Here is a 116,740-nt window from a genome sequence, read left to right as displayed (position 1 = left end):
CCACAGCTGACCTCTCTCCCAGCCCATGGCCTTCTCTGTCTTGTCTTATGCTCATTTCTCTCTAATGGCCAATCTTTGATGGGATCTTCTTGCTTGAATCATCTGTGTCTTCAAAGGAATACATGATATACATTTGTTAAATGAATATCTGAAGGAATAGTTGTAGAAAAAAACACTACAAATTTAGAAAGTATTTCTCGGAGAAGGAACAAGATGGCGGAGGAATAGGACGGCGAGACCACTCTCTCCCCCACAAATTCATCAAAAGAACATTTGAACGTGGAGTAAAGTCCACAAAACAACTTCTGAATGCTGGCAGAGGACGTCAGGCACCCAGAAAAGCAGCCCATTGTCTTCGAAAGGAGGTAGGAAAAAACATAAAAGATAAAAAGCGAGACAAAAGAAGTAAGGACGGAGCTCCGTCCCGGGAAGGGAGGCTTTAAAAAGAGAGAACTTTCCAAACACCAGGAAACACTCTCACTGGCGAATCTGTGGCGAGCCTTGGAAGCTCAGAGGGCCACATAACCCTCTTTTTTTTTAAGATTTTTAAAAAACCCACAGATTACCCGCCAAACGGTAACTTCCAGCGGAGAAGCAGCGCAGTCGCCTGCATACAACATTAGCAAGCGGGGGCTGGGCAGGGAGGAGCCGGCTGAACTGCTTAGAGAGAGGACTGGGCTTGAATGCCCCGAGAACAATTTGAGAGAACTGGGGAGAGCAAAGCAGACTGTGGGATAGCTTCCCCACAAAAAGGCGGAAAGCTCTAACCTACGACTCGGCCAGCCCCGCTCACAGAATAAAGGACTGAGCAGAGTGAGCTGGCTGCGGCTGGCCCATCCCCCATCCCCCGCCGAGACAGGCAGGGAGCGCAGCCAGAGCCGGAGCGGGCAACTGTGGCCCCAGAAAGACATCTGATACAAACTGCAGACAGGCTTGTTGCTATTCAGGACTTCTTAGGCTCGGGCCGGTCGATATCCCCCTGAGAAGGTGCGCCGGTTGTACACCCAGAAAACTGAGTGGCGGGGACTCGGGAGGCGATAAGTCGCAGAGACCGCGCTCGCCAAACACCTGGTCCCCTGAGCTGCTCGGACCGGGGAAGGCACAAAACGCAGGCCCAACCAAGTCTGCGCCTTTGTGGAGTACCTGTGAACCTGAACTTGAGCCGCTCAGACCTGGGAAGTGCATACAACCCAGCGCCGGCCTCAGACAGTTCCCGGCAGAGCAACCTAACGCCTGTGCAGTATGACTGGGACAGCATACGTGCTGTGAGCGGGGGCAAACCCAGTGTGGCCAAGACGCTGCGAGCACTCCCCACAGACGCCAGAGATATTTGACTGCAGCGTTCCTCCCTTCCCAGAACAGGACTGAACAACTGAGCCTTAAAAAGTGTCCACCCACCCCCTAGTATCAGGGCGGAAATTAGACACTGAAGAGACCAGCAAACAGAAGCTAAAACAGAGGGAACCACCTTGGAAATGACAGATAGAGACGTCTAGAGGCTACTCCAAGAATAAGACCAAAAACCAGAGGCAAGAGGCTTAAGGCCGAATCCTGAGAACACCAGAGAACTCCTGACTCCAGGGAACATTAATCAATAGGAGCTCATCAAACGTCTCCATACCTACACTAAAACCAAACACCACCCAAGGGTCAACAAGTTCCAGAGCAAGACATACCACGCAAATTCTCCAGGAACACAGGAAACTAGCCCTGAGCTTCAATATACAGGCTGCCCAAAGTCACTCCAAACCCACTGACATCTCATAACTCATTACTGGACACTTCATTGCACTCCAGAAAGAACAAATCCAGCTGCACCCACCAGAACACCGACACAAGCTTCCATAACCAGGGAACTTTGACAAGTCACCTGTCCAACCCCACACACAGAGAGGAAACTACATAATAAAGAGATCTCCACAAATGGCCAGAAGAGGGAAAGGCCACCCCAAGCAAAGCATTATAAGCAAGATGAAGAGGCAAAGAAATACCCAGCAAGTAAAGGAACAAGATAAATGCCCACCAACACAAACAAAAGAGGAAGATATAGGGAATCTACCTGATAAAGAATTTCGAATTTTGGTGGTGAAAATGATTCAAAATCTTGAAAGCAAAATGGAGTTACAGATAAATAACCTGGAGAAAAGGATTGAGAAGATGGAAGAAAGGTTTAATAAGGACTTAGAGGAAATAAAAAAGAGTCAATATACAATTAATAATGCAATTGATGAGATCAGAAACACTCTGGAGGGAACAAACAGTAGAATAACAGAGGCAGAAGACAGGATAAGCGAGCTAGAAGATAGAATTGTAGAAATAAATGAAACAGAGAGGAAAAAAGAAAAACAAATTAAAAGAAATGAGAACAATATTAGAGACCTCTGGGACAATGTTAAACGCTCCAACATTCGAATCATAGGAGTCCCAGAAGAAGAAGACAAAAAGAAAGACCATGAAAGAATACTTGAGGAGATAATAGTTGAAAACTTCCCTAAAATAGGGAAAGAAATAATCACCCAAGTCCAAGAAACCCAGAGAGTCCCCAACAGGATGAACCCAAGGCAAAATACTCCAAGACACATATTAATCAAATTAACAAAGATCAAACACAAAGAACAAATATTAAAAGCAGCAAGGGGAAAACAGCAAATAACACACAAGGGGATTCCCATAAGGATAACAGCTGATCTTTCAACAGAAACTCTTCAGGCTAGGAGGGAATGGCAAGACATACTTAAAGTGATGAAGAGAATAACCTACAGCCCAGACTACTGTACCCAGCAAGGATCTCATTCAAATATGAAGGAGAAATCAAAAGCTTTACAGACAAGCAAAAGCTGAGAGAATTCAGCATTACCAAACCAGCTCTCCAACAAATGCTAAAGGATCTTTTCTAGACAGGAAACACAGGAAGGGTGTATAAACTTGAACCCAAGGCAATAAAGAAAATGGCTACGGGATCGTACTTATCAATAATTACCTTAAACGTAAATGGGTTGAATGCCCCAACCAAAAGACAAAGGCTGGCTGAATGGATACAAAAACAAGACCCCCATATATGTTGTCGGCAAGAGACCCACCTCAAAACAAGGGACACATACAGACTGAAAGTAAAGGGCTGGAAAAAGATATTCCATGTAAATAGAGACCAAAAGAAAGCAGGAATAGCAATACTCATATCAGATAAAATAGACTTTAAAACAAAGGCTGCTGAAAAGAGACAAAGAAGGAAACTACATAATGATCAAAGGATCAATCCAAGATGAAGATATAACAATTATAAATATTTATGCACCCAACATAGGAGCACCGCAATATGTAAGACAATTACTAACAAGTATGAAAGGGGAAATTAACAATAATGCAATAATAGTGGGAGATTTTAATACCCCACTTACATCTATGGATAGATCAACTAAACAGAAAATTAACAAGGAAACACAAACTTTAAATGATGCAATAGACCAGTTAGATCTAATAGATCTCTATAGGACATTTCACACCAAAACAATGAATTTCACCTTTTTCTCAAGTGCACATGGAACCTTTTCCAGGATAGATCACATCCTGGGCCATAAATCTAGCCTTGGTAAATTCAAAAAAGTTGAAATCATTCCATGCATCTTTTCTGACCACAATGCAGTAAGATTAGATCTCAATTACGGGAGAAAAACTATTAAAAATGCCAACATATGGAGGCTGAACAACACGCTGCTGAACAACGAACAAATCATAGAAGAAATCAAAAGAGAAATCAAAATATGCATAGAAATGAATGAAAATGAAAACACAACAACCGAAAACCTCTGGAACACTGTAAAAGCAGTGCTAAGGGGGAAGTTCATAGCAATACAGGCACACATCAAGAAACAAGAAAAAAGTCAACTAAATAACCTAACTCTACATCTAAAGCAACTAGAAAAGGAAGAAATGAAGAACCCCAGGGTCAGTAGAAGGAAATAAATCGTAAAAATTAGGGCAGAGATAAATGCAAAAGAAACAAAAGAGACCATAGCAAAAATCAACAAAGCCAAAAGCTGGTTCTTTGAGAAGGTAAATAAAATTGACAAACCACTAGCCAGACTTATCAAGAAACAAAGGGAGAAGAACCAAATCAATAAAATTAGAAATGAAAATGGAGAGATCACAACTGACAACACAGAAATACAAAGGATTATTAGAGAATACTATCAGCAATTATATGGCAATAAAATGAATAACCTGGAAGAAATGGACAAATTCCTAGAAAAGTACAACTTTCCAAAACTGAACCAGGAAGAAATAGAAAATCTGAACAGACCCATCACAAGCATGGAACTAGAGGCTATAATCAAGAATCTTCCAGCAAACAAAAGCCCAGGTCCAGACGGCTTCACAGCCGAATTCTACCAAAAATTTAGAGAAGAGCTAACACCTATTCTACTCAAACTCTTCCAGAAAATTGTTGAGGAAGGGAAACTTCCAAACTCATTCTATGAGGCCACCATCACCCTAATCCCAAAACCTGGTAAAGACCCCACAAAAAAAGAAAACTACAGGCCAATATCACTGATGAACATAGATGCAAAAATCCTTAACAAAATTCTAGCAATCAGAATCCAACAACACATTAAGAAGATCATACATCATGACCAAGTGGGCTTTATCCCAGGAATGCAAGGATTCTTCAATATCTACAAATCAATCAACGTAATACACCACATTAACAAACTGAAAAACAAAAATCATATGATTATCTCAATAGATGCAGAGAAAGCCTTCGACAAAATTCAACATCCATTTATGATAAAAACCCTCCAGAAAGTGGGAATAGAAGGGACATACCTCAACATAATAAAAGCTATATATGACAAACCCACAGCAAACATTATCCTCAATGGTGAAAAACTGAAAGCATTTCCCCTAAAGTCAGGAACAAGACAAGGGTGCCCACTCTCACCACTACTATTCAGCATAGTTCTGGAAGTTTTGGCCACAGCAATCAGAGCAGAAAAAGACATAAAAGGAATCCAAATTGGAAAAGAAGAAGAAAAACTTTCACTGTTCGCTGATGACATGATCCTCTACACAGAAAACCCTAGAGACTCTACCAGAAAACTACTAGAGCTAATCAATGATTACAGTAACGTTGCAGGATATAAAATCAACACACAGAAATCCCTTGCATTCCTATACACTAATAATGAGAAAATAGAAAGAGAAATTAAGGAAACTATTCCATTCACTGTTGCAACGAAAAGAATTAAATACTTAGGAATATATCTACCTAAGGAAACAAAAGACTTGTACATAGAAAACTATAAAACACTACTGAAAGCAATCAAAGAGGACACTAATAGATGGAGAAATATACCATGTTCATGGATTGGAAGAATAAATATTGTAAAAATGAGTATACTACCCAAAGTAATTTATACATTCAATGCAATCCCTATCAAGCTACCAACGATATTTTTCACAGAACTAGAACAAATAATCTCACAATTTATATGGAAATACAAAAAACCTCGAATAGCCAAAGCAATCTTGAGGAAGAAAAATGGAACTGGGGGAATTAACCTGCCGGACTTCAGGCTCTACTACAAAGCCACAATCATCAAGACAGTATGGTACTGGCATAAAGACAGAAATATAGATCAGTGGAACAAAATAGAAAGCCCAGAGATAAATCCACGCACCTATGGACACCTCATCTTTGACAAAGGAGGCAAGAATATAAAATGGAGAAAAGACAGTCTCTTTAACAAGTGGTGCTGGGAAAACTGGTCAGCCACCTGTAAAAGAATAAAACTAGGACACTTCCTAACACCATACACAAAAATAAATTCAAAATGGATTAGAGAGCTAAATATAAGACCAGAAACTATAAAACTCCTAGAGGAGAACGTAGGCAAAACACTCTCCGACATAAATCACAGCAGGATCCTCCATGACCCACCTCCCAGAATATTGGAAATAAAAGCAAAAATAAACAAATGGGACCTAATTAATATCAAAAGCTTCTGCACAGCAAAGGAAACTATAAGTAAGGTGAAAAGACAGCCTTCAGAATGGGAGAAAATAATAGCAAATGAAGCAACGGATAAAGGATTAATCTCCAAAATATACAAGCAGCTCCTGCAGCTCAATTCCAGAAAAATAAATGACCCAGTCAAAAAATGGGCCAAAGAACTAAACAGACGTTTCTCCAAAGAAGACATACAGATGGCTAACAAACACATGAAAAAATGCTCAACATCCCTCATAATCAGAGAGATGCAAATCAAAACCACAATGAGATACCATTTCACACCAGTCAGAATGGCTGCTATCCAAAAGTCTACGTGCAATAAATGCTGGAGAGGATGTGGAGAGAAAGGAACCCTCTTACACTGTTGGTGGGAATGCAAACTAGTACAGCCACTATGGAGAACAGTGTGGAGATTCCTCAAAAAACTGGAAATAGAACTGCCATATGATCCAGCAATCGCACTCCTGGGCATACACACCGAGGAAACCAGAATTGAAAGAGACACATGTACTCCAATGTTCATTACAGCACTGTTTATAATAGCCAGGACATGGAAGCAACCTAGATGTCCATCTGCAGACGAATGGATAAGAAAGCTTTGGTACATATACACAATGGAGTATTATTCAGCTATTAAAAAGAATACATTTGAATCAGTTCTAATGAGGTGGATGAAACTGGAGCCTATTATACAGAGTGAAGTAAGCCAGAAAGAAAAACACCAATACAGTATACTAACGCATATAAATGGAATTTAGAAAGATGCAAATGATAACCCTGTATACGAGACAGCAGAAGAGACACAGATGTATAGAACAGTCTTTGGGACTCGGTGGGGGAGGGTGAGGGTGGGATGATCTGGGAGAATGGCATTGAAACACGTATGTTGTCATATGTGAAACGAATCACTAGTTCAGGGTCAATGCATGTTATAGGATGCTCGGGGCTGGCATGCGGGGATGACCCAGAGGGAGGATAAAGGGAGGAGGGAGGTGGGAGGGGGGTTCAAGAGGGGGAACTTATGTGGACCCGGGGCAAATTCATGTCAATGTATGGCAAAACCAACCAATATAATATTGTAAAATAATTTGCCTCCAATAAAAAATAAATTAATTACCAAAAAAAAAAATAAAGTAAAAAAAAAAATAGAAAGTATTTCTCAAGTTTCTACTATGTGTGAAAGCTTGCTTATAGAGACGTCTGCAGTTAAGTCAACATAAAATAGCTATTTATATTTGTTTATTTATTCATTAATTTTCCCCCTTTCATGTACACAAAACACCAAAGATCTGAGTGCCCATGAGGTCCCAGGTTTTATGCCGGGTACTGAAGCATTACGGAAAATCAGGAGTTCCCAATGTCAAGGGAGAAATAAAATATGTAGGTCTATAATAGGGCTATAACAGGAGATGGAAAGAGTGAACATCGACATTTTAGGAATCAGTGAACTAAAATGGCCTGGAACGGGTGAATTTAAATCACATGAATATTATATCTACTACAGTGGGCAAGAATCCCTTAGAAGAAATAGAGTAGCCATTATAGTCAACAGAAGAGTCCAAAATGCAGTACTTGGGTGCAATCTCAAAAACGACAGAATGATCTCTCTTCATTTCCAGGGCAAACCATTCAATAACCCAGTAATCCATGTCTATGCCCCAACCAGTAATGCTGAAGAAGCTGAAGTTGAACAGTTCTAAGAAGACCTACAAGACCTTCTAGAACTAACACCCAAAATAGATGTCCATTTCATAACAGGGGACTGGAATGCAAAAGTAGAAAGTCAAGAAATACCTGGAGTAACAGGCAAATTTGGCTTTGGAGTACAAAATGAAGCATAACAAAGGCTAACAGAGTTTTGCCAAGAGAACGCACTGGTCCTGGAAAACACCCTCTTCCAACAATACAAGAGAAGACTCTACACATGGATATCACCAGATGGTCAATACTGAAATCAGATTGATTATATTCTTTGCAGCCAAAGATGGAGAAGTTTTATACAGTCAGCAAAAACAAGACCAGGAGCTGACTGTGGCTCAGATCATAAACTCCTTATTGTCAAATTCAGACTTAAATTGAAGAAAGTAGGGAAAACTACTAGACCATTCAGGTATGACCTAAATCAAATCCCTTACAATTATACAGTGGAAGTGACAAATAGATTCTAGGGATGAGATCTGATAGTTTAGTTCAGTTCAATTCAGTCGCTCAGTCGTGTCTGACTCTTTGTGACCCCATGAACCACAGCACGCCAGGTCTCCCTGTCCATCACCAACTCCCAGAGTTTACCCAAATTCATATGCATCAAGTCGGTGATGCCATCCAGCCATCTCATCCTCTGTCGTCCCCTTCTCCTCCTGCCCCCAATCCTCCCCATCATCAGGGTCTTTTCAAATGAGTCAACTCTTCACATGAGGTGGCCAAAGTATTGGAGTTTCAGCTTCAACATCAGTCCTTCCAATGAACACCCAGGACTGATCTCCTTTAGGATGGACTGGTTGGAGCTCCTCGCAGTCCAAGGGACTTTCAAGAGTCTTCTCCAGCACCACAGTTCAAAAACATCAATTCTTTGGCACTCAGCTTTCTTCACAGTCCAACTCTCATATCCGTACATGACTACTGGAAAAACCATAGCCTTGACTAGACGGAACTTTGTTGGCAAAGTAATGTCTCTGCTTTTTAATATGCTGTCTAGGTTGGTCATAACTTTCCTTCCAAGGAGTAAGCGTCTTTTAATTTCATGGCTGCAATCAGCATCTGCAGTGATCTTGGAGCCCCATAAAATAAAGTCTGACACTGTTTCCACAGTTTCCCCATCAATTTGCCATGAAGTTATGGGATCAGATGCCATGATCTTAGTTTTCTGAATGTTGAGCTTTAAGCCAACTTTTTCACTCTCCTCTTTCACTTTCATCAAGAGGTTTTTTAGTGCCTCTTCACTTTCGGCCATAAGGGTGGTGTCATCTGCATATCTGAGGTTATTGATATTTCTCCCGGCAATCTTGATTCCAGCTTCCTCCAGCCCAGCATTTCTCATGATGTACTCTGCATAGAAGTTAAATAAGCAGGGTGACAATATACAGCCTTGACGTACTCCTTTTCCTATTTGGAACCAGTCTGTTGTTCCATGTCCAGCTCTAACTGTTGCTTCCTAACCTGATAGACAGAGTGCCTAAAGTACTATGGATGAGGGTTCATGACATTGTACAGGAGGCAGTGATCAAGACCATCCCCAAGAAAAAGAAATGCAAAAAGGCAAAATGGTTGTCTGAGGAGGCCTTACAAATAGCTGAGAAAAGAAGAGAAGCTAAAGGCAAAGGAGAAAAGGAAAGATATACCCATCTGAATGCAGAGTTCCAAAGAATAGCAAGGAGAGATAAGAAAACCTTCCTCAGTGATCAGTGCAAAGAAATAGAGGAAAACAACAGAATGGGAAAGACTAGGGATCTCTTCAGGAAAATTAGAGATACCAAGGGAACATTTCTTGCAAAGATGGACACAATAAAGTACAGAAATTATATGGACCTAACAGAAGCAGAAGACATTAAGAGGTGATGGCAAAAATACACAGAAGAACTATACAAAAAAGATCTTCATGACACAGATAACCACAATGATGTGATCACTCACCTAGAGCCAGATAACCTGGAATGCAAAGTCAAGTGGACCTTAGGAAGCATCACTATGAACAAAGCTAGTGAAGGTGATGGAATTCCAGTTGAGCTATTTCAAATCCTAAAAGATGATGGTGTTAAAGTGCTTCACTCAATATGCCAGCAAATTTGGAAAACTCAGCAGTGGCCACAGGACTGGAAAAGGTCAGTTTTCATCCCAATTCCAAAGAAAGGCAATGACAAAGAAAGTTCAGTTTACCACAGAATTGCACTCATCTCACAAGCTTGTAAAGTAATGCTCAAAATTCTCCAAGCCAGGCTTCAACAGTACGTGAACTGTGAACTTCCAGATGTTCAAGATGGATTTAGTAAAGGCAGAGGAACCAGAGATCAAATTGCCAACATCCATTCGATCATAGAAAAAGCAAGAGAGTTCCAAAAAAACATCTACTTCTACTTTATTGATTATGCCAACGCGTTTGACTGTGTGGATCACAACAAACTGAGGAAAATTCTGAAAGAGATGGGAATACCAGACCACCTGACTTGCTTCCTGAGAAATCTGTATGCAGTTCAAGAAGGAACAGTTAGAACCGGACATGGAACAACAGACTGCTTCCAAATTGGGAAAGGAGTATGTCAAGACAGTATATGGTAACCTTGCTTATTTAACTTATATGAAGAGTAAGTACATCATGTGAAATTCTGGTCTGGATGAAGCACAAACTGGAATCAAGATGGCCAGGAGAAATACCAGTAACCTCAGATATGCAGATGACACCACCCTTATGGCAGAAAGTGAAGAAGAGCTAAAGAACCTCTTGATGAAAGTGAAAGAGGAGAGTGAAAAAGCTGACTTACAACCCAACATTCAGAAAACTAAGATCATGGTATCCAGTCCCATCACTTCATGGCAAATAGATGGGGAAAAAATGAAAACAGTGACAAACTTTGTTTTTTGATCTGCAGATGGTGACTGCAGCCATGAAATTAAAAGATGCTTACCCCTTGGAAGAAAAGCTATGACCAACATAGACAGCCTATTAAAAAGCAGAGACATTACCTTGCCAACAAAGGTCCATCTAGTCAAGGCTATGGCTTTTCCAGTGGTCATGTATGGATGTGAGAGTCGGACTATAAAGAAAGCTGAGTACCAAAGAATTGATGCTTTTAAACTGTGGTGTTGGAGAAGACTCCTGAGAGTCCCTTGGACTGCAAGGAGCTCCAACCAGTCCATCCTAAAGGAAATCAGTCTTGAATATTCATTGGAAGGACTGATGCTGAAGCTGAATCTCCAATATTTTGACCACCTAATGAGAAGGACTGACTAATTTGAAGAGACCTGATGCTGGGAAAGATTGAAGGCAGTAGGAGAAAGGGATGACAGAGGATGAGATGGTTGGATGGCATCAATGACTCGATAGACATGAGTTTGAGCAAGCTCTGGGAGTTGGTGATGGACAGAGAAGCCTGGCGTGCTGCAGTCCAAGTGGATGCAAAGAATCGGACACAACTGAACTGAACTGATAATAGGCTAAATACATAGGAATGCAGACAGACGATTTCTCAGGGGAGATGAAGTTAGAGCTGACTCTTGAAGGAGAAATAGGGAATTTTCATGGCATTAAGTCGGGTGAAGGGTTTGGGGGAATGGTGTTTCTCAGGTGTAGGAAGAGCCGGTGCAAAGGCACAGGGGTATGAGGACCAAGAAGATCAGTATGGCTGGAACAGAGAGCTGGGGGAGTGAGGGTGTGGGGTAGGTTGGTGTCAGTTCATTAAAGAGCTTGCAGTTTTCTTACAAGCATGGGAATTGATTGATGTTGTTATCTAGTCATTAAGTTGTGTGTCCCTGTGGACTGTAGCCTGCCCAGGCTCCTCTGTCCATGGAATTTCCCAGGCAAGAATACTAGAGTGGTTTGCCATTTCCTTCTCCAGGGGATCTTCCTTACCCAGGGATCGAACCTGCATCTCCTGCATTGGCAGGTAGATTCTTTACCACTGAGTCACTAGGGGAGTCCTCCTGGGGATTGATACAAACTATAAAGCTCACTCCAGCAGTTGTGAAGAATGGATTACTGGTGAAACTAGAAATAAGAATTTATTTCAATGACTCAGGTCCAGATGGTAGGATTGATCATGATTCAGCCACAAGGAAAATTTAATGAATTTCAAAAGTAGCAGAAATATTACAGAACTAGAGAAATGACACGTTATCTGGCCCACAATGCAATAAAACTAGAAATAATCAATGAAAAGATTTTTTTTTAAGTTGTCATTGTGAAACCTTTGTCATGTTTTAACCTTTTTCTAAATGTCATGAGGTCAATTTAGAAATCAAAGTTGAAATTAAGCACTATCTAGGGGCTAAAAAGATGGAAAAAAAATGACTAAATATCAATACTATAAGTACCTAAGCTGGAAAACCAGAATAGTAATAGAATTGGGGAGTGGGGGGAAACAGAAACTGGCTTTTTGATAAGAAAAGTAAATTAAGCAAATAGTTGACAACAATAGAGAAGGAAAAAATATAAAACATTAGAAATGAGAAAATCTTTATATTTACAGTTACAGAGCATATTTTAAAATGGAAAATGCTCTGTATAATTTTATACCAACAAATTTGAAAACATATATGTAATAGAAAAAGGACATCATCAAAATATACTAAAAATAGTTGAAAGATTAGTTACTACAGAAGATTTTTAACAAGGAGAAACAGTCTTCAAAAATAAACAACCATAAGAGAGAGATGGTTTTGCAGGCAAATTCCTTTAAACTTTCAAGGGTTAGGGGAATTACTTTTAATCAACTCTTCTAAAAACTGGAAATACTCAGAAAACTCCCCAGTTTATTTTAGGACACTGGCATAACTGTAATACTAATATCTGATAAAGATTTATTGAAAAAATTACACTGTTATAACTGAGAGAAAGTAGTTAAATTCTGAGTTGAAGCTTTGAAAGAAATTGGTATAACTGGCCAAGGAAAATTGTCTAATATGGAATTGTTCCAGTATCAACTCAAAAGTCTAATGTCTCATCTAAATATCCCCTAAATCAGATATATATAAAATAAACATATATAATATGAAAGCAAAGATAAAACATATTATCTAACATTTTTAAGAACATATTAAAAATTATGTTTCAGTATACAGAAAGATTTATTTTAGGAATTTAAAATTTGTTCAACAGTTGGTTTATATATTAGAAGAAGGAAAAAAACTATTGAATCAGTGAATTCTCAGAATATGTTGGTTAAATTCATCAGCCACTCTATTTTTAAAAACTGATCTTGGTACATGATACATGGTACATGATCTCGGAAGAGAAGGAAACATACTTAAAATGTCAGAAATAAAAGGCAAATTTTAATAAATGTGATAGACAAAAAATACCCCAGTTAAACTAGGAAAAAAAATCAGCCCTACTCCCCAAGTCACCACTATGATCCAGTACTAGTCTGAAGCAGAGAAACAAACTACAGGGCATCAGGGCCAACTCTGTCCCTTCCAAACTGTGCCAGACAGGGCAGAATCTCTTGGATAGATCTTGAAGGATAGCCCTCGAGAATGTCAGTATCAGTCCATTGGAGCTGGTACATAATAATATAATAGGAATTTATTTGCTGTCCTTGTTTCGGAATTTTATAGAAACATAAAAATAAGAGTTATAAATTTCAGGAAGGAAGAGATTTATGGATGATCTCTATTTAGATAATTCATGATGATCATGTGCAAGTTGGCTGGATTTAGGACAATTGCTTGAGAATCAATAACTTCCTTTTATATCAGTGGTTTTCAAATTTATCTTGCCTCAGATTGCTGGTCTTACCCCCAGAGTCTGGAGGGCATCTGGGAATTGCATTCTAATCTCAGGCGATGCTTGTGCTTTCAATCCTAGAGCTATACTTTGAGGACCATTGTTTTAAACTAACAATAATTAAAACAGGTAATTTTAACATCTGAAAAAAGTCTAAAGTGCATGAAACAATGTACAAGACCTTATAAAATTTTATTGAAAGACATTAAAGATAATATGAATACATGGAGACATCTATTTCCTCCATTCCTGGATATTCCTGGATAGGAAAGTTCAATATCATAAAAATGTGAATCCTACCCCAAATAAATCTATAAATTTAAACTAATGTAGTGGTTGGTGGTTTAGTCCCTGTGTTGTATTCAACTCTTATGACCTCAAGGGCTGTGGCCCCCCCAGGCTCCTCAGTCCATGGGATTTCCCAGACAAGAATACTGGAGTGGGTTGCTATATCCTTCTCCAGGGGATTCTCCCAACTCTGGGATGGAACCCGGATCTCCTGCATTGTGGGCGGTCTCTTACATTGCAGGTAGATTCTTTACTGACTGAGTCACCAGGGAAGCCCAAATTTAAGGCAATTCCAACCCCAGCTCCAACTATCATTTGGAACTTGACAAAACAATATAAAATTAATCTGCAAGAATAAATGCAGTGTGTATTTCAGGAAAAGATAGGGTAATGGAATAGGAAAGAATCAGAAGTTGACCTACGTATACAAAGGGTTTTAGATTATGATAAAGATGATATTTTAACTCAATGAGAATCAACAACTTCCCTTTATATTGGTGGTTTATATCAGTGGTTTATACTAATGAGGAAATGAGTTTATTTAATAAATAATGTTGGGACCATTGGATGTATAACCCTTTGGAAAAACAGGATATAGTTACCTTAGTTCAGATCATAAACAAAAATAACCAGAATGTACTACAGAGTTAAACATGAATTTTTAAAGCTCTAAGACTATTAAAGGAAGAAAGTTTTGGAGAGCTTGAGGTTGAAAGACTTTTTAAAGCATGATTATAAGCCTAAATCCATGGTAATATGTCTATAATTTAGTATGGTCCTATTTTGTAAATAATAAAAATTAGAAAAGAAGAACCCAATAAACACAGTAGGGAAGGCTATCTATCAAACTTTATTTATCTGGAGACAGGAGTACATTATGGGAAGGGTTTAGTTTTTTACTTTCTGTAACATGATAGGGATCTGAATGGAGCTAGGGAGAGAAAATTGCAGGGAAATATGAGGCATAATTTGCTAGTGAAATTGACAGGGATTGGTGGCTGATTGGTTGTGAAAGGGAGATCAAGTGTAGGAAATAATGGGGGAGGAAAAAGTTTGCACATAGAGTTGGATTGGGGATTTATTTTTAACCTCTGAGTTTGAGGTTTGTATAAGACATCTGAATGGAGATGTCCAGTAGGCAGTTGGAACCCTCTCTCAGACACCTGGAAATCCAGGAATGTGGAACCTGGACTTTGCCCTCGAGGCCTGGGCTTGGAATGCAGGGCATGGTCCTTGGAATGCAGAGACTAGAACTAACGTGATCTGAGAGATCAGGTATACATGTCGGTGGAAGTGTCTTTCTGAGAAGTCTTGGAGGTCAAGCAGAGGCCAGGTGAAAGGTAACAGGTCAGAAACTGAGAATGCTGGCCTAGAGCCAGAAGGTTCCACACAGTGGGGAAAATAAGCAGCTTAAAGAGACTTCCTAGCATCATGAATAGCCATGAGAACCTTTTAGAGTATTGCTGTCCAATAGGAGAAATACAGTATGTGTCAGATATGTCAGCTTAAATTTTTAGCAGCTACATTTTAAGATGAAACAGGTGAGATTAATTTTAATGTATTTCATTTAATCTAATATTTGCTCAGTGGGTAAAGAATCTGCCTGCAATGCAGGAGATGCAGTTTTGATCCCTGGGTCAGAAATATCCCCTGGAGAAGGGAATGGCAACTCCCTTCAGTATTCTTGCCTGGAAAACCCCATGAACAGAGGAGCCTGGTGGGCTAGTCAAAGGGTCGCGAAGAGTCAGACATGACTAAGCAAGCAGGCAGTCTATCAAGTGATTATTTAACATGTAACCAACATGCTGATGTTGAAGCTGAAACTCCAGTACTTGGGCCACCTGATGCGGAGAACTGACTCATTGGAAAAGACCCTGATGCTGGGAAAGGTTGAAGGCAGGAGGAGAAGGGGACAACAGAGGATGAGATGGTTGGATGGCATCACTCACTCGATGAACATGAGTTTGAGTGACCTTCGGAAGTTGGTGGTGGACAGGGAAGCCTGGCGTGCTGCAGTCCATGAGGTCACAAAGAGTCAGACATGGCTGAGTGACTGACTGAACTGAGGTAACCAACATAAAAATTATTAAGGTATCTTCTATTGTTACTGTCTTTCTTACACTTGTAGCACAGCTCATTTTGGACTAACCATATTTCAAGGGCTTGATAGCTACATGTGGCTAGTGGCTACCAGATTGACAGCTCAGTTTTAGAGAATACTGGCTGGGAAAGGAGAGCAATTCAGGGTGCTGAACAGGCGTTGATTTTTGATTCTGTGTCTGGAGGTCAGGGTTGCTATTTGGGATGGGATAGAATTTAGGAGTCAGCAGTGCTGGCTTTGGGCAAAAGCATGTTCAACTATTAGGCTATCTAAGAAGAATGCTTTAAGTGAAGGTAAAATTAGGCTAAGTAACAGTATGCCTGAGAAACATAATCACTTAAGTAACAGGAGGAAGAGAAACCTAAGAGGAAGGATGAGAAGGGAAAGCCAAAGAAACAAGCAGACAACGATGGTCAAAGGTCAAGGAAGGTGAGTTTCAGAAAGTAGAGACAAGTCAGTGTTTCAGTACCTGGAAGCCACAAGGAGATCAACTATGGGCTAAAAAGTAACCTCTGTGTATGACTAACCTGACTATTGAAGGCTCCCTAAGAACAGTTTTACTGGAATGTAGGGGCCAAAATCAAACTGCACAGGGCTGTAAAAAGACAACTCTTTCAAGAGCTTTACTCTGAAGAGAGCCCAAATCTTTTCAGAGGTAGGAGAGATTCCAGAATATGTGAATGGGTCAGAACAGGGAGGATGAGGTTGAGGGTCCAAAAAGCGGGGATCCAGGTGGTATTTCATACAGCAAAGTCTATATATAGACTAAACATATAAGGGCACATACCTTAGCCATTCAGCATCCATTCATCTTTCTTCTGGTGAACAATCTCCCCCTAATCTTAGTCCATGAAATTCTAGTTGTGTTTATTCCAAGGCTCCTATTTCCATGGGGAGCATGTGGCCTGGCCAACCTGATCAATGAGTGCATCACTGCCCTCTGCAGACATGGGCACATAACCAAAATCACGCAAGGAATACACCAATGAAACTTGGATCAAGGACTCTTTGTTTAAATTACTTTTTTCCTCTTGAACTTGGAATCAGAGATTGAAGTGGTAGTTCCTCTCTCATCTGGGTATATAGCTTGAGCATGCAATTGGCACACAAAGAAGAGTAGAGATGAACTTGGAGACAGAAAAGTCACACCCTAGTGACATTATCTAGGACCAGAGCAAGCTAGTCCTCCCTTGGGTCATTAATTATACAAGGTAATAAGGCCTCTTTGAGCTATTTTCTCCCATAAGCAATTGAAATATAGCTATCTGACACAATCCCTGAGGTAGAGGCAATGGCTGGGAGAAGATACATAGGTGAAGGAATTAGCTCTGGGGAGAAGTTCATTCTCTGAGAGGAAGAAAAATATGGAGATGTTGATGGCTAGGGAGAAGAGGGCATTCTAAGGGTTTCTGTTTTCTTTTTGAAGTGAGGAACAAATTCACTCAGAGTTAGGAGGAGATAGTGAGTAGAAAACTTGAGGAATGATGGAGATTTGAAATTGTTACAGCAGCCATTGAGAGGGGTGACCAGTCACACACTTTGGAAAGAACTGCCAAGCAACGTGGCATCTCTAATATTTCCCGTGATGACAAATTTCAATTAAATAGACTTTACACCCTAATGCTTACTTGGAGGCAAGATTTCACATGCAAACAAGCATTGAGTCCGGGGCTGACTTGTATTGATTATGCTGAAGGGAAGATGCCTTGAGGAAAATAAAGTTATTTTCAAATTTATCATCAGCTGATTACCATAAAACTCAGGCAATTGGGAGTAAATGGTGTGTGTACTAGAGAAGTGTTTGTGACCAGAAACACAGTAGGCCCTGAAAAAAACAAAACAAGGAATTATTGGGGGAAGGAGGGAGATTTCATTGATTCAAAAACAGGTAGCAGGATAAATTATGGTGATTTTAATTCCTTCCTTGTTCTCACAGCTGTGGGAGAATTAAAAGAATGAAAAGGCAATGTTTCCATGTCCATTTCTGTGTGTGTTCCAAGGCTTAAGTTCTCTTTACTCCTTACCACCTTTTAAGGGGCCAGTGCTTAGGGGGCCACCCCAAATTCAACCCACTCAGGCCTTAGTATGAAAGGCCCATCCAAGAATCAATGCCATCCATGCACAGGAGAGTTGGAATCAACACTACTACAATTACACGGACTAAAATCAGGGGGATGTTGTTCTTCCACAACAAAATAGCTGCACTGCTTCACCAGAAGAAACTTGACTAGATGTAGGATTTTCAGAAGAGTAGGTTGCCTCTGAGAGGGACTTTTCTGTGGTAAATATCACCTGATTGGATCCTCCACAGCCTGAATCTCAACCTCTTCCTTTGTCCTGGCCCCTCAGCCCTAACCCATATATATCCAGACATTCTAGAATCTCCCTTGCCTTTGAAAACCAATCTTGATGTTAGTGTTGTTCTAGCTATGACTCTCTTTTACCTGGGGTAGGAGAGATGCTAATACCTGGACAGGCAAGTGGGAGATGCCTGCTGCAGCTGCTGCTGCTAAGTCACTTCAGTCATGTCCGACTCTGTGCAACCCCATGGACGGCAGCCGACCAGGTTCCTCTGTCCATGCGATTTTCTAGGCAAGAGTACTGGAGTGGCTTGCCATTGCCTTCTCCGGGGAGATGCCTAACTGGGGTTAAAATTTGTGGGCTGATTCCAGGGCTGCCCTTACTATTACTAGCAGTTTCCTGGATGGAGGGAATGACTGTATGGTGTAACCAGGGAGACCAGCCACTAGGCTTGGCAAGGATTTCTGTGTCCAGTCTTGACATGGAGTCCTACGTCTTCAAGTGGACCCCAAAGCCAAAGGCAAAGAGCAGGGTGAGTGGCAATCATGATGCCACTTCAGACCAGATGTTTTGAACACTTGAGACCAGATTTTAAGGATTAAAATCTGAGTTATTTCTGTTGTGAGATGGCTGCTTCCCAAAAAACTCAGTCTAAATTTCAGACCAAGCAATAATGACTTGATTTTGGTTCAGAAAGTACTGTTTCAGGACTTCCCTGCTGGCCCAGTGGTTAAGACTTCATGATTCCAATGCAGGGGGCATGGGTTCAGTCCCTGATCAGGTAACTAAGATCCCACATGCTATGGGGCAAGGCCAAAAAGTAAAAAACAAACAAACAAGCAGCTGTTTCTTGTCCTTGAGTGTTGTGGCTTGAAATCCTAACTGTTCCACCTGTGGATACTGAATGCTGGGCACTATTATAAGCCACTCAAGGGTGTTATGGCACTGAACCAGGTCAGACCCACCCTTGAGGCCTTGGAGCACACCTCTGGCCTGTTTCTAAACATACACTGATTCAATGATCAATATATGATCACGAGTCCCAACCTAGGGAACGTAGTCAGTTCTCCTGTATTGCAAGCAAATTCTTTACTATCTAAGCCACCAGAGAAGCCCCAAAGACACCTACCTCTGGGGAAGGTGGGCTGTGCCTAAAACTGTCATTAAACAAGATAGCTTATTTTAAAACCCTCCATATTTTTAAAATTCTTTTTTGAACCGGTGTAACCATATCATGGGCTGGAAGAAGCACAAGCTGGAATCAAGATTGCTGGGAGAAATATCAGTAACCTCAGATATGCAGATGACACCACCCTTATGGCAGAAAGTGAAGAGGAACTCAAAAGCCTCTTGATGAAAGTGAAAGAGGAGAGTGAAAAAGTTGGCTTGAAGCTCAACATTCAGAAAACGAAGATCATGGCATCTGGTCCCATCACTTCATGGCAAATAGATGGGGAAACTGTGGAAACAGTGTCAGACTTTATTTTTTGGGGCTCCAAAATCACTGCGGATGCTGATTGCAGCCATGAAATTAAAAGATGCTTACTCCTTGGAAGGAAAGTTATGACCAAACTAGATAGCATATTAAAAAGCAGAGATTTTACTTTGCCAACCAAGGTCCACCTAGTCAAGGCTATGGTTTTTCCAGTGGTCATATATGGATGTGAGAGTTGGACTGTGAAGAAAGCTGATCACTGAAGAATTAATGCTTTTGAACTGTGGTGTTGGAGAAGACTCTTGAGAGTCCCTTGGACTGCAAGGAGATCCAAACATTCCATCCTAAAGGAGATCAGTCCTGGGTCTTCATTGGAAGGACTGATGCTAAAGCTGAAACTCTAATACTTTGGCCACCTCATGTGAAGAGTTGACTCACTGGAAAAGACTTTGATGTTGGGAGGGATTGTGGGCAGGAGAAGGGGACGACAGAGAATGAGATGGCTGGATGGCATCACCAACTCGATGGACATGAGTTTGAGTGAACTCTGGGATTTGTTGATGGACAGGGAGGCCTGGCGTGCTGTGATTCATGGGGTCGCAAAGAGTCGGACACGACTGAGCGACTGAACGGAACTGAACCATATCAGAGACCTACAGTTTAACTCTTTTGTTGTGTACTATTTCCTGATGTTTTAAAAAGGCTCAGCTTTCAGCTAAGAGTCCAGTGTTAGAGAAGGGAAGAAGTCACACCTCTCTGCTCCATGTCTGGAGAAGGAAAACACACGGAGAGTAGCCACCACAGTGTGGAAATGACTTATAAAAATTTAATGTACAACATTGGTTTTCCTTTTGGAAAGTGGCCAAGTTTTGTGCCCTGATTCCTTTCAGATGCACCAAATGAACACAGAGAATCAGCAAACTAGGGAGGCTGCAGGTTCCCAGATGCCGCTCGTGGTGGAAGAGTGATTCTATGGCTACTCTACCATCTGGCCCATCACACTCCTGTCAAATTATGTTTTGCAGTGTCATCTGATGAAGCTATGCAGCATAACATGGCAAGCTGTGATAGAGTACATGGGGAAAATGAATGAGCATCCCAGGTGAGTCACCAGCAGTCCTGCTTCCTCAAGGCTTTTTCTTCTTCTTTTTCTTTTTTTTCTCCTGCTGGTAGGAGAAAACTCAAGAAAAGAAGAGAAATTGCTGGATGTATCAGACCCAAAGCTATAAACAAAATAATGTGCAATGTTCAAAGAAATAATAACATAAGCTACATATGGTCTTGTTCATGGAAGCAATTTAACTGGGAAACAAGTTTTAAACGACTCATATTTTTACTTAGCTGAATAAATATGTGTCATTTTCTACAGATACTAAGAATGGAATAAAAATTTCTTTCTGTAGTCCCTCATATAGCTGGATGATCCAAAAAGAGATATTTTAGGCCAGTTGTCCTCCAAGTGTGGTCCTAAGTGGGCAACATCAGCATGGCCTGGGAACTAGTTAGGAATGCATGTTCTCAGTGCCCACTCTGGATCTACCGAGTCACAAACCCTGGAAGTGGAGCCCAGCATTTGAACAAACCCTCCAGTGATTCTCATGCAGACATACTACATGAAAGAAAACTCCTTTAGGGAGATAAAAGTGGGCTTTGAATACATTATCTACTGCTTTGTGTGAAGCTTAACTAGTATGAAGGCCCAATTTTAGAAATCCAAAGATAATTTGAAATATTCAGAATGCTGTTTTTGATAAATAACTTAGGAGAGTGCAGAATTTTATACAAAACAAGCCAAGTTAATCTAGATTTTAGCCAGAGGAATAAGGCTGCTACTAGATCCCTAAATAAAACTAACACATGCCGATTATGGATCTACCCTGGCATTCAGAGATGCTGGAAGAAGAGGGAATCAGCTTTTCCCTATCCATATATCAAATGTCAAATATTCATATAGTAACAGCTGTGAGCTTTTTTCTCCCAACTTTGTTTTGAGATTTATTTTGGATGTGGACCATTTTAAAAGTCTTTATTGAGTTTGTTAACAATATTGCTTCCGTTTTCTGTTTTGTTTCTTTGGCTGTGAGGCATATAGGATCTTAGCTCCCCAACCAGGGATCGAACAAACACCCCCTGCTTTGGAAGGTGAAGTGTTAACCACTGGACGACCAGGGAAGTCTCTTTTCCAATTTTGGCCTCACAGAGTACTGTAAACTTACCCTGAAACTAAAATACTTACAATGATGTCATTTTAATAATAAAAAATGAAGACATATATAAATGAGGTAAGCTATTTTGTATATTTGAATAGCAATTTAAAATGCAATTACATTGAGATCAAGTCTTTGTTAAATTATTTTTGGTGCTTTGGAGACCACAGACCAAATACTCAACATATTATGAATTTCTGTTTAGAAAAAGGAAAAAATCTTCTCTATCCCCAAAATTTATCAGCCAGGCATTTGCCAAATGTCACTCCTTGCAACTTGGAAGTCTGAAAATACATCTATGTTGTTTGCAAACTGTGCACAGAAACTTAAAAATAATACCTACCTTGTTTATCTGGGTCCATTTTAGGAATTTCCTGGAATGACAGTTGGGAAGAAGGTCCTGTAAGTGGAAACAAACCAATATTTTAAGCAGGAGGTTTTGAAGTGATCAAGTGGGATAGGAAGCAGAAAGATAACTAAGCAAAGTCCTTTCACCTGTGGAGCAAGGTGTTCAGTTCAGTTCAGTTCAGTTCAGTCGCTCAGTCGTGTCCGACTCTCCGTGACCCCATGAATCACAGCACGCCAGGCCTCCCTGTCCATCACCAACTCCTGGAGTTCACTCAAACCCATGTCCACAGAGTCGGTGATGCCATCCAGCCATCTCATTCTCGGTCATCCCCTTCTCCTCCCGCCCCCAACCTTTCCTAGCATCAGACTCTTTTCCAGTGAGTCAACTCGTCGCATGAGGTGGCCAAAGTACTGCAGCCTCAGCCTTAGCATCAGTCCTTCCAATGAACACCCAGGATCGATCTCCCTTAGAATGGACTGGTTGGATCTCCCTGCGGTACAAGGGACTCTCAAGAGTCTTCTCCAGCACCACAGTTCAAAAGCATCAACTCTTCAGCGATCAGCTTTCTTCACAGTCCAACTCTCACATCCATACATGACCACGGGAAAAACCATAGCCTTGACTAGACGGACCTTGTTGGCAAAGTAATGTCTCTACTTTTTAATATACTATCAAGGTTGGTCATAACTTTCTTTCCAAGGAGTAAGGGTCTTTTAATTTCCTGGCTGCAATCAGCATCTGCAGTGATTTTGGAGCCCCCCAAAATAAAGTCTGACACTGTTTCCACTGTTTTTCCATCTATTTCCCATGAAGTGATGGGACCAGATGCCATGATCTTCGTTTTCTGAATGTTGAGCTTTAAGCCAACCTTTTCACTCTCCTCTTTCACTTTCATCAAGAGGCTTTTGAGTTCCTCTTCACTTTCTGCCATAAGGGTGGTGTCATCTGCATATCTGAGATTATTGAAATTTCTCCCAGCAATCTTGATTCCAGCTTGTGCTTCTTCCAGCCCAGCGTTCCTCATGATGTACTCTGCATATAAGTTAAATAAGCAAGGTGACAATATACAGCCTTGACGCACTTCTTTTCCTATTTGGAACCAGTCGCTTGTTCCATGTACAGTTCTGACTGTTGCTTCCTGACCTGCATACAGGTTTCTCAAGAGGCAGGTCAGGTGGTCTGGGATTCCCATTTCTTTCAGAATGTTCCACAGTTTATTGTGATCCACACAGTCAAAGGCTTTGGAATAGTCAATGAATCAGAAATAGATGTTTTTCTGGAACTCTCTTGCTTTCTCCATGATCCAGCAGATGTTGGCAATTTGATCTCTGGTGCCTCTGCCTTTTCTAAAACCTGCTTGAACATCTGGGAGTTCACGGTTCACATATTGCTGAAGCCTGGCTTGGAGAATTTTGAGCATGACTTTACTAGCGTGTGAGATGAGTGCAATTGTGCGGTAGTTTGAGCATTCTTTGGCATTGCCTTTCTTTGGGATTGGAATGAAGACTGACCTTTTCCAGTCCTGTGGCCACTGCTGAGTTTTTCAAATTTGCTGGCATATTGAGTGCAGCACTTTCACAGCATCATCTTTCAAGACTTGAAATAGCTCAACTGGAATTCCATCACTTCCACTAGCTTTGTTCGTAGTGATGCTTTCTAAGGCCCACTTGACTTCACATTCCAAGATGTCTGGCTCTAGGTCAGTGATCACGTTATCGTGACTATCTTGGTCGTGAAGATCTTTTTTGTACAGTTCTTCTGTGTATTCTTGTCACCTCTTCTTAATATCGTCTGCTTCTGTTAGGTCCCTATCATTTCTGTCCTTTATCGATCCCATCTTTGCATGAAATGTTCCCTTGGAATCTCTAATTTTCTTGAAGAGATCTCTTGTTTTTCCTATTCTGTTGTTTTCCTCTATTTCTTTGCATTGATCACTGAGGAAGTCTTTCTTATCTCTCCTTGCTATTCTTTGGAACTCTGCATTCAGATGCTTATATCTTTCCTTTTCTCCTTTGCTTTTTGCTTCTCTTCTTTTCACAGCTATTTGTAAGGCCTCCTCAGACAGCCATTTTGCTTTTTTGCATTTCTTTTCCATGGGGATGGTCTTGGTCCCTGTCTCCTGTACAATGTCACGAACCTCTGTCCAGAGTTCATCAGGCACTCTATCAGATCTAGTCCCTTAAATCTATTTCTCACTTCCACTGTATAATCATAAGGGATTTGATTTAGGTCATACCTGAATGGTCTAGTGGTTTTCCCTACTTTCTTCAATTTAAGTCTGAATTTGGCAATAAGGAGTTCATGATCTGAGCCACAGTCAGCTCCTGGTCTTGTTTTTGCTAACTGTATAGAGCTTCTCCATCTTTGGCTGCAAAGAATAGAATCAATCTGATTTCGGTGTTGACCATCTGGTGATGTCCATGTGTAGAATCTTCTCTTGTGTTGTTGGAAGAGGGTGTTTGCTATGACCAGTGCGTTCTCTTGACAAAACTCTATTAGCCTTTGCCCTGCTTCATTCCGTGCTCCAAGGCCAAATTTGCCTGTTACTCCAGGTGTTTCTGGACTTCCTACTTTTGCATTCCAGTCCCCTATAATGAAAAGGACATCTTTTTTGGGTATTAGATCTAAAAGGTCTTGTAGGTCTTCATAGAACCGTTCAACTTCGGCTTCTTCAGCATTACTGGTTGGGGCATAGGCCTGGATTACTGTAATATTGAATGGTTTGCCTTGGAAACGAAAAGAAATCATTCTGTCATTTTTAAGATTGCATCCAAGTACTGCATTTCGGACTCTTTTGTTGACCATGATGGCTACTCCATTTCTTCTAAGGCTTCCTGCCCACAGTAGTAGATATAATGGTCATCTGATTTAAATTCACCCATTCCAGTCCATTTTAGTTCACTGATTCCTAGAATGTCTATGTTCACTCTTGCCATCTCCTGTTTGACCACTTCCAATTTGCCTTGATTCATGGACCTAACATTCCAGGTTCCTATGCAATATTGCTCTTTACAGCACCGGACCTTGCTTCTATCATCGGTCACATCCACAACTGGGTATTGGTTTTGCTTTTGCTCCATCCCTTCATTCCTTCTAGAGTTACTTCTCCACTGATCTCCAGTAGCATACTGGGCACCTACCGACCTGGGGAATTCCTCATTCAGTATCCTATCTTTTTGCCCTTTGATACTGTTCATGGGGTTCTCAAGGCAAGTATACTGGAGTGGTTTGCCATTCCCTTCTCCAGTGGACCACATTTGGCTGTGGTCCCCGGCAGCGCAGACGCGAGAGACGCCGGCCCCGGCGCAGCAGACCAGGCAAAGAGGCGTGGCCAAGAGGAGCTACCCCACGCCTGAGGCCAGGGCCCGTGGCCGAGAGGAGCTGCCCCACGTCCAACAGGTGGTGGCTGCGCGGGCGCAGGAGGGCCGAGAGGAGCTACTCCGCGTTCAAGGTCAGGAGGGGCGGCCTTGAGGAGATACCCCTCATCCAAGGTAAGGTACAGTGGCTGCACTTTGCTGGAGCGGCTGTGAAGAGATTTTCCACGACCAAGGTAAGAGAAACCCAAATAAGACAGTGGGTATTGCGAGGGGGCATCAGAGGGCAGACACACTGAAATCATAATCACAAGGTGTTCAGAGAGACCGAAATCTCCTGGAGGATAAAAAATAGGAAAGCAGTGAGAGGCTTTTTATATGGGTCCCATCTCTAGGGATTTAAAGCTGTATCTCAGAAACTGAAAACAGATCCTTAAACTAATATGGTGAATACTTAGAGCTGTTTTTTAAACTGGGATATAATTGACATACAACATTATATTAATCCAAGGAATATAATATAATCATTTCATATATGTATGTATTACGAAATGATCACCACAATAGGTTTAACATCATTATCATACTCAGTTATACATTTTATTTTTCTTGTGATGAGACCTTTTAAGATCTACTCTCTTAGCAACTTGCAAAACAATACAGTATTGCTAGCTAAAGTCATCATGCTGTAGGCAAATACTTAGAACTTTTGAGACATTATAATTTTAAGAGTGGACTAGATTCTCACTTTAAGAAAGTAGATATTTCCTCGAATTTTGAAGGACAAAATTTGAAGCTCTCAATGCTTGAAATTCTAATAGCACTATATTAAATAATGCTACACATTAAATACCTGAAAAACATTATCTACTTGAACATATTATTGCATATATGTGTGCATTTATGTGTGTGTGTATATATGGAGTATCAGTTTGCTTTCAACAAAAAGAATAAGTTATTTTAATAAAAAACCTTAAGCAGTTCTAAGAGTAAGGCATTTCTAAATATGAGCAGTTGAAAAATGTTTTGAAAAGTTATATGATAATTAGACTTAGAAAGAACTTCTCTTCTTCTAATGAGTGTATTAATTAAGGTACAAATTATTGGGCAGATAAGCAACACTTTACAAAGAGAGATACCAAAACAAAATTGATTTACATAATTTCTTTAAAAATATGATAGCAACAGTTACAATATCAGACTTGCCTCAAACCAGGAAAGTTCCAAATATAGTCAAGTAAGATTTGTTTTGAAAAGCTATAGCAAGGGCCATCAGGTTAGAACTCTTTTAGTGTTCTCCCGAGCCCACTCTGAAGTCCTCAAGTAGGTGCAGAAGGGTCCAGCCTGCCATCCTGTCAACAATGCTCCTGGAAATACAATGTATCTGCCTCCATGCCAGGTCCTTACCTTCCTTAGTTTCCTTGGGGAATCAGTTTAGTCAAACATTCAGCAGGTTTGGAAGAAGGACAAGTTGAGTACTAACAGATTGCCAGACGTGGCACTCCTATGGAGAGTCAATGTCCTGTTCTGACTGCCCAGTAATGACACAAGAAACTGACGTTGAGGCTGCCCTGTTTTTAAGGGCTCACAGAAGTGCATTCATTAGTAATAAAGATAATGAATAATTTAAGGCTGCTCCTACATCTCTGTTTCAAAGGGCTATTTCGTATTGATTTCGTGTGTGTGGGAGAGACAAGTAAAGCTTCTGTGTGCTGTCCAGAGCAGGGATTACCATAGAGATTAGGAGACAGTAAGAATGGCCCCACATCCTGGGTAACAGCCACCTTACTAACCATCCCAGGTAATAAGAGTGACCTAGGAATAGAATCCAATTCATTTAATTATTAGTTCTTTTAGGAATACAGAGATAGAGCTATAGATTTTTTAAGACACCAAATATGACTTTAAAAGGATAATAATAATTTATGAATGCACATTTCCTCTTCAGTTCAGTTCAGTCACTCGTCATGTCCGACTCTTTGCGACCTCATGAATCAGCACGCCAGGCCTCCCTGTCCATCACCAACTCCCGGAGTTCACTCAAACTCATGTCCATCGAGTCGGTGATGCCATCCAGCCATCTCATTCTCTGTCGTCCCCGTCTCCTTCCGCCCCAGTCCATTCTAAAGGAGATCAATCCTGGGTGTTCATTGGAAGGACTGATGCTAAAGCTGAAACATTTCCTCTTAAGTTTTAAGTATAGTCTGAAAACACGCTTTTTAAGTTCAAATTAAAAATATACCTGTTGTAATTCTAATAAGGTTTTGTGTTTAAAAATGATGTCATTTGAACCCAAATATATTAGAACTTTACCATGAATGTCACCAGGCGGCTGGAGACCTGTCTTTCAGAAGGGCTGGAATGCAAAGCATGGGTACATGACTCCAAGAGCAATGCCTAGAAAGCCAGAATATCAGGGAGTCCTCACTGCCAACTGTCACCAAGTCCAAGCTCGCTCTACTCTGAGAGATGAAGTGTTGAGGCAAGGAATATGACTTTATTCGTATTCTCAGCATGAATCTCCCAAAACAACATCTTATGGGGTCTGGATACCACTTATATAGAACGGAGATGGGGGAAAATGAGGAAACAAAGTAAAAAGGCTATTAATCTTGCAAATATCTCCTAGAATGACAAGCCTCCAGGAGGGGATGCGTTAATTTCTTCCTTCCTGTAGCCATCCATAGGTGAATGTGGTCCTGAACAAAAGCACTTTGAATTAATTTTCAGGCAAAGGGGTAGGGTTCCCTGGGGCAGGAGATTATGTATAAAGGGTACCCTTTTAGTGAACAAAAGCAACAGGAAGCAAAGGCTAAAGTAACAGATCCAAGATAGAGTCAGCATTGGCTCTTCCCTGTAACACAACTGATGCTCCTAAAACAATTATTATAATGAAGGAGGAAACAGAACAGGCTCTATCTTGAAACTAGGACTCCATCTTGGGCTGGACTGTGGACTTTGAGCTGTATCCCCATTATCTATGGAAACAACATACCAACTGGAAAACCAGGCCCCCAGAAGGAAGAGCCCCAGGGCTCTCCATCCCTAAAAGAATACCCTAATTATCTGTGTAACAGAATAGAATCATACATTCTACTATGCTTATTGGGGTAGGACCACAGGCCTATTGATAATTGTCCACTGTTAACTACCTAGGCTTAAGGCATATGAATCACGGGTTAACTTTGATTGAATCTTTCTTTTTCCTTTGTTCAGACTAGTTTCAGAGAATTTGGGGAGGTGGGTTTGGGCACGTATGCTTAGAGTATATAAGGTTTTCACAAAAAAATGGTCGGGGTCCTTGGCTAAGAGGAGACTCTGCCTTGGGCCCACCAGTGTGATTAAACTGCACTCCACGGAACGCGTGGCTACAACAATAAGTGGTCATCAATACACTTCAGAAAACACCATGAGAAAAATCAGTATCAACTCTAACAGCCAATTTATTCCTTCCTTCTCAAGAAGTATTAGTATGGCACTAAGAAGGCAATGGCAACCCACTCCAGTGTTCTTGCCTGGAGAATCCCAGGGATTGGGGAGCCTGGTGGGCTGTCGTCTCTGGGGTCGCACAGAGTTGGACATGACTGAAGCGACTTAGCAGCAGTAGCAGCAAAGTTGGCTTGAAGCTTAACATTCAGAAAACGAAGATCATGGCATCTGGTCCCATCACTTCATGGGAAATAGATGGGGAAACAGTGGAAACAGTGTCAGACTTTATTTTGGGGGCTCCAAAATCACTGCGGATATTGATTGCAGCCATGAAATTAAAAGACGCTTACTCCTTGGAAGGAAAGTTATGACCAACCTTGATAGTATATTAAAAAGCAGAGACATTACTTTGCCAACCAGGGTCTGTCTAGTCAAGGCTTTGGTTTTTCCCGTGGTCATGTATGGATGTGAGAGTTGGACTGTGAAGAAAGCTGATCACCGAAGAATTGATGCTTTTGAACTGTGGTGTTGGAGAAGACTCTTGAGAGTCCCTTGGACTGCAAGGAGGTCCAACCAGTCTATTCTAAAGGAGATCAGTCCTGAGTGTTCATTGGAAGGACTGATGCTAAAGCTGAAACTCCAATACTTTGGCCACCTCATGCGACGAGTTGACTGACTGGAAAGGGAGGGATTGGGGGCAGGAGGAGAAGGGGACGACAGATAATGAGATGGGTGGATGGCATCACCAACTCCGGGAGTTGGTGATGGACAGGGAGGCCTGGCCTCCCTGCCCACTGTCCTCACTGCCACCTGATGAGGACAGTTGCTGGGAGGGATTGGGGGCAGGAGGAGAAGGGGACGACAGATAATGAGATGGCTGGATGGCATCACCGACTCCGGGAGTTGGTGATGGACAGGGAGGCCTGGCATGCTGTGATTCATGGGGTCGCAAAGAGTCGGACACGACTGAGCGACTGACCGGAACTGAACTGGTTTTGTAAAACCAGAAACTTGGGACATTTAAAAAATGAAAATTGATTAGTAATGGGACAAGAATAGGATCAAGTGGAGGGAGGAAATTATATAATTTGTTTTTCTCTATATAAATTCTGTTGATTTTCTGGGAGCAGATAAGACAATTTAGGAACAGAGAAAATCTGTCTCACTGGAAATCTGTTTGAGTGATATAGACTTAAATTTGAGAATGGATTTTAAAGTTTTTTAATTTAATTATATGTGCATCAAGACAGCGTAATACTTGAGCCACTTGCAACAGAGGAAGGTTGAAATGTTTTCCTGAATGCTGCCATGTTGAGATTTGAGCCAATCTCCGGCACTGATTGATTATATGGATCAAAAATCTTGCCCCCCTGCAAAAGAAGGTTGTCTGATTGTCTGAAGTTCCAGGCAAATGATAAAATAAAATAGACAAATGTTTACATGAGAGTGAACTAGGGGATGTTGGAAAGTAATTTAAGCAAATAGGCAATTGATAGTCCTGAGCCTTGGAGAAGGCAATGGCAAGCCACTCCAGTACTCTTGCCTAGAAAATCCCATGGATGGAGGAGCCTGGTAGGCTGCAGTCCATGGGGTCGCTACAAGTCAGACATGACTGAGCGACTTCACTTTCCCTTTTCACTTTCACACATTGGAGAAGGAAATGGCAACCCACTCCAGTGTTCTTGCCTGGAGAATCCCAGGGACGGGAGAGCCTGGTGGGCTTCCGTCTATGGGGTCGCTCAGAGTCGGACACGACTGAAGTGACTTAGCAGCAGCAGCAGCAGCAGCAGTCCTGAGCCTGGCTGGTTTTGTATAGCTAAGATGAAAGATACAAGGACAGTTTTAGTTTCACTTACTTCTGTTAACTGGAAGTTTTTAATTACTGTTGCACCTCCTGGTTCAAGTTCAGATAGACTTAGTCACATTAAGACTTTTCTTTTTCATAGTTTGTTTTGGGTTATACATCAAAACAAGTTATTATATTTTTTCAACATTATAGATAACTGACAAGTTTTCATTTTTTTACTAGTATGGCAGTGTGTGTGTGTATGCTAAGTTGTTTCATGTCCGGCTCTTTGTGACCGCATGTGAAGGAGGAAACAGAACAGGCTTTATCTTGAAAGCAGGATTCCATCTTGGGCCAGACTGTGGACTTTGAGCTATATCCCCATTATCTATGGAAACAACATACCAAATGGAAAACCAGGCCCCCAGAAGGAAGAGCCCCAGGGCTTTCCGTCCCTAAAAGAATACCCTAATTATCTGTGTAAGTGAATAGAACCATACATTCTACTATGCTTATTGGGGTATGACCACAGGCCTATTGATAATTGTCCACTGTTAACTACCTAGGCTTAAGGCATATGAATCACGGGTTAACATTGATTGTCAGGGAATTTCGGGAGGTGGGTTTGGGCATGTATGCTTAGGGTATATAAGGTTTTCACAAAAACTGATCGGGGTCCTTGGCTAAGAGGAGACTCTGCCTTGGGCCTGCCAGTGTAATAAACTGCACTCCACTATCTGCATTGTCCTTTGGAGTGAGTTTGTTTCCCGGAACATGTGGCTACAACACATGGACTGTAGCCCATCAGGCTCCTCTGTCCATCGGATTCTCCAGGCAACATTACTCAAGTGGGTTGGCCTGCCCTCCTCCACGGAATCTTTTCAATCCAGGGATCGAACCTGCATCTCTAACACTCCTGCATTGGCAGGCAGGTTCTTTATTGCTATTGTCATCTGGGAAGCCCAGTATGGCAGTTCAGTTCAGTTCAGTTCAGTCGCTCAGTCGTGTCTGACTCTTTGCGACCCCATGAATCACAGCATGCCAGGCCTCCCTGTCCATCACCAACTCCCAGAGTTCACTCAAACTCATGTCCACAGAGTTGGTGATGCCATCCAGCCATCTCATTCTCTGTCGTCCCCTTCTCCTCCCGCCCCCAACCTTTCCCAGCATCAGAGTCTTTTCCAGTGAGTCAACTCGTCGCATGAGGTGGCCAAAGTATTGCAGTTTCAGCTTTAGCATCAATCCTTCCAGGGAACACCCAGGATTGATCTCCCTTAGAATGGACTGGTTGGATCTCCTTGCAGTCCAAGGGACTCTCAAGAGTCTTCTCCAACACCACAGTTCAAAAGCATCAATTCTTCAGTGATCAGCTTCCTTCACAGTCCAACTCTCACATCCATACATGACCACGGGAAAAACCATAGCCTTGACTAGACGGACCTTGTTGGCAAAGTAATGTCTCTGCTTTTTAATATACTATCAAGGTTGGTCATAACTTTCCTTCCAAGGAGCAAGCGTCTTTTAATTTCATGGCTGCAATCAGCATCTGCAGTGATTTTGGAGCCCAAAAATATAAAGTCTGACACTGTTTCCACTGTTTTTCCATCTATTTCCCATGAAGTGATGGGACCAGATGCCATGTTCTTTGTTTTCTGAATGTTGAGCTTCAAGCCAACCTTTTCACTGTCCTCTTTCACTTTCATCAAGAGGCTTTTGAGTTCCTCTTCACTTTCTGCCATAAGGGTAGTGTCATCTGCATATCTGAGGTTATTGATATTTCTCCCAGCAATCTTGATTCCAGCTTGTGCTTCTTCCAGCCCAGCGTTCCTCATGATGTACTCTGCATAGAAGTTAAATAAGCAGGGTGACAATATACAGCCTTGACGAACTCCTTTTCCTATTCAGTCGTGCCTGTAAATTACAGTTTTGTAATTCACATTGTCTTTACCTTCTGAAACAAAGTAGCTCCCCGCTGAGGAAGCAGGGGAGAAGAGGGTTCAATCTACTTGTACCATCACAGCTTGCCCTGATTTGGACAGACTGCATACCAATCAGAAACTGGTGACTGCTCCTTTTTGTGATGGAAACTATTTTTTGAAGCAGCCAGTATTCTGTTTGATATCTGATAGCTCTTTATACGTACATCTGAAGACTCTAACTCCCAAGAGACAAGGAAGATCCTTGAGACATCACACCCTAAAATGTGTAGGTAATCCCTTATGTAAATTAAAGGATAATTTTATATACACGATGAACTCTTTTAATAAACAAAGTTATCAAAGTTGACTCAAGAAAAAAATAGAGAAAAGAGAACCTTTGTGCATTGTTGGTGGAAATATAAATTTGTACTGCGATTATGGAAAACAATATGTTTAAAAATAGAACTACCTTGTTATCCAGCAATCCTACTTCTGGTATGTATCCAAAGGAAATAAAATCAATATCTCAGAGAGATATCTGAACTTCCATGTAAATTGTAGCATTATTCACAGTAGGCAAGATACAGAAACAACATAAATGTTCAACCATGGATAAATAGATAAAGAAGATGGGATGTGTATATATACAATGGAATAGTATTTAGCCTTATAAAAGAAGGAAATCCTGCTGTTTGCGAAAATATGAGTGAACCTGGAGGATATTATGTGAATTTGAAATGACACACACAGAAAGACAAATGCCACATGATCTCACCTGTGGAATTTAAAAAGAGAAGAAAAAAGTCAACCTCATTGTAATAGAAAGTAGAAAGGTGGTTACAGAGGCTGGGGGCTGATGGTGGGGTTGGGAGGGAAAGGGAGACATTGATCTAAGGGTACAAACTCATTCTTCACGCTTTCCTGAGGTCTTCCATGCTGTGCTTAGTCACTCAGTCGCGTCTGACTCTTTGTGACTCCATGAACTGCAGCCTGCTAGGCTCCTCTGTCCACGGGGACTCTCCAGGCAAGAATATTGGGGTGGGTTACCATGCCCTCCTCTAGGGGATCTTTCCAACCAAGGGATTGAACCCAAGTCTCCCACATTGCAGGCGGATTCTTTACCGACTGAGCCATGCTGGAGTGGGTAGCCTATCCCTTCTCCAGTGGAGATCTTCCCGAGCCAGGAATTGAACTGAGTCTCCTGCATTGCAGGTGGATTCCTTACCAGCGGAGCTACCAGGGAAGCCTTGAGGTCTTCCAGGAACACACAATTTGAAGTGGCTTCAACACATAACTCCATTTTATTCATAACTATTAGAACAACCTGTGGTCATCTTGGTTCTTTATTTGTTAACTTACTATTGGCTTCTACAAGAAAACAAACTCCTCAGAGGCAGGAATAAGAGATCTTTTGTTTATCTCTGTGTGATACTGTGATTCATAATAAGAAATATGTATATTTGGATTTTGTCCCTTTATTCCTTTTCTGGCATGCTCAGTGCTCAGTCACCTAGTTGTATCAGACTCTTTGTGATGCTATGGACTGCAGCCTGCCTTGACATTTTCTCCTCCAGATGATCTTCTGGCAGTGAGCTCCTTAAACTTTTGGAATTTCCTAAGGGATGAAAGTGTGGAATTGTCTTTGGTTATGTTAATGAGGTGACTTTCCAAAGCACTTAAGGATAGGGGACTGGTTGCCAGAGAAACTAACCACCCTTTCAGCAGGTTGGAACTTTGAGTCCTACTCCTTTGACCTCAAGGGAGAGGAAAAGGGCTGAAGGCCGAATCAATTACCAATAGCAATAAAGAGGAAAAACCACTAGGCCATTCAGGTATGACCTAAATCAAATCCCGTATGATTATACAGTGGAAGTGACAAATAGAGTCAAAGGATTAGATCTGATAGGCAGAGTGCCTGAAGGACTGTGGATGGAGATTCACAACATTGTATAAGAGGCAGTGATCAAAACCATTTCCCAGAAAAAGAAATGCAGAAAAGCAAAATGGTTGTCTGAAGAGGCTTCACAAATAGCTGAGAAAAGAAGAGAAGTTAAAGGCAAAGGAGAAAGGAAAGATATGCCCACCTGAATGCAGTTCCAAAGAATAACAAGGAGAAATAAGAAAGCCTTCCTTAGTGAACAAGGCAAAGAAATAGAGGAAAACAATAGAATGGGAAAGACGGTGGCTCATATGGTGAAGAATCCGCCTGCAATGAGGGAGACCTGGGTTGGGAAGATCCCCTGGAGGAGGACATGGCAACCCACTCCATTATTCTTGCCTGGAGAATCTCCATGGACAGAGGAGCTTGGTGGGCTAGGGTCCAAGGGGTAGCAAAGAGTCAGATACGCTGAGCAACTAAGCACAGCATGCAGCACAGAGAGTTCTTCAAGAAAACTGGACCTAACGGAAGCAGAAGATATTAAGAAGAGGTGGCAAAAATACACATAAGAACTATACAAAAAAGATCCTAATGACCTGGGTAACCACGATGGTTACCCTAGATCACTCACCTAGAGCCAGACATCTTGGAGTGCAAAGTCAAAGGGCCTTAGGAAGCATCACTACTAACAAAGCTAGTGGAGGTGATGGAATTCCAGCTGAGCTATTTCAAATCCTAAAAGATGATGCTGTGAAAGTGCTGCACTCAATATGCTAGCAAATTTGGAAAAGTCAGCAGTGGCTACCGGACTGGAAAAGTTCAGTTTTCCAAAGAAAAGCAATGTCAAAGAATGTTCAAACTACCTCACAATTGCATTCTTTTCACATGCTAGCAAGGTAATGCTCAAAACTGTCGAAGCCTGGCTTCAACAGTACTTGAACAGAAAACTTCCAGATATACAAGCTGGATTTAGAAATGGAAGAGGAACCAGAGATCAAATTACCAACATCTGTTGGATTATTGAAAAAACAAGAGAGTTCCAGAAAAAAATCTATTTCTGCTTTATTGACTATGCCAAAGCCTTTGACTGTGTAGATCACAATAAACTGTGGAAAATTCTGAAAGAGGTAGGAATACCAGACCACCTGACATGCCTCTTGAGAAATCTGTATGCAGGTCAGGAAGCAGAGTTAGAACTGGACATGGAACAACAGATTGGTTCCAAATTGAGAAAGTAGTACGTCAAGGTTGTATATTGTCACCCTGCTTATTTAACTTATATGCAGAGTTCAGTTCAGTTCATTCACTCAGTCGTGTCCTACTCTGCAACCCCATGAATCACAGCACGCCAGGCTTCCCTGTCTATCACCAGCTCCCGGAGTTCACTCAAACTCATGTCCATCGAGTCGGTGATGCCATCCAGTCATCTCATCCTCTGTCGTCCCCTTCTCCTCCTGCCCCCAATCCTTCCCAGCATCAGTCTTTTCCAGTGAGTCAACTCTTCACATGAGGTGGCCAAAGTATTGGAGTTTCAGCTTTAGCATCAGTCCTTCCAGTGAACACTCAGGACTGATCTCCTTTAGAATGGACTGGTTGGATCTCCTTGCAGTCCAAGGGACTCTCAAGAGTCTTCTCCAACACCACAGTTCAAAAGCATCAATTCTTCGGCGATCAGCTTCCTTCACAGTCCAACTCTCAAATCCATACATGACCACTGGAAAAACCATAGCCTTGACTAGACGGACCTTTGTTGGCAAAGTAATGTCTCTGTTTTTTAATACATCATGTGTAATGCTGAGCTGGATGAAGCATAAGCTGGAATCAAGATTGCCAGGAGAAATATAAATAACCTTAGATATGCAGATGACACCACTTTTATGACAGAAAGCAAAGAGGAACTCAAGAGCCTCTTGATGAAAGTGAAAGAGGAGAGTGTAAAGCTGGCTTAAAATTAAACATTAAAAAAATTAAGATCATGGCATCCGGTCCCATCACTTCATGACAAACAGATGAGGAAACAAAGGAAACAGCGACAGACTTTATTTTCTTAGGCTCCAAAATCACTGTGGATGGTGACTGCAGCCAGGAAATTAGAAGACACTTGTTTCTTGGAAGGATAGCTATGCCCAACCTAGACAGCATATTAAAAAACAGAGCCGTTACTTTGCTGATAAAGTTCTGTATAGTCAAAGCTATAGTTTTTCTAGTAGTCATGTACAGATGTGAAAATTGGACCATAAAGAAGGCTGAGCGTTGAGGAACTGAAGTTTACTAACTGTGGTGTTGGAGAAGACTCTTGAGAGTCCCTTGGACTACAAGGAGATCCAGCCAGTCAATCCTAAAGGAAATCAGCCCTGAGTGTTCATTGGGAGGACTGATGCTGAAGCTGAAGCTCCAATGCTTGGGCCACCTGATGCGAAGACCTGACTCATTGGAAAAGAGCCTGATGGTGGGAAAGATTGAAGGCAGGAGGAGAAGGGGATGACAGAGGATGAGATGGCTGGATGGCATCACTGACTCAATAGACATGAGTTTGAGCAAGCTCTGAGAGATGGTGCTACAGTCCATGGGGTCGCAAAGTCAGACACGACTGAGCAACTGAATAGCAACAATGATTTAATCAATCACTCCTACAATGAAGTTTTCATAAAACCCTCAAAGGAAGGGGTTCAGAGAGCTTCCCATGGAAGCTTCATAACTTTTCCCCATATGTTGCCTTCTGCATCTCTTCCATCTGGCTCCTGAGTTATATCTTTTTTTTTTTTAAACAAACTAGTAATCTATTAAGTGAACTCTTTCCCTGAGTTCTGTGAGATGCTCTAGGAGATTAATCTCACCCAAGGAGGGAGTCATTGGAACTGCCGTTGGTAGAATATAAAGCCGCTGGTCAGAAGCACTGGTGACAATCTGACCTTTTGATTGGGTCTGAAGTGGTGTGTGTGTATGTTGGGACTGAGCTCTCAGCCTGTGGGATCTGAGCCTATCTCCAGGTAGACAGCGTAAGAACTGAGCTGAATCATAGGATGTGCGGCTGATCTCAGAGAATACCTTAGTGGTGGGGAAGACCCTCACACATAAGAATTGGGAGCAGAATTATTCTCTGTATTCTGCGTACTTGTTTCCCATGTTGTATGAGCTGTTGTAAGCACCCAAGAAATGTGTTGGATAAGTCAGTCAGGAGAGACTAGTTAGCACTGTGTAGGAAGTGAGTACCCTGCCCGTGGTCTCAAACGTTCCATATGGCATATGGCTCTACTGTGGAGATAAAGTTAATTAGAGTCTGAAGTTTTCAGATTTCCAATTCATCTAAATACTTTTCCTTGTTCTGACTCCAAGTCTTCTGATTATATTCTGTATCCCCATGTAGCTTGCATAGGAAGTAAACTCACTCTCAGGACTGTAGACATCTGGTATCCTTGATGGTTCTATTTTAAATCTAAGACTTATAAATTGGCACTCTAGTTCTATCATTAGTCTTGATTGGTTTTTTGAGGATGATTAATTGTGCCTGAGAACTATACTTCTTATTGTGCAAGGATGAAGATAGACTTTGGTGCTGGATTCTACCTAGGTAATATCACCTTAGAAGAAAACAAGCTCACTTCCTTGGAGACTTACTGGTTTTCCTTTTGTATATATAATTTACTTCAAAAAATAGTAATGATTGCCATTAGAGTTTAGAAGAGAGGGACAGAAACGTATACTGATCACAATTATGTCTCAGGCATTATTCTAGGTGCTTAGAAAAAATCAGAGAACAGATGATGACCCTGCCATCCTAGTATGGGAGATGGACATTATAATTAGTAATAATACCTGAACAAATAATAATACTGATTATTATAAATGCCATAGAATAAAATAAAAAGTAGAGCAGAATAAAGAGATTTGAGACTGCTGAGTATGACAGTATTAAATAGTATGGCATGTGTTGGCTCTATTAACGTAAGCAAAGACTTGAAGGAATTGAAGGCATTGGCTAAGCACCATTTAGAGAAAAAGTGTGCCAGGTAGAGTCTCTGAGAAGGGATAGTACTTGGCAGATGTAAGTTGTACTTAAGAGGCCAGTGCGGCCAGAGTTGAGTGGGAAGAGCATGGAAGAGAGGAATAGGAAAGATGTTCGTCGTTCAGTCATGTCTGACTATTTTTTGTGACCCCCATGGACCGTCATCTGCCAGGCTCCTCTGTCCATGGAATTTTCCAGGCAAGAATATTGAGGTGGGTTGCCATTTCCTTCTCCAGGGAGAAATGAGAGCTGCAAAGGTAGGGGTGGGGGTGGGGAGAGGCCATTGTAAAGATTTGACCTTTTGTTTTTGTTCAGTCGCTCTGTTGTGTCCAACTCTTTGCAACCCCATGGACTGCAGCATGCCAGGCTTCCCTGTCCTTGACCATTTCCCAGACATGAACTCAGTGGTTCATGTTCATTGAGCCAGTGATGCCATCCAACCATCTCATCCTCTGACCTTTACCCTGAAGTAAATTGAGAGCCTCTACAGACTTTTAAACATAGATGAGATGCTATTACCAAAAGGAATTTCTGGGTCTGGCTGCTTGGTGCTCAAAAGCCAATAAACAGGACAGGTTGGTGGAAAGGGGAGGGTGGAGGGTGGCAGACATCTGTCCAAAGGCCAACCTCCCTCCCCCGCGACAAGCAGGGAGTGAGAGCTTTTATAGACAGGGGTGAGGGATTACGTGCAGAAACAGCACAGTCATCTCTAACAGTTATCTTCAAATTGATCATCAGTGGTCTGACTAGCATCATCTTGATTGTTTTAAGTACAGTTAATCCTTAGTTCCAGGGTCCATTTTTTCCCATTTCTTTGTGGTCAATTCTCAGAATTGTGGCACTCATGTCCTGGGTACAGTCTTGTCACCATGTAGTTAACTTCTCCACATGATGTTTTGGCATCTATAAGACAGCTCAAACGATATGGCCCAGAATATTATCTATAGCGCTTGAGAAAGAACTAAAGGTCCCTGATAGTGGTGGTGGTTTGGTCGCTATGTCTTGTCTAACTCTTGTGACCCCATGGACTGTAGCCTGCCAGGCTCCTCTGTCCATGGGATTCTCTAGGCAAGAATACTGGAGTGGGTTGCCATGGGATTCTCCGGGCAAGAATACTGGAGTGGGTTGCCATGTCCTTCTCCAGGGGATCTTTCCAACCCAGGAATTGAACCTGGGTCTCCTGCACTGCAGGCAGATTCTTTACCAGCTGAGCTACAGGGAAACCCCAAGTATGTTTGAATTGCACTTGGTATATGTATTTGTGTGTGTATTACTTGCTCAGTCATGTCTGACTCTTTGTAACCCCACGCATTATAGCCACCCCTGACTATGCTTAATGACTACATTATTATCGTTTAGTCTCCTTTGACTGTTTTCCTTTGTCTCAGCATTTCTCACTTCTCTGATTAAACTTATTCTTTCACAAAAGGCAGGCAGAAGACATGCTGGGGTGGCAAGGACTATCCAGTCCTACTCCATTTCAATACTATCTGATTTACAGGAGAATACTTTGGAGTTAGAGTCAATAGGATTTCCTAAGAGATTGGATGTAGAACGTAAGGGAACGAGAAGTAAAGGATGACTCCAGTGATTTTGGTTTGAGCAATTGGAAGGATAAGTCCCGCCTTCACTGAGATTCTGTGGGAGGAACAAGTCTGAGGTGTGAGATGTTGGAATAAAAGAGAAATTGGGGACTTGTCAATTTATTTGCCTATTTGCCATTTAACTGGGAATTTGAAGAAAAATAGCGAAGTGTAGACTTTGGAAGAGATGAAAGTCTGCAGATATTAGTTGGAGAGTTACCTATACACAGAATGTAAAGCCATAGAACTAAATGGAATTATTGACAGATGAGTGGAGATAGAGAAGATAACCAAGGATAGACTCTTGGGGCACTCCAACCTTACAAGAGAAGACGGGGAATTAGCAAAGGATACAGAGAAAAAGTGGGACACCTCATGGGATGAAGCAAGAAGAAAACCATGGGAGTGCCCTGCACTGGAAGGCAAGTGATACGAAGAGAGGGAAATGATCCACCACGTCAAACACTACTGATGGGTCAAATCTGTGTGAGGACTGAGGACGCATCACAAGATTCTTCAATCATTGCAGTGACTTCTGGGGGCTGTGGATGAAAACCTGACTTGGTGGCATTACTTGAGTGACTATTGCCTGCTGTTCTTGGGCAAGAGACACTCGGGCCTGGGGCCACTTTCCCTGAGACAGGTATTGTACCTAAAGGAAAGAAGGAAACCAAACATCTGCAAAACCCTGCAGCCCTTTGTATAGAAATCATGCTTCCTTGGACCAATGAAGTGGGAAGCTTGTGATCAGAGATCTCTGAGGGCTTATAATTTCTGCCCAGAAGAAATTAATCAAAGGCACAGAGCAGCTGCTCAGGCTTGGGAGGGTTATGGGCTTTGCTTCCAGCAGCTTAGCTGTCAGCGTGGGTAACGTTTCTGTGTCCTCTGCAGAATGAATAAGCATTCAGCTCTGGGCAAGGACCATTTTAGAGGTAAAGATGCTCATGTTAAGGCCAGCAAAGGAGCAAATGAGGGTTATATACAACATTATTTCCCACCTGGCGGGGAGTAGAGAGAGGAAAAGCCTCTTTAATCTATTTCTGTCTGTTGGAATTCCATAATTTCCTTCTTTCTGAGACAAAAAGAAGTGATTTGTCCAGGAGAAGGAATGTCACCCCACTGTGTCAGACACAAGGAGGCTTCAGTGAGATAAGATTCTAGACAGGGCCAGTGGTCTGTGAGAGCGTGGGGAGGCAGCAAAACTAAAGCTCAGAGGATTGTGGCAGACCAGTCTGGGTGGCATGAAGAAGTCCTAAAAGACTGGGCTGGTAAGTGTGGAGAGGAATCCTATGGCCAGAAAGTGAGTATCAGGACTATAGTTCAGTCACTCAGTCATATCTGACTCTTTGCAACCCCATGGACTTCAGCACACCAGGCTTCCCTGTCCATCACCAACTCCTGGAGCCTATTCAAACCCATGTCCATTGCAATGGTGATGCCATACAACCATGTCATCCTCTGTCATCCCCTTCTCCTCTTGCCTTCAATCTTTCCCAGCATCAGCATCTTTTCCAATGAGTCAGATCTTTGCATCAGGTGGCCAAAGTGTTGGGGTTTCAGCTTCAACATCAGTCCTTCCAATGAATATTCAGAACTGATTTCCTTTAGGATGGACTGGTTGGATCTCCTTGCCCGCCAAGGGACTCTCAAGAGTCTTCTCTATCACCACGGTTCAAAAGCATCAATTCTTGGGCACTCAGCTTTCTGTATAGTCCAACTCTCACATCTATACATAACTACTGGAAAAACCACAGCCTCAGGACTATAGGTGTGGATAAAGGGAATTGGGGAGGCAGTTGACTTAGGAGACGACTGCCCATTAGCTGGGGCAGTGGTTATCAAAGTGTGGTCCCCAGATCAGTAACATCAGCACCGCCTGGGAATTTGTGAAGAATGCAGCTTCTCAGGCCCCACATAAGACCTGCTGAATCAGAGACTCTGCAAATGGACCCAGCAATGTGTTTTTGACATATTATTCTGATTCATGCTAACACTGAAAACTATTGGTCTAGGACTGAACTAGGCTGGTAACATTTACTAACTGGAAACTGAGAACACTAAAAATATGAAAGTCAATACAGCTTTAGAACCTGAGTGGGAGAATTGTCTAAATTATCTAAATATATTTCCTATTCATTCCCAAGAACAATAACAAAATAAAAGTTTTTTCTCCATCAAGTTATATAGCTTTTGGCTGTTTAAGTGACAGAAACCACAACAGGGGCTTAAACTATATTTGTCATTTGACAGAAACTCTGAAGTTGATCCAAGGTTGGCTCTGAGTCATTGAGTCCTTGGGTTCAGGCATCAGGTTTTTTCTATTTCTATACTTCTACTCTCCTGGTGGTATCCTACTGGTGATGTCTGTCCTTATTGCCACAAAATGATTCTCCAAGCTGTAAGCATTAATTTCTGGTAGAAGAACATTTTAATCAGGAAGGAAGTAGGTGGAAGTCAGAGTGCTTTCTTCTTGCATATCACTCATTCTCTCTCTGCCCTCCCCATCTCCACACCCCACCCCACCTCACCCCTCTCTCTTTCACACACACAGCCCCTCTGGAAGACGACTTCTCCTCATGTATCACTGTACAGAACTGGGTCACATGCCTGCCCCTAGACCAATCTGGTAAATGAGACTAAATTAGGTCTGTCAAGATTCATGGCTTAAGGTTGGGCCCATTGACCATCCCAACAAAATCAGAGTTCAGTTAGGAGAAAGGCAGCAGGGCTGTAGAGAGGGCAACTAAGAGTGCCTGCCTCAGTTACAAGGATGTCCACTTAATCTGTATTTCAGCTACCAATAAAGTAACCACTTTATATATAAAATAACTTTATCTGAGTCATATTCTAAAATTCCGACTGAATATTCTTCCCTTATGCCTTTATCGGACAGTTTTAATAACACGGAGAAATTATCTTTTAATAATCTCATATTAAAGTTACTCCTAATGGGAAGACCAGACTTGAAAATTTTCCAAGATGGTTCATTACATGTAATAAGCTACTGTGAGAACCAGTGCAGCAGTTGAAAAACAAACACAACAAAATAGTAATTCTCTGAAAGATATTAAAAATGGCACAGTCATTACTTTTAAACAAGTAGCAAACACAAAGACTTTCCTCCTCCCATAATTCTGTATCTTATATTAATTTTCAACAGATGTGTGGTAGTAGGTATGGTGGTTAAAATCACTTTGTTTTCTTCTCCTATGGGAGTCTATCGTAGAGCATCCTGTCACCCCATAGTGGTTCAAACAAGTGATAGTTCTGATTCATACTGGGAGATACAGCCTGCTGGAGATGGGGCTGACTGTTTCCTACAGTGTCCCCAGAGAGGAGAAGCTCTGCCCATGGCTCTCTCTAACCCCTTCCTAGATGTCCACCTATTGGAGAAGCAGCTGATTATCTGATTGGTCAGCGCTTGACACCCACTGGGAAGAGTCTCACTAAAGGGCAGAGCCACTGACTTGAAAGGTGGTGTTGTGTCCATGGTTGTATTCGCTGACTTTCCCTCCTAGTTCTGGCTGATAACTGATGGGCAAAACTGACTCCAGAGGAATGGAACAGGACGCTTTGCTTCAGTATCTGAGTTATGCGTTCCAGTCTGTTCAGTTTTACCGTGAAGAAGCCCTGTGTGTTGAGGGGCAACTGTCACATGCCTCGCTGTGTGTTGAGGACAGGCAAGTTCTCCTCCAGCTACTGTCCTTGGTGGTCTCACCGCTTTGGTTGAGAACCCCACGAGACGAGGCAGGGGAAGTGGTAGGATTAGGGCACAAGACCTCACTTGAAGTCCTTAACATTAAGTTTTCTTCACTATAAATAAGGTGCTGACTTAAAAAAAAAAGCCAAAGTTAGCCACGGTTTTAAAATCATACATTTTATTATGACAGTACAGAAGCAACGTAGAAGCGTCTGAAATCTCCCTGAATTTTCAGAATGTAATTTGTACCTTAAGCACCATTTAAAACTACAGAGAAAGCACAAGTACCAGCAGTTTTTAACATGACTCTTGGTCTTTCAAAACTTAAAGAATCCTCCTGTCAATGCAGGGGACACAGGAGATGCAAGTTAAATCGATGGGTGGGGAAGATCCCCTGGAGAAGGAAATGGCAACCCACTCCAGCATTTCTGCCTGGGAAATCTCATGGACAGAGGAGCCTTGCAGGCCACACTCCATGAAATCACAAAAGAGTCAGACACTGAGCAACTAAACAACAACAACAAAAGCTTGAAATATATGGTATTTTTTCAAGACTGGTATGACTACTAGCACTTTAATAAAAGACTGTAACTTTTCTTAAACCATAGAATTATAAGGTATGCAAGCATACTAAATTGCTTCAGTCATGTCCAACTCTTTGCGACTCTATGGACTGTGGCCCACCGTGTTCCTCTGTCCATGGGATTCTCCAGGCAAGAATACTGGAGTGGGTTGCCATTTCCTCCTCCAGGGGATCTTCCTGACCCAGGGTTTGAACCCGTATCTCTTAGGTCTCCTGTGTTGACAGGCGGGTTCCTTACCACTAGTGTCACCTGGGAAGCCCAGGTGTAACATCGTGCTTTTCTTTCAAAATGTAGTTTCCCCAGGCTACATGTAGTGTCAAGAAACAGAATCTATTCAATTTAGACTAAAAGTGTGGTTTGTTATAATGACACTTATATCAAGGAAAAACAATGCACAGTTAAGTTTTATGAAGGTCGTGAACCAGGTCAGATCTAAAGACCTCACAGACAGAACCTTGTGGCCTCCTTTTGTTCACTACCATTGCTATCACTCAGATACCAACTTACTCATCCATTTTGCTGAGTTCAAATTTCTTGAGAGAGCAAGAGAAAGCTCTGATTGTTTCTTCTTGAGTCAGGTGTGTCCATTTGGGCCCAATCAGTCGAGGCTGATGTGGTAAGGACATTTTAGCAAACGTGGCTACCTAGGCCCATGTCTTGTAGGAGGAACAGGTTCTTTCAGAAGGATGTATAAGCAAGGATGCAATGACTGACAATTCTATTTTCAGTTCAGTTCAGTTCAGTCGCTCAGTCATGTCCGACTCTTTGCAACCCCGTGAATCACAGCACGCCAGGCCCCCCTGTCTATCACCACTCCCGGAGTTCACTCAAACTCATGTCCATCGAGTCAGTGATGCCATCCAGCCATCTCATCCTCTGTCGTCCCCTTCTCCTCCTGCCCCCAGTCCCTCCCAGCATCAAAGTCTTTTCCAGTGAGTCAACTCTTCCCGTGAGGCGGCCAAAGTATTGTAATTCTATTTTAGTATAGTTCAAAACCCAGCAGTTTGTATCAAATTATTTGGAGAAAGTACAGAAATGGCAACCCACTCCAGTATTCTTTCAGGAAAATCCCACAGACAGAGGAGCTTGGTGGGCTGTAGTCCATGGGGTCATAAAGAGTCAGACATAATTGAACTGACTGAGCAGAGCAGAGACAGCAATACACAAACATCAGTGAATCCAGGTAATACAAAATGATTGAACTGACTTTGTGTGTGTGCTATCACTGTTATTGAACTGTCTAGCATAATATTAGCTAAAGACTGAAGAAAATCTTTCAAATTATTCTTCCCTGAATATAGATATTCAGGCTTCCCTGGTGCTTCAGTGGTAAAGAACCTGCCTGCCAATGCAGGAGACATGGGTTTGATAACTGGGCCAGGAAGATTCCCTGGAGAAGAAAATGGCAACTCACTCCAGAATTCTTGCCTGGGAAGTGCCATGGACAGAGGAGCCTGGTGGGCTACAGTCCATGGGGTTGGAAAGAGTTGCACATAACTTGGCGACTACACAACAACAAAATATAGATATTGATGGTCTTTCCATATTTATTATACTACCAAATAATCTTATAATTGGCATGATTTGATCTGTTACTGTTCCATAGCCTTGCCTTCAGAATCTGTGAAAGGAAGGTAATGAAGGGATATGAAAGTCAAAGTGTTAGTCACTCAGTTGTGTCTGACTCTTTGTGATCCCATGTACTGTAGCCCACCCGGCTCCTCTGTCCATGGAAATCTTCATGCAAGAATACTGGAGTGGGTTGCCATGTTTTCCTCCAGGGGATCTTCCTGACCCAGGGATTGAACCCAGGTCTCCTGCATGGCAGGCAGACTCTTTACTGACTGACCAGGGGATCCCTGAAAGGATGTAACTGTTTTAAAAATACATTGGTCAACATGTTTTCATTGGCTTTTCTTTCCTTTCCCTCTTCCTTTCCCTAACTGGATTCCTATACTCAAGCTGATTCAATAGCTGAGGAACTGCATGTGTGAGAGGGACCCAATGAAGGAAATCAAACTACTGATCATCATTAGATATTTTTACGTGGCAAAACTAAATTCTGGCCACTTTTCATGACTTTGATCCATTTCTACATGCAGTTCCTCTGGGCTCCTTTGTTTCTCATTCTGAATTTTGCTTGTGGCTATATTGTCAGTTTCATTTCCTCTTTTGGCCCTGCTTTTCCTCTATGCACCAATTCTAATTCCCCATGGCTAGCCCCACTCCAACGCCTACACACTGCACGTTTTCAGAATGGAAGGCGCAATGGATCTGTTCATCTTATTGGATATAGGAATAAAAGTGCTAACGTTTCCCTGTTCTAACATTTTCAGCTAGAAAAGAACCTACCTGCCAATGCAGGAGGCACAAGAGATGTGGGTTCAATCCCTGGGTCAGGAAGATCCCCTGGAGAAGGAAATGGAAATCCACTCCAGTATTCTTGCCTGGAAAATTCCATGGACAGAGGACCCTGGCGGGGCCATGGGGTCACAAAGAGTCAGACATGACTGAGTACGCATGCATACATGTGAGGCCATAAGTGAGTATCCTGAGTTGGCTAACCACAAAGAAATCTATGTCTGCCTTGTTTGCATAAAATATTGTTAACAACTTAGTTACAAACTTTGAGACTCTGGATCTGCAGATGTATTTGTGTTTACTTCCTTACTTCTTCATTCTGAGGGAAGGGTTCCGTTGACACTGTCATAACCCTGGTTTTAAAGTAGGAAGCTAGACTCCAGAGAGTCAGCAAACAAGGCTGAGTTCCTAGGGATGTGGGATCATGTATCACAGGGACACTTGAGCTCTTCTACCCAGTTTATTATACAAGCAATGAATGCTGGAGAGGGTGTGGAGAAAAGGGAACCCTCTTCACTGTTGGTGGGAATGCAAACTAGTACAGCCACTATGGAGAACAGTGTGGAGATTCCTTAAAAAAACTGGAAATAGAACTGCCATACGACCCAGCAATCGCACTCCTGGGCATACACACCGAGGAAACCAGAATTGAAAGAGACACATGTACTCCAATGTTCATCGCAGCACTGTTTATAATAGCCAGGACATGGAAGCAACCTAGATGTCCATCTGCAGACGAATGGATAAGAAAGCTGTGGTACATTTACACAATGGAGTATTACTCAGCAATTAAAAAGAATACATTTGAATCAGTTCTAATGAGGTGGATGAAACTGGAGCCTATTATACAGAGTGAAGTAAGCCAGAAAGAAAAACACCAATACAGTATACTAACGCATATATATGGAATTTAGAAAGATGATAACAATAACCCTGTATACGAGACAGCAAAAGAGACACAGATGTATGGAATAGTCTTTTGGACTCTGTGGGAGAGGGTGAGGGTGGGATGATTTGGGAGAATGGCATTGAAACATGTATATTATCATATGTGAAACGAATCGCCAGTCTAAGTTTGATGCACGATACAGGATGCTTGGGGCTGGTGTACTGGGATGAACCAGAGGGATAGGATGGGGAGGGAGGTGGGAGGGGGGTTCTAGATGGGGAACATATATACACCCAGGGCAGATTCATGTCAATGTATGGCAAAACCAATACAATAATGTAAAGTAATTAGCCTCCAATTAAAATAAATGAATTTAAAGAAATAACAGAAAAGATCACTTTTTAATGTGAATGTCTGTCTACCACCTACTATTTGTGCATTCTTGACTTTGTGGCTTTTCAGAGCCAGTTGGAGGAATCAGATCTTAAAAATCCAATGCAGTAAATAGACAATTAGAAGAATGGCATTTTTAGTATTTAAAGTATATTGATTTTTGCTACTATTCCCATTTTTCCCTATCTTTTTCCTTCTACTCCAAGGTTCTCAGAAAGCCTTGCCCTCTTTGAAAGCTGCAAAACGTCAGGTCGCTTTATTGTTTATTGTTGGAATATAATTGCTTAGCAATATTGTGTTAGTTCCTGCTGTGTTAGATCAGCTATATACATACATATATCCCCTCCATCTCGAGCCAGCCTCCCCATCTCATCCCCCTAGGCCATCACATAACACTGAACTCACCTCCCTGTGCTATACAGCAGCTTCCCACTAGCTATCTGTTTTACACATGGGATTACAGATCACTTTTATATGGTGTCATGAATAAGCCACTGTCAGGGGCAAATGGATTTCTAGCCAAACATCTCAGTGAAGTGTCTACCAACCTCCCTGTGAAACTTTGGTCACTGGCAATGTTTCAGTATTTGCTGGCTCCCTCCTGTACTGACAGTTTTAAGTAAAGAAGTGGTCAAGATGGAAACAGAATAGGTTATTATTATCTTCTGGACATACAACTTCTTAGATTTTAAAAATATATAAGCCTCTAGAACTGTGGTGCTGGAGAAGACTCTTGAGAGTCCCTTGGACTGCAAGGAGATCCAACCAGTCCATTCTAAAGGAGATCAATCCTGGGTGTTCATTGGAAGGACTGATGCTAAAGCTGAAACTCCAATACTTTGGCCACCTCATGAGATGAGTTGACTCACTGGAAAAGACTCTGATGCTGGGAGGGATTGGGGGCAGGAGGAGAAGGGGACGACAGAGAATGAGATGGCTGGATGGCATCACCGACTCGATGGACATGGGTTTGAGTGAACTCCGGGAGTTGGTGATGGACAGGGAGGCCTGGCATGCTGTGATTCATGGGGTCGCAAAGAGTCGGACATGACTGAGCGACTGAACTGAACTGAACTGATACAAATATATACAAGATACATATATGTAAGTATGTATAAAAATTTCTAGATTTCCCCTGTTAAAGAGATTTCTAACTTGGGCTTGTCAGGGTCTTCCTTTGACCCACATTCTGAGAAGGATCCTGACTCGGCATGACAGCTATTTTGAGTTTTGTAATGAGGAATTGAGAAGAAAAGGTGAGAGAAATGAGACATGGGAGCTGGAGCTGAAATTTAGAGTATTTGAGGAGAGATGACGTGATTATGACACGGAAGCAATTTTGGTTTTAAAATAAAATTTCCTTCCATCTTTTTTACCTCTCCTTCAAAGCATCTATGAGTATGAGAAAGAGTTATTTCAAAATAACTTCAGTTGCTGGACTGTGTTTTCTGACCGCAAGGTCATTCTGTAAGACTGGATGATTTCTGTCATGATCATCAGCACTGCAGAGATTGTTTATCACTCGACAGACTCACCATCTGACAAAACTACATCTTTTTCTTCATCTGGCATTAGACCAGTAAACAAATCTTTATAGTCTGAAACAAAATTAGATAAAACATGGTGGGTTTAGAACATAACTAACAGCCCACGAGATATTCTATGTGAGTGCCTTGCAAACTTTGTTGACCATTACCCACTATAAATTTTTGTTATTTTACATTCCAGATCAATACCTGCACTTGTGTGCATGTAATGAAACAAAAAGCTACATGAGAAAATACCCTTTTCTAATTTATTCTTACCCTTCTCTTTTCTACATACCTTTTTCTATTAATATTCTATTTAGTTTACTGGAAAAATGAACTAAATATAATAATTTCTGCTCTTCTTACTTATCTTTTATTATCTATTTTATTCTAGCTCAAGAAAAATGCTAGTTATTACATCCACTTCATACCTACTAAATTTTTTTACAGTTCACCTTTCAATACAGAAAGCACCATACTGTTATAATTGATTCCAGTGCTCATTAAACAAATAGCCCCCACAACAACCCAAATTCAACCCCATTTTTCCCACTCAACATTACTAAATTTTTTTATGAATTAGTTAAGCCTAAGAGAAGGGGATGACAGAGAATGATGGCTGGATGGCATCACCGACTCTGTGGACATGAGTTTGAGTGAACTCCGGGAGTTGGTGATGGACAGGGAGGCCTGGCGTGCTGTGATTCATGGGGTCGTGGAGAGTCGGACACGACTGAGCGACTGAACTGAACTGAACTGAAGAGCATAAAATTTTAATGAACAACTTATACGGTTCTAGTGCAAAGACTCCACAATTTGGCTTTTCCTCCTCTGTTCTGGGAAGCTGCCAGTCATACCCTTCATGACAGACCTTATAGTGTTTTCTCAGTCCTCCCACAGGGGCCCCAGTGGGCTCCCACATTTCATGGGCATTGCTTATCACCAGCTGGGTTGACTAATACCCAGATACGTAGAGAAACTGTCCGACTGAGCCTCTTAAGATACGTATTCTGAGTGGAACTGAATTTGCCATGCTCCTCTGGACAGTGATTTGGTCAGCTTGACCAGCTTCTAGAGGAAGCTAGATTTATTCATCAAGTCTGCCCCCATCCATTTCATGCTTTGTCCAGCCACCCACCAGGCATGTTGCGGAGCCCTCCATCAACCATTCAGCCAAACAGCTGATGGCCTCTACCTATCTCTTTCAGCTCTCTCTATTCTTTCTGGATTCCCTGTTCTGTCCCAGCTACCCTGGTTATCATCTGAATACAATATGATGCTGCCAAAGCATCAATTTGATGCTTTGATAGTGAGGATCACAATAAACTGTGGAAAGTTCTTCAAGAGATGGGAATACCAGACCACCTGACCTGCCTCTTGAGAAATCTGTATGCAAGTCAGGAAGCAACAGTTAGAACTGGATTTGGAACAACAGACTGGTTCCAAATAGGAAAAGGAGTACGTCAAGGTTGTATATTGTCACTCTGCTTATTTAACTTATATGCAGAATACATCATGAGGAACGCTGGGCTGGAAGAAGCACAAGCTGGAATCAAGATTGCCGGGAGAAATATCAATAACGTCAGATATGCAGATGACACCACCCTTATGGCAGAAAGTGAAGAAAAACTAAAGAGCCTCTTGATGAACGTGAAAGAGGACAGTGAAAAAGTTAGCTTAAAACTCAACATTCAGAAAACTAAGATTATGGCATCTGGTCCCATCACTTCATGGCAAATAGATGGGGAAACAGTGCAAACACTGGCAAATTTTATTTTTTGGGTTCCAAAATCACTGCAGATGGTGATTGCAGCCATGAAATTAAAAGACGCTTACTCCTTGGAAGAAAAGTTATGACCAACCTAGACAGCATATTAAAAAGCAAAGACATTGCTTTGTCAACAAAGGTCCGTCTAGTCAAGGCTATGGTTTTTCTAGTAGTCATGTATGGATGTGAGAGTTGGACTATAAAGAAAGCTGAGTGATGAAGAATTGATGCTTTTGAACTGTGGTATTGGAGAAGACTCTTGAGAGTCCTTTGGATTGCAAGAAGATCCAACCAGTCCATTCTAAAGGAGATCAGTCCTGGGTGTTCATTGGAAGGACTGATGCTGAAGCTGAAACTCCAATACTTTGGCCATCTGATGGGAAGAGCTGACTCATTTGAAAAGACCCTGATGCTGGGAAAGATTGAAGACTAGAGGAGAAGGGCACGACAGAGGATGAGAGGATGAGATGGTTGGATGGCATCACCGACTCAATGGACATGAGTTTGAGTAAACTCCAGGAGTTGGTGATGGACGGGGAGGCCTGGTGGGCTGCAGTCCGTGAGATCGCAAAGAGTTGGACACAACTGAGCGACTGAACTGAACTGAACAGTTTCACACTTCTGGCCCTGCCTGGACTCCCTGACATGCCTGCTTTGCTCCTGTTTTACTTTCTGGTGGGACACGTTTCACAATCTCTTCCCTACCTGTCCCTCCAAAAGCACGCCTCCTTTTCACCAAATTACAGGAGTGATTCTTACTCCTCCTTTGAGGCTCATTCCCATTTGATCTCTTCTTGAAAGCCCCTTTCCTAACACTCTTTATGTGGTTCCCCTATACTCTGGGCCTCTATCATAACACTTATCTCTCAACAGGGTAGTTTTTGCTCTGCTTTGCTGTCTCCCATGCTAGATGGTGAGCACTTTGAGGGCAAGGAAGATGTCTGATCTATGTTGACATTCCTATCACCTCTCACAGTGTGTGTGTGCATGTGTGTGTGATAAAAATATATAACATCTACCCTTTTCACAAAATTTTAAGTCTGCAGTACAGAACTGTTAAACAGATGTACATCATGTTATGGCAGTTGGCTAGAAGTTTTTCATCCTGCGTGACTAAACCAGCACAGTTTCTGAATAAATAAATAAGTGCCAATTTGATTATTTTTACCATCTTAAGTCTCAGCTAGATTTCAAAATATTATTAAATTTCCTCCTTCATACATTACAAGGATCTTTTCTTTCCTTGTGAGTTTCTAGATTACTTACTTTGTTCCTTTGTGTCCTATCTTGCCCTGTTTCGTTGCATTTTTTAATTCACTGTGTATCTTGGTGTTACTTTTTCATATTCTCCAGGGCTCCTTTCCCTGTGTTTGTGTGGCCACAGCTGCCTTACTATGGGCCCCAGTGTCTTTCACAGTGACCAGCATCTAGAAGGTACTTAGTGAATATCCGGTACTTTCCTTCAAAGATTTCAATAGATTTTTAACAATGATATTTTTGAGTATAGGATGAGGGAGATGAAGATTTAATTTCCATTTTATAGCTAACAGATGATCCTTTCTCTGAAATTTCACGTTAAGCCTTGGATACAAGCGCACTTCTTTTTTCCAAATGACATACCTACCATCTGACACTTTTCGATGTCCCTGATGGTAATTTTTGGTGGGTAAGGTGGTCTTTACATCTTCTTGGTTTAAGTCAGTTTCTAAAAGTAGGGAAATTAAGTATTAAATTAATTGAAAAAATTAAACAAATCTCATACATGAATTATCTCATTGATATGATAATAAGCAGAAATTTCCACAATCTGCCAAGTTCTGATTATTTTCAATGCTCTAATCTTGGAATCTTTGGAACAGTTTTGGGCAAGGTACAAGGGTCCAATGGTGACAGAGTCATGATCAAATGAATGAACACACATACATATACATGTGTGTGTGTGTGTGTGTGTGTGTGTGAGGCTTCCCTGTTGGCTCAGATGGTAAAGAATCTGCCTACAATGCAGGAGACCCAGGTTAGAAGATCCCTTGGAGAAAGGGAATGGTTACGCACTCCAGGATTCTTGCCTGGAGAATTCCATTCCTGCCAGAGAAGTCTGGCAGGCTACAGTTCATGGGGTTGCAAAGAGTCAGACATGACTGAATGACTAACACATATATGTATATCACTTAAATTTTGTTAATAAAAACACAGCATAAAATCAGGTCATTTTCTTTCAGAAAACCTTCTACAATGCAAGGATTATGGGAAATTTAGGACTAACAACCAGTCAATGGAGTCAAGTTTAGAATGACTGCCTTATCAGTCAATATCATTAGAGGAGTTTGCAACTCTTGCCTGCCAGGCAGGAAAAGAGGGCCTTACATTCTGAGCATACAAGAGTTCGAGGTAAATGCAACTCCTTATTGGAATTCTGTACCCACTCCCACCTGCATGCTGTCTTGAGGCTTTGTTTAGTCTGGTCCACTCCTGGCGACTTGACCATCAGCCAGAACTGGGTCTCAATTCTCAAAAGCTACCCTCTGCGCATAATAACCTCTTTTCCTTGTGGTTTCTCTGCACTTCCTTGCACTGCTGGTACTTTGACCTCATTAAACCTTCTTGGGTATGACCAAGGGCACTCTTTGGTACCCTGCCAGCTTCTTTTTACTAGTTAATCCATTCTGAGGGGCAGCAACTTCTTAAATTGGTTGAAATCTGTATCACACTGATTGTTAAATGTTTTCAATATTATCCTACCCTTGCCCAGATTTTCTAATTTCTATTTATTACTTCCTCCTTTATCCAATAGAGACCCCCTGTAGTCCATTACCTCATCAGCTTTCTTTCAATTACCCTCATCTTGCCTCACTTGCTTCTAACCCAAACGCGAAGCAGAGTAACAAAAGTGCACTCATTTTCTGTTCCCATGTTCAATAGCAATGACCAAATCACCTGAGCACCCATTTAGGGTGCCAGTCAAACAAGACACACACATACAAAAAAAAAAAAATAGGAGAAACATAAAAACTTTGGGAAGATAATTTGATATTCCACATAAAGTCATCATGGAAATACTCAGAATTTTGTTGGAATACTGTATAGTGTCATCTTTATTCCAAATGTTATTTGTATTCTAAGTGCAGGGGTGGCAGCACTCTGATAATTCAGAAATCATACATCTGGAATTTCTTTCCTGCGTCCAGGCAGCTGAGTACCATTACAGGGAATCACATAAATGTACATTGGGGTTATTACAAATGTCACTGTCTCTAAATTCCATCGAGCCCTGAGCTCTGAAAGAAAATTATGACTTTTTCCATTGTCCTTCTTTCCTATCCTCTTAACAAATTATTTCAAATCTTCACCTCTTTCCTTACAACCCTAGCCCCCACTAGACTTTGATCACAGGCACCTGGCCTTGCTGCCATTTTTGTTCTGAATCCCCCCACCTCCTACAAAATTCCCTGCATCCTATCCATCACCTCTCCCCTTCTCAGAGGTCTTGACAGAAGAGATGCTTCCTGTTGATATCTGATCCCTGTGCTCTGAAGCTTGTTTTCTATTGCTGTCTTGAGGATCTTTCTCCCTACATTCTTCCTTCTCCAATGGTAGTTGAAGGTTAACAGCCATCCATCCAGATATTTCTCTGCTTATTTATATTTTTGAATGTGTCAAATATGCCCACGGAATGAAATTCAAAAGGCATGAGAGACCAAGCAGTGAAGAAGTCTCCCTTCCTCGAACAGTCAGATCCTTCCCCGCAGGGTCACCATGGCTATCAACTTCTAAAAGACTACCAGTCAGCTACTGATGACTCTGTAGTCTCATCTCCAGCCCAGATCTCTCTCCTGGCCTTCAGAGACCATGTCTCTGGACCATGTGTCCCTTACCCACTGGACACAGATGCCTCTGGAAAACCTGCTCCTTCTTCTATAGCCCTTACCTTGACCACAGCTTCACAATCATTTTCATTATTTAGCACACATAGAAAATGACCAGTACAATAGAGGCAACCAGCCTGGGGACTCCAGTTGCTCCAGATTCTGTCTCTGGAGCTAAGGAGATCACTAGCTCCATGTCCCAACCCATTTGTGGCTGATGGTTTGGGAAGTTCTGTCTTAGGGCATGACTCCACCATATGTCGAAACGCCAAACACAGTGCATTCTTCATCCCCATCCCAAGCTCTCTCTTAGCCTATATCTCAGATGATCAAGTTCTGTTAACTTTATATCTTCAAATCTAGCCCCTTCTCTACATTTCATGGCCACTTCTTAGTTCAGTTCAGTCGCTCAGTTGTGTCCGACTCTCCGCGACCCCATGAATCACAGCACACCAGGCCTCCCTGTCCATCACCAACTCCCGGAGTTCATTCATAGGGCCCTCATAATTACTCTACTTGCCAAAAAAATCCCCAAAACTGGTCTTACTACTACTTCTGCTCTCTCCCATCCAATACATTCTTCCTATCCAATTATGAACAGAATGATCATTTCAAAATTTAGATTCGCTCCTGTCCGTCCCCTACCTAAAGTCCTTCATTGGTTTTAACAAGATTAGGTAACCTTTCCACTTTCTGACACTTTCACCTCAAATTTTATTTTACAGATAAAATGAATTGGCAGTTCTCAGGAAGTTTTGCCTTATATTTCTGCCTTTGTATGCGCCTATTGCTCTCTCTGGATGGACCAACCCTCCCATTTACCCCAATCTTAGCTAACACTGTCTTTTTTCTCTTGACTTCATTTAGATGTCATCTTGTCCAGAAAGACCTTCCATCCTGTCCTCACGGGGGCCCTTTTCTGTTCTCAGCACACACAGAACAGCACTCAGTACCTGGCTCCACAGCAAGTCTGTGGTTTCTGGGGCTCGGTCCACCCCGCCCACACTGGTTTCACTTTTGCCTCCCCATTCCACAAAACTGTTGGGCTCTCATCAAACTCACGAATGTCTTCAGTGTCCTACATCCATTGGGGACTTTACAGGTCTCATTTTATTTCATCCCACAGTGCAGACCAGCCTTCATTCCCAAAACAATGCATTTTGGTCTTCCATGGCATCAGATTCCAGGGCCTGTCCTGACTCTCTGATCACTCCATTTATAGTCAGTCCTCTGTCAGCTGTTCTACTGAATCATTAAAGGCTAAGTTCCTCCAGGCTTTCTCTCTCTCTCCAATCTCACTCAGTTCTATTGAATTGGCCAAAAAGTTGGTTCGAGTTTAAAGTCTTATAGAAAAACTCGACTGAACTTTCTGGCCAACCCAATATATATAAAGTCAACAACTCCCAGTTTGATAAATGTAGTTCAGATCCTGATGAGCTCCAGAAAGTATGCGTTCTCTTATCTGTTGTATCTATTTGAGATACCCCCACAGGTATTTCAGAATCAAAATGTGAGCAACTAATACAAAAATTAAAGGAAAAAACAAAATGTAAGCAACTAAACTTATTCCTCCTGTACCCTGGCACTGCACACATACCTAACCTCTCCCACCACACACACCACACCTCTCCCACCTAACACATACACACACACACAAACACACACAGGCTCACAGGCACACACACACACACACACACACACACACACACTCTATCTTTCTCAAATAAAGTTCCTCTACCATTTCCCACCCCCCCATATTGATAAACCCACCCAGTTACTCAAACAAAAGAAGTCAGAGTCTTCGAGATTCCCCAGAGCCAATCCATAATCAAGTCTTGATAATTCTACTTCCTAAATGTCTTTCAAAATTCTACAGCCTTCAGCCTTAGCTATAATCGTCTCTTCTTTGTGTCACTCTGCTACCCTCCTGATACCAGTCTTCTGCAAAGTCTCGCCTTGGTTCCAATCTGTTTTCCAAACTGATCATGACCTGATTGGGTCATTCTTTGTCCAGAAGCCTCTGCAACTCTCACCTACCCTTCAACACTCACTCTCTCAGCTTCATCTCATTAGGCTTTGGCCACACAAGGTATTTTTTGCAGTTTTTCCAACACATTGATCTATGCTTTCCTGTGTCAGCTTCTTTGATCACACCCCCAGGCATATGCCCTCACAGCACACTTTACTTCTCATGCTGAGATTCACTACAGCTATAGCCCTTGGTGTAATTTATGATCCCTGATGAACTGCAGGTTTCAAAAGGCAAGAATGGGTCTATCTTGTCCACCCCCATATTTCTAACTCCTAGCGCTGGTTGGTCAACACTCCATCAACAATGGTAGAAGGAAGGGATGCTGAGCTCTCAAAAGACTTGATGAAAGCTTTTTCTTTGAGTGAATTTATTTTCGTATTTTCATATTTCAGATGAGGTTTTCAAGGAAAGATGAGAACACTTCCTTGTGAGTTTACAATTAGAGAAAATATCAATAAGAAAACTAAGCTTATTGAAAATTATTTTTTAAAGTTACCTGTGCTGGATGGCATCACTGACTCTATGGACAAGAGTTTGAGTAAACTCGGGAGTTGGTGATGGACAGGAAGGCCTGGCATGCTGTGATTCATGGAGTCGCAAAGAGTCGGACACGACTGGGTGACTGAACTGAAGCTTATTTAACTTATGTACAGAGTACATCATGAGAAATGCTGGGCTGGAAGAAGCACAAGCTGGAATCAAGATTGCTGGGAGAAATATCAGTAACCTCAGATATGCAGATGACACCACCCTTATGGCAGAAAGTGAAGAGGAACTAAACAGCCCTTGATGAAAGTGAAAGAGGAGAGTGAAAAAGTTGGCTTAAAGCTCAACATTCAGAAAACTAAGATCATGGCATCTGGTCCTATCACTTCATGGCAAATAGACGGGGAAACAGTGGAAACATGTCAGACTTTAGTTTTTTGGGCTCCAAGATCACTGCAGATGGTGATTGCAGCCATGAAATTGAAAGACGTTTACTCCTTGGAAGGAAAGTTATGACCAACCTAGATAGCATATTAAAAAGCAGAGACATTACTTTGCCAACAAAGGTCCATCTGGTCAAGGCTATGGTTTTTCCAGTGGTCATATATGGATGTGAGAGTTGGACTGTGAAGAAAGCTGATCGCTGAAGAATTGATGCTATTGAACTGTGGTGTTGGAGAAGACTCTTGAGAGTCCCTTGGACTGCAAGGAGATCCAACCAGTCCATTCTAAAGGAGATCAGTCCTGGGTGTTCATTGGAAGGACTGATGCTAAAGCCAAAACTCCAATACTTTGGCCACCTCATGCGAAGAGTTGACTCACTGGAAAAGACTCTGATGCTGGGAGGGATTGGGGGCAGGAGGAGAAGGGGACAGCAGAGGATGAGATGGCTGGATGGCATCACCGACTCGATGGACATGAGTTTGAGTGAACTCCGGGAGCTGGTGATGGACAGGGAGGCCTGGCATGCTGTGATTCATGGGGTCGCAAAGAGTCCAACACGACTGAGTGACTGAACTGAAAGGTAATTGTAAGTATTGTGAGTTTCACAAATATACAAAAAGATATGTTGAATTCCTGATCTCTGGTATCAGCAAATGTGATCTTCCTTGGAAATACAGTTTTAGCAGATATAATCAAGTTAAGATGGGGTCAGACTGGATTAACGTGGGCTCCCAAGGCAATGCTAGGAGGAGGGCAGGAGGAGAAGGGAGTGACAGAGGATGAGATGGTTGAATGGCATCATTGACTCAATGGACATGAATCTGAGCAAACTCCCAGAGATGGTGAAGGACAGGGAGGCCTGGCCTGCTGCAGCTCATGGGATCTCAGAGTCTGATATGATTGAGGGACTGAACAACAACCAAGGCAATGACTAATGTTCTTCCTGAGAGAGATCTGCAAACAGGTACACACAGAGGGGAGACAGACTTGTGAAGACAATGGCTGAGACTGGTATGAAGCAGCTACAAGCCAAGAATGCCAGTCATCACCACCAGAAGATAAAAGAGGCATGGAAGAATTCTTTCCGAGAGCCTTCAGAGAGAGAGTGTGGCCTTGCTGACACCCTGATTTAGGTCTCCTGGTCTCCAGAACTGTTGTTTTAAGCCACCCGTGTGTGGTACTTTGCCACAGCAGCTCTAGGAAACTAATACATATGGTTAGAATCCGCCTGCCAATGTAGGAGACTTGGGTTTGGTCCCTGGGTTGGGAAGACCCCCTGAAGAAGGAAATGGCAACCCACTCTGGTATTCTTGCCTGTAAGATTCCATGGACAGAGGAGCCTGGTGGGTTATAGTCCATGGGGTCACATGGACATGACTTAGTGCCTGAAGAACAACAACTATACACAAAGTTTACAAGGGAATAGGGAATAGTGTCATTAAGATGTGATTTCTTGGACTCCTTTGGTGGCATAGTGGATAAGAATCTGCCTGCCAAGGCAGGGGACATGGGTTTGCCGTGAGGCAACTAAGCCCATGCACCATAAGTACTGAGCTTATGTGCCACAAGTACTGAAGCCTGCAAGCCTAGAGCCTGTGCTCCACAACAAGAGAAGCCACTGCAACGAGAAGCCTACAAACCGCATCTAGAGAGTAGCCCACACACAGCACAAAGACCCAGCATCAGTTCAGTTCAGTTCAGTCGCTCAGTCATGTCCGACTCTTTGCAACCCAGCGTAGCCAGAAATAAATAAGCAAAAGAAAAAAATTTTTAAAAGGTGTGATTTCTTTAGCATTCTTATCAGAAACTTTATTTCAAAGGATACGCTAAACCTATAGTTTATTTTGTCAATAATTTACCTGAAAAGTGATGAAAGATGGATTATATTTATTTATATTAAATAGTGATTTTGTTTTAACATATATTTTAATACTATTTTAATAGCAGCCCTAAAAAATATCATATCTAATAGATTACCTGATCGATATGGCTGAAAATTTGCCAACTCTCCAAGTGCAACAAGTTGCTCCTGTGGAAAAATTTTGCAAAAAAATTTTGTAATCAGAGAATTAAATGACCACATTAGTAACTTAATCATTCTTTACTAGAAACGTACTTTGATTCTGGATATTTAAGTAATCAACTACTATCTTTAACATACTAGAAATTACACAATCAAATAAGTAGTGCTCTTCTGCTGATTTCTCCAAACTTTTATGGCCTTCTATTGTTCCTAGGAATAAGATGCAAATTGAAACCACAGTAAAACAGTGTATGCCTTGATCTAGGGGAATCCATTTAAGGCCATTATTAAAGTCAGTTTCCTGTGGCTATTCTGACATTACCTGAATTAGATCATTTGCCATTCCGTTCATTACTTGTTGACTTATTTCTGTATTTTTGAGATCTGTAAGAACCACCCAAGTTCCATTCTCAAATTTCACAGGCATAGAAAAGACAATCCCTTTAGGAATACCAAACTGGCCTGCAGGGAACAAACACAAAGCAAAGTAAGACAGAAGCACTTAGATAAATAAAGCTTCCTGGTGACACTGTAGAGAAGGACAGACATGGTTTTTAATGATAATGGTGGACTTAAACTTCCCCTGTTCCCTCTTTATCCCTTTCATCCCTGCTGCGTTCAGATGGCCAGCCTCTGCCTTGAAGACTAGTGCAGTCCTTCTCTCCCACCTTGTCTGGATTCCTTTTGTCTGCTTCCTTAGTTTTTCCTTGGGCCTCTAGGTAGCCCCTGAGCCCCAGACACTTCTTCAATCTGGCCTTTGCTCTTCCAACTTCCTACTGCAATCACAGAGCAGAGGAGTGAGCACTGGGAAGGAGAGCTGGTGATTTTCTCACAATTCCAGTTCCCAGTTTAAAGTGCTCCAAATAAAAAGATTGATAATGTTCATTACTAACTGAGCAACCTTCAGATAAAATGCCTCCTGTTTTCGTGCCTCAATCAAGTAGGAAAATTATTCACACCATTCTAGTCATCAAAAATGTTGTCACTATGGAGAACAGTGTGGAGGTTCCTTAAAAAACTAAAAGTTACCATATGATCCTGCAATCCCACTCCTGGGTATGTTTGTGGAGAAAACTCTAATTTGAAAAGATAAATGCATTCCAAAATTCATAGTACTATTTACAATAGCCAAGATGTAAAAGTAACCTAAACATCCACGGATAGATGACTGGATAAAGAAGATGTATTAACATATTATAATGAAATACTACTCACCCATAAAAAAGAATGAAATAATGCCATTTGCAGTAATACAGATGGACCTAGAGATCATCATACTAAGTAAGACAAAGATAAATACCATATGATATCACTTATATGTGAAATATAAAAAAAAAAAGGATACAAATGAACTTATTTACAAAACAGAAGTAGACCCACATACATAGAAAACAACTCATGGTTACCAAAGAGAAAGACGGGAGGGATAAATTAGGAGAATGGGATTGACATATACACACTGTGCTATGCTGTGCTTAGTCGTGTCCAACTCTTTGCGACCCCATGGACTGTAGCCCACCAGGCTCCTCTGTCCATGGGGATTCCCCAGGCAAGAATACTGCAGTGGGTTGCCATACCCTCCTCCAGGGGATCTTCCCAATCCAGGGATCGAATCTAGGTCTCCCGCATTGCAGGTGGATTCTTTACTGTCTGAGTCACCAGGGAAGCCCAAGAATACTGCAGTGGGTAGCCCATCCCTTCTCCAGGGGATCTTCCTGCCCCAGGAATTGAACTGGGGTCTCCTGCATTGCAGGCAGATTCTTTACTAGCTGAGTTACCAAGGAAGCCCATATACACACTACTATATGTAAAACATAACCAACAGGGAACCAACAAGGACTTATTGTACAGCATAGGGAACTATACTTAGTATTCTGTAATAATCTGTATGGGAAAAGCATCTGAAAAGTATATATATATATATATATATATATATATATATATCTGAGTCACTGAACTGTATACCTGAAAGTAACACGACATTGTAAATCAACTATACTTCAATGAAAATAAATGTCACTAGGGAAAAATATTGAGGAGAGTCAAGAAACCAGGAGACCAGGATATGGAAAAACTTTTCTGTAGAGGATGTCCCACCCACTCTGTTCACCCTGTTTGGTCTGTAAGGAACCAAACTTACAAGCAGACAACAGATGGGAGCTTATATATGCAGTACTATCTCAGGGACACAATGATCACTTGTTTCTCACCTCACTTGCCCCCAGCATTGAGCACTTATTGATGAATTCCTATAGAGATTAACTAAACTTTTTTTTGGCCATGTGGACTCTTAGTTCCCTGACCAGGGTTCAAACCCATGCCCCCTTGCAATGGAAGCACGGAGTACTAACCACTTCCCTAATTTCACCAGGGACTTCCTAATTAAACTTTTTTACAAAAAGAAGGTGAGGTTTTAAATGCCTAATTCACTAAAAAGGTAACGTAGTGATTCGAATTCACATGATGGGGATGTTCATGCACTTTCACTGTAATTGAACAAGACTCTTTGCGCGTCGACCCATGAAGGAGCAACAGGAAGACCCAGCCAAGGCCCTGCCCTCAGAGTGGATGAACTCTAATGGAGAGGACATATGAGGCTAACAGCCCATCCATAACGTCAGGCTGTGACATCCTCTCCCACAGAAGAACACACGCTATGCGAGTGCAGAGGGGAGACAGACATGAACTCTGACCTGCAGGATTTGGGGAGACTTCCGTGAGCTGCACTATAATCACTGAAACAATGGGAAGAATCACGGTTCCACGGGTAACATAGAGGGTACAAGAGGCGGATCACACCGGGGAGCGAGACAGTAGGCTTAATTTGGTGCATGTCAGCTTCAAGTGACACCATGACATCCAGGTAGCAATGTTTGTCAGGGCAGGGCTCAGCAGTGAGACCCAGGCCTGGAGCTTTGAGAATGAATGGGCTTTGCTCAGGGAGAATGGAAAGCTGTAAGGTAAGAGACACTCTAGGTAGAGCCTACGCTCTAGGTAGAGCATCAGCTATTCTTTCTTTCCTATAAACACAGAAGTGCTCTGTATAGTTTTTAGCAGATTAAAATAGAAAGGATATAAAAATATATACACATCTTTTGCGGATGGAGAGCAAGCTTTCCACATTCCTGTTGCTGCCTGGGACCTAAAGAGCTGTGCCCTTTGTATCTTGCATCTGTGCCTTTGCTCCTGCGGCTCCTGCACCCAGGTGTTTTTCCCGTACTTGTCTGTCAGGGAGACATGACTCAAACTTGCAGGTGACACTTCTGAAATGTCCCCTCCTTTATGATGCCTGCCTTGATTCTTCCTGCTGCCTACTGAAAACTGGCCTTGCTTTCCCTTCTTCAGCTAGGAAACAGTAAGAAAAACTTCTTCCTGCTGCCTACTGAAAACTGGCCTTGCTTTCCCTTCTTCAGCTAGGAAACAGTAAGAAAAACTTCTTCCTGCTGCCTACTGAAAACTGACCTTGCTTTCCCTTCTTCAGCTAGGAAACAGTAAGAAAAACTCAATGGAATGATTTCATTGACATATGTGACTCTTCTTTTCTCTGCTGTGAGTTTCCTAAGAGGCAGAAGCCAGGCCCTTTCCCTGTGTGTGTTGCCAGCACATACACACAAATTACTGTGGCATTTCTGAAAGGACGAGAGAAGGAATGCATGCATGCATGGTTATGGAATTGTGAAAATCCAGAGAGCTCACAGAACCTGTAAAAAGGGAGACAGGTGAGGACACAAAAGTAGGAGCACAAGGCATACATTGAGGGTTTTAATCATCATAAGAAAAAAACCCAGATTTACCTTCGCTCAATATCCCTAGAGACACAATCTCCCCAGGGGGTGAGCCATGGCACCAGTATTTCAGCGTAGTGGCTATACTGTGTGCAGCTAACATGCCTCCAAATTGTCTTCCTGTGGCAGTCAACGTTTTAAGACTTACCACAAACTCTCTGTTTACCCAATCCCTGTGAGGAGAGAAGGAAATGATTTTACAATGGAGAAAGGACTAGGAATGAAAAAGAATGTTCCTGTGGCCAGTGCATCTAAACACAAGAAATCACCTCCACAAAACAGAAATATGACTTCCTGAATCCCTCTTCAAACTTTTTCAATCCCATAAAGAGTCAACTGAAAAGTAATGAAACAGGGCAGAAAGGAGTCCTAAAGTTTCAAACTAAAACCATGATAAAATAAATATGAACACAGAAGAGTGGCCAAAGGCTGCAAGAGCAATTTTATCACAAAGAATGTATTCTACGTAGAGGTTATCTTGGAGCCAGGGGTATCTTTCATTTTAAATAAAACATCATGAAATGTTGACTTCCTCATATTGGGAAGTAAGGAATTCTTTAAGTTTTTATAATCTGAAGTTTAAAAACTCAGGGACTATTCCAGCTGGACTAGAAACAAGCATGAAAAGGCCGTCCCTGCTGAGCCAGCACAACAGCACCAGGAGATGCTGGCCCCGCCAGGGAGCCAGCCACTCAGTGGGACTGCAGGAACTGTACTCCAGGATGGTGAGCCCAAGGACACAAATTCTAGGCATGGGTGAAGGAAGGGAAGGGAAGAAAGGGGTGATGAAATGCATGTGCTGCCACTGGGAAAAGTACTGCAAAGTTTAGAAAAAAGGTCCAAATGCGTCCCTCCCTCTCCTTCTTCCCATACTCTTTGTGTGATGGTGGTGCTGACTGTGACAGGTACAGTTCTGAGGGTCTGGCCTGTCTTAATCCATTTCGTCTTTCCAGGAACCCTGTAAGGCCCGTACTCTGCTACTGTTTCCAGTTGGCACAAGGAAAAACTGGGGCACAGAGACGCTAAGTAACTTCTCTAAAGTCACACAGCGTATAATTGACTGAATGAGGATTCCAACCCAGGTGGCTTGGCTCCAGAGACAGTGCTTCTTAGCGCGTCTCGATTCTGTCTCACCTGAGACTGAGCACCCAGCTTGGCCTGGACCTGCTCACCGGAATTCCTAATTCTCGAAGCTTGTTTCGACTAGTTTTGATTTGAACACATATCTCTGTCCTTGTGTTAAGCACTTTACACAGGCTTGCTTTAGCAATAACATTAATGGAATATGTGAACCACTTTAAGGATAATCTGAAATATAAAAATTCATAATTCCAAAATCAAATAAATTGGAGGTGGGGTCTGACTGGTTGAAGTGGAATTTTCTTTGCTTCTTCAATAGAAAGCATAAATGAGGCTGAGTATGAACAATGTCAGGTTATTTTTGTACACAGATTTCTAAGATGATTTTTAAAAGATTGTAACAATTATTATATGTTTATTCAATTTTGTTAGAATACTTCACTTAAAGAGATACCATACCTATCAAAAAGCAGGCTTAAAACAGGGCGTGAATAGTGCGGAGGTCCCCAAATAGCGCTCTCATATCTGTAAACCTTGGCTTTCCTCAGATCAACATAGTTATTTCCACTAATATTACCCCAAATGATCACATCTTTGATGCCTGTGAAGAAAAGAAATTTAAAAAATAATATAACATAAAAAATGGCCTGCAGCCTTTCTGTTCATGTGCTTGTTTTACAATTGGTCCTTTTAAAACAGACAAATTTATGCTCCCTTCTGTTCTGTTCTGTCGCTCAGTCGTGTCCGACTCTTTGCGACCCCGTGGACTGTAGCCTACCAGGCTTCTCCATCAATGGGATTCTCCAGGCAAGAATACTGGAGTGGGTTAAAACTCTGCAAATGATGTGGATCATCTCCTTAATCACCAAGGTTTGGCCATTCCTAATAATGGTTGTGGGTGGTGTGGGCATATGACTGAATTCAGGAGACACTGAAATGCTCCTTGAGTGAAACTGCTACTGAAAATGAAACCCCTGCTGTGGTCCTAACTTCACCACTCTGTTTGCCATGAAGAGGATTTTTTTTTATCTGCTTTGATTCTGACAGTGAGTCCTTGATTCTAGACTGGAATGAAAATCTGGGCAAGTCACTTGACTCCCTGAATGGCTTTCGTTTCCTGCAATATGGGAGTGTTGAAATAAGAGGACCCCCAAGGAACATCTTAATCCACAGAGTTACTGAATCAGCTTGTATATAGGAGGTACTTTTAGATGGGAGGCTCAGAAGAAAACAAATCAGCCCAAATTCCTGCAATATTCTGGGGGGTGGAGGGGAGTGGGTGAGAAAATAACTACTAAAACCATGATACGTACTTCAAAGAAAAAGAAGAGGATGCAGTTAGAGAGAAATGGGGATTGGCATTTAATACAATTCTAATAATTGTAGATTTTTTACAAATGTATCCAAGGTGAAAGAAGGCATTATTGATGTATTTATCAATTTATTTGCTTAAAAACTTAATTTCTTATAATTTCACACCACTTTCTAGTATGGTGATAGAATTCTTCCCTGTTCTGTATGAGCTAAGTTTCCTGTTGGCTTCAAGTAAGAGAATATCCTTCTGACTTAGCTTAACTGGAAGTTCACTTTTCTCAAATAATAAGTCGAGGTAGGCAGTGACACTGGTATTTGTTCAGCAGCTCAAAGATGCTATTGTCTTGGCCTTCCCCTCATGGTCCAAAAATGGTTCCAGCAGTTTCAGTTATCACACTCTTACAGAGTTGTGTTAAAAGGCAGGCAGTAGGAAAAATAATTTTTTTGTAAGTTTTAAGGCCCTTTATGGTTCTAAATGCCTTAAGTTACCCTAGAGAAAACTATAGTGGACATCTGCTTTTTTTCCCCTAACATCTCTATTTTTTTTTTTTCTTTAACTGCATACAGGTTTTTCTTTAAGGTACCCTTCCCCAATTTCAGCCCATTTGGTTCGGGTAAAGTTGTTCTCATACCTCAAGTCTATCAATGGGTATGAGACCTAGATTCCAGATTTCTGATCACAACAGTTGATCTGATCTCCTGTTCTGATCATAAGAGTTGAACAGATCTCCTGATCTCTGATCAGGAGACAGGCACATGGTCCAAGATTGAAGGCAAAAGAAGAGGGTGGCAGAGGATGAGATGCTTGGATAGCATCACTGATTCAATGGACATGAACTTGGGTAAACTCTGGGAGACGGTGAGGGACAGGGAAGCCTGGTGTGCTATAGTCCATGGGGTTGCAAAGAGTCAGACACAACTTAGCGACTGAACAACACATGGTCCAAGTGTAGCCAATGAGAAAATATTCTGCTAGATTTTATACAAAGAATTAAGAGAGTATTTTTTTTTTTTTTTACCCCATGGGGTTGTTGAATGATGATGCCAGGGGCCATTTTGACACTTTTTAGAGAAAGTCAGTCTGAGAATCAGACCAAAGCTATGGAAAGCAGAGCTGAATGATGAGCCAAGTGAGAGCACAACCCAGGCTTGACATCATCATTTGAATTCCAGCATCTGGCTACGCCTGAAATAAGAACTACCCCTGCACTCTTATGTGGGAAAACACTTTCTGTCTGACTTCTGTCTCTTTGAGTGGACTTTCTGTCACTTGTACGAAGTGAAAAGCAAAGGAGAAAAGGAAAGACATACCCATTTGAATGCTGAGTTCCAAAGAATAGCAAGGAGAGATAAGAAAGCCTTCTTCAGTGATCAGTGCAAAGCAATAGAAGAAAACAATAGAATGGGAAAGACTAGAGATCTCTTCAAGAAAATTAGAGATACCAAGGGAATATTTCATGCAAAGATGGGCTCAATAAAGGACAGAAATGGTATGGACCTAACAGAAGCAGAAATATTAAGAAGTGGCAAGAATACACAGAACTATACAAAACAGATCTCATGACACAGATAATCACGATGGTATGACCACTCACCTAGAGCCTGATAGCCTGGAATGTGAAGTCAAGTGGGCCTTAGGAAGCATCACTATGAACAAAGCTAGTGGAGGTGATGGAATTACAGTGGAACTATTTCAAATCCTAAAAGATGATGCTATGAAAGTGCTGCACTCAATATGCCAGCAAATTTGGAAAACTGAGCAGTGGTCACAGGACTGGAAAAGGTCAGTCTTCATTCCAATCCCAAAGAAAGGCAATGCCAAAGAATGCTCAAACTACCACACAATTGCACTCACCTCACACACTAATAAAGTAATACTCAAAATTCTCCAAGCCAGGCTTCAACAGTACATGAACTGTGAACTTCCAGATGTTCAAACTGGTTTTAGAAAAGGCAGAGGAACCAGAGATCAAATTGCCAACATCCGATGGATCATCGAAAAAACAAGAGAGTTCAAGAAAAAAATCTACTTCTGTTTTATTTACTATGCCAAAGCCTTTGACTGTGTGGATCACAACAAATTGTGGAAAATTCTGAAAGAGATGGGAATACCAGACCACCTGACCTGCCTCTTAAGAAACCTGTATGCAGGTCAGGAAGCAACAGTTAGAACCGGACATGGAACAACAGACTGGTTCCAAATTGGGAAAGGAGTACATCAAGGCTGTATATTGTCACCCTGCTTGTTTAACTTATATGCAGAGTACATCATGAGAAATGTTGGGCTGGAGGTAGCACAAACTGGAATCAAGATTGTCGGGAGAAATATCAATAACCTCAGATATGGAGATGACATCACCCTTATGGCAGAAAGTGAAGAAGAAGTAAAGAGCCTCTTGATGAAAGTAAAAGAAGAGAGTGAAAAAGCTGGCTTAAAACTCAAAATTCAGAAAACTCAAATCATGGCATCTGGTCCCATCACTTCATGGCAAATAAATGGGAAACAGTGACAGACTTTATTTTGGGAGGCTCCAAAGTTGGTGGCTCAGATGGTAAAGTGTCTGCTTGTAATGCGGGAGAACTGGGTTCGATCCCTGGGTTGGGAAGATCCCCTGGAGAAAGAAATGGCAACCCACTCTGGCCTGGAAAATTCCATGGACTGAGGAGCCTGGTAGGCTACAGTCCATGGGGTCGCAAAGAGTTGGACACGACTGAGCCACTTCACTTTCACTAAAGTCACTGCAGATGGTGACTGTAGCCATGAAATTAAAAGATGCTTGTTCCTTGGAAGAAAAATCATGCCCAACCTAGAAAGCACATTAAAAAGCAGGGACATTACTTTGCCAACAAAGGTCCGTCTAGTCAAGGCTATGGTCTTTCCAGCAGTCATATATGGATGTGAGAGTTGGACTATAAAGAAAGCTGAGCACCGAAGAATTGAAGCTTTTTAACTGTGGTGTTGGAGAAGACTCTTGAGACTCCTTTGGACTGCAAGGAGATCCAACCAGTCCATCCTAAAGGAGATCAGTCCTGAGTGTTCATAGGAAGAACTGATGTTGAAGCTGAAACTCCAATACTTTGGCCACCTGATGCGAAGAACTGGCTCACTGGAAAAGATCTTGATGCTAGGAAAGACTGAAGGCAGGAAAGGGGATGAGAGAGAATGAGATGGCTGGATGGCATCACCGACTCGATGGACATGAGTTTGAGTAAACTCTGGGAGTTGGTGATGGACAGGGAGGCCTGGCGTGCTGCATTTCATGGGGTCGCAAAGAGTCGGGTATGACTGAGTGACTGAACTGTACAGGAAACGTCCCAAGTAAGTGTCCCAATGCACTAGGTCTGAGAAACAGTTTTACGTTTGACTGAACTCAAGGAAAATTCTGAAAATGTTTGCTACCTTCTTGGCATCTGGAATTTTCCTGAAATGGTTCTCCATGAAGGCTTACCTAGTTCATGTCACTTTAACTCTGTCATTGCCAACTTCCTCCCTGCTACTTCACTTCAACTGCTGTCCCTCTATCATTTCCCTTTCTTTGTCCCAGCTGGTCTCCATTTTTTTTTCTTTTCTGCTCCTCCTGTGCTCCCTTTAAACACAATTCATTTTCTAATTCTGTCTCATCCTCTTATGATTCTTGAGTCTACCAGCCCAAACATTACTAAGAACAGAAACTGATGAGATAGCATAATCCTCTTAACAAGTTTACTATCCTTACAAACCATTACCATGTGCCAGGCACTCCTCTAAGCCCTTTTGAAATGCTATCTCTTTGAGTCTTGGCATCAATTCTAACATCCTGATTTTACAGGTGAGGAAGTACAGTACAGTAAGGTTAAGTGATTGCCCTAAGTCACACAGAGCTGGGTAGTGGGGTGGGGTCATTTTAACAGAGGCCTGAATATGTTTTAAAAAACACTGATGACCTTAGATAACTATTCTCATGGGGGGAAAAATTGAATATTAAGTTTCAAATTACTACTTGAAAAATAGGAATCTTATTATTTAAATATTTGTTTCTTAGTTCTTATAATGATGTTAAAAGATCAGCGAGTCATAAAAACTAGGGAGATCAAACCTCAATCCTAAAGGAAGTCAACCCTGAATATTCACTGGAAGGACTGATGCTGAAGCTGAGGTTCCAATACTTTGGCCACCTGATGCAAAGAGCTGAGTCATTGGAAAAGACCCTGATGCTGGGAAAGATTGAAGACAAGAGGAGAAGGGGGTGACAGAGGATGAGATGGTTGGATTGCATCACTGACTCAATGGACATGAGTTTGAGCAGACTCAAGGAGATAGTGATGGACAGAGAAGCCTGCATTTCCTGGGGTCACAAAAGAGCTGGACACAGCTGAGTAACTGAACAACAACAATTAAAGTGTTTGCACAGTGCTGACATCACACAATCAGAAATTCTTGGCATTTGCTCCATACTTTCCAGTCCAGATATCCCGACTGATTTTAGAAGGGACAGGTTCTTCCTGGAACCTGCTGCTGTGACATCTGTTAAAAACCAGACATGGAAACTTGAGCTCACTCACACGAGGGAGTAATTTTCAGCTTCCTGGCCAGTGCTGCCTTCGCTTGGCCCTCCACACCCAAGGCCACAGCGATAATATTGCGGGCAAAGTTTGGGGCATATTTCATAAGCAAAGCTGTTTTGAGATTCACAAAGGTTTTCCCTCCCACAATAATTTTGGCAAAAGTGTAAGCATTTTTCTCAATTAAGGATCCGTAGAGCTGACACAGAGGAGCTCTGCTGCGAATGCAGTCTTCCAGACTGTATATCTCCTTGTCCACGTGGTCATCCAGGATGATGATCACGTGGGCCCCGTGGAAGGCCTCCTCCGCTTGGGTGCAGATGGACACACTCTGGAGGTAGGGAGACGCCAGGTCCTCAGCCTCTTGTTTATGGCTTATGAGTTTTTCTTCTGTGTGCTTATTGTCAAATAGGTTTATGCTGATTTCCATTTGTGGTCCAAACACTTCACCACTTGTCAAGATGGGAATTAGATGGTAGCAGGCAAGAGATGATGCACTAATAAAAATGGAAAACCAAGATAATGAACGGTTAAATCTTCAGCTCCTTTTCAGGCTCTATTCTTAATAGGTATTTTTCTGCACGCGCATTAATACTTGATTAGTATCTTAAATTGACATACACAGCTACGCAGATATTTTGAATGCTAGGAATCAAAAGTAAAACACAAAATTTCTCACTGATTACTTCTTGTTTTGGTTATCTGAAAACACTCCCAAGGTAAGAAGTGTACTTGTTTATAACGCTTTTCCAGTTAAACAGAATAGGCAGAAAGCAAAATTTAAAAGAACTGTTATGTTACTGTAATTTCATGTTTGAAAGTGTGAATGTGTTAGTCGTTCAGTTGTATCTGACTCTCTGCAACCCCAGGGACTGTGGTCCACCAGGCTCCTTTGTCCATGGAATTCTCCAGGCAAGAATACTACAGTGGGTTGCCATTTCCTTCTCCAGGTGATTTTCCTGACCCAGGGAATGAACCCGCGTCTCCTGCACTGGCAGGTGGATTCTTCACCACTGAGCCACCTGGGAAGTCCATTTAACCATAGCTCTTTTCTATTTATACCCTTACCTGCAAATTGATGACATCTTTTAGAAAGGCTTGTTTTTCCAAATCCTTATAAAGAAGCCTAGGATCAACACAGGCAAGATGTCATGTATCTGTACCCACAATTCAGCCAGTATTTGAGTACTCTATAGCTTGGCTGATAATGAGAGCCCTAACAACCTCATTATCATAGGGGACTTCAGGAATACATCTGAGCACTTTTGGTTTTCATACTGGGTTTGAAGGGAGCTGCAATGGGGTTTTCAAGAGCATCTGTACCGTTTTAATCCTTTACAAATATCTAAAGCAGATGAAATATTAGATCTGGGTGTTTGGTTCATGTATGGTTATTACATCATTTTCAGTTCTTTTAGCATTTTGAATACTTCATGATAAATAATTTTTCAGCTGAGCCTGTATATTAGGATACACACATAAGCAGTAAGAAGGGCAGTATGAGAGACAGATTAGAAGGTGAGGAAAGCAAAGGGACAGAGAGAGATACAATAAGATGGACAGCAAAAGAGACAGAGAGACACCGTGCAGAGGAAGAGAGAAAAAGCAGCGACAGACATGGAACGTGTCCACCCAGCCTGACAGCGAGAGTGACGAAAGTGAGAAAGAGACAAAGAAAGAAGGGGCAGGAGTGGGAGGAGGGGAGTGCATCGGGAAGATCCAAGGGCGCGCAAGAGGAAGAAGGCAGCAGTCAGGAAGACGGGGTCGGGGGGAGGGAGGAAACAAGGGGAAGGGAAGGATGGCATGAGGACAGACAGCATGGGACACACACAGAGAGGGCAGGAGGGCTGGAGACAGTTACGCAAAGTAAATATCTTTGCTGTAAAGCTGCTCTTCGAGTCAGTGTGTAAGCGCATCACATGCAGATTATAGACACATTAACACTGTATGCAGTCTAGAATTCATGATGGTGCTTTAGTCACTGAATTGTGTCCGACTCTGTGTAGCCGCATGGACTGCAGCCCACCAGGCTTCTCTGTCCACGGGATTCTCCAGGCAAGAATGCTGGAGTGGGTGGCCATTTCCTCCTCCAGGGGATCTTCCTGACTCAGGGTTCAAACCCAGGTCTCCTGATTGCAGGCAGATACTTTACGGACTGAACCACCAGGGAAGATCTAGAACTCATGTATGGGGCTATATTAGGTGATATATATGTGTATACAAGTACTGTGTATCTATAATAGTCCTATCAGTCAGTCAGTCAATCAGTTCAATCGCTCAGTCGTGTCCGACTCTTTGCGACCCCACGAATCAAAGCACGCCAGGCCTCCCTGTCCATCACCAACTCCTGGAGTTCAGTCAAACTCATGTCCATCGAGTTGCTGATGCCATCCATCCATCTCATTCTCTGTCGTCCCCATCTCCTCCTGTCCCCAATCCCTCCCAGGATCAGAGTCTTTTCCAGTGAGTCAACTCGTCGCATGAGGTGGCCAAAGTATTGGAGTTTCAGTTTTAGCATCAGTCCTTCCAATGAACACCCTGGATGGATCTCCTCTAGAATGGACTGGTTGGATCTCCTTGCAGTCCAAGGGACTCTCAAGAGTCTTCTCCAACACCACAGTTCAAAAGCATATACCTACATACAAATCTCAAACTTGACATTCAGATATTCTTCCATCATGTAATTAATTCCACATAATTTTTCCTTTCTAAACATAAAAAGCCAGTCTCACAATCCTGGGACTTGACGATCCCACCTGGTGATCCAGACCTGCAAGGGGTTAACGAGACCTTTCAGGGATTCCTTCTCCAACTCTTTTTCTATATGTGTCTCCAGGTTTTCTTGAGCAACTCTCTTCATCAGCTCAGTCGTCATGCTAGAGGTGACACCATAGTAAAGCTAAATATTGGGAAAGAAAAAATCAACACCAGGATAGCTGACAACAGCTATAAAGCAAAATTCTTGTTTCAAGCCCAAATAGAGTAAAAAGAGAGCTGAGAGAATACCTTATAATGAAAGACATTTGAAAAATACAATACAAAAAACAAATAATAGAGCAATAATGTTTCAGACAGATAAGTCAACTTAATTTTTATACCTGGGCATGTTCTAGGAACTCGTTATATCCTCCCAAAAGCAAACCCTTTCCTCCACGATCCAACAGCTCTCTCCAGATGATAGGGGACTTGTTGTGACTCCACCTATTCTTTTTGCACAAATCTTTCAGCCACTCCTACGGAATGATATTGTCCATGAGAAGTCACACATTGCATCTGCCTTGGAATTCAATGCAGTACTTTGGAGTTCAAACAGTAAAATTCTAGTGTTTTTTTTTTTTACCACCTCTGTGTATACATAATAAAATTTAGATATCTTTAAACTGTAAAATACAAATATAGAAATAGTGATGAGTTGAGTAACAAATTAATCAAGTAAGAAAGAACATTCTTCAAATTCATTGACCAAATAAAGGTATTGAAAGTTGCTCTCTTTCCTGAGCAGACCTGAAATGCAAGTGTTTAGCTTAAAACAGAAGCCAAATTTTCTGACTGAAATGGTCTTTTGTATGAGCTGTCTCTGGTCTTACGGCCATATAAATTTGATATTGCTTTCCAAATATGTGAGTATAGTTTATATTTTTTAGACTGAATTAATGAGTTAAAATTATCTGGGGATTTCTGATAATATTTACTGAGAAAAAGGTTAAGTCATCATTATCTGGTTTGCACACACCAGGGCTTCCAGTGACAATACCTGCCGAGAGAAAGAGCAAAACATTGCTACGGGTATAAACTATGTGGCAACATTCTTGCTTTGGAGGTGTGCGTAATGAGGCGACCTTACAAATAACATCTTAGAAATGAATTTCCCTTGTTGACGTTTTCAGCATGATGATTCCCCCATGGTCCCTCCAGCTGCAACCTAGGCTCACCAGCGAAGTACTGGGAATCTGGAAGAAAGGGTCTCTGCCTCAAAGGCCTTCAGCAGCAAGCGGGGTATGGGGATGTCCTGGCAGGAGCTGGGAGAGTATGTATAGAACTGGCCCCTGAGGGAGCAGAATCAGGAGTGCAACATAAACCTGGATGAGAGAATGTATCAAAGTGAGCCACTCTTCTATTCAAGAGTGCACCCTAGCAAAGACCTCAGAAGTGTGTGATAACATGCTGCTAGGACGGTTCTTCAAAGCTTTGAGGAAGGGATGAAATAAAACGGAAATGCCAGAACTGTCAGGAAAGATCATGGAAGAAGGGATGAAAAAGCTGAGAAAAAAATGGGCTCGTTACAGTGGAGGGCGGGAAACTCACTAGTCCACTGTGTCCTCTGGAAGGGTCTCAGCATCACTGAGAAGCCCTGTGTGGCTGTCATTTCTGGGCCATGGCTGTTAAAGGTCATGCTATTATAAAAGAGCTGGACCCCCTAGAAACTGGGATGATAGAATTCTGAAATAAAAGAAGACAGGGGGGCAGTGCCCACCAGAGAACGTCTACTATGAAAGAAGCACTCAGCAACCCCAGCAATAAGAAAACTTAAGACAGCTGAAGGCACAATGGGACATGAAAAAGTTATGCAACGGCCCAAGAAAACAAGTTATCACTCAACAGAGCTAATGCAGCCATTGCTATTGTCATTAATGCTGACTTCCTGTTAATGGCACGATCCCTCGAAGACTACAACCAGCCTGTTGAGGGCAAACTGATTACATTGGATCCCTCTTCCTTGGAAAGAGAAGTGATTCACCTCGATTTTAATCAACATATATTCTGGGTAGAGAACTGCCTTTATTGCTTATAAGACTTTGGCCAGCACCCTGTTCAACACCTTTGAAAATGTTTAACCTGAGTTTGGGTAAGCTCTGGTAGTTGGTGATACACAGGGAAGCCTGGTGTGCTGCAGTCCATGGGGTCACAAAGAGTCAGACATGACTGAGTGACTGAACTGAACCTACCACATGGTTCCTGTATAACATCACTTTGAACCAAGAAGCCCACCGCAGAGGAAAGGATGTATGGCTTTGGGCATGTAACCAGGGGGTTCACTGGCCCTGTCATGTATGGTACCATCTAGCAGTGTGATTAGAGGGATGGAACAACCCACCGAAGGCGCAGGCACCAGCTGAGAGGCTGATACCTGCACAGCTTGGTAGTGGCTTGCTCAGTTTTGTCGGCAAATGGACAAGCACAGCAGTCACATCCTGAAAAAGGTTGAGACGAGGGCTTGGACCGCTAAGGATACAGGTCTAAGTCACCACACCTGCTAAGTCACCTGGCTCTGCAGAGGGTGAGGGGGCTCCACAAAGGATAGAAGAGCAGAAATGTGAAGAGTGTCAGTTAACGGTGCTGAAACGATATGCAGTGGAGGCTACTGTTATTTAACTAAACTTCGACGGAGGATGAGACGGTTGGACGGTATCACCGACTCAATGGACAAAAGTCTGAGCAAACTCAGGGAGACAGTGAAGGACAGGGGAGCCTGCTGTGTTGCAGTTCCTGGGGTCACAGAGAGTCAGAAATGACTTAGCGACTGAACAACAACAATTTCTTATAAAGTTAACCAGAATTCTGGAAGAGCTGTTTCCAGATAGCGTGAAACTTACTATATGGAGCATGTGGATCCAAAAGGCACAACTGTTGAACTAGCAAATCCTGTCACATGTTGTCCCTATTCCTCCTTCGTGACCAAGGCACTCATGCCCTCTGCCACCAGGTATATTGACTACTGATGTTTCAGAGCTGAGTATCTCTCTGGAGACTGACCTCAACCTAAGGATGTTCCGTTGCCTAAGGTTAAGTCTCTTCCCCAGGGCAGCCCACATCCTATGACTGTTAGCTGTTGGAGAATAGAAACCTGGCCCCCTTGCTGATTTTGGGGGGTATCTCTGAAGGGTCATACCAGCTTTAGAGTTCCCTGGAGGGCCAGCTGAGCTCCCTGGCTATGCTGTGCATGCCTGTTAAGTCTCTTCAGTCCTGTTCGACTCTTTGCGACTCCATGGACTGTAGTCTGCAGGGCTCCTCTGTCCATGGGATTCTCCAGGTAAGAATACTGGTGGGGGTTGCTGTGCCCTCCTCCAGGGGATCTTCCTGACCCAGGGATCAAACCTGCATGTCTTTTGTCTCCAGAATTGGCAGTGCGACCTGGGAAGCCTGTTAGTGCTGTATGGCAGTTCAACTTCTCCCACTGCACAATCCTGCCACCTTCATTCTTTCTCAGGATGCTATTCCCAAGAGTACTCCCCAGTAAAGGAAACTCCTTCACCTAAATTTCCATTTCAATTTAAATGAAGGTCATGTCAAGTAAGCAAGTCCCTCATGCCATCAGAAATCAATTTGAAGGAGAATTGAAAGTTAAAGAGTACATACAGGCTACGTGGATTCTTATAGGAAAAAGAACAGCCAAATTTATTCTACTTACTGATTAGGGCCTCATTTGTTCTACTAGGCACTAGGAAGAAATATGAATAATGCTTTGACCCTGAGCAGTAGGGATTTATTAGCATCAAAATATCAATAGTATATGAACATTCAATACTGGAAAGCTATCTGATACACTGCTGCTGCTGCTGCCAAGTCGCTTCGGTCGTGTCCAACTCTGTGCGACCCCATAGACGGAAGCCCACCAGGCTCCCCCATCCCTGGGATTCTCCAGGCAAGAACACTGGAGTGGGTTGCCATTTCCTTCTCCAATGTGTGAAAGTGAAAAGTGAAAGTGAAGTTGCTCAGTCATGTCCGACTCATAGCGATCCCATGGACTGCAGCCTACCAGGCTCCTCCATCCATGGGATTTTCTAGGCAAAAGAGTACTGGAGTGGCTTGCCATTGCCTTCTCCGTCTGATACACTAGCTAATATTTAATAAAACCAGAGCACACTTTTATGTGTATGTGAATTTAACAAACTATATAGGCCTCTTACCTCCCAAACATCAGGATGCTGTGTAATTTTATGTATCCGGAAATCAGGAAGATTCTTTTGTAAATAATCTGCCAGAAGTTCTGCTTTCGCATAATACGGGCAATCTGCTCTACCTAAAAGAGTTCAAATTACCAATATTTTCTTTCATCACATGGAAATTATCATGTAGTTCCAAGCGTTTATCATATAATTATGGAATTAATCACACAGATACAATGTACTTTATATAGAGTTATAGCTTAAACTGTCATCACATAAACTTTTGATTTTTCTTATATTGGCAAAATAAAATGAATTTCATAGGAGAGCAGAATCGTAAGTAATAAAATGTAGAAAGGAAAAAAAAGACTACTGAATATTTATTCTCCTCCAGTTCTATTTTAGACCTCAGATCCTCTAAGAGACTGCCAGGTTACTAATTAAGCATGAACTACTAATAACGGCTTCCCTGGTGGCTCAGAGGTTAAAGTGTCTGCCTCCAATGCGGGAGACCCGGGTTCGATCCCTGGGTCGGGAAGATCCCCTGGAGAAGGAAACGGTAACCCACTCCAGTATTCTTGCCTGGAGAATCCCATGGACGGAGAAGCCTGGGAGGCTACAGTCCACGGGGTCGCATAGAGTCGGACACGACTGAGTGACGGAACGGAACGAACTAATAATGAATGACTCGTTAGTAGCCACAAAAAGGCAAAGTGTGAAGTGAGGAGCGGTAAAATCGCCGGGGGATCTGATATGTGTGGCAGGAGTGCTGTGGAAAGGGGAAGTGGAGGGAGAGAGAAGAGTCTGGGATAACTTTTTGGTGTGGGTAGGTGATCCTGACCTTACTAGAGAAATTGTGGGTGCGAAGTTCCAATTATAGGCAAGTGCAGTTGTAAATGTCTGTAGTATATCTGAGTGGATGTGACCATCAGGCAGCTGCATGTTCAAATCTGAAGAGAAGGCCTCACGTAATGGCTTGCTGCTGCTGCTGCTAAGTCGCTTCAGTCGTGTCCGACTCTGTGCAATCCCATAGATGACAGCCCACCAGGTTCCCCCATCCCTGGGATTCTCCAGGCAAGAACACCGGAGTGGGTTGCCATTTCCTTCTCCAATGCATGAAAGAGAAAAGGGAAAGTGAAGTTGCTCAGTCGTGTCCGACTCTTCACGACCCCATGGACTGCAGCCTACTAGACTCCTCCGTCCATGGGATTTTCCAGGCAACAGTACTGGAGTGGGTCGCCAGTGCCTTCTCCACATGGAATGGCTTAGGATATAGATTTTGCAGTCATCAACACAGAGAAAGTGAGAGCCACTAAAGTGGGTGGGATTGAATGGATGTCTGGGGCAGGGGCCAAGGGAGCACCCTCTCTATGGCATTCTTCCCTGGTTACTCCCGGTCTCCAGTTCTTCAACCTTCTGGTGACTTCATCAACTCCTCTGTTAGCTTCACTGTCTAGTTAAAATCCAAGGCTCACTAATTCAGACCACTCTCTAGCTCTTGTCTTAAATTCTCTGGCCTCACTGTGCTTCTGGCAAATTAGCCTGGTAAAGGCCCCTCACCCTGGATGAGCCCAATAATCTGCCTTTTCTGTGCCTGAGTTCCATGTACTTGGCACCCCTGGATAAACATTGTAGAACAAAGTAGAGGAGTCATTATAAATTCATGGTTACCAGTCTCAGTTGGCATCACCAACTCATGGACATGAGTTTGAGCAAGCTCCAGGAGTTGCTGATGGACAGGGAAGCCTGGCAAGCTGCGGTCCATAGGGTCGCAAAGAGTAGGACACGACTGAGCGACTGAACTGCACTGAGTCTCAGTTGGCCCCCAACTCTTTCTGGAGATCCCTTTGTTTCCCTTAGCAGCACTCTCTTCTGTTCTCTACAATTACTGTTACAAACTTGGTCTACTTCCTTCTCTCCAGTATTTTTCTGTGATATCAGAAGACAATAGAAACTTCTGCTTTCTACTTTACACAAACTGAACCAAATCATATAAAAAGGCATCAGTTGGGAAATCCCTCAACCTCCTGCCATCAAACCTATCAGCCTGTCTGCGTTTGGACTCATTCTTACCTTCTTTCTTCTATTTGATGGAAGAGGGGTTCTACCTTCCATCCAGGTCTAATCTCTCCACTTATGATCTGAACACCACCCTTTTCCACTTCTATTGGTTATCTAACATCTTAGCTCTGCTTCTAATGGCCTGTTTCCATCATATTTAAATATACACATTATATTTAAGTTTCTCCTGTCCTAAGATATAAAAATCCAATGACTCCCTTTAGCTATTGCCTACTACCTGCTCTTTTCTATTAAAGCTTTTTGAAGCAGTTCTTTACGCTTGCCGTCCCCAGTTCCTCACTTCTGTTTCTCATTCCACTGCAATCTGGCTTTTCCTATAATTCTGTAGAAGGTCACCAAGGACCTTCATGTCACTAAATCCAATGGATACTTTTGATGCTTTTCTTATTGACCCTTGGTAGCATCTGTCTCCCTTCTACTCGAAATACCCACTATGGTGGGGGCATTCTTCAGGTTTTTTTTTTCCTGCTTCTCTGGCCCCTCCTCATTACACTTTTAGGTTCCTTTCATTTATCAATTTATTAGAAGATTAGCATTCTGCAAGGCATCTTATCTTCACTCTCTATGATTCTTCCTGTATAATCTCCTCCATTCTCTTGGCTTCAAGTAGAAATCTGTATTTCCAGTTCAGAACTATTTCCTTATCTATCTTTATATGCTCTTGTATTTTTTAAACTCCTTCTGAATGTCTCATAGGCACTCAGCATGTTTATGATAGTTTGGCCACTACTCTCCACTATATCTGCTCCTTCTTTTATGTTATGTCAATCTACCCAGGTATTTGGGCTTCCCACATGGCACTAGTAGTAAAGAACCCACCTGCCAATGCCGGAGACATGGGCTAAATCCTTGGGTTGGGAAGATCCCCTGGAGGAAAGCATGGCAACCCCCTCTAGTACTCTTGCCTGGAGAATCCCACGGACAGAGGAGCCTGGTTACAGTTCATAGGGTCGCACAGAGTCGGACATGACTGAAGTGACTTAGCAAGCACGCACCCAGTTATTTAAGGGTATTAGGAGTACTACAGTATGAAGCTTGCTCCTCTGTTTTTTATTAATGACTTCCCATCTACCCAGTTATGCAAACTACTGCTGGGAAATAATTTTAACTCTTCCTTCCTCCATCCAATTAAATGTCTAGTTCGGGCTTCCCTGGTGGCTCAGAGGTTAACGCGTCTGCCTCTAATGCGGGAGACCCGGGTTCGATCCCTGGGTCGGGAAGATCCCCTGGAGAAGGAAATGGCAACCCACTCCAGTATTCTTGCCTGGAGAATCCCGTGGATGGAGAACCCTGGTAGGCTACAGTCCACGGGGTCGCAAAGAGTCGGACACGACTGAGTGACTGAACAGAACAGTTCTATAGATTCTGTCTGTCTGTCTGTCTCTCTCTCTATATATATATGAAGTCGCTCAGTCGTGTCCGACTCTTTGCGACCCCGTGGACTGTAGCCCACCAGGCTCCTCCGTCCATGGGATTCTCCAGGCAAGAATACTGGAGAGGGTTGCCATTTCCTTCTCCAGGGGATCTTCCCGACCCAGGGATTGAAACCAGGTCTCCCGCAATGCAGGCAGACACTTTAACCTCTGAGCCACCAGAGAAGCCCTGTGTCTCCTTAAGATCTCCCCAATCCATTCAGTTCTTTCCAACTCCATTGCCCACCATTTCAGGCCAGGCCACCAGTATCTCCTTCCTGGACTACAGTACCTAACTGGGCTCTGGATAACCAGTCTTTTTCTTCTCACATTGTAGTGATAACACTCAGATAAAATGCAAATTATGTATTTTGCATTGTCTTTTGCATTGATTATATATTTACAAAATACAAAATCAATGTATTTTGCACTGATTATGTATCTACTTTCAAAAGCCTTCCATGTACTTTGGATAAAGTTTAAAATATTGAACATGGCTCACAAGAATATTTTGATATATTATCTAACTCTGGCCTCAACTGATAATAGTCTCTTCCTCGTACTCTGTGCTTCAACCCTATTAAATCTCTTTCAATTTTCTGCCTATATTCTCCATCATTACCCAACTAGTGCTCCTCATTGCAGCCCTACTCCCGGCTACCCATGCCTAATTTACCCTCCTCCTTATAACTTCCTCTCTAACAGGTTATGATCATCTTTCAGGACTCTGATTTAAAAATCCCTTTCTCCAGGAAGTCTCTGCCTAAATAAGGTCCCCTGCCACTGCTCAGATAGAACCCAGCCCGGCCATTGCCACAAATGCTTCTTTGCACATTTGTTTACCACTGTCTTCCCAGCATACAGTCAGTCATTGCTCAAAAATATTCTTCTGAATGAAAAAAGAAACAAAGATGGGAGATGTCAATTGTGTTGATGCTCAGAGGTCAAATAAGACAATGACAGACAGCTCCTGTAAAAGTCTTTTGGTGATTTTGGTGAGGGCCATTTTGGAAAGAAGGAAGAAGCAGAAACCAGATTTAGGCAGCAGCAGAAGCCAGATTGAGGACCTGGAGACAGAAGAGCAGTCTAGCCTTGAGAAACTTGCTGAGAAGGAAAGGAGACAGGTACAACAGCCTGTTGCAGTAAGACCCTCTTCGGTGGTTTTCTGGATATCAGTCCACATTTCCAATCCTTCTCCTCCATTGCTGACAAGGTGCATTTCCTAAAATGCAAACTCATTAAGATACCAGCCTGCTTAAAAATTTTAAATGACTCCTCATTGTTTTCAAGATATAGCTCAAACACCTTCGCTTGGTGTCCCTGAAGGGCAAAGATCTGACTCCTTCTCCCATTCTTTTTTTTTTAAGTCTTTAAAAAAATTATTTTTTATTTTTAATTGAAGGATAATTCCTTTGTAATGTTGTGTTGGTTACTGCTGTACAACATGAATCAGTTATATCCCCTCCCTCTTGAGCCTCCACCTACCCATCCCCACCTCTAGGTCCTCACAAAGAATCACTAGCTAGCTATTTCACACATGGTAGTGTGTATACCTCAATGGTACCCTCTCAATCTGTCCCACTCTCTCTTCCCTCGGTGTGTCCACAAGTCAGTACTCTATGTTTGTGTTTCTATTCCTGCCCTCCTGCTCCCATTCTTGACCCAGGTCCAGTCACTTCCCCCATATCCAGGGACTTCTAGCCTCTGTCCCTTTATCTGGAATATCCTCCCTACTCTCGCGTCACACTTCTCAGAGCCCTGTGCACATTTCCCTCATTGCATTAACCGCACCATCAAAATTATTTGTTTACGTGCTACTGGATCCCGTGAGACCAAAAGCACCTCGAAGACAAGGATGTCTTTCCCTTCACTGGATCCTGCTTCCGGCAGTGTTTGTACACACTGCTCAATTCACCTTTTTGAATGAAAGCATAATAAAGCCTGGGTGGCCCATATAGAAGCTGGAGCGGCCACAGGAGGTGTGCAGTCGTCGGTGTTTTGAGCGATCTGCGGGCGTACGGGGGTATCACTCACCCGCGAGTACGAATTTGGCCATGGCGAAGCCGGGACCCTGGGCTTGGAACCGCGGCACCACCGTTTCTAGGTAACCACGCCGCCCAGGCTTTGGCGCAGGCGCACTCTCAAGCTGAGCGCGGATTCTGGCGCCCAACTGGAAAGACGTTGGGGTGCATAGTTATACATTGCTATTAAAAGCTCTGTGGTCTCCCTCCTGCCTGTTCCCTGCAGCTAAGAAAAAGTAGTCATTCTTTTTTTTTTTTTTAGTAGTCATTCTTTTCGGTAGGCTTTCTTCACTCTAAAACCGTCCGCGAACACACACTTTTTGACCTATGAGGGATCCGTAAAATCTCGCGATACGCTCAGCTCGCGGGGAAACTGTCATGGCCGCGCCTGTCTACAATCACAGACTTCTACTCTAAGGTGAGTGGAGGACGAACTTAAGCGGAACAGTTTGTTGTACTACGCTTTAGACTTCTTGCCTTTCGGAGAAAGGTCTCAGAAGTTGCCCGGGAAGTAAGTTGAGGGAGGTGGGTTCATACTAAGAGGCCCGGCTCTGGAAGCACGGACTCCTCACACCGGTTCTAAGACCTGGGGAGACTGGTTGCATCTCCCTCCCAAACGCAGGCCACGTGCAAGCCTCACTTTAGTTTGCTGCTTCCTCCCCTGAACCGTTGTGCTTGTCCACGACCTTATTTTAACAGTTCGTGTTTAGTTAGTTAGTTCAGTCGCTCAGTCGTGTCCGACTCTTTGCGACCCCATGAATCACAGCACGCCAGGCCTCCCTGTCCATCACCAACTCCCGGAGTTCACTCAAACCCATGTCCATCGAGTCGGTGATGCCATCCAGCCATCTCATTCTCTGTCGTCCCCTTCTCCTCCCGCCCCCAATCCCTCCCAGCATCAGAGTCTTTTCCAGTGAGTCAACTCGTTGCATGAGGTGGCCAAAGTATTGGCGTTTCAGCTTTAGCATCAGTCCTTCCAATGAACACCCAGGACTGATCTCCTTTAGAATGGACTGGTTGGATCTCCTTGCAGTCCAAGTTACTCTCAAGAGACTTCTCCAACACCACAGTTCAAAAGCATCAATTCTTCGGCGATCAGCTTTCTTCACAGTCCAACTCTCACATCCATACATGACCACTGGAAAAACAAAGTTTATGTTTAGCTGTTGTTAAATCCTTGGGTTAAAAAGTATCCATCAAGGTTAAGCCCTTAATTTTTATTGCCGACATCTTCGTAAAATCTCTTACTGCAAAGAAAACTTTATACGAAAACTTTCACGTCAGAAACCCACTTCTTTTTTTTTTTTAAGACTTATTTATGCATCCACTACTTCCAAAGTAACATTGCTCCTTTAAGACTGTGTATACACATTATAGTAGAAGTGGAAGAAGCCCGTATTTGGTAAAATGGTTTTAGCCTTTTAAGGTAAATCTTAATGTCTCCCTAGGTCCCCACTTTAGTCTCTGTTAAATGGATTTTATATTTTTAAGTAGAAATTTTACTCTAATTTTTATTTCTCTCATAACCCCTTCCCCTGCAGGAAAACGACGGCAGGCATAAGGTTTTTTTCATATATAGAAGCGACGTGTGTGTCATCTTGATAACTCTAAAGTCTTTTGAAAGTACTTCAGTAACTAGAAAATGAATAACAGAGCGGGTTCCTTTTTGTGGAACCTCAGACAACTCAGTACTTCAGTTCCAACGGGCAGAACTGTGAGGCTGTATCCTTTGGCATTTTGCAGACCAAATATTGCTTATTCAAACGGGAACCGAAGAAACCTCTTATATACCTTTGGTAATAAAATGCAGTCATCTACTAGATATCTCTTTCAGGATGCTTTAATTTTTAAATCAGAAGGTGATGGCTGTCAAACCAAGGGCATAAGCATGGTAACAGTCTTTACAGTTGACAGACTGCTTTGTCCTAGAAGACTGTCCTTTGATTCAAAACACTCTCTTGTCTCTGATAATGAACTGAAGAAAAGCTTTCATCAGGAGGCCTCCGATGAAGATGTTCTCACCAAGAGAAGAAAACCAACCCTGATCAGCAGTAGAAAACTATCTCGGGAGTGTAATTCCCTGAGTGATGTGCTAGATATATTTTCAAAAGCACCTACATTTCCTAGTAGTAACTATTTCTCAGCTATGTGGACAGTTGCCAAACGGATGTCCGAGGACCAGAAGCGCTTTGAAAAACAATTGATGTTTAACCACCCTGCGTTTAGCCAGCTGTGTGAACAAGTTATGAGAGAAGCCAAGATCATGTATTTTGACAATCTCCTATTTAGTCTTCATGCTATAGTGAAGCTTGGGATTCCTCAGAACACGCTGCTCGTACAGACTTTGCTGAGGGTGGTCCAGGTAAAATCAAAAGGAGGTATAAATATACTCGATAGGAAGTAGATATATAGCCTCCTTGAATGAAACTTATCACTGGAATGGTAGTTTACATTTGTTTCTGCGTAGATACTGATATTGTATGATTTAGATACTTTAAGTTAGCAAGATCTTCCTTTTGCTTTAGAAGTTTGTGAACACTTGCCCCATTATTCTTCTGCGGAGTTGAGGAATAGTGAATAAGCTGAAGTGGGAAGAGATAGAAAATATACAAGAACGGGTTGGGTAGTTGGAAGGAGAAGGGAAGGGAAGGGAGCTAGTATTTATTGACTACCTATACGTTTTACTTGTGTTGTCCTGTTTAATCTTCACAATAGCCGTGTGAGGTTGGTGTTACTCTAGCAGATGAAGAAAGATTTTTATCATGTTAAGCAACTTGGCTAAAGTCACAACTACTGAATTTATGTATTCATGCAGTAAATGTTCTTTGGCTGTCAACTGTGGATTAGTTATTACACTTGTTACTTGGGATGTAAAGATATGGAAAACATAATTCCTGCCCTTGTAGAGGGGACAACAGATACTTTGTAGGCAATTACAAAAATAACCAATATTCATTCATACATTTACGACATTGTAGGCACTACGATATTGTAGCACTGATCATTGGGAATACAATTACAAAATAAGGGCCACATAGAGCTTTCAGTGCAATGAAAGAAAAATACACACAGTGTGTAACCAGGGGCTTCAGACTTAGTTGGGAGAATGCCTTCATGATGGGAAGAGGTGATGGGGGAGAATGATACAAGATTACTGTTTGAAGCAGTGATAGGTACAGAGTTTGAAAGGAGGATTGTCTCATGTAGTTCTCAATGTAGCTTATAAAAGTAGTTATTGTTACTTTCTTCTTCCTGATTAAGAAATTCAGGCTTAGAGAGGTTAAATAGCTTGCCCAAGGCCACATATTTGTTAATGTCACCACTTGCAGGTATTTGACAAATATTTGCTGGTTTAATGAACAAACACCTTGTCATGTCATAGTAGAGCTAGAATTCAAGCCCAGCAGGAGATGATGTCTAAGCTGAGTGCAAGGGATGGCCAGCAGTCAGCGAGAAGGTTGATAGCGAAGGAGATGGTGTTTCAAGTAGAGAAGACTGTATGTTCAAACCCTGGAGAAAAGTTTGGGGAGCTGAAAGTAGTTCACTGTGGCTGGAAGTACAGATTATTGGGGTCATGAGTTTGAGGGAATTGGTAGGAAATTGTGCCTTTGGTTGTCGAGGAGGAGTTGGTGTCATGACAAGACATGAGGTTGGGGTAAAAAGAGGCTGAATCATAAAGAGCCTTTTATGCCTGGCTAAGGAGTTTGCCTTTATTTTGTAGTCAGTGGGGATCCACTGGAGTATTTTAAGCAAAGGTCAAGCTGCTCCAGTTTGTATTTAGGTCACTCTGAGTGGAAAATGTATTGGAAGAATGAAATTGGATGGGGGAACCACTTTTAGTTTCAAACAAAGGAGTCAGTGTCCTCTTCGATGTCACTGAAATGACACCAGGTTGACCAAGGAAAAGAATAGTTCCTTTAAGTAATTGTTTACCTCTTAAGAGTGGGCTCTTCAGACTTCAAAAATCAGTGATCATAATTAAATAATTTTTTTTTAAGATAGGAATTTCCTGAGGATGGTCTGACATGTATCCTATCTTAGTATAGAATTCAAGGATTGAGTTTATAGATATTTGAGAGTTTTTAACTTTTAACATTACTGTGATTTCCATACGTTTTCAACCAGTAACTAATTTGTATTGCATGTGTTTGTTTAAACTGCAGAATATCTGTACTTTTTGGTAGACTCTGTTCCCTATGTAGTTACTTAAAAGTAATTGCAGTAAGTCACTTTACCTGGTCAGTGATTCTCTAAATGAATTTTGGACAGGTATTCCCATCATCATAATATCTGCATTGGTGAGATATGAACAATGAACAGTGGGTATTTGGGGTCAGATGATCTATACATATAATTGTATAGATCTCACTAACATTTGGGAATGTTGAAAAGACATTTTAGCTAGGTATGAAATATATCATCAGTGAAGCTTGCTCTTCAAACACCTAGCCAGGTGGTCTTTTCTTTTATAGGAGATATTGATGGAATGCTATAATGAAAACCCTCTCATGGTAATGAGACCTTTTTTCCTTCCAGCAGTATCCATTTCTTATTAATATCTGGTTTTGACTTCAGGCTTTGTGGCTTGTTGGTCACGTAATTTTAGCAAAAGAGCATACATCTTTCAGGTATGATTACAAGTACTCTTGTGAGGTGTGTAGACTAGTTGTGATTAAATTGTAGAGCACTAGGTGAGCTGTGCTATTACTGTTCACTTTCTAAATTAGGCCATTTCTGGAACTAAATTAATACCCTGATTCAAAGGGTTTGAAAGAAGGATCCAGAGAGCCTGGGTTCCTCTTGAGATCCAGATAGTGGTGGTAAAATGTGACAGCAGATGTGAATTAGAAAGTTCACAACTGAGGTTGCAGTTTGATACTCGGGAGAGAATGTAGGGAAATTGTAAGCACAGCAATGTAAGATTCATTAGGGGTGGGAAAGCTTGTCACCATGATGGCTTTTGGTCTCAAAAAGGGGTAAAAATAATGCTTGATGAAAGTTATTTCAGAAGTGGAGGAATATAATCAGTGTCAAATCATTTTCAGTGGTAATTGAAAGTGTAAAGAAATTGTTAATACAAAAAGAATGTGTATCAATTATTTGAAAAGTTCACTTACATATAACATCTGGTTTTCCAAAGTTGCTGTTTATTGTGGACTGACTCTGAATAACTGGTTTGATACTTAATCCTTTAGTTGAAAGCATCAGTTTAGTGGTTTTTCTTGGGTGAGGTCTTCTACTATGAACTCATTACCTATAGTGTTTTTGTGATTACATTTCAATAGGAACGTATCAATGAGTGTGATGAGAAATGCCTTTCAGTTTTGTCAACTATCTTAAACACAATGGAGCCATGCAAGAATGTGGATGTTCTTCTAGCAGGATTGCGGTGAGAACTCTCTTACGCTTTCTTCAAGTGTCTTTCTCTTTTTCTCTTATCTCAAATCAAAAACCAAGATGACAGTTGAACTTTTTTTTGTTTAAGTGGGGGCATGAAAGACTGTTGGTGGTGGTGGTTTGGTTTCTAAGTTGTGTCGGACTCTTGCGACCCCATGGACTGTAGCCTGCCAGGCTCCTCCATCCATGGGATTCTCCAGGCAAGAATACTGGAGTGAGTTGCCATTTCCTTCTCCAGGGGATCTTCCTGACCTGGGAATCAAACCCAGGTCTCCTGCATTGTAGGCAGATTCTTTACCAACTGACCTACAAGGGAAACTGGTCTTTAATAGCTTATTAAACTTAAAATCCTGACTTTGGAACAGGTGAAGCTAGAAATAATGCTTCTTTCAGGATTCACTATTAAAAAAAGTGTGGATAACATTAAAATTATCTTAAAACATAGTATTGACATGGGCTGGGGAAGAACTGATACTTGCTCAGTTCATAATGGTTATTTGGGCACTGTGTGGAGGTCACATGACAGTAGCCCAGCTTGTGAAGGAGGTTGAGTTTTTATAAAATTGATGCACCTAATCTTATGAGAATAATTTTTTTATTTATGAGAATAAGTTTTTAAATTCCCATTTTCATTGACTATGCATTGGGATGCCCTTTTTTTTTTTTTCCCCAACTCTAACCCCTTTATTTTTATTTTTTTTACGTTATTGTATTGGTTTTGCCATACAATACATTGACATGAATCTGCCCTGGGTGTACATGTGTTCCCCATCCTGAACCGCTCCTCCCACCTCCCTCCCCATATCATCCCTCTGGTTCATCCCAGTACACCAGCCCCGAGCATCCTGTATCATGCATCGAACCTGGACTGGCAATTCGTTACATATGATAATATACATGTTTCAATGCCATTCTCCCAAATCATCCCACTCTCGCCCTCTCCCACAGAGTCCAAAAGATTGTTCTATACATCTGTGTCTCTTTTGCTGTCTCGTATACAGGGTTATCGTTTGGGATGTCTTAATATAATCTCCTGGTATTTGTTTATGCACAAAGATAGCAAAATAATGTCAGAGAAAAGAATGCCAGTCAGGTCCTGGAGCTTTCATTAACCGTTTACACTCTTGTGGGCAGATACTTCATTTCTTTGGGCTTCATATTCCTTGCCTATAAGTAGGAACTGGACCAAATGACTTTTAAGATTTCTCTTCTGGTTTTAAGATCCTAAGACTGTGGTATTTGTTGTGTTTGCTGACAGGATGCTAGTTGATGAGCAAGTTTGGAAAATAAAACATGTCTTCACATTACAAACTGTAATGAGAAGTATTGGAAAAGATGCTCCGATTGGTCTTAAAAGGAAATTGGAGGTAAATACTTTCTGAATTTTCTCTATTGGGTAAAATTTGAAAAAGATATTTCCTGTGATTTGCTATTATCTCCTAAAGTCAGTTCATTAGGAGGACATTGTTGTGCTTTTGGGTATAACTTTGCTTAAGTGGAATAACAGAAATATTTATGTGTATATGTATTTACATATATTTATCTACATATGTCTGAGTCATTTTGCTCAAACTTTATCCTATTTTATTTAAATATAAGATTTTAATTTATTTTGCCACAAATGATAAATTAAAGTTCATTTTTCTTTAGATGAAAGCCTTGAAAGAATTAGACCAGTTTTCTGTTTTGAATTGCCAGCACATGTTTGCGGTACTGGCCGCCATGAATCACCGTTCTGTTGTCCTTCTGAATGAGTGCAGTAAGAGAGTAACAAGTAAGGGGAATTTTTCTTACATGGTTTATAGCATCTGTTCTGTTCTGAACTATATTTGTTTTATTTGTTTGCTGTTGTATGAAAAAACATCTGATGATATGGTTAGATCTAAAGTTTATTTTTACCTATGCTACTGCTGCTGCTGCTAAGTCGCTTCAGTCGCGTCTGACTCTGTGCGACCTCATAGACGGCAGCCCACCAGGCTCTCCCGTCTCTGGGATTCTCCAGGCAAGAACACTGGAGTGGGTTGCCATTTCCTTCTCCAGTGCATGAAAGTGAAAAATGAAAAGTGAAGTCGCTCAGTTGTGTCTGACTATTAGCGACCCCATGGACTGCAGCCTACCAGGCTCCTCCATCCATGGGATTTTCCAGGCAAGAGTAGGTTGCCATATTGTTTTTTGTTTTTACAAAATACAGTGCTGTTTTTCTAAAGAAAAGTGCTGGGTATATAGTATCTTGAATCTTACAGTCAAAATCATCTGGTAATTTTTGTTTATCTAACTCATTCTTAAAGGTAACATCCATGGGTGTCCTTTTAAAATATTGATCAACATATTGCAGTCTTGCAGGGACCTCCAATATATTAATATAGATCTTTTTAAAGGAATAGCAGATTATGTGTCTACAACTTTTGACATCTGGAAGTTGAAAAAAGTAAGTATGTTAATAGTTTAGAATAAGTCTCAGAAACTTTCAAGAAATGTATTAATTTATTTATTTGTGGATATACTTCTGTATCATTTTAAAGTGGTTTAGATTCCAAAATATTCCAATGCTAAATTGGTTTGAAAAATTAGCTCCTTACAATTTCTGAGTGTTACCTATTATATACTGTTCAACATCTTGATCATTTTTCTACCCGAAACAAAAATTGTATTGCCAAAGTCTGTTTTTCAAAATATATGGTACTTTGGTTGGGTACTAAGGATTATTTCTGCCTTTCTATGTTTCCTTTGTTAGATTTAGAATAATAAAGATAGGTAATGTGACGGGCTTAAGTTTTTTGAAGAATAAAATGTCATTACTGTCTTCTATTTATGGAAAGTTTGCTTGGTTCTTCAAGGGTAAGAGCCTTTAAGTTAAGGGCCTGTGTTAGTAATAAAACGTCTAAATGAAGCAACTGGTAAAAACTTCTTTTTATAGTGAAGCCGAGGTAACCATGTTAGATTACTGGCTTAGTTCACTTTGGAGATTGAGGTGAATATTGTGTTTACTATGGAAATTGATTTTGGAAAGAGAAGTCCTTATTGTAAAAAGGACAAAGGGAAATGAGAGGTGAAGTGGAACATTTATTTTAATCATTGTATTTCAGCTCTATTCTCACTTCTAGTATTTAATATTGAACATAGAAATTTTTGAGTTATCTTTTATCTATCAGAATATAGGAAGTGTCTAGGTTTGGAAAGGAAAGCAGTTTGAAATTGACTTGGTCATTTTGAAAAACTTCAGAAGAGGTATATTTAAAGGTAATTTGCAGAGATTTTATATGAAAAGCAAGTAGGAAAGGATTTATTTTAAATGACATTGGAAATGAGAACCATTGTGTGCTCTGCTTCTCGCCTTATAAAAAGAGGTTACTTATTAACTTGATATTTTATAAGAGAAAGATAATTACTTCTTATAAGGGAATATTTTTCAATCAGGACAATTCTGTTGCTATTTAAACTGTTTGAAATCGGAAAGATTGCTGATAACATACTGTAATTCTTAAGAAGTTTTCCCTTAATTCTTTTTTTTTTTTAGGTTCTTTTTCTCCTCATTTTATTTGAAAACTTTGGCTTTCGACCTGTTGGTTTGATGGACTTATTTATAAAGAAAGCAGCAGATGAACCTGGCTTCCTAAATGTGAAAAGCCTTGTTGGTATTCTTAATGTATATTCTTCTCTCAATCACTTCTACAAATGCCAGACCCACGAGTATGTACTTGTTCCTTTTTACTTTTTTATTGCCACATATCATATTTATAGAAAAGATTACAAAGGTCAATGAATTTCCACAAGCAAACCCATCCATGTCTGGAAATAAAGCATAATATTCTTTATTTATGAAGGTAAACAGTTTTATCTTTGATAAAGATACATGCTTTGCTTTTGCTTTTTGTTGTTGTTGTTCTTTGCAGTGTATTTGATAATTCAGTGTAGGAGACTTCGTTTCAAACTTTTGCCCAACTTATTCCCTTGGCACCCTAGTTTATAGTTGAGTTTTGACCCTAGCTCTTTATCTGGTCCCAGACTACCGCTTTCTGTTCTTTTCATTTTAACTCCATTCATACATTTCTACAAATAAACACAGCAATTCCTCACATGTGCCAGGCTCTTTTAGACCTCTTCTTTCCACCCAGAACATCTTTCCTTCTTCTCTAGATCAGTTAAGGGTTTGTTAAAAACCAGAAACGTATATAACATGTCATTTGTTAGAAGAGTTAATTAAAAGCGCAGACCCAGGAGACATCTTGCTTAGGTTTGAATCTTAGTTCTGCCATTCGTTATCTACTTAACTTTACGTTACCTGTAACTTACCTGTACCTCAGTTTCTTCATATGTTAAAATGGAGATGAATAATGACTTAATTCTGATCATACTGGACAATTTAATAATCGTTGTTGTGAGGATTAAGTGAGTTAACCTGTGTCAGAATCTTAAGGCAGTGCCTGATACACAGTAATTACTAGATTAAAAAAGCATAGACTATAGGTCACAGAGGCCTTGGAGGAATAAACTGTGGCAGTTCTTAAGGTCTCAGTGGCAGGGTTCACAGGCCATTTCTTGGCCACCAAGTGGCTTGGCTCCCAGGTTATGCAGTGGTTAAGAATCCACCTGCCAATGCTGGAGACGCAAGAGACATGGGTTCGATTCCTGGGTTGGGAAGATCCCCTGGAGTAGGAAATGGCAACCCACTTTAGTATTCTTGCCTGGAGTGTCCCATGGACAGAGGAGCCTGGAGAGCTACAGTCCATGGGGTTGCAAAGAGTTGGACATGGCTGAGCAACTGAGCATGCATGCCCAGCTTGGCTCCATCAGCCTTTTGTCCCTGTGTTTTTTTCAAGATCTAGATTTCCAGAAGAGAAAATCTGATTGACCAAGTTTGGGTCACATGCCCATTTATTTGGCTCTGGTAATCAAAGAAATGCTGGGCCAAGAAAAGCAGCTGCTCACTGTACCCTCCATTGTTCCAAAAAGACTCACTTCCTATACGTGTCCTGTGCTTTCCCTTATGTCTCCATCAGAACTCCTGTGCTTGTCGTGTCTTATATAAATCTCTGGTGGAACCTTGACACATAGCTGCGGTTATTTGTCAGTAAACCTCTTTCCACAATTGCAGAGCTTTCTAGCACCAGACCCAGGTCCCTGTGTTTCTAAATGTAGCGCAGAGCCTGGCACAGAATAGACCTAGAATAAAGGTTGAAAAGATTCTCCCCAAATTCAGCCTTCCTCTACTACCCTCTACTACTGGTTTTATTATGAAGCTGGCTCCTATGTTCCTCTTGCCCCTTCTTGACAAATACTGTTAAGATATGAAAGTGAAAAGTGTGAAATTGTTAGCCGCTCAGTCATGCCTAACTCTTTGTGACCCCATGGACTGTAGCCCGCCAGGCTCCTCTGTCCATGGGATTCTCCAGGCAAGATTATACTGGAGTAAGTAGCATTGTTAAGCTGAGTAATAATTAAAACTCCAGAAACAGCCCCATCGATTCCGTAGAATTCAGAGAACAAACACTGAATAGTTAGGGAGTTTTTCAGTTGACTGTAGGTGTCCCAGGAGATAATTTGGTCCAGTAAAATTGTTATGTTGGAAGTAGAGGATGGATAACAAAGGTAACCCTAAGTAGCTACACACAGGTTAGGAAATTCGACAAAACGCAACTAGGAACAGGTCATACTGAGAGGGAGTCATGAATGTTGTACTTGTCTGTCTGCTCTGCTTTCATCTAACTCATTGGTTCTCAATTGGCAGTGAGTTTGCCTCCTAGGGGACATTTGGCAGTATCTGGGGACGTTAGTTTTTGTGTGGTTGGGGAGGTGGGGGGAGAGGGTTGTTGTACAGCCTCTAGTGGGTGGAGGCTAGGGACGCTACCAACGTCCTACTATGCACAAGACAGCACTGTCACAGCAAATTATCCGGGCCGGATTGTCAGCAGTGCTGAGACTGAGGAACTGTGGTCTAACCCTACCCTCCTACCTCAGCATTTCTCCTTTGGAGAAGTGGGAGTGATAAGAGTCGCTCATAGATTGAGATTAATTAATAAGAAATTCCTGAATGTCCATGAATGTGCAGTTGCCTGAAGTTTGTATTTTGAGGACTATAAATAAAGAAGTCTGTGTTCTCTATCCTTCTTAGGATAGAGAAGGAAGCAAGTCATGTATATTGAGAGGAAGGCAATATAGGTACCACATGAATGCTTTATGGAGGAAGGAGAAAGGAAGATGGCCTCCTAGGGTGGAATGGCAAAGGTTTTAGGAGCAGTAACTAGAAGCATTTGGGAAGTGAGTTGACTGGAAGAGTTGGATTAGGTAGGAGAGTTGTAGAAAATTTGACTTAGCACTTTGTGCATCCACACGCTGTTCCTTAATCATTTTATTTATGTTATGGCCTCTGGTAAAGACAATGTGTTAAATCTAGAATATCTTCCTGGGTTTGAAGCCCTAGGAGGAAAACATTTAACCTTTCAACTCTGTCATTCCGGTCCTTTGGTTTCTTCTCTTTCTGATCTGTACTTGCCACCCTGTAGGTAATCCTGGATCTCATCTCTGGCCATCAGTGTACTCCTGAGCTCCAGGTTGTATATGGTCACCGGAGATCCCACGAGGGTCTCAAGGTCAATAATTCTGGAAGTCAGCTCATTCTTGGTTTTTTGTTTGTTTGTTCTGTTTACTGTTTATCAAGTACCATGTCAAGTGTGTTTTTTTTTTGAAACCACTTTGCGTGCTTGGTCACTCATGCGTGTCTGACCCATTACAACCTGTGGACTCCCCTGTCTATGGGATTCTCCAGGCAAGAGTACTGGAGTGGGTTGCCGTTTCCTGCTCCACTTTATTGAGGTATGAGTAACAGCATGTAAAGAGCTGTGCATATTCAGTGTTTACAACTTGGTGAATTTTAGCTCATTATTTTTGACTCTTCTCCAATAACATTATCCCCTTTCTCCTCTAATTGTATTTGTTCATTTAGTCAGAAAACTTGTACCAAGTGCTCAGGTACTTAAGACAAAAGTGAGTAAGACATAATCCTTTTTTGCTAGAAGATACTGTGTAATGGGTAATGTAGACATAAGTTGGCAATTAAATATAGCATGAACATGGAAGTGGCAGAGCTTTATACAGGTTACCTAGGGATAGAGGAGGAATGTGCCAGGATGCTGGCCTGGTGAAGTAGAAGGTCAGGGTAGATGTCAAGCGGCCTCCCTGGAGGAGATGGTACCTGAGCAGGTCTTAAAAGATGGATACATAGGAGTTAGCCATACAAAGAGCATCCAGTGTAGAAAGGACTCTATATTCAAGTCAGGAGGGAAAGCAACAGCGGACTCCGTGCAGGGAATGACACGGATTGTAGTGTTGTGGAAGATGAAGTGTGACAGAAGGAGTGGGATAGGTGATTACCCCCGGGCTCCAGATCAGCCCTTTCTGGCTGCCTCCTCCAGACTCCCATCAGTTTTCCCTTTGCCTCACTGTTGTCTCTTGGACCTACCACAGCCTTTCTTGTCATCCATCTACTCCCGCCATGGGATCTCCCAGTCGATCTCAGACATTTCCCTTTGTGACTCACTGTTATAAGGGCTTACTTCAGGGCACACTTGCCCTGCTGTGAGTGTCCCTGCCTGTGCCTCACTAGTCACTTACCACAGCGTGAATAGGATACACTTTCAGGGCTCCCATTTCTGTGCTTAGTTTCAAGTAGTCTTTGCTTTTGCCATCTTTTCTACTTACTGAAATTCTCCTTGTCCCCAGAGCTACCCTATCTACGTTCTTTCCTGTCCACTATCACAGTACTTTGCATGCACTACTTTTTTTTTTTGGTATAATGAAATATAACTTATGCCTTAAGAGTCAAACTAACCTGGGTTCAAAGTGTGTCTGGGCCCTTTATTAGCAGTGTCACACCGGGCCCGGCCTCAACTAACCTTGATTTCCCTTCTCTTCATCTGTGCTCACCTGCTTTGTTATCCTACATAACCTTAGCTGAGGTGGTACGATTAGGCTTGTGGTTCTTTCAGCTCAGAGCATAATAGCAACAGAATTTTAATAGGTTATAAACCTGTAGTGTCATTCCAGGCCTTGTAGATTTACTCAGGATAAAAGCCTAGCACAGTGGTTAAAAGGCTCTGGACCCTAACAGCTTGGATTTCAGGGCTGTCCCTGCTGCTTCTTGGCTGTGTGCCCTTGGACGAGTTACTCGACCTCACTGAGCCTGTTTACTCATTTTTATTATGAGGATAATAATGACACCTATCTCATAGAGTTTGAATGGGAATTAAATGAGTTAAAGCCTATCAATATTTGCCCTATGTAAGACATACCATGGCAGCTCACATTTATTGAATGTATATATTTGTTACGAGAGTCAGCTGACCTGAAGGATGTGTGAAGACCGAGTGCAAATGCAGGCCCGATGGTTTTATCACTGAAAGCCTCTGGTTCTGTGACACCTCACTAGCTCTATCATGATCTTGTCTTCTCTTCATATTTGGAAGCCAGGTTTCCTTTCTGCTCCTCTAGGTTCCTAGAAGTTATGGCCAGTGCTCTGACTGGTAGTCTTCACCACATATCTTCTGAAAACCTGTTAAATGCAGTGTGTTCATTTTGCTGGATGAACCGTTTTCCCCTGGCCCTCATTAATCAGCTTCTTCAAAAGGACATCATTGATGATCTGCTGACGTCAGGTAGGATGTCAGTGCGCAGTGTGACTGAAATGAGGCAGTACTGCCAGGCTACCTGGTGATTCTGAGTAGGGGCTCAGTTGCAGCAGTGTCAGTTAAACCTTCTGGAGCAGGTGCTCCTAATGAAAGACCAAAGATGGTGAAGTCAAAGGGCCATGCTTTAAGCCAGCAAACCTGTCAAGTAAAGTGAAAGTCGCTCAGTCGTGTCCTACTCTTTGCGACCCCATGGACTATACAGTCCATGGAATTCTCCAGGCCAGAATACTGGAGTGTGTAGTCTATCCCTTCTCCAGCAGATCTTCCCAACCCAGAAGTCGAACCAGGGTCTCCTGCGTTGCAGGCGGAGACTTTACCAACTGAGCCATGAGGGAAGTCCCTGTGAAGCCTCCTTTGATGACAGACCCTGCACATAGACGGCAGGAGTAAGAAACACATCGTCATTGTTTTTTTTTTTTATTATTTATACTTTATGCACCTATAAAAAGACTAAATGTTCGAGTTGCTGTTTATGCCCTTATCAGAGGTGTTTATACTTCTAATCTTTACATGTCACATTTGAAGCCAAGTTAAGTCAGCTTTTGCAGCTATAAAGCTTTGTCACCTATGGTCTGTAATGAGGGCACAGCCGTTAGATTAAGAGACCAGATAGTTACCAAAGTAAGGAATTTATTTACTTTTGGAACCAAAATTAATTGTTTACTTTTGGTTTTTACTATTAAAGAAGGAAAATCAGGGACTTCCCTGGTGGTTCAGTGGCTAAGGCTCCACGCCCCCAATGCAGGGGGCCTGGGTTTGATCCCTGGTCAGGGAACTGGATCCCACATGCGGCAATTGAGACCCAGTGCAGCCAAATAAATAAATATTATTATTATTATTTTTTAAAAGGGAAAAGCAGTATCAGGCTTACGCCCATGTTCATTTACTTCGTCGTATCTGACTCCTTTGTGACCCCATGGACTGTAGCCTGCCAGGCTGCTCTGTCCATGGGATTCTCCAGGCAAGAATACTGGAATGGGTTGCTATTTCCTGCTCCGGGGGATCTTCCCGACTCAGGGATCAAATCCAAATCTCTTGGGTCTCCTGCATTGGCAAGTGGCTTCTTTACCATTGTGTCCCCTGGGAAGCCCATATCTGGGAAATAGGGTTATTTGAGATCCTTTTAAAAACAATGGAATGAAATTTCAGAGTTGAAGTGTGGAAGAGGAATACTATGTGCTGATTTTTCAAGCAGTCTAATGTAGGGGAAGCAGCTGTGAACCCAGGAGACTTGAATTCTAGTTCCAACTTTGCCCTTAATCAGGAGGCGTTTTAACATTCTTGAGCGTTTCCCCATCAGTTTAGTGAAGAGTAAGGCTAAAGCACCTTGAAAGGTATTTTAAACCTTAAAGCCTTATCAGGTACAGGCACAGATCTACACACTGTGGGAACTTGGGAGACCCAAAGAAATCCCTCCTGATAAGAAGCAAATAATCAGAATTATAGGTACATTAAGACAGTTATTTTAATGTGACATTAATATTTTTCTTAACTACATTTTTTTTTAGGTGATGTGGAGAGGAATATTCACAGGCTTCATGTTGTGGCTGCTTGTCTAAAACTCGATGATGCTCCTTGTCACAAGAACCTGGACTTGGTGCTGCCACAGTTGCCCCCCACACCCTTATGTCCACAACCAAAGGTTGCTGCAGTGCTGAGTGACCTTCTGGGAGAAGGATGCTTCTCACAAAGTGTACGGTTGCCACATGATTATTTTATTGGTATGAGACTTTATACGAGTTTCTTTTGTTTTACTTTATTTATTTATTTTTTTTCTGACAAAAGATTAGGAGTTTACTGTGGCAGCTTAGTGTGGTACAGCATTGGCCCTGGAGCTGGACTCCCTGGGTGTGGACTTTCACTCCCCGACTTACTCGTGCCATGCTTTCAGCACCCAGCCTCTTTCCTTATGTGTAAAATGGCAGTAATAATAGTACCCACCTCATAGGGTTCCTGTGACCTACAAATGAGACAATACATGTAAAATCCAGACTAGTTTCTGGCACACGTAAGTAAGCTCAGTATACCTTAGCTGTTGCCATTGTCATTATTGGTAGTAGTAGTATTCATTTTTAAACAAAAGAAATCACTGAGCAGTGTTTGAAAACTTAGTATCAATTTTTTTTTTCTTCCAGATTTTGAAATCAGAATGGATGCTAACCGGAGCCAAGTGCTTCCCTTTTCTGATGTGGATGCGGTAACTTCTGCAGATATTCAGAGGTTGTTTACACATACTCATTTGCTGAGCTGTCTGTATTTAAATCATAATTCTCAAAGACTTCATATTAAATAGCAATAACAATGCAAAGACTGTCTATTTGTATGGAGCTTGTTATGCACCTAGGGACGTCTCATCCATTAGTCTACTCCTTAGGTATATGTATAGGCACTGCAGTTGAAGACCGTAGGTTGGAGTTGGCCATTTAATGAAACAGGCAATTTTAAAATATTAGGATCTAAAGCTAAACAGTGCAATCAAACAACATTGACATAATTGAAACCATCAGCACCGTGTGAATTTTTGACAAGATAATGCAATAGTGATCCTAAAGAATTAAGACTTCTACCCAAATAAAATACCCAGTATAAATATTTTGTTCTACCAGTCAAAAGGTAGAAAAACTTTAGTTTTTTAATTAAGGTGTGTTGTATATGGATCAAACCATATTGAGGTTAATTAGAAGTAGTTGCCTTGACTCACACAGTACAGAAGGTGTCTCTGGGATAAATTGATGCTGCTCCCCAAGAGCATGTTCTGCCTTGTAAGCATCTGGATCAGGTCGTGTTGCACACACCGTGTGTTCACACCCCAAGTTCAGTCAGCCTTTGTGGAATGGCTTTGCTCGGGCCTGCAGGGCACACAGAGCTGAGTCAGACATGGATCCTGACCCCAGGCGACTTACATCCCCTACTGCTTTGTAGGACATGAATACGTAGAGAGAGGTACAGAAAAAAGTCTGTAGGGATTCAGACTCTTTATCTGCCCATCACTTCCCACTCACATACAGCTCTGTAATTTTTGCTCCTTTCCAAATCCATCTAGATTGCTTCTTGGCCATTTTTTTAGCCACTATCTTCCCTATACGTAGTGCCTATCTCCCCTTAATAAAAGCCTTTCTCTCTGGCCTCATTGAAAGATCATTTTTCTTTTTCTGGAATTTCAACTGTTCTGGCATAATAATATAATGTAATAACTCTCAGCCTAAAGTACTGAGAAGAAATGAGAAATCAGTGTTCCCTTAAAGATATAAAATTTCTTTCTCTTTATCTCAGATAACAGCCAGAGTAGTATCACAGGAGACAGTAAGGATACAAATGTCTTTTTCCCCCCCAATGAACTTAATCTCTCCAAAAGGCCGTGAACAATGAAAAAAAAATTACACCTTCAGTTATTTTTACACATATAGATATTATCTTTTCAATAGTCTTGTCTATCTCTTCTTTGTATTTGGTCTCCCCATCCTGGTTTTTAAATGCTTCTCTCTTGGGGAGACAATATGTACAAACAGAGCATTTTCCATTTAGTGTTATCTACACCAATACTTCTAGTGGCATAAATAATTATATTTAGATCAGCGATTGCCTCTGTATAAGAAAGCCCTAAAATGGGTGCTTTCATATCTGAAAATTTTCCTCATGAAGAATGTAGCCATTCTTAAAGATGTTTAAGAGATACTGTTTGTATAAAACATCTTTATAAGCTTTTGGTTCCTAAGTGGCCTTCACATACTGGAATGTCTGCACAGGCCAGGTAATGAGGAAGTGAAGGCTAGTTCAGGAGGGAACGGTGAAGAATGTGGTCAGTGGAGGGCTCAGCTTTGAAATCTCCCAAGAACAGGAATACAGCAAGGTTGTACACAGTCATCTTGTTAGTAACTAGTTTGTATTTTTGTTTTCAGAGTAGCTGTACTCTGTGTTCCTAAATCTGCTTACTGTTTGGATTCAACCCACCCCAAAGGATACCTTGCAATGAAAATGCGCCATTTGAAAATAATGGGTTTCCATGTAGTCTTGGTAAGAAAAATTGCAAATGAAATCATCTTCAATTGCTCATGTTCCTTCTGCCAGGAATGTTATCGTTAAAGTTGGTTACTAGGACTAGAAGAACTGCCAGCAGTATTAGAATAAATGTTTTGCTTATTGTTTTCTTTGAAAAAGAACATTTCTGGTACATGATTTGGTTCCTGCTCAGTTGATTACTAGTCATTTACTAGGGGTTTGATAATTTAATATTTTTTGTTAAGTGGAAAAATGTAAATAATATATTTTCCTATTTAAGAACATGAAACCATATTCAGTTTCTAGGTTATCTTTAACTGGAGAAGAAAAGATGTTGATTAAAGCTTTGTTTGCATGGGTCAGTGTGAGGCCATTAAGGATATTTCTCACTAGAAAATGCTGGAGGGTTGTAAGAGGATACTTCTTCCCTCTTTGTACTTCATTTGATTCTGAACACTACAACTTGAGCAGCCTCAAGGTATCTGTATGGAGTGAGGACCATACAAATAAATTTATATGTATATTAATGTTAGGATTGATCTAAATGTCAGTCATTTGGTCCTGCATATAATGTGAAGTGTAAATATTTGAATCTTTGTTATCATACTTTAGTATCTAAAAGGGGATCATGCCTGGATTACCAAGGTTAAGATGGCCCATTTCTCTAATGAGCTAATCTGTAACACTGTTTTTTTCATATTGGCTATTATGTATATTCTAAGGAAGATTATCCCAAAAAAGAAATGTTTGCACCCTTTAGAGGACCTTTAAAGTTTTTGTAATTTTCACTGTGAGAGCTTTCTTCAACCTTAGTATATATAGTCATAACTAAACTTTTTAAAATGTGCATAAATTGTAAGTGGTTGGCTTGATGTTATTTTAATATCCTTGGGTGTCAAAACTAGCTTTTATTTTATATGTCATCATCTTCTTGCAAACTGATTATTTTCCTCTTTCTTTGGTAAGGTCAATAATTGGGAGGTGGAGAAACTAGAGATGAAGGATGCAATCGCATTTTTGAAGACTAAAATCTATTCACCCAAAGCATTGTCTACTGCTGATATACATTTGCAAAGCACATGTTAAAGTGAAAAGCAACCTTTTAATGTTTGGAGACCTGAATTTGTAAAAATAACTTTAATAAATACTCTAATTCAGTTGTCGATGTAATTTACCTGACTGCTCACCATAATACAAAGTGTTATTTCAGTTCACTGTTAAAATTAGTGTTAAGAATGAAAGAAATGTTGTTACTTCACTTTAGAATATGTTGAGAAAATTCCAGAAGGGTCATCTTTGCAGTAGTACCTATTCCTTCCAGTACCCTGATACCCGACAAATTCATGAGCTGTAGATTTTAATGTTTCTCATTAGTTTTGATGCATTAAAAACTGGTTTCTTAGTTGTGATGGGTTGCAGGTAATTTGGTGTGGGCAGTCCTTGGCTTGGAATCGAAGCTATTTTAGGAGTCAGTTATGGACAACATTTTCAAGCACTGGCCACAAACCAGTTGGACTAGGTTCTCAAGTTAAAAATGTATAAAAATTAAGGAGGTAGCATATTAAAAATGAGTGAGTATCGGGCATCTGCAGTTGTAACAAGCATTCTAGGTGGAAGTGGTTTGTGATGCCATCCAACCATCTCATTCTCTGTCGTCCCCTTCTCCTCCTGTCCCCAATCCCTCCCAGCATCAGAGTCTTTTCCAGTCAACTCATCACATGAGGTGGTCAAAGTATTGGAGTTTCAGCTTTAGCATCAGTCCTTCCAATGAACACCCAGGATTGATCTCCTTTAAAATGGACTGGTTGGATCTCCTTGCAGTCCAAGGGACTCTCAAGAGTCTTCTCCAGCACCACAGTTCAAAAGCATCAATTCTTCGGCGATCAGCTTTCTTCACAGTCCAACTCTCACATCCATACATGACCATGGGAAAAACCATAGCCTTGACTAGACGGACCTTTGTTGGCAAAGTAATGTCTTTTTAATATGCTTTTTAATATGCCATCTAGGCTGGTCATAACTTTCCTTCCAAGGAGCAAGCGTCTTTTAATTTCATGGCTGCGATCAGTATCCAAAGTGATTTTGGAGCCCAAAAATATAAAGTCAGCCACTGTTTCCACTGTTTCCCCATCTATTTCCCATGAAGTGATGGGACCAGATGCCATGATCTTCGTTTTCTGAATGTTGAGCTTCAAGCCAACCTTTTCACTCTCCTCTTTCACTTTCATCAAAAGGCCTTTGAGTTCCTCTTCACTTTCTGCCATAAGGGTGGTGTCATCTGCATATCTGACGTTATTGATATTTCTCCTAGCAATCTTGATTCCAGCTTGTGCTTCAGAAGCCCAGGGTTCCTCATGATGTACTCTGCATATAAGTTAGATAAGCAGGGTGACAATATACAACCTTGACGTACTCCTTTTCCTATTTGGAAACAGTCTGTTGTTCCATGTTCGGTTCTAACTGTTGCTTCCTGACCTGCATACAGGTTTCTCAAGAGGCAGGTCAGGTGGTCTGGGATTCCCATCTCTTTCAGAATTTTCCACAGACGTGCAATTACTGAACATCTTACTCTGTGCCGGGCACTGCTAAGAATTTGGGGTATATTCTCCATTATCTTAACTGTTTGACATGTAGCTGCTATTAATCTCTTGGGACCCTTATTTCCTCTTATCTAATAAGAGGATGAATTATTTATAAAGGCTATATAAATAGGATAGGGCTGGAATTTCAACCTGAGCTCATACAGATTTACAAGAAAAGTAGTTGGGAAACCTCAAGTTGGCAATAAAAAATCTCTAGCAATATGACTGCATCTGTCACAGGTTTTATCAGCTTATCCTCCCTGCATTTAGAAAAGGTTAGAGCTGAAAGGAAATGCATCAATCATTTAATCCACCTCCTTCATTTTATGGATGAGGAAGTAAAGGTTCAAGAATTTGATTTTTCTGGAGTTTCAGCCACATCATTGATTTCCACATTATTTCCTTTTCTACTGCTCTGCAGCTTGTGTATCAGGAAATCTGGGCTTTTATTCCAGATTGGACATCATCTAGTTTTATGTACTTGACCAAATGATTTAATTTTATAAGCTTTAGAACAAGAGTTGAAAATACTCCATTAGGGAACCAAAATTTTCATTCTTTAAATAGTAAATACATATGTAAGTTTTTTCTAATGGCTAATTATGACTCTTTCAAAGGGTTGGACAAATTTATGGATTCTTTGGAGGAATTAGTATTCCTCTTTCACTGGTATTACTAGTATTAGCATTTTTCATTGCTGTATAGTCTAAAAAAATCTTGTGAGACTGAAGGTATAGAGGAAAGGAAAACAATTTAATAATATATAAGTCTTCTGAGGATTAAGATTTACTCTGCACTCCAGGAAAATATATAAATATTTTCTGGTATTCAGTTGATTCAAAACAAAAACCACTTAACTCCAGTTTGATTTCATGGACCCATTTCTCACACAATTAGGATCAATAAATAAAAGATGGGAGTTTATAAATCTAAATTCTGACTCTTCCTGATTAAACCACAAAATATCTTAATATTTTAGTACCAAACTCTAAAGAGGATAAAATAGCCTATATGAAAGATATAAAGTTGGATATAGTTATGTATATGGCTTGCTTCTGATGCAGTCTTATGCTAATAAGTTAGCCACCATGTGAGAGAAATAGATGTAAAAGACTTTTTTTTTTAATGTTTAATTTTGAGTCTTCACTGACCTTCTTTTGGTTGTGTTTTGAGCAGTGTTAGGATTGGCTTTTGTTTTTATTTTATTTTTTGATTGTTCAGTTAAGTTCAGTCGCTCAGTCGTGTCCAACCCTTTGCGACCCCATGAATCACAACAGGCCAGGCCTCCCTGTCCATCAGTTAAACTTTTTTAATCCGTCCATTTGCATTATGTCATACAAATGTAAACATCCAGTCAAGAGAAAAAAAATAGGTGATATATTTATGATATATCTAAGTAAAGAGCTCCTACAGTTTGATGTAAAACGAGTGATGAGCTGATCAACATCAAAAAATTTTCAGTCTGTTCGTAATCAGAGACATACATTCAAACAAATGAGAGGTTTTGCCTTTCTAAACTCGCACTGTGTTTTTTTTTCCCCTTAGGAATCATAGTGCTGACAGGTAATGAGGCAGGCACTTGCGTATGCTGCTGGTAGGATGTAAATTAATACAACATTTCTGGAATGCATTTTGTGACTTTTTCCCCTATACGTTAAAAAATAGCTTTATGGAAGTATAATTGACGAATAGCAAACTACATACATTTAAAGTGTACAATCTGTTGTTTTAACAGATTTCACATATATAGAAAATATCCATGAAAATACCACCACAATCAAGGTTATGAACATCTACCACCCCTGAAAGTTTCCTCCCTTTTTGCCTTTCCTTTTGTTCCCTGGAAACCAGTGGTGGGCTTTCTACAGCTATGAAATGCTCTAGTGTTTTTGAAAACCTATTGACGTTGAATAGGAGTTAGATTTTTAATTATCTTTGTGTCTGTATGCACCCTTAGTATACACATGATAAATATTTGTATTATTCTCACACTGTATGTAAGGATTCTTATCACTCCATTGATTTCATATTTTACTGCATATAGTCTAACACCGGGAAGTACTTAAGCGTTCCTCATTAATGGAATATATATCTTCTAAGCCCTTGCTACTCAGAATGTGGTCCACAGACTAGCAGGATCAGCATCTTCTGGGAGGTTGTTAGGAATGCAGACTCTTGGAACCTATCTCAGACCTACTGAACCAGAACCTGTATTTTTACAATATCCCAGGTGATTTGTATGCTCATGAAAATGCGGGAAGCGCTGTTCTAAGACATCATTTTAATATTTGTAAAATATCTAGATATACCATAATTTACTTCATGATGTGGGGAAAACTGCACTTCTATTAAACAGAAAAACAAACACTTGATTCTATATGTAGAGGATTCAAATTTTGTTTTCCCATTTTTTTTTCCAAATTTTGATTTAAATAATGGCAAGAGGTGTATAAAAAGAAGAAAAGGGATAAAAATGTAGAAAGTGGTATTTCTGAATAGTAGAATCAAGTAATTTTAATTCTTTATGCTTTATTTTTCGTATTTCAAGAATGAATATGTATTATACTTAGAAAGTAAAATGATTAAAAGTGAAAAGAAAGTGAAAGTGTTAATTTATCAGTTGTGTCCAACTGTTTGCATCCCCTGGACTGTAGCCTGCCAGGGTCCTCTGTCTATGGAATTCTCCAGGCAAGAATACTGAAGTGGGTAGCATTCCTTTCTCCAGGGGATCTTCCAACCCAGGGATCCAACTCGGGTCGCCCACAGATTCTTTGCCATCTGAACCACATATTAGCTGATCTTAATCCATTTCTAAAGTTTGATTTCCAAAACAGCATTTTGGCAATTAGTGGTAACCACTAAGAGCTTAATATATACCCAAAACTGTGGGGGATATGAAGAAATGAAAATAGCGAGCCTCTCAAGTTGCTCATAAGATGCCATTATTGTATGTTGAAAGATAAACTGATGTATGACAAGGTCCAAAGCAGAAGATGAGGAAGTTGGGGCTGGGCAGGAAGGGGTCACTGGGTTGGGTTATCAGAGCTGTACTCAGCTAAACAGAGGAGGGTGAACAAGGTTTGGCAGCAAAGGGAGACCATATCTGATCTGAAAATTATTTCTCCCAGGTTTTTTGAGATGGAACAATACTGATGGTGGTACATGTTTTAATTCTGACATCTGAATTTTAGGAGGGAGAGGAGCCAGGAGCAGTATCCTTAGAATGTTAATGTTGCAAGTAAATAATTTCCTAATGTTTCCTGTGAAACCTTGTGTGTGTGACAGTGCAGCCCATTTTGTACACTGGTTCATTCAACCCTATTCCATGGTTTATCTTTTATAGGTCATGATGCTCACAGGAAATGGCAGTTCTTATAGCACTAAGTGGGAGAGTATTTTGGTGTTTATTTGGAGCCTTGTAGAACAAAATTACGTATGATATAAAAAGAACTAAAATCAGTAAAATTCCAAGTATTCTTAAGGAAGATTTTGTATAAAATTCCCAAACACATTAATTTTTCCAGCTTCCTTAATGAGAAGCTTGATCTTGCTTTCTAGACATAACTATTAAATATCAAGTTGTGTGTTTGAAATGGCTATATGCAATTTTTGATTAAGATATTTTATCAAGTCTTGGTTATCACTGTTGACAGGACACTTTACATAAATAACTGATGAAATAATTTTAAACTTTTTGAAAGCATTCAAAAATTAAAAATTATATTTAGAGCCTAACCGCTTGCTTGTTCTGTCATTGACAAATGTGATGATATTTTTTGTGATAATACAAATTGATAAATGCAGTTAAATTTCTTCATATCAAATATTTACAAATAATAATGGGGTTCTAATTTGCACAGTGTGTGTGTGTGTGTTGACAGAGCAGTCACTCTGCAACTAGTTCAGACATCTCTAATCGAACAAATATAAGTAAACATAAGACAGAGATTGGGAACATCTCCCCAGAGCCGTACTTATGAGAAGCTGGCCTTTCTCAGCCTCTGACTGCGCCTTACCATGAAATTACTCAGCAGCTAGAGTGTTTTTTGTCCATGAGGGTCAGTGTCTCACTCAGCAGCAGGCTTCTTAAGAAGCTGTCTAGGTGACTGGATACATGCTTGGCTTTACACAACATCACAGCAGAGCATCATGGGCCAGATGCTTCTTGTATTTATCCATAGGAACTGAGAAGTGAACCATCAATCTGCCCCCCTCCACTCTGTTCAGGCTACCTTCTAGGGAGCACTAGGTGAGGAGGTTACTGGCCAATTGGCCTTTGGCTACCCAGCCTTTTGTAGCTACCCAGAAGGCTGAGGAAATAGCTATTTCTTGATACACTTATGACTCATTTGTGTCACATGTGTGTGTGAGGCTCACTGGTGGGCCCACAACACTGAAATCTATACGTTTTTCAACCCCCCCTTACAGCTTGAATTCCAGATGTGACCTAACCTCCCAAACATATGTGCCTGCCTGAGATTAAGAAGGCTAGATGAGATGGAGGCCATATTTCTGCCATCATTGGATTTTTCTGGAATAACAATAGCAGAGATCCCAGGGTGTAGTGCAGCAGGGTGTGGGACTTCCATTTTGCTGGGGGCACAGTGGCTCAGGTAATGTTGATCTGGAACCTGCAACAAGGTAGCATCTTCATGCTTTCCTACCTTTGGGGCTGCAAGCAGAGAGAACAGCTCTCTGGACAGCCAGTTCTGTGGTGGCATTCTGACAGGCGTTCCTGGAAGTCAGATTAAAGGCTGCTTCTTCAGCTCGTCCAAACATCTCATAAGCAGAAGGAGGCTTCTGTGAATTCCCAGAAGTTGACATCCAAGTATGTTGTGTTTGAACTAGTGGTTTCTATTATCAGCAACTGAACACTGATAAAGACACTGTAATATATATTATAGATATTCTATATACATACACATAGAGTGTACTTGTACTATATATAATGCATTTGGTGTATACACACACATAAAGGGATACCATTTTTTAACACTTTCTGAATTTTGCCCTAAAGAGTTTCACTCAAGGTGACAGACATATATCATGTAACTAAGACCCACTAGGAATTCACATATACTGTCAACTGGTTTTACATGTATGTCACCCTCAGGAGGTTCCTCCAGGCAGCAATAAAATTTCACTGGCAGGTGAATGCAAAATCAGCCAACTTGACTTTGTTTTCTACTTTTTTCCTCCTTCTACCCAATTTTCCCCATACTTCCCCATTTTGCAACCCTGCCAGTTCCATCTCGGGCAGTTTCTTTACACTCGGACCCACAATCCTAGTTTAGAAAAAGAGAAAGAAGAATAGCCTCAAAGTTTTGCCTAATTGTCTTGGGAAATTTGTTCATATTTTTACTAAAAAAAAAAAATGCAGTGAAGGGAGACTTTCCTCTTGTCACAGCTTTCAAGTTAGACAATAAGGCAATGCTATCTTATTTTGGGATCTTTGAATTGCTTCAATGTCACATTCATCAAAACATATTTCATCTACCATGTTAAATGCTAGTCTCGAAGAAAATCAGCTGAAGATACTTGAAAGGGAGGGCCAATGCCCTCTTCTCCATCTTGAGGTTCACATAAAGTAGCCTCCACTGCTGTAGGCCATAGTGAAAACAGGGTCCCATGCAGAGCAACCCAAGGCTGTGCCCCTGATGCACCTGCCCTGTATTCCGCTGCACGGACACCCTCCCCCATCCCTGCCATGCTGAACTCTGCACAGACCCCTACATTTTAAGATTGCAGATACCACTTGCTCCAAGTTTTCCTCAGGGTGTGCTCTGATCCACAGCCATTCTTCTCAAGCACTCTCCTGGGCTGAGGTAGTAAAATCAGAACAAGTATTCTAGTCTTAACCTCCTATCTTGCCCAACAATATGTCTTGGGTAAACATGAAACTTTAAAAGAAAAACAGAGGCAACCAAAGAAGGTCACCCTTTCGAGAACTTACTTGATCATTTTAAAAAGGTTGCACCGTATGCTTTTCTAAGCCACAGAATCTCACAGGGCACTCTTTGTCCTAGAAAAACAAACCAAGCATGACACTTCCCCAATGGCTCAGCAGGAGAGAATCTACCTACAATGCTAGAGAGGCAGGAGATGTGGAGGAGGAAATGGCAATCCACTCCAGTATTCTTGCTGAAAAATCCCATGGACGGGAAAGCCTGGTGGGCTACAGTCCAAAGGATCACAAAGAATTGGACATGATGGAGCAATAACAAACAGAAAACAGACATTTCTCAATTTCACCTCAACTGTGATTTTGATATCAATCTGCGTTTTTAAGTTTTTAAGAAATTGTGTAAAATTTGCCATCTCTCTTGGCCATTTTAAAGTGTATAGCACAAGGGCAGTCAGTAAGTCTTCTTACTTTATTGTGCAGCCGTCACCACCGTCCATCTCTAGAATGCCATTCAGCTTGTAAAACTGAAACTGCACCTGTTCAACTGTAACTCCTATCCCGTTTTCTTAGGCCCCCAGCAATCATCACTTTCTGTCTATGAATCTGACACATACCTCACATGAATGGAATCATACAGTATTTGTCCTTTTGTGTGGTGGCTTATTTCATTTAGCGTAATATCCACCATGTTCATCCTCACTGCAGAATCACTGCACTGTATCAGAATATCCTTCCTTTTTAAGGATAAATGATATCCTCTTGTATATATACACAATATTGTATATTGTATATATACACCACATTTTGTTTACTCCTCCATCCTTGAACACTTGAGTTGCTTCTACCTTTTGTATCAAGGTGTTTCCCCCCCACCCCCGCTCCAGAAACTTGTTATTCTCAACTGTTTTAAATCTTGGTTTCATATTTCTAGAGCATTTTCTTATCCTAAAGATTATATATCACTGAGCACTGACATATATACACTACCATGTGTAAATTAGATGGCTAGTGAGGAGCTGCTGTACAGCACAGGGAGCTCAGCTTGGTGTTATATGATGACCTAGAGGGGTGGGGTGGGGTGGGGGGTGGGAGAGAAGCTCAAAAGGGAGGGGATATATGTATGTATATAACTATTTCACTTTGTTGTACAGCAGAAACTAACACAACATTGTAATTATATTCTAATCATGAAATTTTAAAAATAAGTACAATCACCGAGAAAAGGTTATATATCTCTGTCTCTATCATCTATCATTTTTCTTAAGAAAATCTTTAGTTGTTTATTTTTAAATTAAGTACATGTTACTGTATTATATTTTATGTATCCTCATATTCTTTTATTGTGGACTTAATTTTTGGAAATAACAAAAAAACACAGATGAATGGAGAGTGGGTGACTAGGTAACAATAGAAATGGCATTTGTTAAGCGCCGACCCTGTGCCAGGCGCTATACTAGCATTTCACACCCATAATCTAATTCATCCTTATCACAGTCTGTTTGGCAGATGTTGATAAACATTAATATTCATTTTATAGATGAGGAAACTGATGCTCAGGGGCTTTAAGCTTTAAATGGCTTTCCCAGGAGTGTACAACTAGAAAAAAGACAGACCTAGATCTGTAGCCTGAGTCCTCATGCATCTTTACACCACTATCTCTAAAACTTTCCTAATGATTGCAATCACTTGCATACTTGGTGAAAGTACGAATTCCTGGGCTCTAGCCCAGATATACCCAATCAAAGTATACAGAGGAGGGGCCTGAAAAAAATCACACTGCTTGAAGTCAGGGTATTTCCACTGTGTTTTTGTTAAACGTGTGACATGCATTTAAAATAAAGAGATTGTGTTATGTGGCTCACAGTTCTGGGGCACTTCCCACAACAGATACTAGAAATGTTACAAGCATTAGTTATTGGAATAATAGTACAGGCTTCAGGATGACTTCTTTGGAAGGTAATATTTGAATGTTCTGCTTTATTGTCACTAAGATGAGCAGACTCACTGGTATGTAGGCACAACTCATGGCATTTTATAGTGGAAAGAGTAAGATAGCCCTGATCTGGGATCCTGGATAAATCTTTTAACTTTCAGAGTCTTGGTTTCTTCATCTGTAAAAACAATGCTAGTACCCATTTGAAGGACTGTTGTACATATTAGAAATAACTCCTTGTCGTGTTCAGTTCAGTTCAGTCGCTCAGTCGTGTCTGACTCTCTGCGACCCCATGAATCACAGCACGCCAGGCCTCCCTGTCTATCACCAACTCCCGGAGTTCACTCAAACTCATGTCCACAGAGTCAGTGATGCCATCCAGCCATCTCATTCTCTATTGTCCCCTTCTCCTCCCATCCCCAACCTTTCCCAGCATCAGAGTCTTTTCCAGTGAGTCAACTTGTCTCATGAGGTGGCCAAACCTTGTCGTGTAGCAGATGCTTAATTGGTAATTCTTATAATAATAAATAATATGTATTTATATTATTTTAATATATTTTGTGTATGCACTAAATTGCTTCAGTTATGTCCATCTCTGTGTGACCACGTGGACTGTAGCCTGCCAGGCTCATCTATTCACGGGGTTCTCCAGGCAAGAATACTGAAATGGGTTGCTGTGCCTTCCTCCAGAGGATCCTCCCAACCCAGGGATCAAACCGGAGTCTCTGACATCTTCTTCATTGGCAGGCAGGTTCTTTACTGCTAGTGCGACCTAACTAAGCAAAATTTCTGTGGTGATTATTACTTTGTCAACAAAGGTCCATCTAGTCAAGGCTACAGTTTTTCCAGTGGTCATGTATGGATGTGAGAGTTGGACTATAAAAAAAGCTGAACGCCGAAGAATTGATGCTTTTGGACTGGGGTGTTGGAGAAGACTCTTGAGAGTCCCTTGGACAGTCCATCCTAAAGGAGATCAGTCCTGGGTGTTCATTGGAAGGACTGTTGTTGAAGCTGAAATTTCAATACTTTGGCCACCTGATGCAAAAAGCTGACTCATTTGAAAAGACCCTGATGCTGGGAAAGATTGAGGGCAGGAGAAGATGGCAGGGGACAACAGAGGATGAGATGGTTGGATGGCATCACCGACTCAATGGACATAAGTTTGGGTAAACTCCGGGAGTTGGTGATGGACAGGGAGGCCTGGCCTGCTGCGGTTCATGGGGTTGCAAAGAGCCAGGTACGACTGAGCGACTGAACTGAACTGAACTGTAAGTGTAAACTGCAGCCCTTGGCAGTGATCCTTATATAATGAGCTAGTCAACCAAGGTTTCCAGCTAAATTAAGGCTGGAGCTGAAATCTTGAAAAACGTGTACGGAAAAGCTTCTATACCTATCTCAGGTAGATACGGGGAGCTGGTGGTGGGGGCAGGCTGCCGCAGTATTTTAGAAGGCACGTTACAGCGGAAAGAGTAGGAAGTGAATACAAATGTCCCCTAGGTGGCGATGCATCATCGTGAAAGTGCAAGTGGGAAATTTTTGGTATTTTTAGAGGTGACTTCCTTCTGGTTTGAATTTCAAATGAGAGCAGGACAGCTCCCTGAGATGTCTGGGAAAAACTGACCAGGAAGAAAGAGTCTTTATAGTGGGACTAAGTATACAATACTCTTGCCGGTGAGGCCCCTTCGGGTGTTGAGTTGGCTGTAGCTGGAAACAGGAAGCGGGGTCAGGCCAACTTTTATTCATTCTCTGTTGGAGCCCTGCCTGATTTTGACAGGTTGAGAACCATTTATAACTCTGCTGTGGGGGATACTTTAGCCTGGGATGTTAGTGCTTGCCCCTCTGGGGACTCAGTATGGGATTTGAGGGACCGGAGGACCCCTGGAATATCCATACAGAATATGCTAATGAATTCTAACAAGAATCGCCCTTTACTGTTTTGTGTGTATCACTGTGCATTTCTCAGCTAGTCTCGTCCCCTCCAACCTCAATTTCTGGGCAACCTATTTTTCTTTCAGCATCAGAAGCGATAGCATCTGGGAAGTGAGTCTGATGAATTCTGTCTGGCAACCAACATCTTTCAGACTGCCAGATCCTGGGGGAGGAAACTGAGATGCTCAGGAGTTGGTTCAGGGCCAGGTATACCTGTCCTTGAGGTCCCAGGGATGGGGGGAAGGAGACTGGCCAAATGTGAGGCAGAACTTCTGAAACTCTGCTTCCTGAGTTCATTTGCATTTTGGCAAAATGTGACTTTGGTTTCCAAGGGAAAGAGTTCACATGGATTAAAATGTCTCAATTGCCGAAGTTGCTTTGTGTCCCCCACTAAAGCCTTCTGCCATCAATCCCCATCTTCCAACACATTTTCAAATATGGTGTCTTTAGAAAGTAACCATAGCAACTAAGCTTATTCAGAAATGACTGGATCTAGGCAATAAAGGGAGAGGTAACCCATGGTATTTTTTACTGATAACTCACAGGACACTGGTGATTCTAATTATTGTATAGAGTGAGTACTATTACCTATGAGCAAGGCACTGCATGGCTTGAAGACATCTGATTCTTACAACCATGCTATGCAGCAGTCATCATTATTCTTTTAAACAGTTGAGAGAACTGGAGCAGAAAGATTCTGATGATTGGTCTATGGTTGTGCAGCTGGTTAGAGCTTCTGGACCCTGATATCAAAGGGCCCGGATGTGCTGTAAAGGCTCTGCCTTCTAAGGAAAGCTGGGGAGAGGTCTTGTCATGTCCATTTTGCAGGTGGTGAAAATGAGTCACAGAAACATGGAAATTGTTCAAAGCAACAGCAGAGCTCAAAACCTCTGTCCCCACCAATACCTTTCTGTCATATACTGCTTTAGCACTCTCAAAATGGTCTCGTCTGATGCTTGCAGCTGGTCTTCATGGTACATCTACTTACAGATGAGGGAACCGAGACATTAAGAGGTTAAATGACATTTCCCAAGGTCTCAATGATTCTATTGAAGAAAAAGAACCACACCCATCTCTAATTTCATGCTGCCTTCCTAGATTTGGTGCTTAAAAAAACCCTTCCACTTATCCATCCATTCACCTACTCATCCATTTCTTAAGAATTTATGAATGTATTAGGCACCATATATTATGTGTGGTTGACAAGGTTTTCAGGACCAAGTTTAATTCATCAGAGATGAGTTCTACTATACTATAATAATAGGGCCATCTTTGACTTGACTGCTGTGGAAATACTATGTATAAGCTTTTATATGTGGGAATTACATATTCTAATTAGTCTAAAAATGCATGCTATATGTGCTATAGATATGATATCATGTTTATAAATTGCCTAAAATGATCACAGGGAAGGATGTTATGCTTAAAATTTTAGTAAAGTCAAAGGCTGATGGAGACTCAAAAGTAACATGATCTGTGACTCCAGCTATAGCCATCTGCCATGCAGGGAACTCAGAGTGCAGAGAACAAGAGGGGTGGCCCTTGTCCTGAAGGGCATGTTTGCTGGCTCAGACCCATTGTTCACTTGGTGAAATAGAGCCACGACTCAGAGAGGAACGTTTGGAAACCTCGACGCAGAATTCTTTTGAGACCTTGAAATGAGTCCTTTGAGCACTCGGGGGCTTGGAGGTAGGATCGTGACTTTTGCCTGAAACAGCACAAAGGCCTGGAGTTGCTAGATGGCAGAGCAAAAGCAGAGGGCAGTGGGAGAGGGTTGCAGGCTTCCAAGCTTTACTGAGGAGGGGAAGGCATGATCTTTTCCATCGATTAAACAGATGCCAAGGACGATGGCAGGATTGAGTCATCCTGAAAAACATCACCCTGCTGGCTCAATGGTAAAGAATCTGCCTGTGTTGCAGGAAATGCAGGTTCAATCCCTGGGTTGGGAAGATCCACTGGAGAAGGAAATAGCAACCCCCTCCAGTATTCTTACCTCAGAAATCCCATGGACAGAAGAGCCGGACAGTCCATGGGTTCATAGAGTCAGACACGACTCAGCGACTAACCAAAAACAGAGGACTTCCTGCTAGGGTGCAGCAAGCCCAGCAAAAGGAGGCTGTGTGAGATTTTCACAGTCAGCTTGAGCCCACTGTAGGGTCAGGGCAGGGGCCCTGTGGTGTTGAAGGCTGCAGCCAATGGAAAGGGGCGTGTTGGTGGTCAAGTGTCTCTTAAGAGCCCCCAAAGGGGAAGAACTAGCATTTGCACATCCAACACACACAAAAGACACCTTCACAAGTCACGGGTAAATATAAAGACCTTGATGCTGTACCTCTTGTCTTTCCTCTCCATTTTGACCCTGCAGGAGCCAGAGGGATCACAGTGATGGGGCAGGAGGAGGGAAAGAAAGAACGAGGTGGACAAACAGCCAAAGAAGAGATGCTGCTCCTAACTGAGCAGGAGGGAACCTTAAATGTAGAGGCAGTCTGAGCTCAGGTTGGAGAAGAATTTCCAGAGACAGAGCATTTTAGAAGAGAGAGAATTTATTGAGAACAAAGTGCTGAGGTAGTGAGGGTTGCTGCAAAGATAGCAGACCCACTTCCTGACAGACCAGGGAGAGCTGACCCTTTTCATGGGCTTGGGGCCAACTTCTATAGTCTCAAGACAAAATTCCTATGGGGAAGGGTAGCATTAGGTCATCGGTCAGTGGCCTTTGATGCCCACCTTGCCTAATATGGAGACAGGAGCTGACTGGCTAGGGACAGGCTGGCTCACGACAAACGGATGGCTCATGACCATGGTTGCCATAGAGCTTGGCTAATTCTGGAAATATTGCCCTATGACCTCAGCTTGGGACTCCACATTAAATTGGATGAGAGATTAGTATTTGGGGAATCAATCAGTAGATGGACTTTTTAATACCTAACAGTGAGACTATTCTAATATTCAAGTGTGGCCCCAAAATGTTCCAGTATAGGCTTGAGGTCTCACTGGGACAGGAAGGAAAGCTGGCTGAGCAGGCATGACAGGCAGAGGATGGGAGAAAATGGAACTGTTTCCAGTCTAAGTAAAGGACT

General features: G+C 41.6%; 2 protein-coding genes across 2 annotated transcripts; one reads left to right on the top strand and one right to left on the bottom strand.

Annotated features, from left to right (window-relative positions):
• Positions 1-49,036: 49,036 nt before the first annotated feature.
• MDH1B (malate dehydrogenase 1B) lies at positions 49,037-83,315 on the bottom strand. Its single transcript, XM_055398559.2, has 11 exons — positions 83,251-83,315; positions 77,744-77,856; positions 73,934-74,068; positions 73,592-73,734; positions 70,836-71,332; positions 65,439-65,580; positions 63,909-64,072; positions 60,437-60,576; positions 60,069-60,120; positions 52,891-52,971; positions 49,037-49,567 (listed from the first exon to the last, which is right to left on the bottom strand). Exons 1-11 carry the CDS (start codon positions 83,270-83,272, stop codon positions 49,488-49,490), a joined length of 1,569 nt encoding a protein of 522 aa, XP_055254534.2. The 5' UTR covers positions 83,273-83,315; the 3' UTR covers positions 49,037-49,487.
• Positions 83,316-83,531: 216 nt separating this feature from the next.
• On the top strand, positions 83,532-103,040 carry FASTKD2 (FASTK mitochondrial RNA regulator 2). Its single transcript, XM_055398179.2, has 12 exons — positions 83,532-83,655; positions 84,779-85,599; positions 88,523-88,626; positions 89,893-90,001; positions 90,285-90,408; positions 90,923-91,062; positions 92,152-92,324; positions 97,122-97,285; positions 98,827-99,039; positions 99,454-99,538; positions 101,218-101,332; positions 102,284-103,040. Exons 2-12 carry the CDS (start codon positions 84,880-84,882, stop codon positions 102,401-102,403), a joined length of 2,067 nt encoding a protein of 688 aa, XP_055254154.2. The 5' UTR covers positions 83,532-83,655; positions 84,779-84,879; the 3' UTR covers positions 102,404-103,040.
• Positions 103,041-116,740: the final 13,700 nt, after the last annotated feature.

Source organism: Moschus berezovskii, chromosome 2 (genome assembly GCF_049115385.1).
Source record: "Moschus berezovskii isolate FMDL1 chromosome 2, NW_MosBer_1.0, whole genome shotgun sequence".
Taxonomy (NCBI): domain Eukaryota; kingdom Metazoa; phylum Chordata; class Mammalia; order Artiodactyla; family Moschidae; genus Moschus; species Moschus berezovskii.
Note: the sequence above shows the minus strand (reverse complement) of the source record. Positions and strands in the feature narration are given on the sequence as shown.

Excerpts from the sequence above, each read along its gene's own strand:
- MDH1B (XM_055398559.2), bottom strand. The coding sequence starts at position 83,272 with ATGGCCAAATTCGTACTCGCGG. Across the intron at positions 74,069-77,743 it reads AGCATCCTGATGTTTGGGAG|GAGTGGCTGAAAGATTTGTG; the intron begins GTAAGAGGCCTA and ends ATCATTCCGTAG. Across the intron at positions 60,121-60,436 it reads TGGCAAATGATCTAATTCAG|GAGCAACTTGTTGCACTTGG; the intron begins GTAATGTCAGAA and ends ATTTTTCCACAG.
- FASTKD2 (XM_055398179.2), top strand. The coding sequence starts at position 84,880 with ATGAATAACAGAGCGGGTTCCTTTTTGTGGAACCTCAGACAACTCAGT. Across the intron at positions 90,409-90,922 it reads GTGCAGTAAGAGAGTAACAA|GTAACATCCATGGGTGTCCT; the intron begins GTAAGGGGAATT and ends TCATTCTTAAAG. Across the intron at positions 97,286-98,826 it reads TGATGATCTGCTGACGTCAG|GTGATGTGGAGAGGAATATT; the intron begins GTAGGATGTCAG and ends ATTTTTTTTTAG.